Source organism: Macrobrachium rosenbergii, chromosome 40 (genome assembly GCF_040412425.1).
Source record: "Macrobrachium rosenbergii isolate ZJJX-2024 chromosome 40, ASM4041242v1, whole genome shotgun sequence".
NCBI lineage: Eukaryota > Metazoa > Arthropoda > Malacostraca > Decapoda > Palaemonidae > Macrobrachium > Macrobrachium rosenbergii.
The window spans coordinates 4136894-4258789 of record NC_089780.1 but is presented as its reverse complement, the minus strand read 5'-3'; the positions used below and the strand labels follow the sequence as shown (position 1 = coordinate 4258789).

Below are 121896 nucleotides of genomic sequence, written 5' to 3'. Positions count from 1 at the left end.
ATATCTTTGTCATAACTCATGAATCATCTTGTACTGCTAGTCAGACAGGCTCCTGATTCATCTTGTGTTCACTCTTAGTCTGGTAGCCTCAAGGCTTATACAGGTAGGCCATCGATTTTCCGGTAGCTGCTGGCCTGGAACCTCTCTTTTAATCCATGCAAAATTACGATCAAAACCTTAAAATTTCCGCCACTGATAGACTAGTTTACTGGGCGGCCAATAGATGGCGCTGATTGTTCCAGCACTCATTATGTTTGTTACTTTGTTAATGCTGGCAGTGATTGTCGAATATTGTTACAGTATTTGCTAATTTTGCTTATATTTTTGGTAAATCTTAAGAAAAAGGATTTGGTAAGATTTGCTATAAATAAGCGTATATTGTACTGTACAGTATTATCAAGAGTGAATGTCTAGCTGAATCACAATACAGGCAGTTCCTGGTTAAAGGCGGGGGTTCCATTCCCGGCCAAGTGCTGATAACTGAAAATCATCGATAACCAGAAAATCACAGTAATTATAGTAATAAATGTTGTTTACGACACTGTCAGCGCCGATTGGTGCTATTAAACCGCTTACCGACGCCGATAAACTGCTTACCTGCACTGAAAATCATTTACCGACGCTGTGACAAGCTGCCTACCGATGCCGATAAACCACCTACTGATGCCGATAAAATGCCTACTGATGCAGATAAACTGCTTAATGGTGCCAAAAATCTGGTTAACGATGCCATTAGCCAAGTGTAAAACTGAAATGCCGTTAACTGATGCTGCCAATAAGCAGGGATTGCCTGTATAGGTCTAATATTGAGGAAACAATATACCCAAGTCAAGTACGGCAGTACAATAGCGGTCGATTTTGCATAAAAAATAGCCATGGACAGACGCTGGAAACTAGTACAGTAGATGGCAATTATTTGGAAGATGGCCCCCTTTGTAATTATAGTAATAAATTTGTTGTTAAATTTGCTTATTAATTTTGTCTCTCTCTCTCTCTCTCTCTCATTTTTGCAAATTTTTATTACGATGTTCCTAGTTACAGTGTTTTCTGACTTATGGCGCTCCAGTGGAATGAAACCACCTCATAAACCGGGGACTGCCTACCTGTAATTCGTTTAATTATTTAATTTATGTTTAATATTTGTTTAGTGTATGTTGACAAGAGGGGGACCACTGCTGGTGCAGAAAACTCGAAAATCCTTCATGGCCCAGGAACGAAGGATGTGGGAAAATCCATGGTCTACCTGTATTCATTTCTTTGTCCAGTGTTTGTTAACAACCTCAGAATTCATGATTAAACTCTTTATCCATTGTAGGTCAGACTCACTATTCATCTTCTATTTATTACTGTTTGGCAGACATTCGTATGATTCATCTCTTTGTCCACTGTTTGCCAGGCAGCCATCTGATTCATCTTATTGCCAACTGTGTCAGGCACCACCCTCATGATTAATCTCTTTGTCCATTTTTTGTTAGGTAGCATCATGATTCACTTCTCTGTTCCTCCTGTCAGGTAGCCTCACAAGTCATCTCTTTGTGTACTGTTTGCCATACAACCTCTGTTTACGTCTGTGTTTATTGCTTGTCAAATAGCCTCAGGATTCATCTCTGTCCACTGTGTTTGGCAGTGTTGTGAGTCATTTTTGGTCTACTGTTTGTAAGGTACCTTGTCCATTTCAATTGGCAGCCTCACAGTTCATGTTTTGTTCACTGTATGTCACGAGCCTCATGATTCATCTTCAGAGGAACTCTTCATGACTGGAAGTGCTTCAGCTTTTATAACAGATCCTTGAATGCAAGAAACAGTTCACAAGCTGTATTGGTTATGACTCATCACTGACTGTACCTCTGAAGACCAACAGTAGACAGCTTGCATACATTATACATCACACAAGCAATGTGCATCCTCCAAGCCCTATGAATCATGCATACCTTACAAATCATTCACCCTCACTGTCAGGTTAGTCATCTAGTTAAGCCATACAGTCATGTCTTATCATCATACCCTCCATACCCCAAAGCTCTCAGTGTTGCTTTTGTCGAGGTGAACATTACAGCAAAGTATGCAAGAGTTATGCAACTTATGAGACATCATGGGAAGATGTTTTTTACTTTGATCTTTGTTTTGAATGCCTCGAAGGCTGAAATAAAGATCAGTACCATCTTTCAGCTCACATTATTAGCATCCACAAGGAATAAGCTAACCCTATGTTTTATCACTTTGCTCATGGCAACCTCCCTGTTTTTAAGCAAGAATGCATAAATAAATTTACACAAATCCCAAAAATATTTTTTGCAACATAGATTTGTACACAATCATTGCTGCACAATTGGGGTTGTGCTCTGCTAAACGAGTCTAAAAGATATTACTGTATTCAGCTTTTTGTGGAAAAACAAACCTTGTTTTTTCGATGCAGCATGGCTATGAATTTGAGCCAAAAGTAAATGGATTCTATTGAATGCTCTAGTCACTGTTCACATAAGAAAACCAATATATTTTACCATATTGCATAATTTCTTTCAAGAACTACAAAGCAAAAGAGTCTCATTTAAAGACATGGACGCTTGTTGTGAAGAATCAGAGATTTCCCATGAAGATAATAGGTCTGCACTTTCTCCCTATGAAGAAAATTGAGGAAGTCCACTACTTGTTGAATAGCAGTTCCAACTGGAGAGGAACCCCGTTGATGACACCAATCACAGTAGACTGCCCACTCTTCCTGGTACATGGCTGTAGACAACTTCCTGAGATAACCTGACATTTCTGATGCTGCTCTGCAAGAGAAGCCTTTCGCTCGCAGGAGATACTGGATAGTCTCCAACCACGAAGAGGTAGGGACCCTACCAACTGGTGAAACCTCTCGGTGTGCAGTTGGCATAGAAGGTTGTGCCAAGGGGGAATCTCTCTTGGTGCTTCTGTCAGCAAGGCTAGAAGATCAGGGTACCATTCTGTGTGTGACTGCAAGGCAGCTACAAGGCTTATTCTGAGATTCTGAGAAATCATCACTTTGATAGCTTGGTGGATTAGGCAAAATGGGGGAAAGGTGTAGATGTCCAGATCGTCCCAGGGATGTTGAAGGGTGTCCTCTGCCATGGCCCAGGGATCTAGAACGACTGAACAAAATATCTCTAGGTTTTTGTTGTGTCTGGCTGAAAGAGGTCTACTGATGGCCTTCCCCATAGATGGAAAAGCCCTTCCTCCACTTCCTGATGCAGTGACTACTCTGTTCCCAGAACCTGACCACAACAACTCAACTTGTCTGCCACCACGTTCCTCTTGCCTGGGATGGGCTGAGAGACCGCCCACGGGTGCAATTGTACTGTCAAGTCGTGAGGCTGACAAGACACTAGACCGCCCCCTTGTTAGTTGACATAAGCTACCACTATAGTGTTGTTGGACATTAGAACCCTGTTACCCTTTCTTGAAATTCCTGAAGTGCTAGGAAGGCTGCTTTCAGCTCCAGGATGTTGATATGAAGCTATTTATCTTGGTGATCCCACACCCTTGTTGTTAGGAGATCTTCCAAGTGTGCCCGGCACCCAACCCTCATACTAGGCATCCAAGAACAGAAGAATCTCTGGAGGGGGAGAATGAAGGGGCACTCCTATGACCAGGTTCTTGTCATCCAGCCACCAAGCTAAGTCCTTCCTCACTTCTGCTGAGAGAAGAACTTGGAACAAGGGAGAATCCCTTGAAGGGGACCAAAACTATTTTAGTTTCCATTGGAGAGACTGAATGTGGAGTCGACCGCGAGGAGCTATTTTCTCCAAGGATGACAGGTAACCTAGAATGACCTGCCACTGACGAGCAGGTTGCTTCTGTTTGGACAGGAAGGAATGGGCAAAGTTCCTGAACTTTTCTAGGCTTTGGTTTGATGGGAACACCTTGGCTGCTGTCATGTTTATTAGCATGCCCAGGTAAAGAATTCTTTGACTGGAAATGAGGTTTAACTTTTCCAGATTTATCACAATGGGTGTCGTGATTTGTTATGAGGCCAAGCAGGACTCATGTTACATGAAACTCAGTCACAGCCGTGTGAACGAGAGTGCGGATCACGGTCACTGCTGCTCCCTTACATTAAGACCAAAAGTTTGTAAGTTATGAAAAATAGAAATTGATTTAAAATTTGTCATATTTGTCAGTGTCAGCTATTACTATGCTCTTATACCAGTATTGTGTCACTTTGGATGCACAGTGGTTCTACCATTATTTTCGTCAGCTCAGTCCATTTTTAACATATTTTGAATTTAGCAAAGATGAAGAAATGCAGTCTCGGCTAAGCACCTAGTGCACCACATATAGTCACATCTGTGCTTCTGTCAATCCTATCAGTAATGTTGCTGTGTCACGCATGTTTGCTCCATTGCCACCTACCTGGCACTTAGAACCCTTCCTAACTAATTAGTAGATTGTGCTTATGTTGACAAATTCTCAGTGCCCTATGAGAAGTTGGCAACGTACAACATGGAAGGTAAATTTTAAGATTGATCTCATCTTCTACAGTAGGGTAGACATTTTCATTGATTGTGTTCTAGAAAGCCTTCTCATCTAGGTGATTATGGTGAATAAATTCCTATACAGTAGTAGTTTTATAGTACTGTACTACTTTGGTCATTATCATAGTCAGTCATTTTATCACTGTGCCAATTATTCATAGTAACCCAGATCTGCCATTTCATGTGATACTTGAGAAATTATTATTTAATAGTATTTGTGCTGACCTTTAAATACCCTATATGGTCTCTCTCCATGTGAAGTAGTTGCATGGGGGCATGGTGTGGAGGTAAGCTTCAAATACTTAGATAAGATTTATTGTTGTTTATAGACCTCCATGATCAAATGTGTGTTTATCGAGGAATTTGGCATATTTCTGGAAATGATGGACATGATTGCTACAAAAGTCTATATCGGTGGGGACTTTCGTCTGTGGACAGACAATCCAGAAAGCCATAAATAACAGTTGCCTTGAATGAGTCATTGGAATCACATCCTTTGATTAATAATGTTGAATGTGCAACAAACTCGACTGGTCACACATTAGATCTTGTGTTAAGTGACTCAGGGAAAAAAACAGTATAATGGATGTTAATGTGGAGGAGAAGTGTGCCACATCCCCAGTATATAAGTTAATATCTTTTAGAATACCAGCACTGTAATGCAATGCGATAAAGAAAATAAGTTTTAGGAATAGATCAAACTTTTCTCTGCATATTTTTATTAATAAAGTGATTCAGAGACTAATGAAGATATTAATATTCCTTGTGATCATGATAACCTTACCTACTGAGTGCAGGCTGTGTGACTGTCATAAGCGTTTATAATCGCAAAAATCATAGTGACTATGATAACATGTACCCTTTAACAGAGAAGTGCATAATCAAAGGGAGACCACCTTGGTTTTATGGTGAGATTCTGAGACTAAAGAGGAAGAAAAGACATAAAAAGGACAAACCACGAAGCTTAAACACTGAAGGTGCATGGGAAGAATAAAGAAAAGTTAGAAACATTACAATTATCTAATGAGGAGAAAAGCTAAATGTTATCATGAGAAAATCAGAGGAATAGAAATGGATATGAATATATTACAAAGGCTTCTGGATAGCTTAACTGGACATATAAAGGAACAAAGGTTTCCCCAGAGTTTCAGTAATGAAGAACTCGCTGATAATTTTTCTGAATTTGTGAGAAAATCAAGATCGTAATTATTAATTTTATTGAAACGCCGAATCGGATAAATACTACACTACAAACAAGTGACAGACTAGCGAGATTTAATAGCGAAAATAATGATGGTGTTATCAGGACTGTGAAAAAAGCAAATAAAACAAGCTAACTGATCCGATGCCAATATCTGAAGTGGTTGGGGTGGAAATTTGTTCATACTTCATTGACCTAACAGCGAAGGTTATAAATGTCAGTATTTCTGAAAGCAAGTTCCCTACACCTGAGAAAGTGGCCATTGTTTAACCAGTCTTGAAAGGGACACTTGATCATCAAAGTTTAAGTTCATATAGGCCAGTTTCGGATTTATCTTTCATGTCCAAATATTAGAATGTATAAAATTCTTAAGCAACTAAATGGCCACCTGGAAAGGATACGTGCTTTACCTGACAGACAATTATATTCTACAGAAGCTGCTGTATGCTCTGTTGTAAATGATCTATTAGAAATGATGGATGAAGGCAAGTGTGGTATTTTGTTGTTGCTCAATCGCAGTGCTGCTTTTGATACGGTTGTTCACAAACTACTTCTGAATGATTTACAGTCAGATAGTATTAGTTAAGAAGCTTTTAAGTATTTGAAAGACTACCTGTGTGATAGAAAATAGTGTGTACAGACTGGGAACTCATACGCACCCTATGAAACATTGAGAAGAGGAATACCATAAGGAAGTGTACTAGGTCCAATTTTATATATTTGCACCACTGGATCGTCAAACATAGTAAAAAGCTAATGGGGTAAAGTTTAAGCTATGTGCAAATGACACCAAGTTTTATTTTTACATGATATCGAAGATACAAATGAGACAATAAATGATGTTCTCATCAGTGTTAAGGAAGGATAACTTTTCAGCTGTTGAAATAAAATAAAATAAATCTGTTATTATGTTAGTAGGAAGGAAAAATTACTTAAAAATTCTTGGTGACTTTCGGGTGACAAAGTACGTGACTGGAGTGCCGCTAGTCTGATAAAAAATTTCTCTTAGTGCTCAAATCGGCCAGGCTCAAATCAATGTTGTCAGGGTTACTGGGCATCATCTTAGAGATATTGCTTTTGTTAGAAAATATCTCGATGAGCGTTCATTGTTGGGATGATATTATTGTTTAATTGTACTCAGTGCTTAGGCTAGGTAACCAGTGTTACTTAAAGGTGTAAAGGAAATCAGTTTTTGGTGCGTGGCGCCATCTAGTGGTTGCTCAAAGTATTTCACATTGTAGATTCTCTACTTAAAGAACCCTTGTATGTTGTGTGATTGTTAACTTTGAAGAATTTCTTTGTCACTTCATAGGTAGTCTGAATAAAGGTGTCTTGGAAGTAACATGTGACTATCAATCATCTGCCCTGCGAATTCTGGAATTTAACCTTAAGAATGGTGGAAAATCAAAGAATCTGATTTTATAAGCAGTGGACTCTTACAAATTCATCTGTCATAATCTGCCTAAGATGTAACTTTGAAAAATATACTAAATAGAGCGGCAAGACTAATAGAGATAGTACACCACGTGACAGGATTACGCTGGTATTGTTTGAGTTGCACTGGCTTACTATTAAAGGTAGATTAATGTAATATATGGTGTTATAAAAGGAAAAGATGGACTCGAGTTATTCGAGCCAAGTTGCCTTTAAATTTGCTGCTCCAAGAATATACAATAAGCTTCCACTCGATATCAGGAGGACTGAAAGTATCAAGTCGTTCAAGAGATATTAAAGAAGAATGTTTGCATTATTATGTATATGAGTTTGCGATTCGCGCAGTGCGCCATCGGTGGGGTGGGACCCTAGGAGAAAAAAGTTAACAGTCCTCTGTCTGAAGCATGCCCCTTACAGTAACAAACGATAAGTTCCTCCATGAGATAACCGTATAGCCTACCATTAAGAAAACAAGAAAGCGCTTTGGACTTTAATATTAAAATTGCTTACAGAGTTGAATTAAAATTCAAGCATAAGTAAGCGGGTAAAAGCAAATCAATTGAGAGAAACGAGAGGAGATTTGGAAAAAATAACTATAAAAAAGAGAAATAGATGAAGTCAACTCCGAAGACCTAGAGAAATTAAAGAGAAACAGAAGCAACTAGCACGTTAACCCCGAAAACCTATACTGATGACAATGCCAGAATGGACAAGATAGAGCTAAATGACAGGAAAATATTAGAGATAAGGAACTTGAAGTTTATATTGTGATGGTGACTGAAAAATTAGAGCATGTCTTAATTTAGTAGGCCTACCCCGTGTACCCCAATAACAGGAACGGGCTCAGATTCATGCAGCAGCCACGTAAAGACGAGACAAGTAACTGTTAAATAACGTCTTACGGTTCACAGATATATCTAGAAATGAAAATGAGAACAGGATAGGATTAAAAGAAAACGTTAAGGTACCTTAGGGATAAGCTTAGACAGCAATACCGAAGACAAAAACAGAACGAGCAAGAGAGCCCTTTTAAAGAAACATTCTAAGATTACTACTACTATCCCTTAGCTTCCATTCCTCAAATTGATGGAAGCACCGAAAAACCATTGAGTAGATAAAAGACCAGGGTTTTTATCGTGACACGATGAACAAAGATGGGAAACGTTTGGCAGAGGTCATCAAACGAACCCATAAAAAGTTACGGAAGCGCTACAGACAAGGTAAGACACGAATTGAAACTTCCAAGTGTAGCCTTAGAGGGAGTTGACCTTTTACACCAGACTTGTAAAGCTACCCGTTACTGACTTCCAAAGATATCAGCATAGTATTTTATATCAATATAAACCATTATTACACGTTGGACTTGGAAATATCGTTTACCTATATTTTAACGTGTGCTTTGAACGTTTCTGACGTTTGTTTCGGTAGCAAATGACCCAACCAACCACACCTCACCTTACCTGACCTGGTACAGGGTGGTTACTCTCGTGCAGGATATTAATTTGAAAACATTCTGTAAAACCTTACTTTCTTTGCGTGGCCTGATTCTTGCCAGTCGCCTACTGGGACAGGTTATGGCCTTTTTAGGGAGGGGTTCAGGGGTGGGCAAACCCCCTCCAGCCATGTCAGGGTACATCGACCTAAGTTAGGTTAGGTAGGTAAGATCTGGTTAGGTCGGGACGTGGCATTGTGGGTAAGGTTACATCTATATATGTACGAGGAACCTGCCCCAGTCGACGACTGGTGGGAATCAGGCCAAGCAACTAAAGTTGTATCAAACATTCCATAAACTTACCTTAATCTGAATGAAAACTCAACGAGATCAGTGACATTGTATTTCACTTTTGTGTTTTCCCCCCTTAAAAACGCCACTGTCCCACTGCGGTCCCCTCAATTGTTGGGTAAAACTTGAAACTACTACTGTGGCCTGGTTCCTGCCAGTCGCTGACCAGAATATTTACCTCCGTGTTCTCCTTTACGTTTATGTCTTTTGTTTATTTTTATGGTATTTACTGTCATTGCTTCATGTTTTACGTTCATCCCCAAGGGGCTGCTATTAAACATGGTGCCCATTTTGCACATAAACTGGAAATTGCCGAACCTAGAAGGGTGCAGTGGTCGTTTCAAGTTTTACCAATTGCTGGGTTTAAGAGTGGGGTCCACAGGCTGTAAAAATACTTATTTGCTTACCAAACAAATTTCAGAAGTGTTAACAGGCATGGATGCCATTTTGGTAACCATTATCATTAGCTGAGTTGCAAGGCAAAAATTGCACTACTGTAAGGGTAATAACCTATAACCATTGGTGCATGCAATCTTTATGGTGAATACAGTATTGTAAAAATTTTTATTTAATACCAGCCCACTCATATGAAAGCCATGTTTAGTACCAGGGCCATGAGCGTGGAAGTTGAAATTCCAAGAAAGATATCTTGGGAACAGTAAATTTGCAGTATTAGAAGAATTAAGAGCAAAGCAAAAAACTCCACTGTCAAGAACGGGTATTAAAAGAAAAACATTATTTTTAGTCCTATAATCCAGTAGAGATGTTAAATATGGTTTCCTTAAAGTTTTAAAATTATTTTACCAGATTTGATATTAGTGTATAGGCTAATTTGTTTTCTGTTGCCAGTGGTTTACTTAATGTATGTTATTTAGATAACATAATCAGTCAAAAAATTTTTAAAGCGTAGTGTAGCAAGGACAGTTACATGGATGCCTCTTAACCTCACCTAACCTAATCTTGGGTGCTGGGTTCTTTGCTGACTTGGTGGGCTTGCCTTCTACTGAACCCCACCACTTGACCTTGTAGGGGCCTTTTGTTTAGTACACAATTAATTTAATATGGTGGGAACAGATTTGGAGATTATTAAATGAAACTGACTTTCCTTAACCTATTTATTACTGTAACCGACAGAACCTTAACTTAACCTAACCTTAACACTATAGTTCATCAAAACTTATCCTAAATTTAGTCTTTATACTATAGTTTTCCCTCTAACTATCAAAAGAACCTTAACCTAATTAATTACCTTAACCTACAGAACTGTAACTTAAGCTACTTTATCAGTGTTAATACTACAATGACCTAAAGGAGCCCTAACCTAATTCAAGAACCCTAATCTATAACTCATCAGCCTTAATTTAGAATCCTCCCACAACAAGCGAAAGAACCCCAATACTACAGTTTTCCCCCAACTGTGGTCTTTGAGATTTATTCAGATTGGAAGTCAGCTTGCTCAACATCAACTAGTATTATTTCGTCGATTGGGAGTTAGCGTGCTCAATACCAACCAGTATTATTTCATTGATATCTTTCTCCCTATTGGAGAGATCAACACTTAGTTTTGTTCCTTTCCAACTGCTGTTGAACTTTCTTTGCTGCGTGTCGAGATCAGCACCTTTTAGGATTTAGCGTCATATATGGAGGAACGGGAAGAAGAGTGGTCTGACCAAGTAGTTTTTGTTTCTGCAATCTGGCAGCTTCACATTCTCTCCCTATGTACCTTATCACTTCTCTGCCTTATCCTTTCCTCTGTTTTCAGGTGCTCTTCTAATTGTCTCTTTTCCTTGAGTTCTTTCTTCTTATTAGGTTAGGTGAAGGGGAGGTCCTCACTCTATGCTAACCCACTCAGGCAAACTGCAAATAAAAAAAGAAAAACATTTACATTAATATTCACAACAAAACACACATAACAGAAAAACAACAGCAAAAATAAAAAATTCAGTCACACAAACCCATTTTCCATACTATCACCACTCTCTCCCTTACTAAAATAAAGGAAATCTTATTGTTTTTTTTTTTAAAACCCCTTTCTCACTACCCATTCATACTCCGCAACTGGACCTTGACTTCGGCTCCATGGCCTCTCATTCACCACTTCTTCACTCACCTCTACTCCAACTGCACTAAACTCACCCAGCCTTGGTTCCGAACCATTCACACCAACCTCATTCTAACTCTGGAGACTTATGTCTGTTCCAACCTTACTAACAGCTGACATGGCTTCTTTCATCTCTTCTGTACTCTCACTTAATTCTGCTAGACTCTGACTCACTAGTCATCCAAAACTCCCCCACTCACACTCCTTAGTACTGCTAACTCTTTATCACTCCCACTCACTCCACACTTACTCTTTCAACACTTTCACTTAAAGGAAACACACACACACGTACTCTCCAAATTCACTCCTTCCACACTGCTCAAATCTATCAAAATTAATTTCACCCTCATCCGCACTACCACCAAACAGCACCGCAAGGGTATTTTCACTCCTTGTGCTTACTGACTTCTCAAACCCCTCAGAATTAACCAATCCATCACGTGTACTCCCTCCAAGCAACCTATTTAACATACCCTTACTCTTTCTACTCCTTTTAGACCTTCTCTTATGTGCCACCAACACTAGCTGTTTATATCCCCAATTTATATCTTCTGTTTCTTCACTCTCCTTTTCCTTTTCCTCCTTAACAACTGCGTAATGGGATGCTCAGTTAGGTATTTCGGTGGTTCTCGCCATCTTCTCAAGTGTGTGCTCTTATTACCTTCACATTTCCTTCTTCATTCTTACCTTCTAACACAACTCAGTCCATTTGACCACACTGTTTTCACTACATATGGGCCTTCATATTTCTCCCTCATCTTAATATCACTCTTCCTTTCTCAACCACTTTCTTCAGCACCTTATCACCTACTCTGAAACTCTCAAACCTTTCATTCGCTTGTCTCCACACATCCTGCTCTTCTTCACTCAAATCAAACCTTGCTGTCACATAACTGTCATAATTCATCACATACTCACTTGGAGGCATGCCAGTGCTTTTACGTTACTGACCCATTATAAATTGCTACCACTCTTCCTAACAACAAATCCCATTCATTCTCTCTATCAGTCAACATTCGTAACTTCTCACTCAGAGTCCTTATGGTTTGTTCCGCCAACCCTCTTGCACTTGGCATGCATGGAGTTGTTACTACATGCTCGATACCCCACTCTCTCAACATTTGCTCAAATGGTCTACCAACAAAATCTGGACATCATCACTTTGTTCTTACTGGCTTCCTCATACACACAGGCAACAAGACCACACTGAGTACTCTTGCAACATTCTCACTAGTTTTATTTGTCACTGCTGCACAACTTACAAACTTACTCTTACGATCGACCATAACAACCACTCCTACATTTCCTCTTGCAGTTACTGGCAAAGTTACACAATCAGTTGCTTCTAACTCAAACAGCTCTTTCATATTCAACTTCAAAACTGGTGGGCTTGCATACACTCTAATATTTTCCCTTCTGACATTCTTCACACGTCACCTCCACATCCTTACAAATTTTCCTTAAATACGGGGAAAGTGTTTGCTCTTTCATACAGTTGACTAACTTAAACTTCCCCATATGTCCATATTTCTTATGGACTAACATACACATCCCCACTGCTCCACTCATTGAGAACACTGGAACATACAGCAACTCTCCCATCCTCACTCTTGCAAAAGTACACCACTCCTTCACACAACATAAATCTCTTGGCAAACCACATCCATTTACTCAAGAACAAATCCCATCTTCTTCCAGGCACTCCCTCTCTAATACACCTCTTCTACTCACTATCAAGCACTTCTGCATCTCCTCGACATCCTCTGTTGTTAGCAATTCATTCTCACTCTTGTCCAATTCCACCACTGTTTATCCTCCTCATCACACAGACTCCTATCAATCATTCCCATAAACGTGATAAGGACTGTAGGGAGAGAACACGAAGCTGCCAGATAGCAGAAACAAAAACCACTTGGTCAGGCCACTCTTCTTCCCGTTCCGCAATATACGATGCTTGCAGCAATGAAAGTTCAACAGCAGTTGGATAGGAACAAAACTGGGTGTTGATCTCTCCAATAGGAAGAAGGGTATTGACCAAATAATACTGGTTGATGTTGAGCAAGCTAACTTCCAATTTGAAGAAGTCTCAGACCATAGTTGGGGGAAAACTGTAGTATTGGGGTTCTTTTGATAGTTGAGAGGATTCTAAATTAAGGTTAATGAGTTAGATTAGGGTTCTTGAATTAAGTTAGGGTTCTTTTTTGGTGACCATTGTAGTATTAAGGCTGCTAAAGTAGCTTAAGTTACAGTTCTGTAGGTTAAGGTAAATAATTAGGTTAAGGTTCTTTTGATAGTTGGTGGAAAACTATAGTATTAAGCATAAAGTTAGGATAAGTTTTGATGAACTATAGTGTTAAGGTTAGGTTGAGTTTCCATTCTATAGGTTAAAATGACAGATTTTTAAAGTAATTTGTATTTTTCCTAACTATACAAACCTGAGATCCTTTACATAAGGAATTACTTTCACCAAAGCTGAAACGGCCGTTAAACTTTCGAACATGGTGGTTAGGCAGGTAACTACCGTCCGGTAGGTGGAAGCCCCGCCTGCCTGGGTGTCAACATTCCAGTTTGCCTTTTGGCCCAGGTATCAGATTTAGGGGTGGCATCAGGTGGGCATATAACTGTAAAGGACCTCAGGTTTGTATAGTTAGGAAAAATACCAATTACATTATAAACTTGTCATTTGTTCCTACACAGTCTGAGTCTGAACTGACTGGAGTTCTCCACACCTGGGTTTCTCATCATCTTGGAATCTGGTGTTGAGTTTAGGGGAGCCGGGGGGATACTCAGTACTGGACACCCTCCAGGTCTTTTAATGGTTGGGTGATGGTGTTTTTAATCTTCTGGTGTAAGTATCAGCACTGTTATCTGGTGTTGTGTCGGTACTGCGCCCAGGACAGGGGCAAACTTCTTATATTGCAATACACCCCCTGAACACCTGAATTAGCCCTTAATCCCACTAGCCCGAACAACTCTCAACTACCCAACCCACTATAGTGGGAATTTTAACAGCCAGCGTTACCAACGCTGCAGGTAAAATCTTGTCACTTGAGCTACCATAACAAACGGTTGGCAACGCTGACACAGGTGTGAGCTGACACGCCCCATTTTCGTCAATTGCTTTTTGTTCGCGGTGCTGGAAGGTTGTTTCCTTCTGCAGTGCGAGGTTTTAATCCTATTGCCCGACTTCTCTTTGCATTTTGGACTAGTGGTGAAGACCTGGATTGTATTTAACGGATTTTCTCCTGGATTTTCTGGATATCTTCGACGTGGAACGTCTTTTGGGTTTGGGCTCGCTGGTTCCCGGTCTCGATTGAGCATCACGGACTTTTCACCTTCTACTACCGCGCCATCGGCTTCGACGTCAGCCTCGATTGTCTACAACGGTGGACGCTTACGCTCATCGCTTCTTCTTCCTGCAAAGACGGATGAGTATCTTGAGACACGATAGACATTCCGTCAGGTATGTAGGAAAGTTAAATGTGATGTCCAGACTCATTGCGATGAATGTTCCCATTGGAAGGCACGAGAGGGATGATTACATTCGTCATCGCAAGTCTTTGGCTAGTAACGGCGGCAGACGTCGATCAGATTCTCGTTGCCTCAAGTGTCTCAGACTTCTGCTACAGATCAGTTGATGGATTTAGCGAGTTCAATGGTAGTCAAACAGATAGAGGATAGGATTGCAATTAGTAAGGAAAATTCAATAGCTAGTCTTCTTCAACATTTCTCAGATAGGGGTAATAGTAGTATTAGGATGTCTAATTCTTCTTCCTTTTCAGCTCCCCTGCCTGTTCCAGAACCAGCCCTAACAGGTGCTGAGGGTAATGGCAGAACCGCAAGCCTCCGAGTGGGTAGGGTCTGCCGGCTCTCTCGGCGCGGAGCAGGCAGTGAAGGATTCCCCCCCCCCCCCGCCCCAACCCCCTTGTAGTATTGATAAATTTAATGTTGATAATGTTAGGATCAAGATCTAGGTGTGATAAAGGAGGATAGGTTTGGGTTTGGTAGTAAGAAGGTATTAACGGTGCAGTGTCGTTCTCCTGAACGGGTTCCGGTTTCGGGTTTGAGCGGTTTTTGTGCTCTGACAAGAGTTTCTCCATCTCTTCTTTCGATCTGGCTCAATCTCAAGTCAATGTTTCAGTTACGGTGGGGCAGAACCCTTCTGCTTTCGCTTCTAACTCACTTCCTACTGTCTTCTAAATCTCCTACTGTAGTTTCCCCCTTCCCTGTATTTTCTACTCCTCCATCTAGTAAGGCGGATTATGGTGTGTCCTTTTGGCTTCTAAAGTAATTTGCGGGACCTGCAATTGGATGTGGCGGGTTATAAGACGGATGGCGGGGTTTTTCGACGGGTATAGACCTATGGCGAGAGGTTATATTTTTTCCTGAATGTTTTCTCTAACATTAGAGAGTATGTGACACAGTAGTGTCCAGAATTCATGTGGGATATTTTTTCAGGATTATTGAGGGGGGCCAGATTCAGTGTACCTTCTTTCCTTTTTGTTCTAAGTTTTATTCTTCGTTATCTGTCACTTCATCTCCTGCTCCCACATTCTCTGTTACTCCCTTTTCAGTCTCCTCTTCGGCCCTTTCTTTTTCTGCTCTGGTCTTTCCTGCGGCTTCCGCATCTTCCGTTTTCCCTCCTTCTTCGATTTTGGTTTTCCTCCTCTCAGGTAACTTTTTTATGCGTCTGCTATTCCTATGCCTCCCGCCTTTTCCTTCCTTAGTACAGTCTTCTCTGGTAGGAGGAGCTTCCGGACAGGCGAAAACCCTGCTTTGGCAGATTTTGGCCGCAGGGGTCTCTTGCTCCATCCCTTCGGGTATGTGCAACCCCTTGTTTCCGCTTCATGCAGCTGTTCCAATAGTATCGGGTATTTCACAGGGTTTTCCCTTCGAGTCCAGTTCGGGTTTGCGCTCTGCGGTTTTGGCAGAGCCTGCGGTACCTTCTTGAAGCGGTCCGCGGCTTTCATCGCGTGCATTTTCCGCGGCGGTAACTCAGGCTAGCTTCTGCCTCTTTCATTCTCCCTCCTTCATCTTCTTCCGTCCCTCTGCAGCGGTTTCGTTTGCTTATCCTTCCCCAAGATTTAACATTGTTGGTTTGGCTACTCTCACTCATCTTCCCCTTGGTAATAATGGGGAATCGGCTCCGGGTTTTTATCGGTTCAGCCTTCTCTTTCCGGCGGGTCCAACAATGCGGATTCAGCTCCGGGTACCCAATTAGGTGCGGGTGCGCAGCAGGGATTGCTTAGAACATCTTGCTGGATGCGGTCAAGTTATTGTAATGTGGGTTCTAAAGAGTGATGGCTATGTCCCTTCGGATCCGTGGCTGTTGGCAGCCTAATAAATTTATCTCGAGGGGTCTGGCTCACCAGGCGAAAGCTTTGGCTTCATCTACGACGTTTGGAGCAGGAAAGTCGCAATTTCTATCTTGGTCATCTTCCCCCTCAGTATTCAGACATTCATAAGAGGGATTGCTTAGAACACCATTAGCCTTAGGTAATTCTTGTTCAAGGATGATGACGTAGCCAGTATGACGAACATGGTTTCTTCTAACTCATGTCTCCGGTCGGCAATTATGCATCGTTGAGGATACAGAGTGTTGAAGTATCTAGACGATACAGTGTTTTGAAGTATCTAGACAAGACAGTGTTTTGAAGTATCTACTGTAGACGATACAGTGTGTTGAAGTATCTACTGTAGACGATACAGTGTGTTGAAGTATCTACTGTAGACGATACAGTGTGTTGAAGTATCTACTGTAGACAATACAGTGTGTTGAAGTATCTACTGTAGACGATACAGAGTGTTGAAGTATCTAGACGATACAGAGTGTTGAAGTATCTAGACGATACAGTGTGTTGAAGTATCTAGACGATACAGTGTGTTGAAGTATCTAGACGGTACAGTGTGTTGAAGTATCTAGACGGTACAGTGTGTTGAAGTATCTAGACGGTACAGTGTGTTGAAGTATCTAGACGATACAGTGTTGAAGTATCTAGACGATCGTTTAACTGGCCTCCTCTCCAGAGGAGCTAGTAAGAGCGAGGGAATTCTATGGAATTCTTAACATATTCAGGTAAGCGGATTCTCTCAATTCCTCTGAGGGTTTTCACAACCCTAGAGAGAGTCCAATCAGTCCTTCACAGATAGAAGGGTTCCCTTCCAGCAGGGAACGGCCAGTACCAGCTCGGAGAAGCCTCTTAGGGACTTCCACAATGAGAACGCAGTTATAGTCGAAAGCGATTCTTGCCTGTTGGATCGTTTGTAGTTGTCAGAAGTGCATCTGACAGGGGAAAGGTCTATCAACTCCCCTCTTCCTGACGTTCATCTGTACACAGATGCCTATATCAAGGTTGTGAAACAACCTTGGAGGAATCCAGGCCTCGGAACGAGAGTAGTCAATAAATCTTCGGGAAAATCAGTGCTGTAAAGGAAGCCCTCAGTTGTTCTCAGTCTTAGTGCGCTACAGAGTAGTGGCTATGTTTAGCGACAGCGTAATTGCCGTGCCGTATCTGAGGAACTCGGAGGGGAACAGGCTCAATAGAACTCAATACTACTATAGCACATAGTCCTGAGAGGGTGCGAAGAACGAAAGTGTCTCCTCTTCCCCAATTTATATCGGGAGTCTCAAAGTACGGGCAGATTCGCTAGGTCGCTCCCGTTCAGGTATTGTGGGGGAGAGAGGACTTTGACTCTGGAAGTAATATGTCGGGTTCTCCGGAAGTGGCCAGCAACTGTCGACTTATTCGCGACATGATTAAACCATCATCTTCCGGATTATTTCTCTCTAAATGGTGTCCCCATTTCAATAGTCACCAAGGTGACGTTACAAGTTGGAATCACATGCTAGTGTATGCCTTTCCTCCATCTGGTCTCATTAATCAGGTAATATGGAAATTGCGGGAGAGTGTCAAGACGACCTTGACTCTAATAGCTCCCTGCTCGCCATAACACGCTTGGTTTCCGGAACTCCTAGAGCTCCCTATGGAAGTTCCGTTGTCCCTATCAATGCGAAACTTCTTCTCAGACGACCGCATTCTATCTATTATTATCCAAACCCTCGCGTGCTGGACCTAGTTGCAGGACAACTGTAGAGAGAGCTGCTAAACAGTCCGGACTCCCTAAAACTGTGCCTAATTAGAAATGGTATAGAAGTTAGTGTCGTAAGGAAGGTCATTGTATCTCAAGACCTTCCATAGCCAAAATAGCGGATTTTCTTTTATTCCTCCGGAAAGTCAAGAGTCTTTTGTGTTTGGCTATTGCTGACTACCGCTCAACGATTAGCGGTATATTTAGTTTCCACATTCCTGAAGTTTCAAGTAGTAAGATAGTCGATGATTAAGTTCTTTTAAGATTGAACGTCCTGTTTTGCCGACTCGGGCCCCCTTCGTGGGACTTATTGGAAGTATTTCAATATTTATCTTGCTTTTCCCTGCCTTTGAACCTATTGAAGCTATAACGCTAAGACACTAAGATTTTGCCTTTTCTTACGGCTTTAGCTTCAGCTAAAGGGTTGGGCGAGCTTCAGGCAGTTTCTAGGTTGGGTTCCTGTGCGAGAATGATACATATTTGTCTGTCTTCCGGAATTTGCGGCGAAGACAGAGTCGGAGGTTAAAACTCTGCCTCGTTTGTTTTAAGTTCTTTATCTGCAAGTGTTCATTACTGGTGATCCAGCGGAGATACCTTTATGTCCGGTGGGAGCATTAAAGTCTTTCCACACACACTTGTCTCTCCGCGAATCCTTCCCGTCCACTGTCAGAGAATGTATTAGTTACTTTTGGAGGGACGAGATTTCCCAGGCTTCTCAGGGTTGTTCTTCGTCGTCTTCAGCTCTATATTTTCCTGACCGCACAGTATTCGGAGTATGTCCAATTCATCTTCCTTTTCCCAGGAATTATTTACTGCCATCTATTCTGGAAGCAGCTACTTGGAAGTCCGTCTCCTTGTTTACTCATTTTAATTAGAGATGTTCGATTAGCCTCACAACGTTTAGTGGGGAAGTCTATTATGTAGGGTGCGTTCATTTAGCTGAGAGGGTATTAATGCAGAGGTTTGGAGGGTTATTCTCGGGGGGTTTACACAGTCAAACGGTTCATCGAACGCGGTTCAACAGACCTGTGTTTGAAGTGATGTTCGAACATGTGAATGGGGTATTTGGTTGTCGAACACATTTGTCAAACGGTTTGAAGAAAGTCTGTTCGAACCTGACTTTGTGGGTGGGGCTTCATTGTCCACAAACTGATTGAATGTGAGAACACGCGTCGAACATCAAACTTCAGTTTATAGTTGTAGTAGTAACAACAGTAGCAACACCAATGACTCTGAGATGTTGCACTATTTTGTACGTGTAGCGGCGAAGTCTATTATATAGGTTGCGTTCATTTAGCTGTGTTATTTGCTTAGTGCGGAGATTTATTCTCTTAGTCCACGTTAGCTGCGAAGTCTATTATCTAGGGGCGTTTATTTAGCTGATGCGGTATTCGCATAGTGAAGAGATTCTTAGGTTAACCAGATAGAGGAATTCCTTTTAGTCTTTAGAATTCTTAGGCAACAGTGATGATATAATCACATGAACTTAGGTTTAGTACGTTTTAAGTATCTTAGTCTTTGATAGTTTCCCTACGAGAGTCCAAGGGGGTACTCTAGTAGGCTAGGCTATTTCGTCGGCACCGAGATACTTTTTCGCTCGTCGATCGTCGGACCTTATCCTGAGGATCATCTGCTCGGCACACTGCTTTATTTCCCTCCATACATGAGAGGCTATGAATAGCCACATGGGAGGTCACCATACTCCTCCATACATGAGAGGTTCTGAAGAACCACATGAGAGGTCGACGGACTGAGACAGTACAGACATGACGGGCGATCAAAGTACTCTCCATCATGTCTCATCACCAAAAGCAACGATTGATAAGGCGAGTGTTTAACTAGATAGGTATCCTAGCTGAGAGTACTGACCTGACTCGATCAAAGCACTTTCCATGTCTCTTCACTGAAACCATTGATTGATATGGCGAGTGTATGACGAAAGGGATATCTTATACAGAGCAGATTGGTGAGCTACCATCTCTGCGGTTGTCAAAGGGGCTTGCAATAGAATTGATCTCTCCTCGTCTAAATGTTGTTAATCGGGCTAATTCAGGTGTTCAGGGAGTGTATTGCAATATGAAGTTTTCATAATAAAACTAATATTGTAATACTTACCTGAACACCTGAATGATTCCCACCCTCCTTTCCCCACATCAATTTTGACCTTGAATAAAGCAGTTGACAAAAATGGGGCGTGTCAGCGCACACCTGTGTCAGCGTTGCCAACCGTTTGTTATGGTAGCTCAAGTGACAAGATTTTACCTGCAGCAATGGTAACGCTGGCTGTTAAAATTCCCACTATAGTGAGATGGGTAGTTGAGAGTTGTTCAGGCTAGTGGGATTAAGGGTGAATTCAGGTGTTCAGGTAAGTATTACAATATTAGTTTTATTATGAAAACTTCAATTTTTTATAAGCTACTTACCAAGTAATTACATAGCTATTAGTTTCTGTTAACAGTGACTGGCAAGAGTGGATTTTTTGAATTTTCTCTTCTCTTTTGATCTTGTTGGAATCATTTGTGAAGTATTCTCTTTATGGTCGCCTTTTCGGCGCAGTTAGATAATGTCAAGCGTTTTTCATCAGACTGTTATTGATATTGGCTTTTTCTTTCTGAATATTAACTACCTTTAGGCTTTTTGACTCGCGACTTGTCGGCAATGTCTGATTCGGGTTCTCAGTTTTAGGTATTGCAGTAAAGGCTGCAATACTCAACTGACTAAAGCCTGCTATGACCCACATACACTTTGCACGACTTGTAGGGGTCAAATATGTTCTCCTGAATTGACTTGTGAAGAATGTGTTTCATGGGATAGTAAAATGTGGATGACTTTGAATAGTCATTTGACCATATTAGACAGGGACAAAAAGAGGAAGGCAGTAGCAAGAGCTAGTAATAAGATTTTAGATAGTCAGGTATCTGCAAAGTCTTTTAATGACAATAATTCTGATTATTGTTCCACTTGATCTCTCTTCTCAGTCTGTGCCAACCACTCCACACCCTGGTTCCCATACTCCTGATCCTGACCCCATTACTAGCCTTGAGTCTAGAATTAACCTCAAGTTTGGGTTATTGGTTAATACAATCAAGAAGTTAGGTGCTTCAGTGAAAGTCCTGATGGACAAAGTGAGCATGAAAAGTGCTGGTGAAGTGTTAGTGGAGAAGGTGGCTGTCTGTCCCGCCGATTCTCCTAGGCAAAGGTCTCTGGCAAACTCCCCTAAACCTGAGAGGAGCCAAACTGGTAGACCAAAGGAGGTCTGTGGGGTCTGCCCACAGGCAGCCACCCCTCAGTCGGACCTGTTGCCGCATCCCAGGTTACGACGGAGCGCCTCTCCATGGAAGTGGATCGTCTTTCATCTAGTGTTTCCAGCAGTCCTAGGCGCCAATGGCGTTTTCAATGAGAGTCTCCCTCTGAAAAGGTGTGCCCTGGGATTGTCTCAGCCTCCTTCAGTCCCTGTTAATAAGGTTAAAGAAACTTCTCCAGAGTGACTTCTGTCCTGTAGTTTTTGTGACAGTCCGGAACGTTTCTCCCAGGATCACCCGGAGTTAGTGGGACAGTTTCCATCTACTAAGCACGCAACTGTTCGTAAACGCTCTTCCACTTCTAGGACCTTGTCTTCTGCTAAGCTCCCAAGCTCCCATCTTTAGTATCGGAGAGTTCGCCTGGGCATGTAGTGGTTTTGGAGTGCTCACTAGCGCCCATGTGCCCAGCTTCTGTACCTGTAGCTCCTGAGCAGTCAGCGTTAGCTGGATCATCTTTGGCGTCAATGCGCCCAGTGGCGCCAGAACTTCAATGTCTGTTGAACATTCTGCTCCTAGTTTTGTGGCTCTTACCCAGCACCCATCGTCTTCTATGCGGCCGCTGGCTCCTGAGCGCCCATTAGCTCCTGAGCTCCCGTTACCTCACGAGCTCCCGCTGGTCCCCGAGTGCCTGTTTACTCCCGAGCACCGGTTGGCCCCCGAGCACCTGTTAGCGCCTGTCTGCCATTTGCAGCAAGACAGTCTATCGCTGCCCAAGTCCATTTCCGCTTCTGAGCACCCAATTTCTTCTGAGCCTTCTTAAGTGCCCATCCCTTCTTCAGGGCTGCCAACTCCTGCTCCCGCAGTTGCAATTTAGCTCTCAGCCACATCTCTGTCTTCGTTCTTTGCAGCACAACAGGCTTCCTCAGTAGTGGATCCTTCATTCCAGTTGATCCAACGGCAGTTGGATAATTCCTGGGTGTAATCAAGAAGGTGCCCTCTACTCCTCAGCCTATTGCGGAGCTGTCTCCCATTTCTTCTGAGGAGGAAGAAGATGTGGATCCTGTTACCCCTCCTTCGGTGTATGCCTCCTTGCTTGGGTTCCTGCTGGCAACGTTTCCAGATTTCTTCTCGCCTGCAGCTCCAGCGTCACTGCTTCGACTTACTTAATGGACAACCAGACAACTCCTCCTTGGAGGCTTCCTAAAATGGTATTGTCCTCTTCACCTAAGAAGGCTCTACATGAAATGGAAAGCTGGCTCTCGAACAAGAGAGAGCAGGGAAGACCCTCTTATAGTTGTTCACCATGTAGATTGTTGCAGAGAAGATACTTATCTTATGCAACTGGAGATGCCCCATCCCTGGGAGCTTCTGCCTCCTCCCAGGGAGACTTCTCTGGGTTGATAGACTCCTCCAGAAGGTCAGCTTTTAATTCAGCAAAGATTTTGTTCTCGACCTTGGAATAGGACCACCGTATCAAGCATCTTTTTAAGGTCTTTGAAGTGCTCAGCTTTTTAGACTGGGCGGTAGGAGCACTTGCCCATAAAATAAAGGATTGCCCACATATTCTGGAAGTTCTCTTCAGACTTTTTAGGGGTCATCTCATGCCTGGGTAAAGGTATTAGAGACAGTTTGCTTGAGTGTTCCTCGCTGTTTGCGATGGGTATTCTCAAGAAAAGGGAGATTTGGTGTTCCTACACCATGAAGGGAGTGACCCTTCCTCAGAAGTCCACGCTCCTCTTCTCTCCGCTTGACCAGAAACACCTATTCCCTCAGGCTACTGTTCTGCAGATTGCTTCTGATCTGCAAAAAAGTCCACTCAGGACCTTGCGCAGTCTGCAAGGCACCCTAGAGAGAGACTGGCCTTCAGCTCAAGGACAGTTTCTCCTGTTCAACTTCAGCCCTTTCATGGAAAGGGCAGAAAGAGGCTTCCTAGACTTCACGCACGCCCCTGTTTCATCCCTCGAACAATCAAAAAGTCCTCCAGTAAACCACCTGCATGTGAGTGAGTATCTAGTCCTCCACACACCTGTGGGAGCAAGACTCCTCCACTTTTGGGAGCATTGGGAAGCGAAAGGAGCAGAGAGCTGGATTATGCAAGTCTTGAGAGAAGATTATTCAATCCCATTTCTGCGGAAACTTCCTTTAACCAACAAGCCCATCTTGTTGACAGCCTACTCTGTAGCCTTCGAGAGGTTTTCAGTCCTCTCCCAAGAAGTGTCAGCACTCCTCGAAAAGTAGCAATAGAGTTAGTTGAGGACACCTCCTCTCCAGGGTTCTACAATCGGCTGTTTGTAATCCCCAAGGTCTCGGAGGGTTGTGGCGGGGGGGGGGGGTGGCGCTGGAGGTCAGTTCTGGATGCGAGTGCCCTGAATTTGTACGTACGGAAAACAAGATTCAAAATGGAAAAAACCCAGTCCGTCCTTGCATCCATTCGCCTAAAAGACTGGATGATTTCGATAGACATGAAAGACGCCTACTTGGTCCCAGTTCATCAGGACTCAAGGAGATTTTTAAGGTTTGTGTTCCAGAACAAGGTATTCAGAGCCCTTTGCTTCAGCTAGTCCATGGCTCCGCAGGTGTTCACATGAATCTTAGCTCCATTAGCAAAATGGTTACATTTGATGGGGTCAATATTTCGCTGTATCTCAAGGAATGGCTCATTCGCTCCCAGTCGAAGGACAAGTGTGTGGAGGACCTTCACAAGACCCTTCTTCTCGCCCAGGATTTGGGCCCCTTGATAAACTTTCCAAAATCTCAACTGACTCCTTCTCAGAAGGTAGGCAAATTTCTCTCCCTTCAGTCCTGTTCTGCAAACATCTGGATGAGCCTGTTTGGGACCCCCCTCATCCATGGAACAGCTCGTATCCCTGGGAAGGCTACACATGAGAAACTTGCAGTTCTTTCTGAGAATCAGTCAGAACAGAAAGAAATGCATGAACTCTTTCATTTTTCCAATAATGAAGGAAATAAAAGAGGACCTTGTTTGGTGGAAATCAAGAGACAAGCTCTCTTGAGGGAAGTCGCTCCTTCCTCTGAGCCCCGACCTAGTGTTTTATTCAGATGCATCAGACCTAGGTTGGGGAACCCTCCTGGGAGACAAGGAAGTTGCAGGCCTTTGGACTTCAGAGCAAAAGAGATGGCATATCAGTGTAAAGGAATTGTTGGCAATTCACTGGGGATTGCCAGCATTTGCATCAGAGGTGTCCGGGAAAACAGTGGCTATCCACTTGGACAACAGCATGGCACTGTCCTATGTCAAAAAATGGGGGAACTCACTCAAGTGGAAAGTCTTCCTCTGAGACATCTGTAGCGGAGATAGGTGATTTCCTGCTGTACTTAGTCTTCCAGGAATCTGTCTACCTCAACCATTAAAGACTACAGAGTAATGTTGAGCTCTGTTTTTAGACATAAGAGGCATAGATCTCTCTTCCAATACAGATCTATCTGATCTCATCAAGTCATTCGACACAACCAAACAGAATGAAGAGAGCCTAGTAGCCTGGAATCTAGACGTGGTTCTTAAGTGGCTGCCGCAACCACGTTTTGAACTCTGGAATCCATCTCTTAGAGGGACCTCACTAGGAAGACTCTGTTCCTATTAACATTAGTTACTGCGAAGTGGGTAAGTGAGCTACATGCTATTGACAAGAAGATTGGATTTTCTGAGGGTAACTCAATTTGCTCATTTACCCTAAGATTCTTAGCCAAAAATGAGACCCCTTCCAACCCCTGACCTCGCTCATTCATTATTAAAAGTTTGGTAGATATTTTAGGTCCTGAGGATATAGAAAGGACTCTTTGCCTTGTAAGGGCATTTAAATACTATTTACCCTGTACTTAGAGCGGAGAAGATCTGTGGGGCTTCGAGCAACCTTTGGTGATCAGTAAAGAATCCCTCTTGCCCTCTGTCAAAAAATGCTTTGGCGTTTTTTATGAGAGGTCTTATTCTAGAGCCTCGCTCACAGATTGAGGAGGATGCGTTACCTTTAGTGAAGGTAAAAGCGCATGAAGTGAGGGTGGTAGCCACATCCCCAGCTTTCAGACATAATTTATCTATTACCTCTATTATCCAAACAATGTTTTGGAAATGCAAATCAGTGTTTGCATCTCATTATTTGTGTGAAGTAGAAACTGTTTATGAAAACTGCAGTACCTTGGGTCCCATTTCAGTTGCTGGTATGGTGTTGGGAGAAGGAGCGTAGGAAGTCTTCCTTCAGTCCTTCCTGTATTTTTGCCTTGATTAATGGTGTCAAGTTGTAGGGGAGCCTGGAAGTACTATGTATTTGGAGTGCTCACCAGTTTTATCTTTTAATGGTCAGGTAATGGTGCTTTTTAACTTTTGGCAATAGGTGACTGTGTTTTTCATTCTCTGGTTTTGTTTTATGGTACTGTGCCCAGGGCAGGGGCAGCTTTGTTAATTCTTTGTGTAAAATTGGATGCTCCTTCGCAGCAAAGAATCCCAGTGATGTAGTAGGCGACTCCTGGCTATACAGCCACGCTGTTGCATGTAGAGATGAGCGCCATTCAGAGGCAGTACTTTTCTGTAGCAGCTCTCTCAATACTTCTGTTTCTTTTACACTACAATTTTTAATGAACTGGAGCAGATAATCCATGCATCCCACCTCCTGCAGTGTGGGATTTAGCTGTGTAATTACTTGGTAAGTAGCTTATATAAAAATGACATTTTTATAATAAGTTTTGTATATACTTACCAAGTAATTACATAATCAAAGCCCTCCCTCCCCCCCTCGCATGGTTAGGAAAGCATAAACATATTGAGCTTGTTTGCTGAGCTAGTTCCTCTCTTACCTTGAAAGTGAGCAATGTCACTCGCGTAACCAAAACAAAAGTATCACTGTTGCGAATTTCAAAATTCTAGCTGCTGGGTAATAGAAACTAATAGGTATGTAATTACGTGGTAAGTACATATAAAAAGTTTTCATTATAAAAATGTCATATTTGGATACTTACCTACTGTTAAAGTAGACCCGACCAACCTCCCCACTGCTTAGAGGCTGTCAAAGAGAACAATATTTTTCTTTTGTTTGAATGCCGACTCTCCTATCAGTGCAGAGATGTAAGCTATATTTTTTAATGAAAACTTTGAAAAAATTATGATGCTTTTTTTTTACAATACTCTATTTCATAGTGTTTTGTTCTGTATGTATTGCTGTGCATTATGTGTTTGATCTTGATGGTGAGTGGGGAAGATCAGCTGATGACATAAGCAAGCTGACATTTGCCAGTTTTAAGCTGAATAGTGTTCCTCCTGTATTTTTAAAATGGTTCCTTTATATTTTGCATAAGCCCAGCACAGGCTAATCCACTGAAAATGGAATTCACATTAAAACTTCTTGTAAACGTAAACAGTTTGTATGTTGATAAAATGCTTATTTCTTTGATGCTAATTATCAAACATTACAATCTAATTCTTGTCTTGTTAGTCATTTTAAAATGAATTTATTACATGGGATACCATATCATAGTACCTGCATCACATCAAAACCAGTACAGTACTGTATTGTCAATATTCATTCTCTATTTTCTTAGTTATCTTATCACTGCCCTCATCTTTTCATTTATCTATCCAGAAACTGGTAATGAAGTCAAGGCAGGAAAAATTTATTGTGGAATATGTATTAGTTGTACTTTGCCTTTCTGAGTATCTAGGTTAATAGATAAACTAATACTTTTGTATTTTGGTTTTGTGATATTGTTACTATTAACTCTATTCTTGTTTTTCAGGAGATGATGAATCCAAATTGTGGGAAGAACATATTCAGAATGGCAGTGAGTTGCAATCTTATGCAAAAGCAATGCACAAGTTGGCTACAGAACATTGGGAAGGAACCCACCAGGTATTTTACTGAGGACTTAACTTGAATCTGATTACAGTATAGTTTATATCTGTAGACTACTTCTCTAAAAGATTAACATCAGACTTTTCATGAAAAGTTTGAATGTGCTCAGTTTTTTTTTTTTTTTTTTTTTTTTTGAGTGGATACAGAGTAGGGAGACAGGGGTAGGCATGGTATATCCTAACTTTTCCAAGAATGCTGTGTCCTGACCTAGCCAGATATTACCTTCCTAATCTAATTTAGGGTGTCATGCCCAGAACTCCCCCCCCCCCAAGTAACACTGAATATCCCAGTTTCCCTACTCTGCATACTATCTTTTTTTTATTGTAGCAACTTATGTTGAATGTCGTGATAAGTTTTGCTTGAATTTTTGGGCATTTATGGGTAATTCAGCAAGAAGATAAATAGCTTTTTAATGAAGATGAAAGTTAATCATTATATATGGGTAGAGGTATGGAAATAAGATGCTGTATATCTCTCCTGAAAAGGTACATCCATACAATTAGGAAACTTATTTGAATTATGCCATAGTGTGTGATATTTACTTTGGGTGGTAGTTGAGGATTGAACCCATTTACTGTTATTTAACATTGGCGTCAACTTTTTTACATCAGGTTTTGTTTTGCATAGTGAGCTGTCTCCACTCTTAATCTTATACACGCTGCCTGAATACCCGTGTATAGTTTAAGCCTTCATCTGTGACTTTTCCTCATGACATGCAAGTTATTGAAAATACCTTATGTCTATTACACCAACTAACGCATTCCAAACATTAGTGCATTCACCCATAATCTCCTGCAGCATCCATATGACCACTTTCTAGACTGCTCACCTTTTATTCAATGTTATAATGGGTTTGCTTTATGCAGTTTTATTTTTTAACCCTCTTTTCGCTTTCACTTGTTCATCTTTTAAGATTTTGTGTGACCTCATTTTTTCCCTTCTGGTGCTGACATTAGGAAACTGCATGCAGTAGCTCACATGAGCCTTCCTTCCTGTGATAAAGTAATGAATGGTTTAGTGCTTATCCTTGAGTGCCATTAACATTTGTGCCAAATTCTTCTGACACAATATCTACCACTGTCTTCACCATAAATCTTTTGTCATGACAGAGTATCACTACTTGCTCAGCAAGTCTTTCCAGTATGCTTTTTTGTTGTATTGCATTTAATTGCTTCTCTAGGTATGATGCCAAATTCTTCCTCTTTGTAGGAACCAGACTGAAAATTGTTAAGTTTTTAAATGAATCTTACCTCTCAATTATGATAGCTATAAAGTCCTGTGCCAGTAGAAGGACAGCAGAGTCTAAACAAAATAAATTTATATAGATCTTCTAGTTATACCATCTGTTGACCCCTCCCTTTCAAGGTGAACCGTAGTTCATACGTTTATTGTTCTCAATTTTTTGTTGTTGTTGTTGTAATAAGATGACTTGTGGGCAGTGTTGTTTAATTTGCAATTGGATTGTTTTTCATTGTGGTTTGATATTGATTGGCTTTGTTGACTATCTAGGACGTCTGCTAAATAGGACGTTGATAAATACTTTAGAGTTTGTAAGGTAAGTGGGTGTAGCACTTGCCTTGTTGGCTAACGGCAGTCATGAACTTTGCGTTAGGCACAGGAGCAAGGATTGTTTGTTTGATGACCAGTATAGTGTGTTAATTGGCCAGCTAATGTCATGAATCATTACTTGAAGAAATATAAGAAGAGGCAAGAAGCCAATAGGGATAGAAAACATCAGCCAAGAGGCTCGTGTAAAACTAGAATTGTAAGCAATGGGAGTAAGAGCCTTTATAGTGTTCTTGACCTGTTGGATAATTGCTCGTCTTCTCTTTTGCATAGCAATCCTTCTCCCTCAAGATGTTTTTCTCAGATTAAATGTTCCCACATCCTACAAGGTATGAGAGTTGGAATATTCCGACTCACTCAGAATAAGTATAGCATTTCAAATCGTCATTGTTGTCGTATAGCCTAAACGATCTGAAACATACTGACCCAAATCGTAGCCTAAGTCTTATGCTACGACACCCAGGTTACTTCACTCTTATGTTAGTTTAAATTGTGATTATATTAATTCATTGTGTTGTGTATATTAACTAAACTAACAATTTGAACTTACTATTGGCATATTCAATTGTTCCTAGCTTGACGTACAGTTAGATTGGTGTAAGCACAGTCTCTATTTTACTACCCTCATCCAAAGTACACCTCAAGAAATTCTTACATTTCGATATGCATATCTTCTAAAGAAAGTTTCCGTAAATGCACTTTAAAAGGAATAGGAATACTTAAATGGATTTGTAGACACCAACAATTATGGCTGCATTCTTGAGTCCTCCACTAGCTAGATCCGCACTATGTTACAGCTATGAAGCGACTGCCTTCATGGCCGTCTTTGACCGAAACCAAACCTTCGACTAACTACCGTGTGACAACCAGTCCGGTAGTTAAGCAATACTACAAGTATACTTACAATCAAACACGAAACAACTAAGACTACATTTTTTACTACTAAATACAAACAACAAAACATAATATCCTTCTTCTACGTAATACGCATTTCCACTTTACGTAAATTTAAAGAGAATACTTACAACTAGACCACAACTTGCGGAAAAGTACAATCTCTCGTGTCGAAGTTTTGACATGGAAAGCTGAAACCAGACATAGCTAGTGCAAGGGCTACAGTAGAAAAATTATGGAACTTATGACAACTACCTTAGCTTTTTGCCCTCCCAATTTAATTGTGACTCTGGTTTTCCACTTGCAACAGAGAAAGCCATACTTTGGCCATGCCTTGTAACTCTCCCTCTGAAGATACAGGGAAGGGGTATGTTGGGTAGAGGGAGTGGCTTGTGCCCATTGTTTTCTTCCTCTGACCAACCTGGTATGAGATGCATGTGGGTTGGTGTTAAGTCACCAAAAGATGACCTCAGTGGAAGTAATTGCAATGTACGTAGACAAGAAGCAGGTCCTGTAGGTGAAGAGCTGCATGCTTGCTCTAGTTCCAAGTCTTTTTCTCCTGGGCCTTCCAGGAGACCACAAACTCCTAGCAATCTTTATGTTGGATCTCTCTCTTTGGCCACAGGTGCTTTAGGGGCCCCATGGTTTTCCCCTTTTGGTACTGACTGCCATTGCTCTCTGTCTTGGTCTCCCTGGTGTGGTGGATATGCCAACAGATCTTCATGTCAGTTATCTGACGTTCGTGAGGTTTCTTCAGGTAGTAAGGATCATGGTTATGTCTGCATTCATTCCTTTGGTCCCCTCCGTCTTCCTCTTCTCATAAACACTTGAGGCATGATTTGTCATAGCATGAGTTGGCTTACATTCATATGGAGAAGAGGTGTTGGGTTTCTTGCTCTAGGGTGTGGTTGCCTATGGCCCCACACCAGTGAGAGTTGTCATGGTATGACTCCCCATCTTTTACCCTCAGGCCTTCTTGTAGGCATTCAGGGCAGTTCCAGGGGCTTGTTCACCTTCAAGATCTCCCAGATTTTGACAGGTTTTGCATCAGTTTTCTTGGAAGGACCCAGGACCACTTCAGGCCTTTTTGAGGTGTCCTTTGTCCAAGACTATTGTTGCTGACACTGCTGCTGTTTTTGGTGTTTTTACTGTTCTAGCAGCCTCTGCTGTACTTCCTGTCCACTGAAGGATTCTTCCTCAACTTCATCATTGGTGGGCCTTGGAGAGTTTGGAAAGGCCCAAGGTCATAAAGGATTGAAGAAGCACTGCTTTTTTCTTTCTCCACCTACTTGTCTTCCCTATTTTCAGATAAGGAGAAGACTTTGGAAAAGGCTCAGAGAATGCTTCCTTAGACTGTTGGCCATTCTACTCCTCTGGAGAACTCACTTCATCCTGGGACAAGCCTGTGACTATTTGCTGAGTGACATGAGCATGGCCATATGCCTGTGTAAAGTATCAGCTGGACTCACCCTGGGTCCATGTTGGGGCATGCTTGGCCTGGGTCGGCTCTGGTATGTATACTGTTAGGTACTACTATGAACAAGAGAGGCAGCTTGCTCACTTCATTCCTTATTTAGGAAGTCGAGCCAACCTGGATGGTTTGATGTCAACTCAAGGCCTTAAGTCAGTGGAGATGAACAAGTTCAGTCACCTTTAAAGTCCTCTGCCTGTAACTCTGTCCGGGGCTGTTTCGGTACTTGTGGTTTTTGGAGCAGGCATTGGGTTGGATTGTTGCCTTCCCTCCCTTAGCCTCTGCTGAAGGATCTTTTCAGGGGTCCTTTGCCCAGGGAGCTCATGTAAGCTAAGTTAGAGAGGCACTTTCATGAGGACATGTGTGTGAAATGGCCTAGTGGAAGCAACCAGGGCTACTGCTTGGCACCCAATGTCCTTAATAGAGTGAACTGTTAATTTACCTGGGAGGCCCTGCAGTTATTTGGGCTGCCCAGGTCCCCACTTGCTCACCATGTACTGGAGGAGGTGGAGTCTCTGATATCCAGATCAGAGAACTCCTGCTCTTCCAGTCCCTCAGTCAGGCTTTTTCCCCAACTCTGACATGACAGAGGAAATATTTGGGATGACTCTTAACACCTGTTAAATATAGCTTATATCTTGGCACCAATAGGCGAGTTGGCATTCAAACAAAAGATCATTTGGCTGACCCAGGAGACTGTCTAGTTCACCTGTTCTCCACCAGGTGTGTTGCGAATGTTTTAGTTCTTGTCAGAATTCTCCTGGCTGCCGTTGGGTATAGATGCTGGTTGGGTTTTCATGGTTTTGGCTGTTTGCAGCTTTCACAGCACTGTACAGGTACATTTATTTTTTAAATGAATCTCGCTTCTCTGCAGTATTATGATAGCTATATTCCCACATCAGGCGGGAGGATGATAGAGTGAAAAGTTAACAAGAAATAATAATAGGGTTGTTTTATATCTGTTGTTGGCCTGCAAGGACTTATTGGAGAATGTAAAAGAATTTTGTTGGTAATTAGTTTGTTTTTTCGAATTTGGTTTGAATGTTCTCTTTTGTTATTACAGTAAACCCACCGTATTCGCGTTCGCAAACCCCCCATATTTGCGTTCGCAAACCTCCCGTATTCGTGTTCGCAAACCCTCTGTATTCGCGTTCGCAAACCCCCCGTATTCGCGTTCTCATGATTAGCGGACTCACCGATTCGTGGGATTTTCTGTGGAATGTATCTATAAATTATTCGCGAAACATTTGGCAATTCGCAGACTTTTCCATTTGAAATATTCACTAACTAGTGTGTTTTAATGTTATTTTCATGACTAAATACATTTTTTATGATACAAAAGTGATTTAGTAATTTTTAAATATTAAGATTAATAATAGTAATAATAGTGTAAGATTAAATGATATGTAACAGAGAGATAAACTGGTTTTCTCCCATCCATTCAGGATGGACCCGACCTCATTAAAGCGAAGATAGGTGCTCAGAACTGATACAATTGAAATATTAAAATTATATTAAAGTACTATTGAAATTACATTATATTAAAATGATACATAAGTGTTTCAGGATGATAGTACAGTATAAGCATTTTTAGAGGGTACAGCTTATACTAATTTTCAAATATTAATATTAACCCTTAAACGCTAAACTTCTATTTACAAAAGTGTCTGTCATATGCCGGCGGCGTTTGGGAGTGAGCGCCAAAGCGGAAAAAAAATTATTTTTAAAAAATCACAGCACGCTTAGTTTTTAAGATTGAGAGTTCATTTTTGGCTGTTTTTTTTGTCATTGCCTGAAGTTTAGTATGCAACCATCAGAAATAAAAAAAAATATCATATATAAATATTGGAATATATGACAGCGCAAAAAAAAAATTTCATATAATTGTATACAAATCGCGCTGTGAGCAGAGTGGTTAAAGCTAATGAGTTTTTTTTTTCATTGTATTGTACACTAAATTGCAATGATTTTGGTATATAACAAATTGTAAAACGATCAAAGCAACACAGAGAAAATATTATCACAAAATGATGCATGAATTCGTAATGTGAGGACATAAAATTTTTTTTCAAAAATTCACCATAAATCGAAATATTGTACTAGAGACTTCCCGTTTGTTGCAAAGTGAAGGTAATTGATTGAATATTACTAGAATGTAAGTGTTTTAGCTTTCAATTTGGATTTTTCGACCATTTCGATAGAGTTAAAGTTGACCGAAGGTCGAATTTTTTCTATCGTGATTTATATGAAAATATTTCAAAACTGATAAAAGCTACAACCATGAGTTATTTTTTGTTGTATTCTACATGATATTGCACACGTTTTCATGTATAACACTTTATGTAACGCCTAATATAAAATGGCGCGAAAATTATGACAAGGTGACTAAAGAAATTCTGAGATTTTCAGCAGAGTTAACGCGCGCAGAGGTAAGGAAAAATTGTTTTTAAAAAATTCACCATAAATCAAAATATTGTGCTAGAAACTTCCTGTTTGTTGCAAAATGAAGGTAAATGATTGAATGTTACTAGAATGTAAGAGTTTTAGCTTAACATTGCGTTTTTCGACCATTTCGGTAGAGTCAAAGTTGACCAAAGGTTGAAATTTTGTCACTTATCATGATTTATATGAAAATATTTCAAAACCGATAAAAACTAAAACCATGAGTTATTTTTTGTTGTATTTTACATGAAATTGCACACATTTTCATGTATAACACTTTATGTAATGCCTAATATAAAATGGCGCGAAATTTACGACAAGGTGACTAAAGAAATTCTGAGATTTTCTGCAGAGTTACTGTGCGCAGAGGTAAGGAAAAAGTTTTTTCAAAAATTCACCATAAATCGAAATATTGTGCTAGAGACTTTCCGTTTGTTGCAAAATGAAGCTAAATGATTGAATATCACTAGAATGTTAGATTTTTGCTTACCAAAAATACCCAAATATAATATATTACATATATATATATATATATATATATATATATATATATATATATATATATATATATATATATATATATATATATATATATATATACACACACATTCATACATACACATATATATATATATATATTATATTTTTTTTATTTTAGTACGAATACATAACTAAAAGGAATGCAGGTGAAAAACTTTTTTGCATAAAACAAAATAATATACAAAACATCAATAAATACAGATATATAAAAACTTGTAATAAATATAAAACTAAATAAAATCAATGCAGAATACTCACTCGTAATCCTGACTCTTCATTCTGTTCTTGTTTTCTCCCTCCTCCATTGAAGAGTCTTGCATTTTTTTCCTCTTGACATGATGAGTACAGGTGGAGGAGGGAGACGCGCTCCCTTACTGCAGATGGGCCGCCCTTCGGCAGTCCGCTGTGCTCTCCAGTGTCCCTCGGGTAGGTGCACTCCAATATATGACCTCAGTGTGATACTTGCGGTCACACTCCCCGAACCTGCAAAGTGCTACCTTGCAGGTGCGACAGACGTACTGGGTGTCTCTTCTGCTAATCATATGGCACACCCGGCACCGTTTCTGCTTACGCCCTTCTAGGAGCTCCAGTGTGTGATCCCCTGCCTGCAGCCGACACACAGGGTCCACTACCCGACGGGACATTGGAACGTGAGGGAGGGTGGCAGCAGTGACAGCAGGGGGGGCATCATCAAGGGCAGCGGCGGCAGGGGTGGCGTTGGCAGGAGCAGGACGACCGAGGTTGGCCCTCCTAGCGACATCTGCCCTATCTTCTTGGGGCAGATCTGGAGCTCAGGGCAGGGGGCTGGTGTTGGAAGGCCACTCCTCTGGATTAAAGTTTATGAGGGCATTCCCGGCCACCTCGAGAAACTGGATGTGGGACAACCTCCGGGTGTCTTGAATTGTACCCACAGTAGAGGATGTAGGCATTCTGGAGGGCCAACTGAAGGAGGTATTTGAGGAGCTTCTGTGTCCACCTCCTGGTTCTCCTGGCGAAGGGATAATACTGGATGAGTTGATCAAAGAGAACTCCTCCCATGTGCCTATTGTAGTGCCCGATGAAAGTAGGCCGTTGGACACGAAACTCCACATACGTAACTCGGCCCTGCCGACGTGTCATCTTCCACTGAACGACCTCTTCTTGGATGGGCTCATGACTCATCGTAATCATGGGCACGAGTTGGACCCCATTCCAACAGATGACGAAGACATCTCCCTTCCGCCGCCACTCTCTCTCCTCTTGCCAGATGTTGCGGCTGGCTAGCGAACCTCTTGAGGACATTCGGGGCCCCACGCACCAACCGAAGGGTACCACTGACGTGCACACCTGCTTCATACAGTTCCTGGGCCAGGGATACCGAGTTATAATAATTATCCATAAACAGGTGGTATCCCTGGTTACGGAAACGATCCACAAGACCGAAGACAGTGTCACGCAGCATGGAGAAGACCCCGGAATACACCGAGAAGTCCACAACGTATCCAGTGTTGGATTCCATAATAAAAAATAACTTCACACCATATTTCTTTGGCTTCTTGGGGTTGTACACTTTTATACTTAGACGCCTTTGTATGGCATCATCCCTCATCCAAAGAAAGGTTCTTGGAAGGAACCACGAGAAACTGGCACCGTTCACGAATGTAGTCCAACACTGGGTGGACTAAGATGAGGCGGTCGGGGTTATTCCGGGGTATGGCCCTTCGGTTGAAGGCGTTGAAATACCTGTCCAGCGCCAGGAAACTATCACGGGGCATACTGCCGGGCACATTGGGCGTACTTAAAAGAAAATTCTGCCTCCAATATTGCCTGACGTCAGCAGCAGGCATCATTCCAAAAAAAATGTGGAGCCCCAAAAAATGCACCATGTCCATGAGGTTGCAGCCCCGCCAGCGATATGACAACGTCATCTGCAGTTCCTCACGGCAGTACCGAGCGCAATCCGCCATCTCTGCAACGAGGTATTCCAGCAATTCCCGCGTAAGGAAGAGCTGAACGAACCCCAGTGCAGTGAGAGGCACAGGGACGGTCAGTCCAGGTGCTGTCATGAATGGGTGCATGTTAGGTGGGCTGGGGTCCTCCAACTACCCCTCATCACTTTTGGACGAATGGCCTTCACCCAAGCTGCTGCGACGCTGCGACCTTCTACGGGCCCATGCGCGCGCATGCGCACATGCGTGGGCACAACTTCGCACTCCCACCCTCCCCACTGGCCCATCTCCCTCACTTTCACCATCACTTTGTCTCGTCCCCACCAGCCATAATCGGTGCCGCCTCCTCCTCCTCAGACTCTCCCTCATAACGCACTGAAACCACTAAACTCCAGTTCACTTTCCTGCTATGGCTCCCGTATGGACATTGGGGGCAAATACTTGTCATCACTGACATCGGGCGTGATGTCCTCGTCACTAGATGACCAACTGCCATCAAAATGAGGACTTTCCACCTGCTCTTGATTGAGCTATAACAAGTACTCATCCATGTCCTTTTGTTGGAGGCCTCCCAAATGCTTACGGATGCCCCTCAGGACACCCCGATGCTTCCTAGGGGTCATAAAAGGCACAGGATGTGGTCCTTGGTCCCCTTCAGCCACACGTGGCCGCACAACACGGCGTTGAAAAGCTGGGTTACCTTGGGTGCTTGGTCACTCTCCAGCATCCCAATCTAAAACTCGCCTCACACGCTCACTACCGACAGGCAATATGCGCCTTTGATGGTCCTGATGACGTTGGGACATCTCTGCAAACGTCCTGTTGCGTCACAAATACGCTAACACTCGCAAAAGTTCTGCAAAACACGAACGCTTCAAGAAATCGCTCTCCAATGATGTGCTGCTGATGCTTTGTGGTGCGATAAGAAAGAAATATGTGCATGCGCGGCTGGGTAACGCTTGTAAACAAAACAACAGCGTGATCCGTGAACTCCCAGCATCCCTCAAGGTGCGTGATATAAAACCTTTCGCAAACTAGGCCTATAATTATTTTTCCGCGAACATTTAAAAAAACATTTTGTAGTCGACATACCGTACGTCCACTCGGCACCCGACAGACAATTTTAGTCGACGTATAGTACGTCCAGTCGGCGTTTAAGGGTTAAGTTTAATAAGATTAAATAATAACATTAAATACAAATAATAATTCTCTCTCTCTCTCTCTCTCTCTCTCTCTCTCTCTCTCTCTCTCTCTCTCTCTCTCTCTCTCTCTCTCTTTATTTGGATGAGAGAATTTTTCTGACAGGTAATATGTACTTGTTTCTTTTGTATGATAAATAAATGATTTACCTAATAAGTACTAATTTTCAAATATTAAGATAATAATAATAATAATAATAATAATAATAATAATAATAATAATAATAATAATAATAATAGGTTCTATTGAATATTATTGCTGCTTCAGCTGCATTTATTTTGTAGAAGACTTTCTCTATTTTCCTTATTGCGGACTTCTCTTCAGTGGAGGTGCGTGCTAACAGCTCGCCTATATTTGTCATTTCATGGGGGAAAAGTCAAAATCTGGATTCTGCTTCTTTATATATTCTATACAGTTGGTTCTATACAATTGTTGCCGCGACGCGTTTTGACAGACTCTTCTGTCAAACGAATTTAAGAAGAATAATGCAGAACACCCGCCAAATCCAACGAATACCTGAAAACGACAACCCTGAGAATGGAGATGCCCCTGATGAGCGAGGCGCCCTTCGAGACAATCCCCCGACTACGACAGAAAGAGTAGATAATGACATCATTCATCCGCAGCCCAATAGCAGCCAAACTACCGATGATGTCAGCCGGCATGACATCACGCAACGGCAGGCCAATGGGAACGCTGGAATGAATGACATTCCCAGGTTGCGAAGATCTGTCAGGATCGAGCCACGCCCAGAAATTTGGCTTGAAGTTCACTGACTGCAACCAATCAGAATTCGCCATCCATGACCCCCCCGCTGAAGCCAGTGTATAAATTCAGAAGGACCTATGCAATCTGCCAGTCTCCTACTAGCTCCTGCTGACAGAAGAGTCTTTCGAAACGCGTTGCGGCAACAATTGTATAGAACCAACTGTATAGAATATATAAAGAAGCAGAATCCAGATTTTGACTTTTCCCCCATGAAATGACAAATATAGGCGAGCTGTTAGCACGCACCTCCACTGAAGAGAAGTCCGCAATAAGGAAAATAGAGAAAGTCTTCTACAAAATAAATGCAGCTGAAGCAGCAATAATATTCAATAGAACCTGTTTAAAAGAGGGTCTGCTGCCAAATTATAATAATAATAATAATAATAATAATTTTCCTTGCATTTATGTAGTAAATTTTTTTAACGTTTTAAACAAATAGTGATTCCCAGTCTTTTTATGTGACTTAAGAAAGGAGGGGAGAGGGTAAATGTCAATTTAATTGACATTTTGACATATTGGTCAGAGGGGGAAGGGGAGTGTTGCCCTCAGAAGCTCAAAGATATCAATCTTTCGATATCGTAAGGCGTTATTCTCTCTCTCTCTCTCTCTCTCTCTCTCTCTCTCTCTCTCTCTCTCTCTCTCTCTCTCTCTCTCTCTCTCTCTCTCAGGAAAAGTTACTGTTTGTGTGTGTGTGTGTGCATGTTCATAGTGTTTTAAAAATGTGTAGTAAAGGTATTACATCTTTGGAAGACAAAAAGCAAACATATAAATTTTTGTTGTTGTCAGAGAGATTAAAGAGATAAAGAGAGAAAACAGAGAGTTGTAATAAATGGTGAAGAATCAGAGTGGGCAGATGTGACAAGCGGAGTTCCTCAGGGTTCTGTCCTTGGCCCACTCTTGTTTTTGATTTACATTAATGACATTGATGTAGGCTTAACTAGCAGGATAGACAAATTTGTAGATGACACCAAACTAGGTGTAAGTGCAGCAGACCTAGATACAGTGGGAAATTTAAGAAATGATCTAAGGAAAATAGAGTAGTCAAAAAGATGGCAAATGCCTTTTAACTTGGATAAGTATAAAGTATTACAAATAGGAACAAACAACCCTCATGCCAACTATATGCTGCTTGGGAATAACATAGTGTAGAACAAGAAGAGGACCTTGGAGTCATTAATACCAAGGACTTAAAATCCACAAAACAGTGCATAAAAGCTGAAAAGAAGGCACAGAAACTAGTTGGATGCATAAAGAGGCAGTTCAAATACAGAAACAAGGAAATGGTGCTGCAACTCTATGCATCCATAGTTAGATCTCATCTTGAATATGCAGTACAGTTTTGGTCATCAACACTAACAAATGATATAAATAGATTAGAAGGTGTACAGGCAAGAGTCACAAAATTAATTCCATCCATCAGGCAAATAGGTTACCAAAGATGACTAGAGAGCCTGAACATGCACGGCTTAGAAACACGACAATTGCGAGGACAACTCATAGAAACATTCAAAATACTGAAAGGCATAACAAAAGTACACAGTAACCTCCTCACATTAAATGAAAACCAGATGAGAAATAATGGATGGTAACTAGAACTGAAGAGATACACCACATCTCATTGTGGGAACTTCTTCACATAAAAAATATGTGACACATGGAATAAACTGCCACCAGAAGTTGTCAACAGCAACAGTATGGAAGAGTTTAAAAGAAAGCTAGACAAAATCATTAGAACACTGTGAATGAACAGTAAAACCTGCTCCTAGAGATAAGTGAGCACATGATGTCTTCTTGGATGGACTAATAAGTTTTTGAGACATCCTATTCTTTGTAACTCTTCTCCAGTCAGCCTTGTTGGATATAAGTCGAAGTGGTAACTAACTCTCCCTCTGTTTTGGCTGGAAGGCTTAGAAGTATGTATGTATATATTTTTAAGGATACTAATGTTTAAGAAGACTTTGAAATTATATTAATATAATTTCAGATTAATACAGTAATAGGATAACAATTTAAGGTATATTTGATGTAGGATTATACTTTTAAGTATACATTTGGTATTTGAACTTTCAAGATAGTTAGTTATAAGTGAGTTTAGAAGTGGAATAGCAGGTATTTGTGGATTGCAACTATTCACAGGGGTGTCTGGAATGCATCCCCCACGAATATGTGGGTGCTTACTGTATATAGGATGTCATCCATAGAGGAGGAAGGAGAGTCGTTTTGTGTTTGTAAGGTAAGTCGGTTTGTGACAGTCACAAGGAATGTGTTACCTGTAGGAACAAGGATTGTTCTTTTAATGATCATTGTGACCAGTGTATTGGTTGGTCAGTTGAAATGGTGAATGTTTATTTAAAGTATAAGCAGACACGAGAAGCAGGTAGGGATAGAAAAAGACAGAAAAAAGGTTTTTCTAAATAGGATAGGAAGCGAGGTTAGGAGTATGAGTTTTCACAACCTTTACGATATCAGTTCTTCTTGTTTTCCCTCATTTTCTAGTAATGCCTCTCATTCAAAATTTCCTTCTCCTCTCAGAGCTCCCTGTATTATTCAGGATATGAAGTTTGGCAAATTAGAAGCTGATGTAGCTAGTCTTAGGGCTACATTTGAGAAATTTATGAAGGTAACCTCCTCGATTCTTGTTGTTTTACCTGCCCAATTTAGTCGTCCTATATCAGGTTCCCCCTTTCAGCAGAGGTAGTGCCAACGCCCTCCCTCCCTCTTATGTTAACCATACCCTAGCCATGTCCTGTGATGCTCCTTGTACTGTTGGAGGTACAGGGAAGCAGGGTATGTCCAGGAGACTGGCGCATGTCACATTCAGATTGGCACTTGGTCACCAAAAGATAAGCACGGTAAAATCAAGTGAAGTTCGCTTGGGCAGGAGGTAAATTTACTAGGTAAGGATAAGTGCACTCATTTGATTTCCGATTCTGTATCCCCGAGGCCTTGCAGAAGGCTGTGTGCTCTTAGCTAGTGGTGAGCAGAAATCGACTCTGGAATTGATCTTGGCGAGTCTAGCTTAGCGGTCCCGGAGTCAACTCACATCCACAGAAAATCGACTCCGCTCTGCTCCCTATTCGCTAGCTGTTCGGCACACGTGATCATGAATTCATGACTCATTCATCAAGATCACCGACCTTGGGTCAGTGTCCAGCTCACTGACCGCTCAGGGATCACTGGATCAGTAAATGACATTCAGTGTTTATAGGATGATCTCGTCATCGGTGTCGGAATCGCCTCATTCTAATGTAAGGGTACAGTTCAGTGCACTGTATATAAAGCATTTCTAATGTTGCATTTAGAGGACGGTTATAAACGTGTACATACATACATGTTATAAATAGTAGTAGTGGTATTTGTGACAGTACATAGTAGTAATTATGAGAAATAGTCACAAATACACGTGACACATTTTTTTTTTCAAATAAGCCACGAATTCCTGTTAATTCCAAATTCACTTTCAACTTAGAAGAAACATTTCTTTATGCTTCTAAGGGGAATTACTAAGTGAAAATACACTGAGACAGATTTTTTTTTTCTTCTCAGATTTCGTCCGTGGACTTCAATACTCATGATGTAGCCAGCCACAAAATGGGCAAGAAAGAGTCCTTTGTGGGACTTCATGGAGCAGGATTCCCCCACCACCGTTAAGTCAAAGCACCCTTAACAATATGCATAACAGAAAGAAAATAATTCACCTGTTTCACCTGCAACGTTGCCTCAATCACAAGCCACATTAAGCCACTTTGCCCAGCAAACTGCTTGATGTATTTGCTAAAAAGATAGCTATAAGGAAGGAGGTTTAAAAAAGCAACACCTTGATAAACTGCTGATTAAAATGATTGCAACTGACTTGCAGCCAATATCCATAGTTGAAGACAAAGGATTCAAAAATTTTGTTTATGGTTTAGATCCTCGGTATGTTATGCCTAGCCGAAGGGATGACTAGAAAATATTTGCCTGCAATGTATGATGAAGCTGTGAAACAAGTTCAGGGTGAGCTAAGAGAAACACCACACATATCACTCACAATAGACCTATGGACTTCAAGGCAAACTAGGGGCTTTATCACTGTGACTGCCCATTACATTAACTCAGACTGGAATTTAAAATCAGCTGTATTAGAAACAGCTCGTTTGAAAGTGGATCGCACAGCAGAAAATATTGCTGATGAACTAAGACGTATTTGCACTTGATGGGAGATTCTAGATAAAATATGCTGCATTATTACTGATAATGCATCAGATATTGTGGCAGCAGTAACAAAATACAGTAAACCCCCGTATTCGTGGGGGATGCGTACACACCCCCCCGCAAAAAGCTAAAAACACTTAGAACTGCCTATTTTGATAGTTTAAACACAAGAAAAACCCCCCAAAAATGCAGTATTTTAATAGTTTTATCACAAAAAGTGCATTTAGTCATGAAAACATGAAAATCAGTAATTAGTGAATATTTCTCAGTGAAAAATACCGTGAACGGGCTATGGGGGGTTTACTGCACATGCAAATAAAACAACAGCCATGTTTTGTGCACACACTGAACCTCATTGTGCAAGATTCAGTAAAAAACCCAAATGACACAAAGCTATCACAAGAAAAAAACGCATAGTGTCTTTTTTTTCACCACAGTTTGAAGGCAACAGACAACGTGGTGAAATTCAAAATCAGAATGGGGTGGAAAGGAAAAAGCTAATAATGGATGTTGACACCTGGTGGAACTCCACGTTTCATATGATGGAAAGATTTCTTGAACAGCACAAAGCCATCACCACCACTTTGTGTTTGGTAGGGAAAAGCCTTAGTAGTGAGGAACTGGAAGCAGTAAAAGGTGCAGTGTTGCTACTGGGATCGTTTGTAGAGGCTACAAGAGAAATGGCCACAGAAAAATTCGCATCGTTGTCAAAGGTTATCCCAATTACCAGGGCACTTCAGCAGTGCATAAACTCAAATTCTCACATGAGAACAGGTTTTGGCACTGAACTGCAAAAACAGTTGCAAAAAAGATTTGCAACAGTGGAAAAGGTGTTTCCAGCTGGGAGCGGCAATGTTGCTAGACGTGAGATTTAAAAAGGTGTCTTTTGTTGGCATGGGAAATGTGAAGGTGATTGAAGACAGAATGATGAATTTAATGCGCAGTGAATATTCTCAAGAGAAGATAACCGAGTCTGTGCCATTACCACGTGTATCCCAGTCGTCAGAGACAGAGAGCCACATAAATGAAGTGCAGGCAAAATGGGGATCACTCTGGCAATGTTTTGATGCAAAAGTGGAAACGACTATGAAGTCACAATGCTTAACAAGTATAGGGCCTCAAATTGAATTGAGGAGGTACCTCGAGGAACCAATAATTCCCCGGGATGAGGACCCATTGAAATGGTGGAAAATTCATAGTGCACTTTTTCCAAAGCTTAATGCCTTAGCTAAAAAGTTCTTATGCATTCCAGCTACTTCTGTACCTTCTGAAAGACTGTTTTCCAAAGCAGGGGAACTAACTTCACACAGACGTAGTGCTTTGAGTGACAAAAATATCAACATGATATTGTTCTTGAATAAAAACATGTAAGTAAGCCCTATCTGAAGCTTTATTTTAATTATTAGCATTACTAATATGTCATACTGCTAGTTTGATCCATCACTGATGTATGTGATATTGTTTTATTGATTGGTGTAGGAACCATGTGATTCGAAAATGTTTATCGTTACTGTAATATGTGATACTGATCCCTCATTCATTACTCATACATGTGATATATATTGCTTTATTGGTTGATGTAGGTAATGTGTGATATTGAAAACATATATTACTGTAATATGTGATACTGAGCTTTCACCATTACTACATGTGATATTGGTTAACTAGTCGATTTATATACTAAGTGTGATATTGAAAAATATTTATTATGTATTGTCATATCACATTGGAAATGTTTGTCATTACTGTAATGTGATATTCAGATATTTCCAGCAAGGAAAAAGAAACGGTGGGCCTTTAAAATAAACAGATGTATAAAGTAAAAGTGAAAGCTAAAAAAGAGAGGAAGATGTACAAAAGAGAGAGGAGAATAAAATGGAGGATATATAAAAGAGAGGAGAGTAAAAAAAAATATAATAAGGGAGTGTAAAATGAAATAGATTAATAAAGAAAAATCCTAAGGTGAATAAAAATGAGTGTAAACAATTGTAATTGAAATTAAACTTACAAACAATCCTTGAAACATATAGTAGAATAATTGATCATATGTTAATAAGACAAATACAAAAGAAGGAAATAAGTATAGCATTTATAATGAACAAAAAACCAAGGAATAGGCTATATGATTCGAGACAAACTGCCAAAACTAAAACCCATAGGGCAAGGTCATAGATTAAGATGGTCCAGAGAAGGCAGATAGCTTAAAGCAATCTTCTCCCATATGAAAATAGGCAGCGCTATATTAATCTGTTTTAACTCCTCCCTGCCACTCGATTTTGGATTGACTTTATAGTCTTGTTTGGTTGGACAGTGAACACCTGCATGTAATTATCCTGGAATGCGGGCCTAAGCCCCTCTTAAGCGGCTTAGGAAGTGCCGGAGGGGCGAGTGAATGCTATATTGACATCACCCAGAGTGACCCAGAGAATATTTCTTTCCTCCAAGAGCCCCCCCCAAACCCCGAGTCCCTTGTTTGTCTGTCTTAGGTGCAGCTCAGGGATTCGACTCCATCGACGGCGTCGAGCCTCTCGCCACCACATACTACTGAATGACGTTGGGAGGGGAGTTGACTCCAGAATCGATTCTTGCGAGTACACCCTCTCCAAGAGTTGATTTTGTCGAGTCCAAAATTAGCGATTCATGCTCAGCCCTACTCTTAGCGATCCTTATTCGGGTTCTTCCTGTGGTCTTCCCTTGCAAGTGGTTGTCTTCACTTGGAAACATCTGCCTGACATCGTATGCTCACTTGTCAGTAGGCGTTCACCTGGAAGCAGGCACTCGCCTTGCATTGGGAGCTCTCTTGTTAGAAGGCGCTCGGCCTGCCTTCGGACAAGCACTTGACAGTAGGCGCTCGGCTGGCACTGAGCGCTTCCCTACTATTAGACTTTCGCCTAATTCCAACCGCCCGTGTTCTCCTCCTCAGTCTCCCAAGAGGACTGGCTATGCCAGTTCGTCTTCACATTTTTTATCCGATGTGAGGGATTTTCGAACGAGCAGTCGCAATCAGGTGTGTGAACGTTCTCCACAGTCTCCTTCCTTTAGGTGTTCTCATCAACTTTTGATGCCTTGTAACTCAGCGCAAATTTCTCCCGTAGATCAGAGAAATAGGAGCTTCTATTGTTCACCTCATTCTGTCTCATGGTTGCCATTCGAGGCTTGTGAGGCGCGAACGCCTCATTGTAGTCTGAGACAGGAGTCGAGGCATTCTTGAACCACTTTCAGGTGCTCAGTCACGTTTGCAGTGCCAAGGTTCGGTATCTTCTCCTGTTAAACAAGCGGATCCATCTTTTTTGGTTGCTACTGTCTCAGTAGCAGAGCAGACTGGATTATCTTCCTCTCAACCAATTTTTTTCATGTTGTCTCCTCTGGCAATTTCAGTTTTGCCTCCTGCTACTTCAGTATGAGCGCAGGATGGTGTGAAGGGTCAGGAGGCTTTTGTTTCCCGTACAGATGATGCTTTGGAGACCGGTGACATGGCTCAAAGCGGGGCCAACCTTTCCTCTGGTATGAAACAGGTTTTTGCTTCCAAATTTAAGTCCTTTTTAAAGGAGTTGAAACTCCTTTCATGGGGAGCAGAGGTTTCTGCTGCCACCACCTCTGCTTCCCCAGGAGTTCCTTCTAATGAGCCTGGGGCTCACAATTAAGGTCTGTGCTAACAAATTTCCTGATTTCTTTGAGGAACCAGTAGTCCAGGATTCGAGACTTCTTAGAACTGGTAGGCTAGAACCTAAGGCAGATCCCCTTTCATCCCCTAGACTGGCCAAGTTAGCACTGAACAGATTTGACACAGTGGCTAAGTTGCTCCATCAGAAAGTTTCCTCTAAAAGTTCTTCCTCTTTTCTTCCCTCCTTTATGAGAAAAAGGAGAGCGATGTCTTATGATACAAGGCAGTTGCCACATTTTACCCTGTCTTCCATTAGAGACTCCAATTTTTTCTTGCTGCTTGACCCGAATAAAAAGAGAGCAGTTTCCTCAGGTAAGGTTGTATTAACTCCCTTGGGGTTAGTTTTTTGCTCGCTTGGCTATCCTCATCATGGAGATTGTCTTTATCAGAAATGGCTATAGCAGCCATAGACAACATAGCAAGAGAGAGTGTTTCTGCTCTTCCACGAGAGAACCAGCACTTGGGAAACAATTTGGTGGGTTTTTTGACTGCTTAGGTAAAGCAATTTCAGACTCCCTTGAGAGTCTGTACATGCCTTCACTAATGCGGTCGTTAAGCGTAGGGAACAATTGTGTTCCTTTTTGGCTCCCTCTGTCTCTTCGACTCAGAAGGTTGATATTATTGCTCATCAACCATTACATTCTTTGCTAGATGCCTCAGCACTAGGCACGATAGTGCAAGAGGTTGAGAAGGTGGAAACCAGATCTTTGTTGCATCACTCTCAACCATTTAAGCATACACAGCCATTACAGCAGCCGCTGTCACAGTCAACACAAACTTACAGGGTCTTCCCCCAAAACAAACAGGTAGGACTTCGGTACCCTGAAGCCAACCTTTTCCAGACCTCAGGAAGGACAATGAGAGTCCTAGAAATACCCAGCTTCTGTTAAAAAATGATGCATCAAGCCCTCAGTTCCCAGTAGGAGGGAGGTTGAGCATATTTGGTTTGGCAGGATCTGAGGCAGATCCTTGGGTGGTGGAGGTACTGAAGGTGGAATGCAGAATTCCCTCTTTTTCTCCTTTCTCACTGACCGGTCTAATTCCCAGTTCATTCTCCAGCATCATCCAAAGCTCTTGTGCTGTCTGGAGAGGTGAGGACAATGCTGGAGGAAGATGCACTGGAAGTCATAGATGATTATTCTCCTGGCTTCTACAGTTGTTAGTTTTATAAGCTTTCTACTTCTTGTGGAACTTTTTTTTATATTATCCTTGTGTTTTGATGCACATTAAAACAAATTACACTAAACATAAGAAGAAACATTTAATCGTCAAAACTTTTTGAAGACTATATTCTACTCAAAACACTGAATTAGGGAAAACTGCTTTTGTGAAAACTTGCTTTACAGAATCCCATGATTTTACTTTGGACATTTGGTTCCTAACCTATTCTTTGCCCAAGTGCTCTGCTAGACTTTGATGTAGCTTGGGAATTCAATTTGTCAGCCTCTATCATACAGTGATTCATGCTAGCTATGATTGATGGGTTTGTTTGTTATGAAACGAAGTTTTAGCTGAAGTGTTTTCATACAAATCTCTCAGCATAATGAAATGACCTCTTCCAATCTCCGTGTTCTAGCTATTGCAAATCATGTGAGCATGAAGCTGACAGTTTTTTCCTATTGATGGGTTGAGGATGCACATGCACATAATCATTTAGTAGTTGATCTTAAGTGATTCTTCTTCCATCTGCATGACTTCGGAAGTTTCATTTAAAGGCAATTCCATATGGCTAATTATGATTGATGGGAGTGTGTTGGAAACTTTTTATGCCAAGAGTTTCAATTTGTTTAAAAAAAAAATATGTACCTGCTTCACAATTTAGTATATTGTATGTCCCTGAGGTAATGCAAATTTTCCACATTTTTAGAACCTCTCTCTCTCCACGACAAGGTTTCTTCTTTTTTCTCTTATGTACTTTTATACTTTTCATGCCCTGAAAATCCCTTATATCATAATTTTTCTTTTTTTTGCTAATCCATTAATTTTTTTGGGTACAGTACAGTAATATATTTATTTCATCTTAACACCTCCCGCAGCATCCAGAGGGTCACTTTTGTGATTGTATATTTTCTTTGCTTTGTTTTACTTGCTTTAATTTGTTGCCTTCACTGTAGATTTTGTTTTATGGTACTGCAACGTCATTACATGATGGGTCTTTCTGATGCCGTTATTACTCATTTTGTTAATCTGCTGGATGCCTTTAGAAGATCTTCAAATATGTAGTTTTAATCTTTGTTTTTTAACTTTGTACTGTCAGTGCTTCATTATGAAGTCTGCCTCTGTGTTTTGTTTTTCTGAAATGAAGCCAAACTGACAATTGTGAATTTTAACAATTTTTCTCTCTGTCCACCAGTACCTCCAGTTTGTTCATAGCATACGCTAGCAGTGCTTATGCCTTGTGGAAAAAATATTTTTCCACACTTCTGGTCCCCTCTCCTTTATCAAGCACTGTATATGCTAAAATTAGTAAAATTTCTCAATGAATTGGAAAATAGTCCATGAATCATTAGCATAAAAAGCTAGTTCATGCAAAGTGAGTGTTATATAACTTTATGAGCCACATTATAAGGACATTTTCTTACAAGAGAATATAAGATAATCAATATAGGCTACTTATGCAACAGTCATAGGATCATCAAGTTTGTTACGGTTCCATCATACGACTGGGCACTAACAAACTTATTTGTTAGTACAGTATACCATTGAATTATGTGTTTAAAGTAAATCTTAAGATTTAAGATTTAAAATATTTTTCATTAACAGGAGGTGATACAATCCTTTATGATTAGGATGCTTAATGTTTTACATGAAATTTAAGTAGTAGCTCTTTAGTGTATGAAAATAATGAACAGTGAGTTATGATGGTACATATATAGAAATTAAAAAACTTTGTTGAATATGGATTTCACGTACTATGAAACCAAAACTACTGAGAAAAATCTTGTACAAAAAGTCTTTTTTATATATGTTTTTAAATAGTACTTGTATTTCTTAACAGACAAATGTTTCTCGTGTTCTTTGGATCTACAATGCCATCAAACAGTATTTCCATGAGGGGGAACTGCAACGAGTCACTGAGAAAGAAATGCGGAAATTGAAGCATTTGGAGCTTGAAGTGGATTTTTGTGATTGTAACAGGTTTGTAATAAAATTTACATGGCATCTCTTGAATTTTTTTGTAAGAACCCATGCTAATGGATGTGAACAGATTCAGTCACTCCAGCTTGAAAGAACAGAAAACTTGTTGCTTGAGCTGCCAGACTGCATTTCAGGTGACATGATTTTTCTCTTCTTCTGTCTGTGAATTATTCAACTGTTCATTGTTTAAGGAGCATTCTTGAGACTCACTCACTACAGGCATTCCCTGGTTAACAGCAGGGGTTCTGCCCTGGCTGGGAGCTGCTAACCAAAAATCGGCGATAATAGCGCTGAGATCCCCGCTTAATAGTGCCGTTGACAGGATATTGGTGCCATTAACTGGAGATCAGCGCCGAAATCCCCGCTTAACAACACCATTATCTGGAGATCGGTGCCATTTACTGGAGATTGGTGCCCAAAATCCTGTTAACAGCGTCGCTATCCAAGCACCATTAACTGATGCCAATGGTAAGCAGGGGCTGCCTGTACTGATAAATTTGTCAAGGCTTATGAGCAGAGCCCTGGTTGAGAGAGGTGTTCAATGAAGGATACATGTTTCCCTTTTGTTGAAGTCCTCCTCTGGTAGGCAACAGTCATACCACATTCTAAATACCATCCTTGCCCAATCAGTGAAGTTGAGCAACATTTATTCCCATTACCATGGACCCCCGCCTATTTGTGGTTCAGGATTCACCCTTCACCTATTCGCAGATTTTTCTGTGGAACGTATATACAGTACACATTATTTGCGGAAAATTCGCCTACTTGTGGTATTTTTCATAGAGAAGTATTCACTAATTACTGTATTTTTATATTTTCATGATTAAATGCACTTTGTGATAAAACTATTAAAATACTCGGGTATTAGCATTTTTAGAGGGTGTTTTTTGGTGTTTGAACTATCAAAATAGGCAGTTATAAACATTTTTAGAGGGATGTCAAATATTCACAGATTTTAGCTATTCGCAGGGGTTTGTGGTATGCATCTCTGCGAATACCAAGGATTGACTATTATTATGATGCTCTGGTTTATGGTGTTTTTCGAGTTATGGCACACCGTCAGAAACGGAACCCCCGCCGTAAACCAAGGACTGCATGTATTTAATTCAGCACTAAATTAGAGTTTGTTCTTAAGTGAATACAAACCATTGCCTTTTATATAGGAGTATATCTTTCAGTGTGGGGTGGAAATCAGTTGTTGAAAACTTGCTAACACGGTAGTTAACAGGTGGAGATAGGGGTGAGTGAGGGAGTATCCCTCGCTCACCAACCATTGCCCGTGCTTCCTTTTGGCTGCAGTGATGCTACGCTTTTCTGTCCTGCTTGGTGATTGAGATCTTGGATTGAGTGGATAAAGGGCTAATTACTGTTTTATTATGTGTTGAATGTGTCGTTTTGTTGCCTTGCTCCTGGTCTTTTGTCAGTATAGAGAAAAAACATGTCCATCATTGTTGCAAAGGACATGACTTCCTTTATGGGCAGTTCATGTTGCCTGTAATGACTGATCTTCAATCTTTTTTTTGCTTCCTGCAGTGGGACTTCATGTTCTAAGGCTTCTCATTGTTTGGGATTTGCCAAGTGGATTAGATTTGGAAAGAGGAGGAAGAAGGAAAAATGGTTTACACTGGCTTTGTTGGGGTGGAGTATACATCTCCAGGGACACCTCAGAACCCTTATACTGTAGTTCCTTCTTACACCCATCTTCCATTCCTCTTCCTTCTGTAAGCGCTGCTCCTTCTAGGAGGGATAACACTAGGCCTAAAAAATATGACCATGACCTATCACCAGAGGACATAGCAGCTTGTGAAGTAGGTGCTCCATCAGCAGCTGTCTCTCCCTCTGACTCTTCTGATCATGATACTGATGTTCCAGATACCTGTAAGGCCTTGTCACCATTGTAATACTTGCAGAAGATCTGGCCTACCCTGAATATTCTGGCTTTCCTTGATAACCAGGTGGAGGAAAAGAGGCCTTAACACCTTAGCCTTCTTCTGAGGTAGCTCCTGCCTCAGCTCTGTTGACTGCTGGTAGGGGATCCTCTGGCAGGTGTGACTTCGTCTTTGATTCCTTCCTGAACCAGTCCTGCAGTGCATAAGGTGAGTAAGATTAGCCAAGAGAAAGGGAAGAAGTGCTGGTGGCTTTCTTCCTCTTTATCTTCTTCTTCAACATCACTGGACTTGCTTTTCTCTTCTTCGACCATGGACTTTTCTTTGCCGTGTGGGTGGAAGAAGGGCCTGGTCTAAGACCTCTAATAAGAAGTCTAGGAGGGCATCTTCCATGCACTCTCTGCTCAGGGGAGTACTGTGTTGCACAATTGTTGGGTGATGATTGGGCTACCTCAGGTAAAGGTGATGCTGTGGCACCAGTTCAAACTGGAGGTCTGCTCACTACTTGACCCACTGTGAGTTCTCAGGCTCACCCTAACACAAGGCTGCGCATCTCACCCACCCTACCCAACCATGATCAGATGGTTGTAGGAAGACAGTTGCATGGGACAACCTATCTCCTTGTGATTCCTGGAGGTTCTACAGAGAGAGGTTTGTGCAATCCGCTAGCTTGTCTAGGGCTTAGTCTGCAGACTGGGTTCACTCTGGTGATGGGGGAGGCTTTCCTTTTTGGTCTTCTTTGGAAGGCTATAAGAGGGGAACCTGTACTATTTCCATGCTCAAGATGTTTGTGCTCTCTGGAGCGTGCATGGTCGAAGCACTCTCCTTTGACCTCTTCCACCTCTTGCATGCATGGTTCGCAGTGCAGGTTGTAGGGGCAGTGCAAGGTACCGTGTTCTGACAGGGACTCCACCACATCTCATACCTTTTCTCCATTGAGGGGCTTATCTGGTTCAGTGTGGGACCAGGAATGCTCTAGGAAGCAGAGTTCTGGTGTGACTCTTCCTTAGACTGAAGAAGGGGCATCTTGCGTCCCAGGGGATCTGATGGGACTCAATAGTCCTGCTCCCCTAGGACTCCCTGTAGGCTGAGTTAGAGTAGCATTCTATGGGATTATTTTGCTCGTCCATGCGCAGAATGACTTTGGGGAGGCAACAGTGTCCTTGTACCAGCCAACTGTCTCATCTGTGGAGTTGACCTTTGGGAATACTTCTTAGGTGTGCCTTTGGTCTGGTTGCTGTGGTCACAGTTAGCTTGTGGCATTCTGGAGATGAATGCCCTGATCTGCGGGTTGGGAAGTTCCCTTTCCTCCATCAGATTATGCAGACTTCTTTCCTTGCCACTTTTATGCCGGAGGGGGTATTATATGCTGGAGGATGTAGAGGCTACTCCTTGGCTCTGGGTGTGTCAGTCTGTGGACTGACTGATGACCCCCTGTTGGAGAGGCCACATCAGGAAGGCGTTATGTTCACCACACCAGAGGTTGCTGTGTTTGAGACCATTTCTGACACATCCCTTCAGACTGCTTTATGGCTTGGCCTCTGGTTAAATGCACTAATGGTCTTCATTGTGTTTGGCATCTCGTCTAGGAGTGAGAAGGTGGTTTTCAGGAGGTTGTTGGTGTCAGGATGTGGGCTCTGACTTTCCTGGCACACCAGAGTGCCAACAAGTGGGTGAACTTGGTTCTAAAGAAGAGAGATTTAATTGCCTCTTTTTGAGACAGGTTTTGCATGAGAGTAGCCTCTCATTGCAAAAAAACTTTGGTGCTGGGCTCTTCGCTACTCTTTCCCAAGAATAGAATGGAGGCTGGGATGGATCAGAGCGTTACAGAGTCCAAAGATTCTGTCACCACCCACGCTGCCTTTAAGCTTTCGGGTTCAAAGACAGCTTCTGCCAATCATGTGGGTTTGGCAAAGCCATCCATGTCTGGGTTTTGAAGAAGCCTGCTCTTCAGAAACTCAGGGAGGAAGGGTCTTTTCACCCTTTTATCCTCCTCCCTCTGGCTGTACCAAGAAGGGAAGAAAGGGAAAGAAGGGAGGGAGTTGCTGATAATGGCGATCCCCCTCCTCCAATGCCATGAGTAGGAGGTTGCCCATCTCATCACTGGGTCTTCTAGCAGGAGCAAGGAGAGGAGTCTTGGGTTGCAATGGTGCCTCAGGATGGTTACAGGCTTCCTTTCAAGGATATTCATCCACCTACCTTTGGAGACACTGAATAGGTTTTACTCCTACCTTCCAGAGTCACAGATGTCTCTGGGCCTGTTGGCAGCGGTGGATGTGGGACAGAGATTGCCTTCTTGCCTTTTGTCACAAATTGTGGGTTGTGATTAACTGATTTGACAGTAGAGAGAACCTACCTGTGAGCAAACTCAGGAAGGTATTGGCAGAGTTCCTGCCCTGGTAGAAACAACCAGTGTGGCTTTGGCAGGTGGTCATATGTCATTGTTAGAGAAGCTTGTACCTCATGGGTGGAGCCACTTGCGTTTGCTTCAGTGGAAGCTGAAGCAGCAGTGGAGTGCCTCTCAAGATCATCTTTTCTGACTCATTCCTTTGAATCAGGAAGTTAAAGAGGGTTTAGCATGGTGGATAGACAACAGAAGCCTCTTAAAGGGAATTCTTTTGAACTGTAGCTTCCAGAAATGCCTCTGTTTTCAAATGCATCAAGGGGGAGTGGGGTGTACACCTGGGAGGAGAGTTCATTTCAAGAGTGGCTAAAGGATGCACCTTGTCTGCACAGCAGTGTCCTCGAGATGCAGGCAGCATGGCTAGTGTTGCAAGCTTTTCCGGAGCAGTTGAAAGGTCACTCGGTAGTGTTGATGAGCAACACCACGACTGTTGTGGCTGCAGTCAACAAACAGGGAGACGGTGTCTCTCACTCTGTGTTGGTTGGTGTTGCAGTTACTCGAGTGGGTGTCAAGCCATCGAGTAGACTGCAAGATACATTCCAGACAGGTGGAATTTAATTGCAAATCAGCTCAGTCATTAGTGTCAGGTTTTGGGGATGATGTGGTTTGTACGCCGTCACCCAAGCTTAATCTGTTCATGACCAGGTTGAAAGATGCTTTTCAGCACACCTGGGAAAACCTTTCAAATTTCTTTGCAGGGTGATAAACAGTGTTAATCACCCCCAGCCTTCGCATGACTGGTGGCTCCTCGTTGGCCTTCCAGAGAGAGGCTTTCCTTGCAGTGCTCGAGGATGTCAGGGTACCTTTGGTGTTCCTCAGTGAACATGTACCTAGAAAAGTGGGCCACCGTCTGTGATTAGTGTTGTAGAAGGGGTATTTCTCTGGTTGGAGTGTCTGTTCAGGGGATCTCTGGCTACCTCGTGTATCTTTGCTGAGACAAACACCTTTCAGTCTGTGCAACAGATGGCTGTTGTTCAGCCTTATTGCAGGTTTTCAGACTGAAGGGCTGGACTTTTACTCTTTAGTGGAGCAATCTGTGCTGATGAGTTTCGAACAGTCTTGTCCCCTTCAGGAACTTCAGCCTTCTGAGCAGGATGTATCCCTAGTACTTCGGATTCTTACCAGAGCACCTTTTGAGACTCTGTCTCAGGCTACAGACAGAGAACTTATGCTTGAGGCTGTTTTCCTTTTAGCTTTTGCCTTGGGGGAGTTACATGGCCTGTCATATCTTGTTTAGCATTCAGAAGGGTGGGGATCTTTCTTGTTCCCCTTCATTCCAGATTTTGTAACAAAGTTGGGACCCTTCTATACCTGTTGAGAGATTCAAGAGCTTCTCAATCTTCTCAATCTTCTCCCTCATTTTTCTACCTAAGGAATGTCACCCACAAGTCCTTAGATACTTTATCACCACTCATATAGATGATTGACAGGCAATCTGAGGGAGATCTAGTATGACAAGCAAGAGTATGATTGAACCCCTCTGTCAGAATAGGGAGACAAATCATCTGGCAGATTCTCTAAAAGCTAAATCAAGCTTAGTTCCATTTGCATATACAATTAAGTAAAGAGTTAGTTTTCCATCCTTCTCATTCTGGAGTTGTTAAGGAAGATGAAACTGAAGTTTTAGACCTCAGAGAGGTAGATGAAGTTTGAAACAGAATGGGTTAAAGAAACATCTAAAATATAGAGGATAAAGACTCTTCCTTGAGTTCTTGCCTTGGGGTGATTATAACTAACTCTTCCTACTGTTATGTTGTTTCTTTTGGGATTGAAACCAGTTTTAACATACTTTGCAAGCCACATCAGTGCACAGACTTAACCTCTACTGACATTGCATAGTAACTGAGGTCCTTTTTGTAGGCTAGACATGAATTTACTGAATTGCATATGCAAGGTACCAGTTCATCTGCATTGAACCATTACAAAAATTTGATATGAAAAGTGAGGCATTTATCACTTTAAGAGGACTGGCATCATTAACTAGACCTTGAAGACCAATAATGTCACAAAATTCCATGAATGTCTAAATTGGTAAGAACTTGGTGGTTTTATGATAATCATAAAACCACTCCCAAAGTGATTGACTGATATAAAAAAAAGAACAAAAGCAAAGGTTAGTGAACTTCTTTAAACAAAACATTGAGCTGCTTAGCTATTTCCAGTTGAATACAAATAACAGAACAGAATGGCTATTCAAAATAAGATGACTTACAGTGAGCAGCAGTACCAGTAAGACATTGGGAGGTTTAAACAAATGGTACTTATACACTTATTTAAGGCCTGAGAGACCCAACTTATAATAAAGGTAAAACCACCACAAAGATGAGGGTATGGTCTGAAATAGTGAAAGAGTAAAAATCAACTATGGAAAGCAAGGACTGGTCAATTTCTGTGGAGCAAAGTCAGCAAGTCTCTCCAGACTGGCAGACACACTTACTATGACCATATCTGGAGTTGGGGGAACTTCAGAGACCGGGTGTGCAAACAGTTGACTGGATGCTTCTTTTGGAAGGGAAGCCGATGCACTGAAGGGCTTTAGTTCCAAACAAACCTTATTTTATTTTAGGTGCTTTGTGGTCTCAGTTATATAAAGGTACAAAAGTTAGCTTCACATGTTGACATAATAGAATATGACATTCTTTCCAAGATTGGTATTTTCAAATGACTTTAGTTAGTATAGGTATAGTTCTGACTTCTCAACATCCTCACACGAGAGGCTGAACTATGAGTCGTATCTTTCACCACATTGCTGTTCAGCATGAGTAAGACTGGTTTTTACGCAAGTATGAACTTACAGGAATTTTTGAAACTTTAATGAGTATCAGAATATGGGGCTTTGCCAATATGAATTCTATTTTAGAAATTGAATCATTGTCATATGTCAGTCCTTACCTCCTACCATGCGGAATAATTTTTATGAGTAAGTGCTGATTATCCGAAGGTTTCTGCCCACAGGATTGCATACCCAGTTGCAGGGGGCATTTAGTTAACTTGGTAATAGTGCTTAGTTTGAATTCTTAGAAGGTACTAGGCTCAGTAGTAAAGTGAGTACATTAAAGGCATGCACACTTGCTTGTATACTATATGTAAAAATACTGAAATGGCTAAATATGCTTATTGATTAAGTAAACAAGAAGTAACGTATGCATCTTTTTTGCAGGTATGAAGCTTCTTATACAATTAAACTGTTGGATGTTGGAAGCTGTTACAATCCATTCTCAGTATACAGTGATCTAGAAGTGACAGCCATTGATCTTTGTCCAGCTTTGGAGGTGGGACTGTATTAAAAGTTTTGTTTGAAGTGATATCCTCATGCATTAAGATTATTGCAAAATTATTTCAGTAAAACTTAGGCATCATTTATATAGCTTTAACTTTAATGATGCTGCAAAGAAAGAATTTCATAGTTATACCTGGTTGGGGTGGTAGGCTCTGCTGTCTACCTTCTCGCTTGCTGGTAACTTGAGTGAGTTTCCAGTTTTCCAGTCATTCCTCACTTTGCCATCATTGTCGGGGTTAATGTTTCATAGAGTTGCTGATGGAAGGAATTATGGTCTGTTATTGAATTTTTTTTTAGTAACAATGTCATCATCTGATAGTTTGGATAGAACTTTTGGGGGAAAGGATTGCTTGAATAGACTGCCCAAGTTAAAAGTAGGAGGGCCATACCCACACTAGACTTTATAAGTTAGACTTGTGATTTAGAGAATAGATAGGAGGAGTGTGAAGGTTAGGGTCTAGAGGAAATGAATGCATTGATTAATAAGTAGAAAGGAGAGAAAATACAGAATTAGAGAAGATAGGAATACTAATGCTAACCTAGATGCTGGTGGGTTAAGTGATGATCATATATTGAATTTATACACCTCTATCCCTCGTCCTCCCAGAATTTATACATTCTACTCTTACCGAGCAGTCTCTACCCTCTCACTTCCCTGGGGTTTAAGCTAGGGCAAAAGTGGCTTATATTATGGAAGAAATTTTGAAAGTGTCGATAACTTTCGCATTCCCCTTTGAGGTTGAATCTGAGAGAGCCCCCTGATGATCTAGAGCAGGGATGGGGAACCTGCGGCCTTCTGGACCATCAGTTGCGACCTTCTATGGCCTTTTGATATATATATATATTATATATATATATATATTATATATATATATATATATACACATATATATACACATATATATTATATATATAAACACATATATATTATATATATATACTGTATATATATATATATATTATATGTATATGTATAACTGAATCATGAAAATATGGAACGTGATGAATATATAAATAAAGATAAAATCCACGAAGGAAACAAACACTGGAGTGCTGCGAGGCCTTTCAACACTAGTCCTTTACTTAGCAGACTGAAGAAATATAAAAGTATGTTTACAAAGAAAACTCATATAAATGACAGATAGGGATTATAAAGGAAACATATGTACCTGGAATCCAACACAATTGAAGAATTAGTAGAACTGCCAAAACAGGACTAAATATTTAAGAGGGTTTTACAAAGGATTAGGATCAACCGTTCAAGAGCAGGAACAGGACAATTAAAAGATTATACAGGTTTGTGACTGACCACCTAAAAATTTTTAGTACAACTCAATAATTCTTTTTTTTCTTTGTAAACAATAATAACTTTTTGCAAGATGAACATTTAAAAAAAAAAAATTTATATATTAAACATACGGATATACAGAAAATATATATCAAGTAGCTACCTTGTAATTAAGTCAGTGATTTTATCTTTTAGGTCATTCCTGAACATTTTTCTAATACAGGGATCCAAATAATACATGCCAGGGCTAAGATTAAAATTACAACTGGAAGTAAGCTGGATAATAGCAGACTCCAATAGATTTCTTGAAGAGAAATCTTTCAATCTGGCAATCACTGAACTTTGTCCAGTTTATCCTGTGAGAGTTTTCACTTAAATGAATGAATATAGCATTGGATGCTTGTCCAGTTTTGACTGAATACTTATGTTGCTTAATACGTACATCTAAATCTTTGCTAGATTGGCCAATATAAAAAGAGGGGCAATCCAAACATGGAATTTTATATATTATGTTGTTGTTTTCTTTAGGGCTGTTTTTTATTAACATTCTTTTGAGTGTGTTATTATAAGAAAAAACAATGTTTACATTAAAAGGTTTTAACAATGATTTTATGTTTTCAAAACCACTAAAATAAGGCAAGCTAAGAATGTTCTTAGGGGTTTCTTTCTTCATGTTACTTTCACTATAAAACTTTTTGTGGGCTTTGTTATAACAAATATCTAGTATATGTGAAGGATAACAGAAATCTGTCCCTATTTTTCTTATGTATTCAATTTCTTTATCCAAATACTGGGGACTGACAATGCGCAAGGCTCATAAAAACATAGAGGAAAAAATTGATATTTCTGAGCTTCGGACCTGTGTCAGCCGGTGAAATGTCCCTTGAGCACACATTTCTAGGTATAAATATTGCTAAATATACCAGAGAAAGAAAGCCAACGGGAATGCTGAGGTTACTACCCTCAGAGCGATCACCTATTATGTAACAGGTGTCAGTATAGAGTAGGGTGAGTGAATATGACCACTACCACAGAACCTAACCCTGTAGAATGTCCCGATGTCATAACCCCCGGTACGAGAAGAGCCGTTCCAACGGCAACTCACCCGGCCTGTACCTGACGACCTGAGCACCACCTACCCTCATTCCTTTTTAGCATGCGTTTCTGGTAACACACCTTGCTTGTGCTCTGTGTTTTTTCACAGTTAATTTGGAATATCATGTCTTCTGTCACTGAAATCACCGCCACTAAGTTAAGTACTCCTGCCCTAGCGGGGTTTTAGTTGTATCGAGGCTGTATTTGGCCCTTAATTTAATAATTATTGGGTCAAATACCGGGCGTTCCTCTGCGTTGCCGGCCCGCCATGATGACCTAGCGGTGCGCCTCTACAGACCAGTTCAGTAGAGGTTTCACTGGGTCATTTACATTAATGTTTTGTCTTACAATTGACGTTACCCCTTCAGGGAGTTCATTTTGGGGAATTTTATCTACATTGAGCGGGCCAGTGTGCTGGTATTAATACTGGTGTTAGTATCAATTCTTTAGGGAGCGCCCTCCCACGGTTTTATGCTTTTAAACCCTTCATAAAGAATTTTTTGGCTTTCGCTCGAGTAGATTTTGTTCCCCAGGCTGGTGCTGTCTTATAATCGGTTTTTCTGAATTGTGATACAATGGATGACATGGATATTTATGGATTAATATTACCTTAGCTTGGCGTCAGGAGCGGCCATTTTGGTTGCCCACTTCCTGTTCGCTTCGCTCGGGTAGAACATACCCATAGCACAAGCGTTTATTATTTTATAATTTTGACTTATGTATTGATGTATTATTGTTGGTTAAAATTTAGCAGTATATTTTGTGTTTTGTGGTACTAGCCTGACCCTCTTGCCTTAATCGGTGGGTTAGGCTACGTAGGTTAGCTTTGCTCATTGACTCTGCTCCCTTCTCTCCCGACTTTGTCGCTTGAGTCGTGGAAGGAGGTGTGGGCCGGTGAAGGGAGCGCCACGTTCGTTGTTCCATCCGCTGTTCCGTATGTTTTGGGTATGCTTGGATTCTCTGTTAATCCTTCTCCCCCTCTAATGAAGGGAGAAAAGTGATTCGCAATGCATAGCCCTGTGCCCTACATGTCGGTCTTCGGTTGGCCTTCTGAACAAAAATTCTCTCCCCTTCACAGTCCCCCCCCTACCTCCCCTTCCTCCACACTCTCCCTCTTTTTCCCTTTATAGGCTTCGTCTTCAGGGAAAAGATGGGAGTTTGGTTGCAGTAATCCAATGTGCTTAGCCTAACCTCTTTTCGTAACTTCTTGCAAGTGTCGTCTTCCCCCTTTGCGGGGAGGCTCGGTACATCTCAACACCCAGTAAGGGGGTTGAGGTCAGTGTCTGGTGGTTTCCCCCACTCAGTCGACCTTAATATCGTGACACAGCCTTGTCGTTACTCCCCCACCTCTCCCCTGTATAGCAGGTGATGTGTTATCCCTCCCCGTGTGTGGAGCGTCGTCCTCTCGCGGCCGTCACTCTCTTGGGGGGGGGGACCTAGACGGGTCTCCAATCGGAGGTTATCCACCCTCCTGGTATCCGTTTTAACGTCACACACCTCGCTATTGTTTCGTTTGTTTGCTTCCTCATTGGTTCGCGGAACTCCGGACACTTTCAGGGCATACACAACCCTTGCTGACTCCGTCGGTACCCCCGTTGCCGCTAGCCTTTTCCACTCGGTGGTCTTTGGTTTTAGTAGGTTGGCTTTACTCACTTTGTTCTCCTGTGGACATACGAGAACTGTCCTAATAGTGAACCACTCCGCCCCTACATAGTAACCAGTGGCGGGGGTAGCGAGGTTTCCAGGGTCTCAGTACTGGAATGACATGTCCAGCATTTAAAAAACTGCTATTCCATGTATTTAACCAGCGAATTTTCTGCCGGTCTCTGGCACCTATGGCAATTATATTTAATTCTAAGTGTGCAGGACTTTAGGTTAAGATATATATATCATTCACGTCGGATTATATCCGGCGTCACTTAACTTACTCTGTCATGTTGCATGATTTTAGGTTAAGTTAGATATTATTTCCGTCGGTTTAACTCCGGCGTTCCTTAACTTATTTGCCATGAATAATGTTGTTCGCTTCACCGGAATACTCCGGTAGGACTAATCTGCTAATTGCATGACCTGTTATCTGCTTGAGCATAAGGCCCCTATCTCCGCCGGATTTACTCCGGCGTGCCTTCAGTTAAGCATACTCATATACAGTTTATCCATACAGATGGTACGCTGCCAGGAGTCCGGGTGCACCACAGTGCTGCACCAGCCCTGCGGCCATGTTGTCTGCCGCTCCCACTCCGGCTGCGCAGTCAGGGTGGGAGACTTGATCGTTTGGCACCCGGATGGATGTGAAGTGTGCTACGCCTTGTTTGAATAGTTCCAGGACGAGTCGGTAAGCCTAAAGTTACGGCCTTTAGTTTACCTGGTTCCTTGACTTATTTGATAGTTTATAAGGTTTTTGTTATATCCCTTATATATATTTTAAGTCCTTGGTGTGCAGTTACTTAGTCCTTGTTATTTTCAGGCCAATCAAGCTTCTCGCAACGCTTCCTTGGCCACCCTTAGGAGTTGGGTGGCTGGTTTTGGGAGGAACGTCCCGTCGGGGAGGCCATATGTTCTGTCGAAGGTCATCTGTAACCTCCTCTTCCCCGGTGCCCGGTTCGCTGCGGCTGTCCCAGCAGAAGTGGCAGCCCCTTTGATTGAACATATCCGGGAAGCGACGCAGCTCTCCCAGGATGTCATAGCAGCGGAAGTGTCAGCAGAAGTGGCGGCCGTTAACTTGGACCTGGAGCCCATGAATGTGGAACCGGACCAGGAGGTAGGTAGGGAGGTAAGTGAGGCAGGGGGAGCGGACTCCCTTTTTAATTCCCCTTCATCCTCTGTATCTTCCTTCCAGGGTTTCCAGAAGTCCTCCTACCTTGGGGATAGGTCGACATTGACCATCCCCAAGGTAAAAAAGTCACTGAAAGGTAAGGGATATAAGTCCTCTTCTTCCCGCAAGGCAACTCCCTTTCCCCCGGGAAAGTCACGGGCTTCTAGCCCAGTGGCTTCCGTTGCTAGTGACACTCCCTCTGTAAAGGGGTCGAGAGCAAGGGCAGCCAAAGCCAGCCCCCCTCGTCAACCTGCTTCCAATTTCCAGGAATTGGCAAGCATGCTGCTTGATACGATCAACAAGCAGATGGACGAGAGGTGGAAGACGGTATTGGAAAAGCTGCAGAGCCAGGAGACCAAGATCTCCTGGCTCGTGAGCTCTGGCAAGTCAGCTCCGTCCTTCACCATTCCGGACGCCTCCGCCCTTCCTCCTTTCGATAAGGGGAACCCTTGGTGCTTGGCTCTTCATGCCCCCCAGCATGAGGATACTTTAACCATTGAGGGCCTAGGGACGCGCAGACTTCAGGAGTTGGAGTTCTTTCCTCCAGGTCTGCTTCCCCCCTACCCAGGCTTTGCTAGATTGACAGAGGAAGCTTGGGTGAGAACAGATAAGGTCCCTAAGGAGACAGTCCTCTTTCCTAGGGATCAGGCTCAACCGGCTCTGCTTCGCACCCTTGCGGAATGGGAAGCAGAAAACACAAAGCTGACCCCCTTCAAAGGAAATTTTACGATGTTTTCTTTGGGGGATAGGATAGCAACTCCTTGCATGTCGAAAGTGGCTCAGGCAACTGTTCAGGCATGCATGGAGGGTAAGTCGATGCCGCAGCTCCGGGAGACCGATCCCACCTCTCTGGTCCTCCCCGGTGACTCCGAATTCTGGAACGAAGTTCCGTCCACCTTTACGGAGGGCAAGCTGGACCCAGACTGTGCGTCCACTCTCTTCAGTGAGCAGCTTCCCAAAATTCCGGAGGCCCTCCTGAAGCCGGAGTTCGACGCTAGGTGTTGGCTGAGCCGTGCAATGAACTCCTTGTGTATGGCAGAGGCGACATCTGTGCTGTATGCAGATGAACCCTTTTTCCAGGTCTTAACTAAATCTCTGCTGGCAGGATTCCAAGCAGACCTGTTTGACTTTACAGTGGCAAGGACGAACTGTCGCAAACATATTTTTATGACGCCACTATTAGGCACGAGCCTAATAAACTAATGAAAAGCTCGATTTGGGGGCTAATTTATTCCCGAGGACGAGGTGAACAAATAATGTCCTGGCGGAAGCAACCAGGGCCAACCAGAGCCTCCGCTCCCGGTGGGTTATTCCCGCCAAACGTAAAATCTCAGAGTCCTCCGGTTCCCATGGCAGGTCGGGGAAAAGGTATAAGAAGTTTAGGAGGCCACAAACCCCAACCATAGTTCAGGCTGTACCAGTCTCACCAGTCGGTCAGCCTTCCACCTCAATACACACAGATGCCTCATTGGTTCTAGACAACACAACTGCAATGTTCTGCATCAAGTGCATCAAAAGATGGGGATCACATTCACCTCCTCTCAACATGGTAATGCTAGCCGTCCTTTGGATGGTACAAGTAGAGAAGTGGCACCTGTCTGCAATTCACCTCACAGGGTCTCTCAACGTAATAGCAGACCCTCTGTCAAGGAAAACGACAGCCTCAACAGAGTGGATGTTGGACAACCACTCTTTTCAAACAATAGCCAACATGCTTCCACAACCGGAAGTGGACCTGTTCGCCACATACAAGAATCACAAACTCAAAGTATATGTATCTCTGAACTTGGACAATCAAGCAATAGCAAGAGATGCCTCCTACAAGACTGGAACAAGTGGAGGACGATATATCTCTTCCTCCATCGTCCCAGATTTCGAAGGTTTTTAGCAAACTCCTAACCTTCAAAGGAACAGCTTACTTAATTGGCCAAACAGGCATTGGTTCCTATCACTTCAACAGTGGGTGAAAAGATCAATTCCACTGTCGTCTGCTGTTCTATCCCAGAAAGGAGGAGGGAAAATCGTTTACGCATCCTCCTTTCTGAGCCAAGACTTTCACATATGGATTTTTTTAAACATTATGTACCTTGAAAACTACTCGCCCAGCATTGCTAGGTACCTAGTGCAAAAATTACGGACATCTATCTGACAATACCATTCTGTATGGAAGATATGGTTAGATTACATCCATACTGAGAGCTCAGTTGAAATTTCTATAGAAACACTTTTAAATTTTCTGATATATCTTTTTGAAGACAAATGCCTTATGGTTACAACAGTCATGGCATACAAGGCAGCATTAACAGAATCCTTGCTTTATAGATTCGGGATTGACACCAGCATAGAAGTTGTTACTTCCCTTCTGCGGTCTTTTGTTCTACAAAGACCCGCTCCCAAAAGACTCCCAATTACTCGGTCCCTGAACAAGGTACTTGGACTTCTATCTACCCCTCAATTCAGCAGACCCAATGCAACTGCAACTCACAAGCTACAAAAGGCGATATTCCTGAATGCATAAGCATCAGGAGCCCGTATTAGTGGGGCTCTCTTAGACGGGGACAATATATCACACAAACTGCTGGTAATCAATTATTATTGTCCCCAGGCTCAACATTCCTGGCCAAGAATGAGGATCCTTTAAGAAGGAAATCTCCTATTCTTATAAGAAAACTTAATTTAGCAGACAAAACATTTTGCCCAGTTCAGGCACTTAAGGTTTACCTATAGGTCACTGCAAACATCCCAGAAGGCCCAATTTTCCTACACCCTAGCACGAATAAACCACTCTGTCTACAAGGGCTAAGAATAATTTTAGTGTCCCTCATTAAAAAGGCAAACCCACACTCCTTTCCTAGGTCACATGACATTAGGAAAGTAAGTACATTGATGGCCTTCTTCAGAAATGTCTCTTTTGAAGAAGTCTCTGAAAGTACAGGGTGGGCATCAGAGACACTGTTCTTAAAACATTACTTCCATGAGCTCGAACAAATTTGTCTGCACTGCATGTCAGTAGGTGGTATGGTTAGTCGTGACCCCATAGGCTCTACAGCAGAAAACCAGGGGTCCTCCTAATGGGTGAGTATGCTGACTATTGCTGGGGAAGATATGAAAAGACTGCAACCACACCCAGCATACTTAGGTAAGTCACTAAAGAACTTCATCCTAAAAATGCAAGTTCTTGTTTAGTTCCTTGTTACCAAAACCCCAAAAGGTTTTTTAGAATAAGGAATGGGGTTGAAACTTGTGGCGTGACCTCAGACCATAAATGTTTTTTCTTTGGGTTGTTTGGGATTAAAATTTTGAGAGCTTAAGCCTTTTGTCACCTGTCAATTTCTTTTGTAAAGCTCCTTGAGGACGAAACACACGACTGCACTATCAAAAAGCAGGTTTTGACGTAGGAAAAACTTATTTTTGGTAGTCACTGTTGTCTTCAAAACCCTCCCACTTCCCTGACAGAAGGCATGGGCTTTGGGCTAGGGATCATCCTATATTGACCAGGAGAGAGTAATGGAGCTGGTCTTTTGCCTGCCCTGGTCATAAACAAGATGGCAGACACGCGTGCGCAATAGTCACTTCTTACATTTTTTGACGTAGGAAAAACTGGGTTCAGCTTTGCTGAAGATGGGGGAAAATGCTCTCTCATCTTTGAGTCCATTATACTCTATCATGTGTCATAATGTTTTTATTACAACACATTACCTGGCTACAAGACCAGGCTAGAAAAATATTTCTTTGATACTAGTCTAGTCACCATGGAGCGCTGGCACAAATTGGGGGGTAACTCCTTGAGGACTCAACAGCAACTACCAAAGATAGGGTTTTCCTAAGTCAAAACCTGTTTTTTCACCCGTTATAGATATGATGCTCTGAAATATTAAAATTATTGAAATATTAAAATTATAGTAAAGTAACATTAATATTAAGTTTAATAAGATTAAATAATAACATTAAATTATAAAAATAATAATTATCTCTCTCTCACTGAGATGAGAGAATTTTTATGCTTATGTATTATGTAGTATGTTTATTTGTTTTGTATGGTAAATGAGTTACTAATTTCCAAATATTAATATTAATGTAATCAGAGCAAATTATCAATTCATTAAAGAAAATATATTGAATTACTAAGATTTTACCTAGATAAATTTTTTCCCTCGTCTTGTTCTCAGTCTCCTTGAGCGATTGGGCAACCTGTCAAACATGTCAAATATCTTGACGTATTGACTACACGGGGAGAAAGTGTTGCCCTCTTGTGGGTCAGATATATGATGTTGCTCTCTCTCTCTCTCTCTCTCTCTCTCTCTCTCTCTCTCTCTCTCTCTCTCTCCACAGGTGGGAGATAGATAGATAGAAAGGAAGAGTGGTTGATAGAAAGATAGACATAATATATACTGAATTATTGACATTTTTAATTGTTTAACCATGCAACTCAGTTCATCTCTCTCTCTCTCTCTCTCTCTCTCTCTCTCTCTCTCTCTCTCTCATTGAAATATTAATAATATCATTTCAAAGATTAATACAGTAATAGGATAATAATTTAAGGTGCATTTGATGTAGGATGATACTTTAAGTATACACTTGGTATTTGAACTTTCAAGATAAGCAGTGATAAGCATTTGTAAAGGGGGCTGTTAACTATTCCCACAAATACGGGGGGTTTACTGTAGCATTAAAAGCTATAGATGACGCCCTTTACCAGGTCAACGGAAGATGGATCTATGCTCCCATTATGAATAAAACCCAATTCGCTCACCAAGTACCCCCAGCCTTCTGTCCCTTTACTTTTAAAATAATTAACCATGTGAAGACAGACTTTCAGAATTCTGTAGTAACTAGAAAACAGGAGCCAATGACAGAACTAAAACCATATGCTACAGTCCTCCCAGTTTTGAAAAATTCCACCATGGAATGGGCAACGTTTCACCTCCCTTTTGCAAGGAAAAAGCCCCCTTTAGATATAGCTACTCAGCAGTTTGAGACCCCTATGAGAAGACTCTCAGAGGGGACAGCCTTGTCAGAATTTCATGCTAGGATCCACCTCCTTAGTATTATAACCTCTACCACCTCACTGGAAGTTGCCACCAAAAGGCTTCCAGAAGATTCCAGGACAATTTTTGCTGTTGTGGCCAAAAGTCTTATGAGAACCCCATGGGAAGCACACTATGACTTTATAGAATGGTGCATAAAAGTGCAAATGGAAACATTGGAGGGCTCTAAAGGGTTGTAACAAGTCACTCCCCAATGTGACTGCATTATTACAGTCTAACCCCTTCTGTAAGGACCTGTTTGAGGAGTCTGTTGTGGCTCAAGTCAATGAGCAAGCCTGCCAACAGAATTGTACAGTGTACGCTCCTCTGGAGAAAGGGGAATTCGGGAAACAAAACACCTGAAACTTCCCTTTACCAAACACAAAAAAGGCTCGCTTAAATAAAAAATCATATAACCTTCAGTCACCCCAAAAGTTTTCCTCAAAAACAGGTAGGTGGTCAGAAGGGACAACTCCCTACAAAGGGACAACAACAACAACAACAACAACAAGGATATCCTTTTTCACAAGGTCCAAAAACCTTCTTATAATGGAAAAGGAAAAGCAACACCTGGAATGCCTATCAAGGGCAAAGGCAGAGAAAGATGCAGATACCAATAGGAATTGTATGGTTGGGGGTTGGCTTTGACAACACCACAGGCAATGGAAGTCCTCCCTTGGGGACACAGCATTATTTTCAACAGGCTGGGGTGGAAATGGTCTCATCCCTTCCCTCCTTTAAAGGGGTTCTTCCAAAAGCCAGACCTGCCCCCCTCTGGAAGGTTGTGTGCAGAAGGCCCTGTTAAAGGGAGCCATAGAGAAACATGCGCATATTCACCACCAAGCACATCTCTTCAGTGCCCCCAAAAAGGATTCCTCTGAATGAAGATGAATGATCCTCGACTTATCGACATTGAACAAGCATGTTGTTTGCAAAAATTTTCGGATGACTACCATTGCCCAAGTACAGTATGTTCAGTCGTTCCAAAAGGGACTTGGACAGCTTCTATAGACCTGAAAGATGCATACTGGCATGTCCCTATTGCCATTCCCTTCCACCCCTTCCTAGGGTTCCAGATAGGGAAAGATATGTACAGGTTCAAAGTCATGCCTTTTGGGCCAAACATTGCCCCAAGAAATTTTACAGAATTAGCAATGGTAGTTGTTCAAGAACTTAACGTTTAAGACGTAATACAGTAGGCTGCCAAGACGACTGGTTAATCTGGGGTCCCACAAGAAAAGAGTGCTTGGAAAACCTAAGAGCAGTGGGACTCATGGCCTGTTGTCTCTCCCCATCAGTACTCAAAACAGAATAAGGAAAAACCTCAAAACGTTCCTTGCACAGCCCAGAGTTTTTAGACGGCAATTAGAATGTATGATGGGCCTGCTGCAGTTCTCATGAGTAATAGATCCAGTACTCAGATTGCAACTAAAATCCTGGCTATCGCATGCGAGAAAAAAGATGCGAGACCAACCTCATCAAAAGAGTAGAAAAGTCGGGGAGATACTTAAGCCTCGGACCTGGAAGGAGTCTGACGAAACAGGTCACCCTGACTCCTCCATCTGTACGAGTGACAATACACACAGATGCCTCATTGACAGGTTGGGGAGGACCTTGGGAGGATTGTCAGGTGGCAGGGAGGTGGTCAGCTACTCAGGAATTGTCATATCAGTTTCCTGGAGCTGATGGCTGTCTTTTTGTCTCTCAAAAAACTCACCTCACCTCACAGGGTCTCTCAATGTAATAGCAGACTCTCTATCAAGGAAAACGACAACCACTCTTTTCAAACAATAGCCAACATGCTTCCACAACTGGAAGTGGACCTGTTCACCACATACGAGGATCACAAACTCCCAGTATATGTGTCTCCAAACTTGGACAGTCAAGCAACAGCAAGAGATGCCTTTCTACAAGACTGGAGCAAATGGAGGACGATATACCTTTTTCCTCCATTGCCCCGGATTTTGAAGGTTTTTAGCAAGCTTCTAACTTTCAAAGGGACAGCTTACTTAATAGCCCCAAATTGGCCAAACAGGCACTGGTTCCTATTACTTCAACAACGGTGAAGAGATCAGTTCCACTACCGTCCGCTGTTCTATCCCAAACAATAGCAGGGAAAGTTGTCTGCGCATCGTCCTTTCTGAGCCAAGACTTTCACATGTGGATTTTTTAATTATCTACCGTGAAAATTACTCAACATTGCTAGGTACCTAATGCAAAATTACAGACATTATCTGCCCGACAGTACCAGTCCATATGAAAGACATGGTTAGATTATGTCTATACTGAGAGCCCAGTTGAGGTTTCTATGGGAAACATTTAAATTTTCTTATATGCCTTTTTGAAGACAGATGCCTTGCAGTTACAACAATCATGGCATATAAGGCAGCATTAACAGAACCCTTGCTTTATAGATTTTCCCTTCTGCGGTCTTTTGCACTACAAAGACCCGCTTCCAAAAGGCTTCCAATTACTGGTCTCTGAACAAGGTGCTTAAACTTCTATCAACCCCTCAATTCAGTGGACCCAATACAACTACAACTCACATGCTTCAAAAGGCGATCTTCTTGATTGCATTAGCATCAGCAGCTCGTATTAGTGAACTGGGCTCTCTTAGACAGGGACAATACATCACACAAACAGCTGACCATCTGTTATTATTGTCCCCTGGCCCATCATTCCTGGTCAAGAATGAGAATCCTTTAAGAAGGAAATCTATTCTGATAAGAAAACTCAATTTAGCAGACAAAACATTATGCCCGGTTCAAGCACTTTAGGTTTACCTATATGTCATGGCAAACATCCCAGAAGGTCCTGTTTTCCTACACCCTAGCACAAATAAACCACTCTCTACAAGGGCATAGAATAATTTTAGTGTCCCTCATTAAAATGGCAAACCCACACTCCTTTCCTAGGTTACATGATATTAGAAGAGTAAATACATCGTTGGCCTTCTTCAGAAATGTACAGGGTGGTCATCAGGGACAGTATTCTTAATGCATTACTGCCACGAGCTCAAACAAATTCGACTACACTGTGTATCAGTAGGTGGTATGGTTAGTCCTGACTCCATAGGCACTATAGCAAAAACCAGGGGTCTTCCTAACAGGTGGGTATGCTGTCTATCGCTGGGGAAGGTGTGTCAATACTGCAACCATACCCAGCATGCTTAAGTAAGTCACTGTAGAACTTCACCCTAAAAACATAACTGTGTGTTTAGTTTCTTGTTCTTTGTTACCAAAACCTGAGGGGTTTTTAGAATAAAGAATGGGGCTTGAAAATTGTGGCTTGACCTCAGACCAGAAATTTTTTTTCTTTGGGGAGTTGGGATTAAAATTTGAGAGTTTAAGCCTTTCATCACCCTGTCAATTTCTTTGTAAAGCTCCTTGAGGATGAAATATGCGACTACACTATAAAAAAAAAAAACAGGTTTAGATGTAGGAAAAACCTATTTTTGGGAGTCGTTGTAGAGTCCTCAAAACCCTCCCATATGTATCAAGGCCACAGGGGCCATTGACTTGGAATTCAAGCTTCCAGAGAAAATGGTGTTTATTAGGAAGTAGTAACAGCTAACTTGATGAAGGGGAATGTTGCCCACAAATGGTCACTGAAAAATCTCTCTCTCTCTCTGTTATTGGCTGAAGGGGTTAGAAGTACATGCATATATATTTTTAAGGGTAAAATGTTTAAGGTGACTTTGAAATGATATTAATAATATATTTTCAAAGATTAATACAGTACAGTAAACCCCGCGTATTCGCATTCTCATGATTCGCGGACTCACGCATTCGCGGGTTTCTCTGTGGAACATATCTAGCCATTATTTGTGGAAAATTCGCCCATTCGTGGTATTTTTCACTGAGAAATATTCACTAATTACTGTATTTTCATATAATTTTCATGAATAAATGCACTTTTTGTGATAAAACTATTAAAATACTCAGGTATAATCATTTTTACAGGGTTTTTCTTGTGTTTAAACTATCAAAATGGGCAGTTCTAAGTGTTTTTAGAGGGGTTTTAAGTATTCGCGGATTTTAGCTATTCGCGGGGGTGTGGTACGCATCCCCTGCGAATATGGGGGGTTCACTGTAATAGGATAATAGTTGAATGTACAGTATATTTGATGCAGGATGCTAGTTTAAAGTATACATTTGGTATTTGAACTTTCACGATAGGCAGTTATAAGTGTTTTTAGAGGGGGGTGTTGACCATTCATGGATTTTAACTATTTGCGGGGGGTTGTGGTACGCATCCCCCGCGATTACCGGTGTTTACTGTAAATAATTGTCCATAGAAAATATATTTAGTCACGAAAATAACTTGAAAATACAGTAATTAGTGAATATTACCCTACGAAAAAATCTGTGAATGACCGAATTTTCTGTGATTTATTGAAAAATACGTTCCATAGAAAAATCTGCGAATAACTGAAGCCACAAATACTGTATAGCTGAGAGAAATTCAATAATTCCTTAAAGAGGAAACTCAAAGATGTTACTCAACCTCATCTGTGGTGGGTCAAGTTGACATCTATCTTTGGGTCAGGCTCATCTTCCATCTCACCACTACTAAGAGGTGATGGTGGATTGGTGACTGGCCCAAAGAAAAAGTCTGCACTGCTTCACTGAGTTTTTGAAGCTAAGCAATCAGCTGAGGATGTCCCCCTCCCTGATATGTGTCATCCTGAAGTTATATTTACAAAATTTGCATTTTGCTCAGGGGATGTTAAGAAAATTCTTGATAATCTTGATACAGTAGCTGGGGAAGAGAAGAACCTTGTGGTTTCTTTCCTTTGTTTTCAAAAAGGTTTTTTGTGTGGTGTATCCCAAGATTAGTAAATTCTATAGATTTTTATGTCTACATAGAATTTTTTTTTTTTTTTTGATGAGCGCAAGCTTAGTAATACTGTACAGTACCTGTTCCGAAGAGTGGCATATCTGCAGACTGCAGTAACTACAGGCCAATTTCTATTCTCCCTGTGCTCTCTAAAATTGCGTAAAAACTTATTTTTAAGCCACTATGCAAATACATGGAATCCAAAGGATTGTTAGCTAATACTGTAATCAGTATGCATATAAGAAGCAGTTAGGTACTTCCAATGCTGTTTTAGGTATGAAATGCCATTGGCTTGGAAAGCTCAAAAAAGGGTTTGTGTGTAGAGTAATTCAGAAAGATTTTAGCGCTACTTTTGTTTTAGGATTACTTCAAGGTTTCCTTACAAGTAGGCAGCAGTAGGTTGCTGTTGATGGGATCATTTGTGTACCAAGACCTATTGTGTCTGGTGTTCCACAAGTTAGTGTTCTTAGTCTGCTGTTATTTTTAGTGTGTACAAGTGATATGGTTGTTGGCCTGGAAAGCAAGAGTGTTCATTATGCCGATGAAATAACACTTGTGGGTGTAGTAAAGTCTCCGCCCGTGAGAAATGAAGCTGCCCTTAGTCTAAATTGTGACAGTCAGTGGGTTATGAGGTTGAACTCCAGTGAAACGAAAACATTATTGATTAGTTGATCTTGTCCTGATTTTCCATTCCACCTTCCCCTTCAAGTGGATCAGACTCTGCTGAATGAGTCTGAAGCTTTGACTGTACATGGTGTAACTTTTGTTTCACATCTTACGTTTGAGAAACATCTAATGAAAGCATCAGCAGATGGTACAAAGAAGTTAGGTATTGTATGTAAAGTCTCTTATATATATAAAAATGATAAAACCTGTGCAGACTGTTCTAGGTCGTTTGTCCTACCTTTACTAGAATACTCTTCTCCTGTGTGGATGTTTGCGTCTGCCACAAATTTACTTCCCATAGATAGAGTGGTTTGCAGCGGAAGGTTTCTGTTTCCTAACAGTACCGGTTATGACTTGGACCATCAGTGGATGGTCTCCTGTTTGTCAGTTTTTGATAAGTTATATTTTAACTGAGAACTTTCGGTATCGCAATTGATCTTTGATTCTCTTTTCCTGCCAAGAGTGACCAGATCTGCTGAGCAGCATTACCAGTATGTAGTAAATGTGCCATGTTGTTGAACCTCTCAGTTCCAGAGGTATTTTATTCCTCACACCATTGGACTGTGGAAGTCTCCCTGAGGATGTTGTGCATTGTTAACCTCAAAAGTTCAAGCAAAGTTGCAATGCATTACTACCCTAAAACATTCCACCTTATGCTTCAATAATTTATTTATATATTTACTTATCTGTTGATTTATTATTTTATCTTTTTCTGATACCTGATCTCTTCTTTCTTTGTATCGTGTTATCTTCTGAAATTTCTTTCAAATGAATACCATATTTTGGAAGCTTGAACATCAAGTCAATTTCTCCTGTTGGGTTGTTCTATAGGAATAGGGCTTATCTTCTAATTAATGATATTAATAATAGAAATGTTGATTAAAATCCATATAATACAAATATTACAGAAAAGGAAAACCATTTTAATCATCAAAACTAGCTGGTATTGTGCACAGTAACACAGGAATGTTTGCTATAGTAAGATTTACTGATATGGATTTGGAATATAAAATTTAGGCCAAACCAAGTGCTGGGACCTATGAGGTAATTCAGTACAGAAAATAATATTGAAACAATTGTTAGGAGAGTGTGGAAAGTAAGTTGGAAGAAAGAGAGTATGAAAGGGGTTGCAGCTAACGGCAAAAGGGACACTGCAAAGAACCTTAAGTAATGCATAAGGTGCACTAATGGTACTACCCCCTACGGGGCATTTACTGATATGGGAATTGATTTTTTTTATGATACTTGAGTATACTTAAAATTTTAACTAAGCATAATTTATACTTGTCATTCAGAAATTATATAGAGTACAGGAGTTCTGATTTCTGTCTAGCAAAGACAACTTTCCTGTGGGTTTAGGGTAGGCCTGTGAAAACTAACCTTCAGCCCCTAGGATGCAAGGTAAATTTTCTTGACTAAATTCAGGACAAAATAGCATTTGCATGCACAAATTTTTTTTCCTTAATATTCCTTTTTTAAATTTGTGGCTGGGTTTTATGTGCCCAGTGGTCTTATATACAGTACCATCAAATTTGGTGCTCTCTGACAAATTGAAGACAAATACCAAGCTTCAAGGGAGCAAGCCCGTAATAGCCGTCACACTGGAAATCCTTAAAGACCTTGCCAATGATCCTTTATATATGCAGCAGTTTATAGCATGGGTGGTTTCGGTTCAAATACAAGTGTCCTAAGCTTGCTCATGGTAGGCTAGACTAGGCCATGATATCTTTTAGGATAGGTATATTAAAATACAATTTGAACTTAAAACATTTTCGCTTTACAATAGGTTCATCAGAATATAGCCCCATCACAACTTTTGGAAATATGAAAATGTGATGGAGAAATAGTACTGGCTTATCACGAAGATGAAACTTAAGGATTTTGGAAGCAATTATCAAGGGGAGAATTCCTTCTAAAATCCTCAAGTTTCATCTTAAAGATAAGCCATGGTTTAACTGCATGTAAACTTGCCTACCATGAAAACAAGAAGCTTATAATTAATGGAGGAACAATAGATCAGATTTTTTGTGGCATAATTTCATTGAATTTGGAAGTCAAGCTCAGGTGACGTATCAGAGAGCATATAATGACAGTTTGAAGGAGATGGTCTACCCTCGAGTCAATACTCTGAAGTTAATTCAAGCATGCCTCCCCTTGTAGGGGCTGGTGGAACTGCTGTATATTGCCCTAAACAGAAGGAAAAACTTTTTGCTCAAGACATTACAAACAAACAATTTTGTTCATAAGACTTACCTGTCAGATATATATATAGCTGTATTCTCTGTTAGTCCGACAGAATTTCAAAACTTACGACACACGCAGTGGGAGATCAGGTGGTTAGTACCCATTCCCCGCCGCTGGGAGGCGGTATCAGAAACCATTCCCATTTTCTATTCAGATTTTCTCTGTCGCCGGTACTGTCAACACTTGTTTTCAGTACCTCCGTCTTGGATTTCGGATAAAACTTGGTTGTCACTTGAGTATTTGTTTGATTTTTGGTTTTTTGACTTGGACTTGTGGCTAGGCATACGCTATTGTGGATTGTTTTGGATTTGGCTTTGTTTTTTCCTGGGATTAAGATGTCTGAATCTAGTTCTTCTAGTTATCGAGTTTGCCGTGTGCAAGACTGTAAGGTGAGGCTACCGAAAATTTCGGTAGATCCTCACACTGTATGCTCGGGTTGTAGAGGGCATGTTTGTTTGTTGAATGACCGATGCAAGGAGTGTGAATCTTTGTCTGATGCTAGTTGGAGGACTTATGATTCGTATGTGAGAAAGCTAGAGCGAGATAGGATCAGAAGGTCTTCCTCCAGAAGTGGTAGGAGTCATTGTAGTGTGTTTTCACCTGTTAACCCTCCTGTAGACGTAGCTCTTCCTAACCCTGTGGTGTTGCCCCGAACCCCGGGTTGTGTCTGGGATGGTGATGCCCTGGCGGTTATTATGTCTTCCATTCGTACCTTGGAAGCTAATATGCTCGCTCTTCAAAGTGCTGTGAAGTGCAGTGATAGTGTCTGTCCCCTTGTGTTGTGGAGGGGGCGTCAGATCGGCCGTGATAACGCCTCTAGGTCTAGACCTCTGTCGGACTCCCAGGACTCAGGGAGTGGGCAAGTCGAAAGCCACAAGAGGGTTACGCGGACCCCCACCGATCTGGCGTCCCTTCGGCATGTCCTGATGACGCTTCCCAGGCTGCCAAGGATCGTGCTCGGGCACGAATCCTTAAGGATTGCTTCTCTTCCCCCGATTCCTCCTCCCCGCGTCGGGAATGGAAATCTCGGGATTCTCGCCCTTTGAAGAGAAGCTTCAAAGAAGGGGACGCTTCACGTCCCTTTTCTCGTGACGCTCTTTGCTCTTCTCCGGAGGATTTTGACGCCATCCCACCGCAGAAGAGGACCAGGACGTCATCAGACGATGACGCTTTTGAGCGCTCCGTTCGCTCCAGGAAGAAGGCTGTTGCTTCCCCTGTGAGAAGGAAGAAGGCGTCCCCTCGCCCCTCTTCTTCTCACAGGATTAGCCCTTCTCCTGAGGAGGAATCTTCTCCTACTCGTAAGCTGCTCCTAGGCATGCAGAAGCAATTGGCTTCGTTAATGGCCCAGAAGGAGACTGATGCGTGTCGTCGTCGGAAGGATTCCCGGCTGCCGATCAAGAGGTCCAAACCTTCCCCTTCTCCTTCTCCACGTTCGTCGTTGTCTCATGCTTCGCCGCCCTCTAGAAGTCCTGTTGCTCAGTGCTTTACTGGTCTCGGCAGGGATCGCAATTTCCCGCTTTCTGATGCGCTTCATGCTGCCAGGCTTGACGCCCCTCGTTACGACGATCCTCTTGTTTCTCGTCATGACGCTTCTCATGCTGCTAAGCATAACGCTTCTCATGCTGCTCGGCAAGACGCCTCCTTGCTGCTCGACATGACGCCTCCTTGCTGCTCGCCATGACGCCTCCCTGGCTGCTCGGCAAGACGCCTCCCTTGCAGTTCGCAAGACGCCTCCTTGCTGTTCGCACGACGCCTCTTGCTGCGAGGCATGACGCCTCCCGCTGCTCGCTCTCACCAGGACGCTCGCCGGATCGCTCGTCAAGAAGCTCGCCGGGATTCGCCAGGGACGCCGCCGGGACTCGTTTTGACTCTTCTGCCCGAGACTTTCGCGACCCCCTTCGACTTCTTCCCTGGGCAGGCTTCCAAGATTCAGAAGCCCTTTGTGGAGGACCCTCCTCTAGATTGTCCTTTCGAGGAAGAGGTCCCTCAAGAGGTAGAGCCCCTTCTAAGACCAGGGGCAAGAAATGACTCCGTGGACCTTCAGACACCGGTAGGAGCCAGGCTTCTTTCTTTTGCAAGAGCCTGGAGAGAGAGAGGGACGGACAACTGGTCCCTCCAAGTCATCGAAAAGGGATACAAGATCCCATTCCTCGTATTGCCTCCGTTAAGTACGAATCCCATAGATCTGTCGCCATCCTATCAACAGGAGAAGCAGCAGATTCTCTTCGACCTGCTCGAGCAAATGCTCGAGAAGAGAGCTGTGGAGCAGGTCTCAGATTTACAATCCCCGGGCTTTTACAACAGGCTGTTTCTGGTACCGAAGCAGTCAGGGGGATGGAGACCAGTTCTGGACGTCAGCAAGTTGAACCATTTCGTTCTGAAGGAAAAGTTCGTAATGGAGACGTCCCAGTCGGTCATGGGAGCCCTAAGACCAGGCGACTGGATGGTTTCTCTCGATCTCCAGGACGCCTATTTTCACGTCCCTATACATCCTCTATCGAGGAAATACCTGAGATTTGTCCTGCGGGGACAGGTATTCCAGTTCAGGCCCCTCTGCTTCGGGCTCAGCACAGCTCCTATGGTCTTCACGATCTTAATGAGGAATGTTGCGAGATGGCTTCGCCTTGGAGGAATAAGAGTCTCTCTTTATTTGGACGATTGGCTCATTCGAGCCTCACAAATGACGAGGTGTCTGGAGGATCTTCACACGACTTTGACCTTGACGAAGTCCCTAGGACTTCTGGTGAATTTCGAAAAGTCCCATCTGACCCGACTCAGTCCATCGTTTATCTGGGGATTCAGATGGATTCAGTGGCTTTTCGAGCATTTCCGTCTCAAGAAAGACAACTACAGTGTTTAGAAAAAGTTTCAGCCTTCCTGAGGAAAGAAACATGCTCGGTGAGGGAATGGATGAGTCTGCTGGGGACCATTTCATCACTGGAGAAGTTTGTTTCCCTGGGGAGACTGCATCTCAGACCGCTTCAATTCTTCCTTGCAGAGAACTGGCACGACAAGGAGAATCTGGAAGTTTCTCTGAGTATTTCGCCAAAGGTAAAGAATCACCTTCGGTGGTGGCTCGATCCGTCGGTTGGCAGAAGGCCTTTCTCTCAAACTTCAGAACCCCGACCTAGTGTTGTTTTCCGACGCGTCCATCTCGGGGTGGGGAGCAACACTGGGGAGGGAAGAAGTGTCGGGCACCTGGAGAGGGGAACAGGTGTCCTGGCACATAAACCTCAAAGAATTGGGGGCGATTCAGTTGGCCCTTCTTTTCTTCGAGGGACGAGTCACGAACCGAGTTGTCCAGATCAACTCGGACAACACCACGGCCCTTTCATACCTCAAGAAACAGGGAGGAACTCACTCTCGGTCCCTGTTCGCCTTAGCAAAGGACATCCTTCTGTGGGCTCAGGCCCGAAATATTACGATCCTCACGAGGTTTGTTGCAGGCGAGAAACGTCCGTGCGGATCTTCTAAGTCGGCAGCGACAACTGCTCCCGACCGAATGGACCCTACACCAAGAGGTGTGTCAAGGACTGTGGAAGCTTTGGGGACGTCCCTTGGTAGATCTCTTCGCAACTTCCAAGACGAAGAGACTTCCTCTTTACTGCTCCCCTGTTCTCGACCCAGGAGCGCTCTCAGTGGACGCTCTTCTTTGGGATTGGTCGGGGATGGACGTGTATGCCTTTCCCCCGTACAAAATCATCGGAGAAGTCATCAGGAAGTTTGCGTCGTCGGAAGGGACGAGGATGACGTTAATCGCCCCGTTTTGGCCTTCGAGGGAATGGTTCACAGAGGTCATGTCCTTCCTAGTAGACTTTCCGAGATCTCTGCCCATGAGAGTCGATCTACTCAGACAACCCCACTTCGAGAGGTACCACAAAAACCTCCCTGCTCTGTGTCTAACTGCATTCAGACTATCGAGAAGCTGGCCAGAGCGAGAGGTTTTTCTAGACCAGTGGCGAAAGCTATTGCCAGAGCGAGAAGACTCTCTTCCAGTAATTTGTACCAATCGAAGTGGACCGTCTTTAGGAGATGGTGTAGAAAGAAGGGCATTTCCTCTACCACGACCTCTGTGAGCCAGATAGCAGACTTCCTCTTATTTCTGAGGAGTGATGTTAAACTTGCAGTCCCGACTATCAAGGGATATAGAAGTATGCTATCATCTGTTTTTAGGCATAGAAACTTGGATCTGTCTAACAACAAAGACCTTCACGATCTATTCAGATCCTTCGAAACCTCGAAGGTGCCTCGGCTAAGGACTCCTTCTTGGAATTTGGATGTTGTGTTACGGTTCCTGATGTCCAGTTCGTTCGAACCTCTTCGTTCTGCGTCATTGAGGAACATTACTAGAAAGACTATTTTTCTAACCGCTCTAGCAACTGCAAAGAGGGTTAGTGAACTGCAAGCCTTTAGTAGACATATAGGCTTTAAAGGACATAACGCAGTTTGTTCTTTAAGCCCTTCCTTTTTAGCGAAAAATGAGAACCCGTCTAACCCTTGGCCCAAGAGCTTCGAAATCAAGGGTATGGCTGAAATCCTAATTCAAGAGCCAGAGAGAGTCCTTTGCCCTGTTAGGGCTCTCAAAGTCTATTTAGACAAGACGAAGGAAAGTCGAGGTCCCTCAGATAGTTTATGGTGTTCCGTAAAGAGACCGGACTTACCTATGTCGAAGAATGCTCTGGCTTTCTTTCTGAGGGATACGATTAAAGAAGCCCATTCATGCTGTCAAGACACTGATTTTAAACTTCTGAAAGTCAATGCTCACGAGGTGAGGGCGGTTGCGACTTCAGTGGCTTTTCAGAAGAATATGTCACTCAGTAACATTCTGGGTGCCACATTTTGGCGTAGCAACTCTGTGTTCGCCTCACACTACCTGAGAGATGTGAAGACGACATATGAGAACTGCTTCTCGCTAGGACCATACGTTTCATGCAGATACTTTCCTGGGGGCAGGGGATGACACTCATCCTATCCTATAGAAAATGGTTGGATAGTGTTTTTATGGTTGTTGGGTCGACTGCCTGTGGCGGACTTCCCAATCGTTAGCTTTAGTTGCGTTATCCTAACTTACTTAGGCTTGGTCAGGTGGTTGGTTTTACTTCGTTTGCCCTCATTGTATGGTCAATATGGTCTAGTCACATTGTGGTCACGCCCCGTTGACAGATCATCTAGAACTCACCAGCTATACAGGTCACACCCTTGCTGGAGACTCTAGTTAAGCAGAAGCGGACTTGGGTGACAGTAATCACGAAGTCAGCTATGCTAACAGGTAAGGAACCAAAGTATCTTTCACCTACATGTAGTGTGTTTTCCAAAATCCTATTCTGTCTGTACCCACCTCCAATGGTGGTATTCAGCTATATATATATCTGACAGGTAAGTCTCATGAACAAAATGATATTTTAATGATAAAATAAAGTTTGTTCATACTTACCTGGCAGATATATATATTCATAGTGCCCGCCCACCTCCCTCAGGAGACAGTGGCACTAGAAAATCTGAATAGAAAATGGGAATGGTTCCTGATACCCGCCTCCCAGCGGCGGGGATGGGTACTAACCACCTGATCTCCCACTGCGTGTGTCGTAAGTTTTGAAATTCTGTCGGACTAACAGAGAATACAGCTATATATATATCTGCCAGGTAAGTATGAACAAACTTTATTTTATCATTAAAATATCATGATTTGAACCTGTCATGCTTTCCAGAGCCTAAGTTGTGTTCAGCACTTTACTTCTGGGAATTAACAGTTATTGGCATAGACCCTAATGGGATCTTTCCTATCAGTTTTAAAAAGCTACTAATTTCATTGCTCCTAAGATCACTGCTATTTTCAGATTAGATGGACTTGCAAGTTTTCTTTTGTTTGGGGGAAGGGAAATGTTGCTGCATTACCTAAGGGACTAGGTCTGTCCTCATGAATTTCAGGCGTATTGGTTATATTTTCTATTCCCACTCTATATATCTGCATTCCCTTTGGAGCCCTCTGGGGTTTATAATTGGTTGGCTTTGTCTATACGGGTTTTCAGGTGAAGATTTAGAGAAAGAAAGAAGAAAGGAAATAAGAGCTTATGAAATAGGAGTTGTATTGACGTGATCATTTTAAGAACAGTTTTTTATCAATACAGTACTGTTTTAATAGCAGAATCTTGGAGATATCCAGCAATATTTTCCAATGATTCTTGACAGATATAGATGTGTAAATGGCTGGAGATGATTACTGGAGCTGTTGTAATAGCAGAATAGGTAATAGTCCCCCCTGTTGGGGGAGGATTCTAGGCAAATGGAATAACCATAATCTACATCTTAATCCCTCCCCCACCTCATCTTTTCCATCATGACATCCTTATGATATACCTCACGTTTATTTGATCTTATGTCAAGTAAAAGTCTTATAGCCATGTGAGTTCATATCCTTATAAGTGTAGGATCTACACCCAAAGACTACCTTCTTTGTAGGTGCTTTAAATTCTATGCAAACAACCTGTTGGGGGTGTACCCGGTGTTTGCTGTTCTTACCCCTTGTGCCAGTCAGGTCTAAATAGCAGTGTGGACTTGAGATATCAAATCCTCCCCACTTGAATTAATATTTGACTCTTAGTTAGGTTTTTGTTATTTAACAAATATATATATTTTAAGAGCTGAATAGTATGTAAGTTTTTTATAAGAACTTGCCACTTGTTCGTATAGGGCCTCCTACCTGCTCCTCCTTTCAAATTGTCAAAGGCTTATGACACAAAGTATGAGCTGTGTTGTCAGTAAAACCTACCAGACCATATGGTGCATAAGCACTGACCACCTTGTAGAATGGTCTTTTTCTTCCTTTAGAGAAAGCTTCTTTGCAGGAAAGTAAATAGAACCATACTTTTGGGTTTTTATTAACATATTGGTTATGTTACTTTGTTTTGCAGAAAAAAAACTGTATTTCTTAGTAATTTATCAGTTTTAGGTGACAGGTAGCAGAGGTGGTGATTGGAGTAGAGTAGATACTAAGTAGAGGCAACAGATAAAGCCGCAGTCATAAAATTATCTTATCCTTTTCATTGAGATTAGCAGGGTCAAAGGGTGAAATCTTTTTTTAGCATGAGGGTAAACTGAAAGTTTGTTGTATAATTGACTTTAATAAAGTTGAAAGCTTTATAACACCGTAATGTTATGAAAAAATTTACCTGCTTTTGTCTCCAATGAAATCCCCATCATAGAGGATCCCATCTTGCAGTTGTATAAATGATATCATAAAAGGGTCTGGCACACACTTTCATAAGTTTTAAGAAATGTTTATGGAAATGAGGTAGAATAATTCAATTTACCCCCTTTGTAAGAAAAAGTCCAACAGGGTTCATAATTACATTTTGGTGTCCTTTCTACCTAAGGGAATTTTCCCTAGCACTTCAGTTTTATGGGAAATCCTGTAGTATATTAATTAACTTGTACAAGTCTTTGCTTCAGTCAAGTTGTCACCTAACAGTTTTCTCACTTTCAGAGTGTTGCACAATGCGATTTCTTGAACTTACAAGTTACTGTAAGCGACAATAATGATAAAAGTGGCGATGTGGAGGATTATGCAAAGAATTTCCCACAGTTACATCCTGAGAAAGATGAGTCGTCTGTAGATAATGATGAAACCTCAGAAGCCAGAGGACCAGTGAATGATAGTTCAAGGACGAAGTTAAGTGAGTCTCCTCTCTTAGATGAGGTAAAACTAATTTGTGAAGAAAAAATAACTGAAGAAAATAGAAGTGGTTGTAAACCTGAAGAGAGGAAAACTACTAATTGTATTTCATCTCTAGAAAGTAATTCATATGATGTTTTAGTGTTCTCTCTCTTTTTAGAATATATTCCCTCTCCAAAACAGAGATTTCAGTGCTGTCAGAAGGCCTACAGTCTTCTTAGGCCTAATGGTATACTTTGCATCATTACTCCTGACAGTAAACACCAAAATGCTAATGTCCACATATATAAATTGTGGAAAATGTCTTTGGGATTTCTTGGATTTTCAAGAACTAGATACGAAAAACTAACGCACTTCCATGGAATGGTTTTTCGCAAAGGACTTTGTAAAGCAGCTTGGAAACTAGATGCTGAGAGAGAAATTGCTGTTATGCAAAAGACCCAGGTGAAGAGCAAGTTTGCAGCCATAGACTATAAAAATATTAGCTCAGAAATGTATATTCCACAGGATTTTCAGGAGTTTTCAGAAAGCGAAGGGGAAGAAAAGGAATGATAGTGGTTTTAATTTTAATAATGTTTCTTGTAAATACATATGCATTTTTTCTGTTAAGCAAAAGTAGTCACATTTTTAATATTTGCTTGTGTTAGTATCTTATGTGATTATGGGTATGAAAACTTCATTGCACTGTTTGTTGTTTTAATACATACAGTATCTGTGAAGACAAGAGTTTATCACTGTTTATCATCATATGTACTTATGTTGTAAGTCACTATATTTTATTAGTGTGGATTCAGAGGTCTGGTTAAACAAATCATTTATAACTAACTAACTTATTAGTGTGGAATCAATATTTAATACCCCATGATAACTAGATTCATTTTTAAGTGCAGTCCACAACAGGAGAAGGTTGTATACGACAGTAAAACTATGTTTTGCTTGCCAAATTTTCAGAAACTTGGAATGGAAGTTGGGATGTAATGATAAGAAATTGTTATAAAGTATATTTCAAGTTAAGTAATTGGATTTATTGAAAGTGCAATTTATGATGTGTGTAAAATATTTTTGTTTGCAAATGCTAGCCAGTTTGCAAAAGTGGAGTGTAGTTACTGAAGTTAAATGCTAAGACTTGTGTCAGCAACTTCAGTTCTTTACAAAGAACCAAGTTGGTAGTTTCCATTAGGAAGATTCTCTCACTGATCTTGCAAGTATGGATGACTTTTGTGACAATGGCAGAAGTCCAGTAGGACTCTCTCTCTCTCTCTCATTTAGGTCTACTGTATAGTGTGTAGCCAGGGTTACCAACTGTACACCTTAGTCTTACACTGGTGACTCATGGCTTGTTTTCCTTGTATTGTACTTGATGGGTGGTGTAAAGGGAGTGAATTTTACACTGAATTTTTCTTCCATTTAAGTTTGTTGGGTGAATATCCCAAATCTAAGTGTGCATCTATACTGCATGAGGAATGGTTTTAATGGTGCTCTTGGGATTAGTGTAGACTTTCTAAATGCTTGTCTGAAAGCTTGAATCAGTCATTCAGCTGCCTTGTTGGTTGCAATGATGTGGTTCCCATATGATGTGTTATGCCTTATATCTGACACCAGCTAGAACTCTTCTGATGGAAACATGTTGATTGTCCTTTAATAGTACATGAGGATAACATGGAGACAAAGTATTTTTCAAGAAATTTTAATCATTTTAGTTGACCTTGAATTGACTGGATGAATACAAAAATACTTTTGCTATGCATCAGTTAAAGTAGCCATTTCATACCATGAAAATAATAGTATGATCCAGCTATAGACAACTTTAAGATTTTTCTGATAACATCCATGGATTGTCGGCTCATTTAGCTACCTTGTTTTGTAACTCTGTGTAGGTTCTACTAAGCTGTTTGACATTCATGTCCATTCCAGGCCAGTAAACAGCTTTTCATGATATTTGCTTCATTCTTTGCTTTAAAAATTATATGAGTTGCAGTTAATTGTCATCACAGGCTTTTGGGAGTCACTAATTGGGATCTCAGTAAAAAAAACGTTTGAGAGATATAGTGAACAAGTATTTAAGTTTCTGGACATTTACATTGTTTTTAACATCATCCACTTATTAAGGCTATCCTTCTTGAAATTAATTCATCGTTTGTGAAATGATGAGAGCTTTGGCAGATTCCTTTAAATCAATTCCTTGACCTGAGGTGATCTCTTTGTTGGCTAACTCTCATAATAGCTCATACCATTTTACTGTTTTTCTGTTCCTCTTCCTTGTTAAAATTCACATTATATCACACTGGTAACTGACTTAAGGCATGTACATTTCCATGGTAAGCTCTTCTGCAGTGCTCAGCCTGGTACTCAGCCAGATGGTTGGTAACTATTGTTGGCTATCCTTTGGTACAAACATTACAATTAGTGGCTTATAGTTTGTGATGAGGATGAATTGTTGACCAAAGGGAAATCAAAATTTCTTAAATCAAAGATTTCTTGTACTGCTAATACTTCCTTTGGATTTGGGCTGTATCTTTTTTGAGTATCTGTCAGTGTCTGGATGCATTGGTAACTGGGTAATCAATGCATGTGTATTAATGAAGTATTGCTTCACCATTTCCAACCTTGGATACATCACGTGATGGTCAATTTGGTAACTTTAGATCACATTATGCCAAGATCATGGCTGAGTAAAGTAAATCTTTCAGCATTGAAAGGCATCTTGTTCCTCTGTTGTCCAACTCCGTTTCTATCAAGGTATTTTAGTGTTGTATGAAATTTCAGAAAGAAATTATATAAAACTTGACAAGAATGCTGAAGTAGACTTCTGGATAACAGCATCCACTTTTCAGTCATCATTGATTCCATAATGTAAAGGTATTTTACACTTTGTTCCACAAATTTGCACTCTTTTACATTGCTTTGTATATGGAGATACTGCATCAGTACTTGAAGATGATCATGATGTTCTTCAATCATAACACTTCTGAAAAGTATAAAGTAAGTGGTTAACAGGCTACTCCTTTCAAGTTGGTGGTGAGTTGCTGTTATTTCTGTGAACTGTCTCTGTACTGAACTGTTGTCATAGGGTAATTTGGTTTGTGGTAATATACTTCAGCGAGTGGTGAGGGCAAGCATCTTTTTGCTTTCTTTGCCAAGCTTGAATTTGTTGTATGTGTTAGTACAGTCAATTTTCATGAATTATTATCTACCACCTACTCTGCATGAAGCCATCTGGGAGTGGCATTGATTGTCCAAGTTTCTATCTGAGGATGTACTGCCACCAGGTAATCTTTCCATATACTGTACTGTACATATCTTGGTTTTTGTTGTCCAGGAGGGGTGCCTTCTAAATAGGGACCACTGGAGCTCTGTATGCACAGAACTATGGGTTGCTGTACATCCTTCTTAATTCCAGGACCTAATATTGAGGGAATTTGAATTCCGTATACTCTGATGCTTATATCTAGCTAAGAGATAAGTTTTTGAGTACTAGTGGATATTATTATCAGTACTATCATGCCTTAACGCAAGTGTTTTAAGTATCCCTGGCGAACAGTAAAAGTTTCATGAAGAGCTTCCAAAAAGATCCTCACCCTATTGGTAATAGTACATGTTTATTCAACACAGCTGACATGTAAAATTGCATATAAAATTTGTAACAATTGGCCAAAAGAATAATGTGCTCCATATGAAGAGAGTTGCTGCAATAAGAGTTAGACCTCTTCTAAGGGTAGAAATTCACCTTGATGTCTGCAATGTCATACACACAACTCGCCTATTCCCAATTCTGTTTCTATTTCATCAGTGGTGCCTCAGTGAGCTGAGTGCACAACTAACTTTAAACTAATGTTCACAACTTTGGAATCTTTTGGAAGTTGCACAAACACACAATGTAAATTATGACACTGGCGAACAAGGGTTTAGCATATCTTTTGTGATAAGTCAAGTGCACTACTCTCAGCTAACTCAAGCCAGTGGCTCTCTATTTTATGGTAGGATTGTGACTCTTCCAGTGGTAGTGATGAGAAAGATCTGCTCAAAAAGTGAACAGTTACTACTGAAAAATGGGTGTATATCTCATCAACCTATTCTTTGTGTAACATGATCAAGGTTGTCTTTATGAAATTTGGTATTGCAGGTGAAGGATATACAGTAAAGATATCTTTTGATATGCAGTAGTTATCTACTACTGATGTTTTGGAGATTGCTTCCACTATTGGGTGTACTCTTTCAACTCCCTCAACAGATTGTGCTTTTGGTGAGTTCAGAATATTTCACTCTAAAGACATAGTCTCATTCAGATAATTTAGCTCCTTCAATTTTGGCAGAGGCAGGAAGTTCACAGATTGAAACTTGGTCTGGCAGTGCTCTATATTGACAACAAGAGAACTAGATCCTTATCTCCTTAGGGTGCAAGGACTTCTTTAAAGTCCTCAGAGGAAACTTGAATTCTTGCTGACTAGGAGGAAAAGTTTTCAGCAACTGCTCAGGAGAGGCTTCCTTTAGCGAAAACCTTAATCGAATTTATGAGGAAATGGGACAGGCTTACTAAACTTTCTTAGTCAACTTCAGCACTAGAACTTGAGACAATGGTGAAGTCAGAGGAGACATTTTTAGGCTCTGAATCACCCACAGCAGTTCCTGTGGTTATTTTGGAGTAAATGAAGGATAGGATGCAAAGACACCAACCTTATTTGGAGGCAATGAGCAAAGATAAGATACTTCACCACCTACAAAGCAGTCTGCTCTCAGTGAAGGCTTGCTTCCAAACACAGTGTATGCAGTGACAGGAGTTGGGCAGAGATCCACGAAACATACAAAAGTTGCAGGGTTGTTGTGGTACCATTCCGGGAAACAAGCCCCTAACATCCTAACCATTTCAGTTTGAGTTACATTCTGAGTCACTGGTCTCCTGTTCCAGTTAAAATGACTTGTGTCTGGTAGAAAAAATATACATTGAGTCATAACAGCATTTAAACCCTAATGTGGATACAAAAAAAATATTGGTTAATGTTTGCATGAAGACTTACTTACTCTGTTAATAATAGAATTGATATGAATATTGAGATGTTATGTTGATGTGAATTGTAAAGTTGTCAAGGTAGAAAACTTTTTGCAATGTTCACTATCATGCATTATAAATGAGTTGAAATCAGTTTTTTGTGGAGAATGCAAAGAAACATATTTGAAAGCGTAGCCACTGTTCATCCTCAAAAGAGTTGCTCTCATGGTCCCTAGAGGGGCTCCTTAAGATAGGCTAACCAATTTCAAAGAATTTTCTTCTGGTTGGTCTTGGCCAGTATAGTGCACATTGACACTGATAGAGTATAGGACTTCAGGACAAGAGGGCTCTTTCTCTTGTCTGCAGCAGCTGCCTAGGTACAATTCCTATTCTTAACCTGCAGATGTTGCTACAGTGCGCTGCGCGGCGGTCATTGTTGTGTTAACCACGCACCCTGCGTTAGACCTACTTTCATTATTCTCTGGTCTCTGCAACCATTAGCACACAGCTAGAACTTGTGCATGTATAAGTGCTCCTAGATTGTATTTTGGTCATCATGGAAGAACCAAACTCAGAAGCAAGTTAAGTACACAGTGTTAAATCCCAGTGGAAAGTTTTAGTTTAAACAATTTTTTAGCCGGTAGTTTATTTTGCTGAAGCTGGGAGCCGCTGTCTCCCACAAGGTGAGAATTAGGTTTGGTTTGGGTGTTTATGGTACTGTCTGTGTTAGCCAATAAACAGTGTTTGACAACATTGAAGTAATACTTTTAAAACAGTTTTGTTCTTAAAGATCTTTGGTATATGGCCTTCCATCTTAGTAGTATTTGGGCTACTTAGTAGATATGCTAGGCTACCTCCTTTTTGATTAGTAGTAACTTAACCATTCATCTAGGCTATGTGAAGCCGTAACCGGCTTTCGATTGTGTTCAACTTCCAAACCTTGGTGTTAAGTAAAACCAGTTGGTTGAGTATAGTATTTAATTACCTAATTGAATAGTTTTTTGTGAAAATGTTCCCTATTTAGCATTAAAATCGGGAACTTGTATCAGTTTATACGATGTTTTCCATCACTGACCTACTTCTAGCAGGTATTGCTCCGCCGATGGCAGCATCACTAGGAAAATGTTTGTGATGTCTGTTTTCCTACATAATTATTAAACTTTTACACTGTCATTTAATGGGCATTGAAATTGTACCTAATTTATATGCACCTAGCTTATTTAAAAAAATTTTTCCTTTGGCAAAATATTTTCACTGAAGTATCCACTTTGTTGCCTATAGCTTTTTCTGCAGCTTGCGAGTAGCCTAGGCCCAGTAAACAAATCATAAATTTGCAAATTAGATTTACAGTATAGTTAGCTTTGGCCTAATGGAATGGTGTAACATTCAAGAATTTACTTTTAAGGCAAAATTTATGTAGTAATTATATATTTAATACATGACTACTGTCTTAGATGAAACCCCATTATTGTGATGGCTAACAGTATACAGTACAGTTAAGACAAAATTATGGTAGTAATTATGAGCATGGTAATACATACTACTGCCTTATGGATAACCATTGTCATAACATTATACTATAACTCCACACTTGTGACCAAGTTAGCCTGTAGTATTCTGAGTGTACCATCTATACAGTGATTATAGATGGTTAGTACCAAGTAGTTTCTAATAAATACTTGTTCCTTATATCACTACAGGGCCACTATTATGCAAGACCCACAGATAACGTGTGCCGCAGCAAATTGCTTGGTCCACTTTTCACCAGTGGCTATGACTTAAACCGCTCGCCATGGACATAGCCCTTGTAGGAATAAAGGGGAATACTGTACTATATGGTTGGCTGCCAGATGTGTGAAATTTTTAACATGCTCTTGGCAACAAGTTTTAAGAATGAAACAGCTCGTTTTAAGCTTTCTTGCTGGGTCCTTGGTTTCAGTAAGGGTACGGAAGGAGGAGACTATGTCTTTCTGGCAAAACTCCAGCAGAGTATGTTTCCCTCCTTCTCCAACCAGAACCCATGATTGGGCCAGTACCCAAAAGCACTGGTTCTTACCTCCCAGGTCAACTCCTCCGATGGAGAAGAGGAGCCTTTACTTGGGAGAGATGTCCCTATGATTGGACATGAAGTGGATATTGCCACTGAAACTCCCCTGCTGAACCAGAAAGGACCAGGGACACAGCCCTCTACTGTTCAAGAGAGAGATGCCTCAGAAGAAAATCTATCTCCATTGCAGAAATCAGATATTGAAGGGGATCCTAATAGGACCCACCTAACCCTGTCTGGATTGTCTGTTTCTTCTGTGGGGTATAGTGATTCGTCCAGAACTTTGGCTCTTTTGTTGCCAGGCAGTCACAATACAGCTCCCTGGGCATAATAAGATTATGCAAGCTCCCCTAATAGGGAAATACCGCTTGCTGCATTTGCCGACTTCTGTGAGGAAATTATGAGCAGTATCAAAGATGTCCTTGCTACTGAGTGTCAGTATATCAAAGACATTATCCACGATTCCTACTGAGGAATGGGCAACACTTGTCCTTCCTTTCTAAAGGAAAAAACTCCCTCTGGATGTGGCACTCAGCAGTTTGGGGCTCCTATGAGAAAAATCTCAGAGGGGACAGCCTTGGCTGAATTTCATGCTAGGCTTCACCTCCTCAATATCATAACCTCTACTACTATGCTGGAAGTTTCTGTTAGAAGGCTTCCAGAATCCTCGAAAACAATGCTTGCTGCTGTAGCCAAAACACTTATGCGGACCCTGTGGGGAGCACTCTATGATGTCTAGTGTCGCATAAAGGCTCGAATGGAAACGTTGGCAGGCTCCAATATGTCACTCCCCAATGTAACCTCCTTATTACATTCTACCCCCATCTGTAAGGGCCTTTTTGAGGGGTCTGTTGTGGCTCAACTCAATGAATGAGCCCAACAACAGAACCGTACACTATACTCTTTCCCTGGAAAAGGAGAATCCAGGAAGCAACGGACTCAAGAGTTTCCCCTTCCTAAACCAAAGAAGGTTCGTGATGACTCGGGAATCATATAAGCCTCCAGTCACCCCTAAACGTTCCTCTCAATAACATAAGGAAGAACAGCAGCAAAAGCATCCCTTTTGAAGCGTGCAAAGACGCTCATACCGGGGGAAAAGGAAAAGCAACTCCAGAATGCCTATTAAAGGCAAGGGAAAAAGTGGAGCCCAATAGAACTGTATAGTTGGGGGGTTCTCTTCTACAGCATCACATGCAATGGAAGTCCTCCACTTGGGGACACAGTATTAACCTAAATGGGCTAGCGTGGACTCTTTAGAAGGTTACATGCAGAAGACCCTTTTAAAGGGAGCCATAGAGAAACACACTTATTCACCACTAAGCACATCTCTTCAGTGTCCCCAAGAAGGATTCCTCCGAAGGGGGGTTGATCCTTGACCTATCAAAATTGAACACATTTGTCACAGTTTCCAGATGACTACTGTTGCCCAAGTATGTTTAATTATTCCGCAAGGAATATGGATCATTTCTATAGATTTGAAAGATGCTTATTGGCACTTCCCTATAGCCATTCCCTTCCGCCCCTTCCTAGGGCTCCAGATAGGAAAGGAAACGTACAGTCATGCCCTTTTGGTTCAACATTGCTGGATCCAAAAGTTTTTATTAAATTAATAACAGTAGTTGTCAAAGAGCCCAGAAAAGAAGGAATTCAACTGGAAGCCTACCTAGATGATTGGCTAATCTGGGGGCCCACCAGAGAAGAGTGCTTACAAAGGCTAAGAGTGGTGGTTGACAGGCTCCAATCAAAAGGCTTTCTAATAAATTGGAACAAATCCCGCCTTACACCCAGAAGACGCTTTCAGCGGCTGGGACTTTGTTGGGATACTCTTCACGGCCAGTTCTCTCTTTCCACCAATACTGAAAATACTCGTACAATAAGGAAGGACTTTCCAACTAGAAAATTTAAACAAATTCTGGCTATCACATGCAGGCAAAAGAAAGATTCGTGATCGAATTCATCAGAGGAGTCAGAAAGTTGGGCTGTGGACCTGGAAGGGGGGTCTGGCAAAACAGGTCACCCTGACTCCTCTGTCTGTACAAGTGATAATACACGTGGATGCCTCCTTGACAGGCTGGGGAGGCCATTGGGAGGATCGTCAGGTAGCAGGGAGGTGGTCACCTGCTTTGAGGAAGTGTCATATCAACTGTCAGGAGCTGATGGCTATCTTTCTATCTCTCAGAAAACTGAAACCTCCAGAAGGGACACACCATTTTGTCGGTCCTAGACAATACGATTGCAATGTCCTGCACCAGGAGGTCGGGCTGACGTTCATCTCCTCTCAGTGCATTAATGCTATCCATCCTTCAGATGGTGCAAGCAAAGAAGTGGCACTTGCCTGCAATTCACCTCCCAGGGTCTCTCAATGTAATAGCAGACTCTCTGTCAAGGGTTACACCAGCCTCAACTGAGTTGATGTTAGACAATCACTCCTTTCAATTAATTTCCAACATGCTTTCACATCTGGAAGTGAACTTATTTGCCACATGTGAGAACCACCAACCTCTGGTGTATGTGTATCTGAACCTGGACAATCAAGCAGCAGCAAGAGATGCATTCCTACAAGACTGGAACAAATGGAGGAGGATATACTTTTTTCCTCCATTGTCCCAGATTTCAAAGGTTTTGAACAAACTTCTAACTTTCAATGGCACCGCTTACTTAATAGCCTCAAATTGGCTGAACAGGCACTGGTTCCTATTGCTTCAACAATGGGTGAAGGACTCGATTCCATTGCCGCCCACTGTTCTATCCTGGACAGTAGGGGGGAAAGTCGTCTACATGTCCTCCTTTCTGAGCTGAGACTTCATGTGTTGATTTTTTAATCTTGCCTACTGTGAAAATTACTCCCCCAACATTGCTAGGTATCTAGTGCAGAAACTACGGACATCATCTCTTTGACAATACCAGTCCATAAGGAGAGTATGCTTACTTTATACCCATGCTGAGACCCCAGTTGAGATCTCTCTTGAAACACTTCTAAATTTTCTATTCTTTTGAAGACAAGTGCCTTGCTGTTACAACAATCATGGCATACAAGGCAGCATTGTTGGAACCTTTCTTTATGGATTTGGAATTGATCCTAACATAGAAATTGTCACTTCACTTCTCCAGTCTTTTGCATTGCAAAAACCTTCCCCTGCAAGGCTTCCCATTACCTGGTCCCTGAATAAGGTGCTTAGGCTTCTGTCAGCCCCTCAGTTCAGTGGGCCCAATACAGCTACAACTCATATGCTGCAAAAGGTGATCTTCTTGACTGCTTTGGGATCAGGAGCTCGCACTAGTGAACTGGGCTCCCTTAGACGGGGACAACGTGACGTCACTCACATACAAAGGGTCCCCGCTTATTCGCAGATCAGCAACCGCAGCTTCAGTTACTCGCTGGTTTTTCTGTGGAACCTATCTCCAAATATATTGCAGAAAATTCACTAATTCATGAATTTTTTCGCGGAGCAATATTCACTAATTACTGTATTTTCATGACTAAATTCATTTTTTTTATAAAAAAATGATTTACTAATTTTAAATATTAATATTAATGTAAAGAGCAAAATATCAGTAAAATGCTAAATTAAAATCCCGAAAAATCACAAAACAGCTTACCAGTGTACATAAACACCTCAGTTCAACCTCTCTCTCTCTCTCTCACTGAGATTAGAGAGAGAGATTTTTTATGCATATGTAACATGTATTTGTTTGTTTTGTATGATAGATAAATGATTTACTAATTTTCAGATATAAATGTTAATGTGAGAACAGCAAAATATCATTTCATTTGTTTTTCCCAGTCTTTTTCTTTCTCCGACTTTAGGGGGAGGGATGTAGGCCTGTCAGTCATTTTGACATACTGATATGCGAAGGGGGCAGCACCTGGGCAAAGTCTCTCTCTCTCTCGCTTTACGCCAAAGGATACGTAAAATGTGATAGATGGATAGACAGATAGATAGATAAAAAAAGGGAGAGTGGTTGATGGAAAGATATAAATTTCTTAACCGATATAAACATAACTCAGTTCAGCGCTTTTCTCTCTCTCTCTCTCTCTCTTTTTACCCAAAGGGTTCTAGTAGAATGTGAGAGATGGAAAGATAGATAGATAGACACGGCTGTAAGTAGGAATCACACAGCAGGGTATATTACCTCGATGCTGATGGCTTGTAGCACGACACGCTATTGGTTGGAAGAATTAGTAACAACCAATCACACAGCAGGATATCAGCTTTGCTAGTTGCTGATTGGCTTGTAACTCTCATGCTTTGTGAGGGAGTGTTCCCTCTTTTTTATGATTGATTTTAGTTTAATGTTTAATGATGCTGTATATTCTTATAACCTAGTTTTGTGAATTAATTTTTATTTACCTTTGTGTATGTGCTGTCACTAGTGTATTAAACATTTTTAATGTGCAAATGTATTTTTGCTCTCTCTCTCTTTCTCTCTCTCTTAGGGGTAACTTCACACGTAGCTGTAAGCCATATATTTTTAAGGGTAATGTTGTAAGATGACAAATTATATTAAAGAGTTTTAGGATGATAGTTTAAGGTATATTTGGTGCTTGAACTATTAAAATAGGCAGTTATAAGCATTTTTAGAAGGGGGTCTTTGGTGTTTGACTTATTAAAGCATTGTAGTTATAAATATTTTTAGAGGGGTGTTCCAACTTATCAAGGATTTTTGCTTAACACTGGTGGTGGTGGTCCCTAACCCCCGCGATTACCAGGGACCCACTGTGGCTAACTGTCATTTATTATTGTCTCTTGGCCCATGATTCCTGGCCAAGAATGAGAACCCTTTAAAAGAGAAAATCTCCTATTCTGATAGGGGAACTCAATTTGTCGGATAAAACATTATGCTCTGTTTAAGCAAACATCCCAGAAGGTCCGATTTCCCTACACCCTAGCACAAACATACCACTCGCTCTACATGGGCTGAAAATAATTTTAGTGCCCCTTATTAAAAAGGTAGACCCCCACTCCTTTCCTAAGTTATATGACATTCAGAAAGTACGTACATCGTTAGCTTTCTTTGGAAATTTTTCTCTCGAAGAAGTCTCCGAGTGTACAGGGTGGTCATCAGTAAGTCCTGAGACCATAGGTGCTATGGTGGAAAACAAGGGGTCTTCTTGATGTGGTGTTTATGCTAAGATATCACTTTGAAAGGTGCAACAATGCTGCAACCAAGCCCAGCATATTTAGGTAAGTTACTTTAGAACTACTCCTTAATAATTATAAGTTGTGTTTAGTTTCATGTTCTTTGTTGCCAAACCCTATGGGTATCTGGTATAAAGAATGTGGTTTATAACTTGTGGCTTGACCTTGGACCAAAAAATTTTATCAGGGTGGTTTGGATTGAATTTTAAGAGCTTAGCCATTTCGTCACCTGTCAATATCATTTGTAAGTCCTTTGAGGATGAACAGCAGCTACGCTATAAAAAAGTTTTTGACATAGGAAAACCTATTTTTGGTAGCTGCTGTGTCCTCAAACCTATCCACTTTCCCTGACGAAAAGAATTGGGATTTGGGTGAACAACTATCCTGCACAGATGTGAAAGATGATAATGAGAGTAGGTCTAGTGCAGGGTGTGTGGTTGACAATAATGACTGGTATGCAGTGCACTGTTGCAACATTTGCAGGTTAGGAATAGGAATTGAACCTAGGCAGCCGCTGTAGACAAGAGAAAGAGGCCTTTTGTCTTGAAGTCCTATACTCTGTGTCAATGTGCACTATACTGGCCAAGACAAACTAGAAGAGAATTCTTTGAAATTGGCTGGTCTCTCTTATGGAGCTCCTCTAGGGACCATGAAAGTAACTCTTTTGAGGACTCACAGCGGCTACCAAAAATAGGTTTTTCCTGCGTCAAAACTGGTTTTTTGATAGCGTAGTCGCTTGTTTTGTCCTCAAGGAGTTACCTTTCCATGGTCTACCAGAGCTCCGTGGTGACCAAACTGATACCAAAGAATTCTCTTTTGGTTGGTCTTGTGGCCAGGTATTGTGTCGCAGTGATAAACACTATAACATGATGGAGTATGTAATGGACACAAATAAGAGGGTGCTCTCCCTTTTCATCAGCGAAACTGTACCCGGGTTGTTTCCATCGTCAAAACCTGCTAGAAGAAGAAGTGATTAAGGCCCATGCACAGTCTGCCATATTGTTGACAAACAGACCTGCAAGAAACCAAAACCATTACTCTTCTTTGGTCAAAACGGTAAGGTTTGGTATTACCAGTTCTCAAAAAAATTCGGCTTTTTTCTCTGATTTCATTAGCGAGGATCACAGAAACATCTAAAATAGCAAGTTAAGTGCTTAATTTTAAGTTCCAGTTAAAGTTTTAGTTTTAAACTTTTGGAACTGGTATTTAATTTATGTGAAAGCTGGAACCCGCATTTCTTGCCAACACATGGTCAGCACTTAGTCATGATCGTTGGTTGCTAGTTTTGTAAAGTGCAAAATGTTTTAAAGAATTTGTCATTCTAACTAAATGTTTTAACTAAAAGAAATGTTCCACAACTTATCACTAATATAGAAAATCCTTTCAGATTACACGATTTCTACAGTAATCTAGGCGGCAGCCTACATCAGATTAAGTGAGAATAATTTCGACTAGATTAATAATGGATGTTTTCTGTAGCCTATAACCTAGGATTACATATCCTAAAGTGTGAACTTAATAACCTGGATTAGGTAGTAACCTAAATTAAGGTAAGTAAAAGCCCTTTTTAGACATCCCCTATCATGGGCCTAAGCACTAGTAGTCTAGCTTAGACCAAGGACCCTAGGAGTAGATAATAACAATAATCAGGGCAAAATAAATTAGTAGCCTAGCTATAAGGCTTCATATTAGTATAATTTTTTCCTTTTATATAAGCCTGTACACTTAGGCATGATTTAGATAATCCAGAACTAGGCAGTACTTTACAATAGGTTAAGTGGTAACCTTTTGTGAAACATCTCATTATTGGACTAAAGCATTAGCCTAGACCAAGTAACCTAGGACTAGATGAAATAGTAGGCTGTGCTGGATGAGATGGTAGCCTAGCTTTGAGACCACATACTAATGTAATTGTGTTTTATGTAACCCATACACGTAAGTGTGACAGGCAGTAGCCTAGATTAGAGTAAGTGATAGCCTAGCATAAGGTTACAGATTAATGAGTTACTGTTTTATATAGTAGACTAAATAGCCTAGGACTAGGTATACTGTAAACAACAACCTGGGTTAGACAAAAATGGTAGCCTAACTATAAGGTTACATATTAGTAAGTTTCTGTTTTTATATAGCCTGTACATTTAAAAGTGATATAAAATAATGTAGATTAGGTAATAACCTATACAGGGTACCAGGCTACAAAAGAACATTTTAGGAAATATCCTTCGGGTGGCACAACGAAGGAAGTTGCACTTGTCTGCAATTCACCTCTCAGGGACTCTCAACTTAATAGCAGACTCTCTATCAAGGAAAATGGAAGCCTCAACCGAGTGGATGTTGGACAATCACTCTTATCAAACAATAGCCAACATGCTTCCACAACCGGAAGTGGACCTGTTTGCCACATATGAGAATCACAAACTCCTAATATATGTCTCCAAACTTGGACAGTCAAGCAACAGCAAGAGATGCTTGCCTACAAGACTGGAGCAAGGGGAGGAAGATATCTTTTTCCTCCATTGTCCCAAATTTCGAAGCGTTTTGAGTAGCTTACTTAATAGCCCCAAATTGGCCAGACAGACATTGGTTCCTATTACTCCAACAACGGGAGAAGAGATCAATTCCACTACCGTCTGCTGTTCTGTTCCAGACAGTAGGAGGGAAAGTCGTCTATGCATCCTCCTTTCTGAGCTCAGAAATTCATGTGTGGATTTTTTTAAATATTGTCTACAGTGAAAATTACTCACCCAACATTACTAGGTACCTAGTGCAAAAACTACGAACATCATCTATCTGACAATACCAGTCCATATGAAAGATATGGTTAGATTATATCCATACTGAGAGCCCAGCTGAGATTTCTATGGGACACTTTTAAATTTTTGTATATACCTTTTTGAAGACAAACACCTTGCGGTTACAACCATCATGGCATACAAGTCAGCATTAACAGAACCCTTACTTTATGGATTCGGTATTGACCCTAGTATAGAAATTGTCACTGCCTTCTGCAGTCTTTTGCACTACAAAGACCTGCTCCGAAAAGGCTTCCAATTACTTGGTCCCTGAAAAAGGTGCTTAAACTTCTATCAACCCCTCAATTCAGCAGACCCAATACAACCACAACTCACATGCTGCAAAAGGAGGTCTTCTTGATTGTGTTAGCATCAGCAGCTTGTATTAGTGAACTGGGCTCTCTTAGACGGGGATGATACATCACGCAAACAGCTGACCATCAATTATTATTGTCCCCTGGCCCATCATTCCTTGCCAAGAATGAGAATCCTTTAGGAAGGAAATCTATTCTGATAAAACTCAATTTAGCAGACAAAACATTATGCCCGGTTCAAGCACTTAAGGTTTACCTAGATGTCAGGGCAAACATCCCAAAAGGTCCGATTTTCCTACACCCTAGCTTAAATAAACCACTCTCCCGACAAGGGCTGAGAATAATTTCAGTATCCCTCATTAAATAAGCAAATCCAAACTCCTTTCCTAGGTCACATGATATTAGAAAAGTAAGTACATCGTTGGTCTTCTTCGATATTAGAAAAGTAAGTACATCGTTGGTCTTCTTCAGAAATATCTTTCGAAGAAGTCTCCGAATGTACAAGGTGGTCATCAGAGACAGTATTCTTAAAGCATTATTGCCACGAGCTAGAACAGATTCGATTACACTGTGTATCAGTAGGTGGTATGGTCAGTCCTAACCCCATAGGTGCTACAGCGGAAAACCAGGGGTCTCCTTGACGGGTGGCTATGCTAACTATTGCTGGGGAAGGTGGAACAAGACTGCAACCAAACCCAGCATGCTTAGGTAAATCACTGTAGAACTTCACCCTCAAACATAAGTTCATGTTTAGCTTTTTGTTCTTTGTTACCAAAACCTGAGGGGTATTTGGAATAAAGAATGGGGCTTCAAACTTGTGGCTTGACCTCGAATCAGAAACAAGCGACTGCACTATCAAAAAACAGGTTTTGACGTAAGAAAAATCTATTTTTGGTAGTTGCTGTTGAGTCCTCAGAACCCTCCCACTTCCCTGACAAAAAGGTGGGATTTGGTCTCTGTGTGGGTCTGTTTGTTGACAATATGGCGGACTGCGCATGAGCATTAATCACTTCTCCTTCTAGAAGGTTTTGACAATGGAGACAACCCGGGTACAGCTTCGCTGAAGTAAGGGAAAGCGCCGTTTATCTTTGAGTCCATTACATACTCCATCACAGGTTATAGTGTTTATCACCACAACACAATATCCAGTCATGAGACCAACTAAAAGGGAATTCTTTGATACTGTATTAGTTTGGTCACCATGGAGCTCTGGTAGACCATGGAAAGGTAACTCAAAACCTGTTTTTTACCAGAATTATAAGTTAAAAATGGCAAGTTACTTGCTTAAGTGTGACTTTGACACTAAGGTAATGAAATCAAGTACTCCACTTACCATTCTGAACCTTGCTGCTGGAATGTCATTTACTCATTTTCTGCTGTCTACTTATTTCACTGGTAAAATAACTTTTATATTGACATATTTGACTCTAGATTATGAAGTGTGCTGTGTGAGTAGCCAGTGAAATCTGAGATCCTAACCTAATTGCAAGTACGTAGCAAACTCTACTCCCATAATGAAATAGTTCCTGTTATTTGTAAACATTACTTAAAAAAACTTTAAAGCTGTGGGATACTGAAAGTCTCATAATATTTAATGAACAATTTTTAATTGTCTTACATTATTATCACTAAAAATAAACTGTAAAGAACAGTCTACTAAAAATGTAGCCTACCATTTTAACATAACATTTTTGCACCAGTAGACTTTTCTATCTGGCACAAATGAAGCAACATAATGAAAGATATCACAGTAAAACTCATTTATTTGTACTTATGCTACAACTGCTGCGTTTCTCGCAGCAGTGACTTAAGAGGAAACTGATGTGTCACAATATGAACATGATGAGTCCAAAGTGTGAGAGCAGTGTTGAGAGTATCAACATTATGAGAGTGAGGAAGTACTGTACACAATCCTGCCTTCATGTCTGTTTCCTTTCTGTAGTCTTCACATACACTTTCTAACACACAAACTGGAAAAAGATATTTAATATGGTAACTATAAAGTACATTTACAGGCATTTCAAGTGAATATTTCATAAACAAAAACATACATTGCAGATCTCTTGTAGGCTAAATTGTTATAATAAAAAACCAAATTGCAGATCTCTTGTAGGCTAAATTTTTATAATAAAAAAATATTGACAAACCTATCACTTTGCAATTGCCTTCAGGTGTGTAAATTCTTTTGTCCAAGTGCACAGAAAAGAAAAATCCTGCTCCCTGTTTGTACACTGGCCCAGAACTTCCAGTTCCTGCTTTTCCTTGATTTTCCATTTTTGCTATTTCACTTCTTCACTTCATCGTTAGTCAGTTTTTTATATGTGGATAAATTTCATTTTTGAAATAAAAAGGAAAATTTAATTTTTAACCTAATTTCTCAGTTATGAATGATAACTGACTTGCAGTTTCCCCTATGTGTTCAACATAAGACTTGGTTAATAATCTAGAAGCATTTTAAATTATTTATTACAGAAATTTTCCCAGTTATCTTTCATATCAGGGTTTTCGTGTTACAGGGGAATGGAAAATGTGTACAGGCAGATCTACTTTTATTAAGTGGGATGTAACAAATAATTTCCAGTACTGGTTACTGATAATAAACTAATATAGTTTCAATTATATATAAGTTACCAAGGCAATAATAAGAGCCATAACTCTCAAATTATTACAATAAGTTGAAGTATAGTACCATCCAATATCACATGGGTGGTACTTTAATGTTGATTTATTAGGCAAGTACTTATAAATGCATCTCGCTGAGTATTAACTGGATAAGCAATGACTTTAATTACAATACCAATGAATGTAGCTTGTGGTATTTTACAGTACTGTACAGGCGGTCCCCGGTTTACGACGGGGGTTCCGTTCTTGCGCCGCGTCGTAACCCGAAAATCGTCGTGAGCCGGAACATCGTCGAAAATCGTCAAAAATCATAAGAAAACCTTACTTTTAATGCTCTGGGTGCATTGAAAACGATATAAACTGCATTATTATTGAGTTTTACATCAAAAAAACCTTCAAATTATGATTATTCTGCCATTTTGGGGCCATATTTCTTCCGTCGGATCGGTGTACGACGCGTCGTAAGCCAGGAAATAATTTCTGATGAATATATTTGAAAAGCGTCGTAACCTCGGAACGTCGTAAGCCGGAACCGTTGTAAACCGGGGACTGCCTGTAGTTATTTTAGACTAGCGTTGATTATAAAAATATGCTAGTTTACAAATGTCAGAAATACACCTAAAACTTAAACAGCATTCAAGCATGGACATGCTCTTGCAAAATAAGTAAATAAATAAAACAAAAATAACAACAATACATAACTACAATAATTCAAATGTTGTGCCACCTGACATAATTTTATACTGGTGGTATATTAAATCAGACTTGCTAGGTTAACTTTTAATAGCATACCAAAGCATTCCAAGGCTATATTTCTGAGTTCAGTCCCGTGTCAGCCGGTGAAATTCCATTACAGCACGAATTTCTAGGTATAACAATGCTAGATATACCAGAGAAAAAGAGCTTTCAGGAAAGCTGGGGTTACTACCCCCAGTCGATCGTCTTTAGAAGACGTCGGTATAATGAAGGGTGAGTGAAATACCACTACCACGGAAATATACTCGAAAGATCTCTCCTTATCAAAACCCCCGTAAAAGAGCGGTGAGCCGTTACAGCTCCCACACCTAACACCCGCCAGGACGGCGACACCAGCGCCACCTACTTCATTTCCATTTTCTAGCACGTGATACGTTCGCTGCTTTTGTGTGCTCGTCCCTATTTTGGATTAATTTTTCTTCATCTACGATGGCTTCGAGCACCTTTTCCATCTCTAAGTTAAGTACCATCTTCTTGTGGGGTTTTTGATCTAATTATGGCTGTTTTGGTCTCGTATTTTCATAAATATTGGGATCTTCTTATGACGCCACGGCGTCCCCTATCAGCCATGTCGACCGCGAGGCGACTCCTTCTGTTCTTTCGGTCGGAGTTTTCTCCCAGTCGCTATATATATTTAGATTTTAGCCCTTGAATTCCTTCCTGGTGGTTCCGTGCGATGGCTCCCCTCCAACTTTAGTTTTGTTCTGCATTTTGGCCTGTCGGCCTCTCTTAGGGAGTTGCTCCATCCTGTACCCCCACCACCAGGTCGGGTTCTTTTCATTTAGTCTCATAGGCTATTATGTTATTCTTGAAGATGGTGCTCTTATTTTAAGTTTAATGTTTTTAGTTTTATTTGTTTTTTATTTTTGGTTGTGTAGTTTGCCTCTGATGAACCTTATAAAATATTTTGAAATTACTCCCGAGGTAGGCTACACTTCCTGTGAACGTAATTTTATTTTGATTGTTTTTGTATGGTGGTGGTAGTGTGAGCTCCATCCCTTGCCCTGGGTGCGGAGATCAGGTTGAGGGAGTTTTGTTGCTGTTCCTCAGGGTTCGTTTTAGGGTCAGAGTGAGCCCCTTAGTCCTCTTCCCCCAATTTCGGAGGAATCGAGTTCTTTGGACGTGTTCCTCTAGGCTAGTCGCCTACTTATCCCCTACTCGTTCCCTGTTGGCCCTCGGCACAAAATTTCTCTCCCTGTTGGTTCCTCCTCTCCTTTTTCACCCCTCTCTCCTTCCTAACCTATATTAGGTTTGGTTTTTATTAGGCTACGCCTAGGAGATGTTGGGCTTTGGGCTGTGTAGCTCCCTGGAGTAGGCTTCCCTTCCAAGTTCATTGGGAAGGAAGGTTGCAGTTGTCATGTTCTCCTTGTCTCCTCTCCCCTTCCGGTAGCCTACTCCTCCCCACTACCCCCCCCCCCTCAGCCTTGCGACTCGTGCGGGTGACGCTAGATGGTGTTTTCTCCGAGTCAGGGACTTCTCCTATTGGTAGAGGGATTCGCTCCCTCCCATATCGTCCCCAGCTTCGCTGTGGTGGGGTGGGTGGCTCGGTTGCTCGAGCGTGTTCGAATCCTGTCTCACCTCTCGTCTCCCCATCGAACTCACGGTTAGGGTTTAGGTGTGGCCCCGCCGTATGTTATGAACATTGATCCTTTACCCATTTGTTTCTCCGGCGGGGAGATAGATGTGGGATGATTCTATGCCACGCTAGCATACAGACCCCTCCGGTCTCCGGAGGGTTACCATCATTGTTAATTTTGTTTATTGTTATTATTATTATTATTTTGTTCTACCATATACGTGATTCGGTCCCACACCTGGGGCTCCGCCGTTAATTTTCTGGCAGCCCTTATGGTTGGTTTCTGGTTTCTCGTTCCTTCATTCCCGAGTCCTCCGGGTATGAATCCTAAACTTCCGCTCTGTGCATTTAAAGCTTATTGGCCCAGTTTAATTTGGTAGTTCTTCTACACCGGAGTATTCGGTTGTAGTTGAGTTTCCCGCCTTGCCGGCTTTATTTTGCTTAGAGTGTGAGGTTCATGTACTGTTACCTTTACAGACTGTTCGTTGTGAGGAGCCGGGTGTACCGCCTCCTTCAACAACCCCCTACGGGCACGTGGTGTGCCGGACCCACGCTGGTTGTGCGGTCCGGCTGGACGACCTGGTTGTTTGGCACCCGATGGCTGTGAGGTTTGCTTCGCTCTCTCCTCAACCATCCAAGACGAGTCGGTAAGTGAAAGTCTTCTTTCCTCCGGTCCATGCTCCTCATACGTTACGTTGTTTATATTCTCCGTCGGTCTTTGCATTCCTGACTAACTACAGGTTTCCTTGCAGGCGGATGAAACTTCCAAGAAGTCTGCCTTGGAATCCCTCCGGGCCTGGGTGGCTGGGTTCGGCAGGAATGTTCCGTCGGGGAAGCCCTACGTCCTCGGCGCCAGGTTGAGGGACCTGCTTTACCCGGCGCACGGGTGGCCGCAGCAGTACCAGAAGAACTTGCCACCCTATTATCCAGCAGATCCGTGATGCGACCCAGCCACCTCAAGTGGACATCATGTACGCCGAGGTCTCGGAGGATGTTGCCGCCCTAAATCTCGACTTGGAACCTATGAATACGGAGCAGGACCAGGTGGTAAGTGGAGAGGTAAGTGAGGATGTTGGGGCGGGCCCCTCTTTGTTTAACTCCCCTGCTTCATCTGTATCATCTTTTGCAGGTTTTGTGAAGTCTTCCTCTTTGGGTGATAGAGCTCCGTCTGCTATCCCCAAGTTGAAGACTTCATGGAAGGCGAAGGGCTATAAGTCCTCGACTTCTAAGAAGGCATTGCCCTTCCCCCCGTCGAAGGCTAAGGTCCCAGGACCGGTAGCCTCCGGGAGTAAATCTAGCTCCTCCGGCAAGGGCGCGAGTAAGAGGGCGGCAAAACCAAGCCCTCCTCACCAGCCTCTTTTTGACGCACAAGCCCTGGCCACTGAACTGTACAAACAATTCACGGAGGACCTAGATTCGAGATTTGAGAAGATCTCAGAAAAGTTTGCCACCTATGACAGTGTACTGGAAGGTTTGGCTCGCCAACCTAAAGCAGAACCGCAGTACTCTATCCCCGACACTGCGGACCTCCCGCCGTTTGATGTCGGAAACCCTTGGCGGTTCACACTCCGGGCCATCCAACATGATGGCAAACTTACCTTAGACGGTCTGGGCACGAGACGGTTGGAGGAGTTGGAGTTCTTCCCCCCCGATCTCTTGCCCCCTTATCCTGGCTTCGTGAGGCTTACGGAAGAAGCCTGGATTCGGTCAGACAAGGTACCTAGGGAAACTGTCATCATCCCTAGAGACCAAGCCCAGTCGGCTCTCCTGCGCACTCTGACGGAGTGGCAGGCAGTGAACACAAAATTGACCCCTTTCAAGGGCAATTTCACGATGTTCACCCTAGGTGAAGATCTTCCCACTCCTTGTATGGACAAAATTGCTCTGGCCACGACCCGAGCATGCCTCGATGGGAATCCCTTTCCTCAATTGAGGGAAACAGACCCTACTTCCTGGTATCCCCAGGAAGTAACGAGTTCTGGGTGGACGCCCGTCCACTTTCACTGTAGGCAAGCTGGACCCTCTTTGCGCTTCCACGCAGTTTAGCGAGCAACTCCCTAAGCTGCCGGAATCATTGTTAAAGGCGGAGTTTGAGACCCGGACTAAGTTAGCCCGGTCCTTGAGCTCCGGCTGTCTTACTGAGGCTACTGCCGTCTCCGGCTCGGACGAACCCTTTTTCCAGGTCCTAGCTAAGTCTTTCCTGGCGACCTTCCAGTTAGACTTGCATGAGTTTGTTATGGCTAGGCTGGAATGTAGAAAATTTATTTTTGCTGACGCTACAATCCGCCACGAGCCTAACAAGCTCATTAAAAGTTCAATCTGGGGACCTAACCTCTTCCCTGAAGGAGAGGTTACATCCGTCATGTCCGAAGCTACACGGGCCAATCAGAGTCTTCGCGCTCGGTGGGGAATTCCTACTTATAAGCGCAAGACCCCAGAATCGGCCGGCCCCCAGACGAGAGGAGGAAAAAGGTTCAGGAGACATAAGAGGCCTCATCAGGCGATGGTTCAAGCCGTCCCGGTCTCGGCAGTGGCCCAGCCATCTACCTCTAAGTCCCAACCCCAGCAGTACGTTTTGGTCCAACCAGCGCGCCCTCCTATGTATCCTCACCAGCATACAACCCTACATATGAAGGCCGTGGATTTTTTCACGGCCTCAATAGGGTGGCAAGGGGAGGAAGGGGCAAGGCCCCTACAGAGGAAAATCTAACACCACCCCAAGGGGAGAGGACGTGGTAGAGGGAACAAACCCGCTCCTCCCACTGAGAAAACGCAGGTAGGCGGTCGCCTGTATTGGTTCAGGGACCAATGGACCTTCAGCCCTTGGGCACACAGCATTGTGTCCAAGGGACTAGGTGGAGCTGGATCAAGAATCCTCCCCCTCCAAACAGATTTTACCAGCCACCCACATCAATCCTACAGGATTATGTAAAAGAATTGCTCAACAAACGAGCAATAAAGAAAGCAAGGCACCTAAAGTTTCAAGGCAGGCTATTCACTGTTCCCAAAAAAGACTCCGATCAGCAAAGAGTGATCCTGGATCTGTCGCGTCTAAATCTCTACATAAAATGCGACAAGTTTCGCATGCTTACGGTAGCTCAGGTTCGGACTCTACTTCGTGGAGCCGTCACCACCTCTATCGATCTTTCAGACGCTTATTATCACGTCCCAGTTGCGCGGAACTTCTCTCAATTCCTCGGTTTCAGACTCGGGAACCAAGCCTACTCCTTCAGGGTCATGCCCTTCGGTCTGAACATTGCACCCAGGATATTCACCAAGCTGGCGGATACGGTAGTACAGCAGCTCCGGTCCCAAGGAATCTCCCTAGCAGCGTACCTGGACGACTGGATAATCTGGGCTCCAACTGTTCCGGTGTCAGGAAGCCACGTCCATAGTCACCAATTTCCTAGAGTCATTGGGTTTCAACTGAACAGGGAGAAGTCCCGCCTGACTCCGGAGTCTCGGTTTCAATGGCTGGGTCTTCAGTGGGACCTGTCCTCCCACACGTTATCTCTCCCTCCTTCCAAGAGGAAAGAGATAGCATCTCTCACCAAGAGGTTTCTCAAAAATCAGTCAGCATCCCGTCGGTCCCAGGAAAGGGTCCTCGGGTCTCTCCAATTTGCTTCAGTAACAGACCTGCTCTTGAAAGCCAAATTAAAGGACATAAACAGGGTGTGGCGGAGTCGAGCAAACACCAAGCTCAGGGACAGGGTCTCCTCTATCCCTCGGATCTTAAAGACAAGGCTGCGGCCTTGGACCACAGTCAAGGGCCTGTCCAAAACAGTTCCACTTCAGTTTCCCCCTCCGGCACTAGTTATCCACACAGACGCTTCTCTAAGCGGCTGGGGGGGATATTCACCAAAACAGAAAGTACAGGGAACGTGGTCCACAATGTTTCAGCAGTTCCATATAAACACCCTGGAAGCCATGGCGGTCTTTCTGACGCTGAAGAAAATCCGCCCTCCCAATCGGATTCATATCAGGTTGGTGTTAGACAGCGCAGTGGTAGTTCATTGCATCAACAGGGGCGGCTCCAAATCAGGTCGAGTAAACCAAGTGATGGTAGCTATCTTCTCCCTGGCGAACAAGCACGGTTGGCACCTATCAGCCACCCACCTAGCAGGTGTCCGAACGTGGTGGCGGATTCCCTGTCCAGGACTACCCGTTGGAGACGGAGTGGTCCCTGGATGCGGAATCTTTCAATGGATTTGCCGCCGGGTTCCGGGACTCCAAGTGGATCTGTTACGCAACGGAGAGCAACTTCAAGCTCCCCTGTTATGTAGCCCCAACCTGGACCCTCAGGCGTTCGCCACAGACGCAATGACAGTAGATTGGAACAATTGGGAGAGAATTTATCTGTTCCCTCCAATAAATTTGCTGCTGAAAGTTTTACACAAACTAAGGACATTCAAAGGTCAACCGGCTCTGGTAGCCCCCTATTGGCCGCAGAGCAATTGGTTCCTCTCCTTCAGGAACTGGGCTTATGGAGTCTTCGGATTCCCAAGCCCATTCTGACCCAGACAGTACAAACCAAGACTGTGTCAGCTTCCTCAAGGATTCAAGATGCCCTAGCTTTATGGACTTTATAAAGTTCGCAGCTCAAAAGGAGCAAACATTGACCCTGTCAACACTCTGTTTTTAGAATCAGATAAAAGAGATTCTACTATTAGGCAATATGACTCAGCAGTCAAAAAGTTAGCCTCCTTCCTGAAAGCATCTGAAGCCAAAATTATGACGACTAATTTAGGAGTTTCCTTCTTTAGGTCATTGTTTGAGAAAGGTCTGGCTCCCGCCACTATTACCACAGTCAAGTCGGCATTGAAGAAAGTATTTCTTTCACGGCTTTAAAATCGACCTTACAGATTCTTATTTTCATCCATCCCCAGAGCATGCGCTCGTCTGAGACCAGTATCACGTCCACATTCGGTTACTTGGTTTCTCAATGACGTCCTTAAGTTAGCGTCAGAGTTGGATAACTTACATTGCTCTTATCAAGATCTGTTAAGGAAAACCTTATTTTTACTTAGTTTGGCTTCAGGTGCTAGAATTTCAGAGCTGTCAGCTCTCACTAGAGGTGATAATTTTGTTAACTTCCTCCCATCCGGAGAAGTCCTCCTCTCCCCTGACCCTAGATTTTTAGCTAAGAACGAAGACCCACAGGACAGGTGGTCTCCTTGGAAGGTGGTGCCCCTTCCTCAAGATCAATCTTTATGTCCAGTCCATACACTTAAATCTTACCTCTCAAGAACTCCACAGAGTAAGTCGGGTCCTCTTTTTATCAGGGAGAAAGGTGGTACTCTTTCCCTTAATGGTATAAGACAACAAATTCTGTATTTCATTAAACAAGCCAACCCAGACTCAGTTCCTAAAGTTCATGATATTCGAGCAGTGGCTACTTCTATTAATTATTTTCATAATATGGACTTTTCAGAGTTATCAAAATATACGGGTTGGAAATCACCTCTAGTGTTTAAACGCCACTATTTAAAATCACCAAGCCCTGAAATATTCTACTATAGCAGTGGGAAGTGTCATCTCCCCACATTAAATAATTATATCCTTTCCTTTTCCCCCGCCCGCCTACCTCATTTGCTTCTCTGCTTATTCTCCTGGTCGTTTATACCTCACTGCCTAGCTCTTCATATTGATATATTTGTATTTGATGATGGAAAACTGTAATCTGATTAGCCATAATTGTTTCGTTTGCGGGGTACTGGACAGTTTTTGTTGGCTCCACGCACCGGATAATTCGTGCGTGTGTTGTTTTCATTAGTCTTGTCTCTTACATGTTTAAGCCTAAGTTTACATATATAGTTTTAAGGTTGTATTTCTTGTTCTGTGCACATTTCATGTTTCACTACTTTTAAGTAATTTTAAGATTTTTGAGGTTTTTTCCCCATCAAACCGGGGACCTCCAGTGTTTTGTAGTGTTAAGTTTATTGGTGTGCCTTAAAATTAAGTTGCCTTACTTTTAAGTATTCTTGCTTCATGGAAGAGATTCCTTAATTAAAGTTATTTTCGTTACAATTTTGCCTTTTCTTCAGGTTACCCCCCTTGTTTTCCAGTAGTAGCAGTCTTGGCATGATTCTCTATCACTATTTCACCGGCTGACACGGGACTGAACTCAGAAAAGGGATTTTGACAGAGGAAAAATCTATTTCTGAGGAAGGTCCCGTGTCACCCGGTGACCCTCCCTGTCTAGTCTAGTACTCCTCCCCTTCTTGCACATGCCAAGTCTGGGGTTAGTGCTGGCATGGAATGAAGTAGGTGGCGCTGGTGTCGCCGTCCTGGCGGGTGTTAGGTGTGGGAGCTGTAACGGCTCACCGCTCTTTACGGGGTTTTGATAAGGAGAGATCTTTCGAGTATATTTCCGTGGTAGTGGTATTTCACTCACCCTTCATTATACCGACGTCTTCTAAAGACGATCGACTGGGGGTAGTAACCCCAGCTTTCCTGAAAGCTCTTTTCTCTGGTATATCTAGCATTGTTATACCTAGAAATTCGTGCTGTAATGGAATTTCACCGGGTGACACGGGACCTTCCTCAGAAATAGATTTTTCCTCTGTCAAAATCCCTTTATTACAATACCTATGTCATGCATATCAACCATTAGTGTTGGTTGCTTAATTTGATGTCAGGATTGCACATTTTTATAGTCAATTTCTCATGACATTCATAGGCTTTTTCTTGCCTGGTCCCTTTGACTGTCCAACTGACTGTCTTTACATGAGCAGGATTCCACAAAAAAAAAAAAAAAAAAAAAAAAAAAAATCTAGGCGCCCCCAATGCAACAGCATTATGTTGAGGAGGACCCTAATATGAGAGCAGTGTCCTGGTAATTATGTAACTGACTAATTGTTCATATACAGAACAAACCTTTGGTCTTAACGTAAGGGAAAATTCTCTAGCGCCTGCTGGAGTCCTGTTAAAAAAAGTATCTGTACCAGGATTTTTAGTCAAAGGGAGCCGCGAGAGCCTCATGCAGTTACGTCTGCCTTAGGCAGCGCCCTATTTGCAGGGGAGTATAACCTTTTAGGGAGGCGCGGCTATTCCTACATTGGGTTGGCAACATGCGCATGCGCAGTAGATGCGTAGTCACGTTTTGATCCGATTCATTCGAATTAGCCACGGAAGCGCAAATGGAAAGGTGTAACCAGTGGAGATGTTTAGCCATGAATTGATTCATCAATGCGGCGGATAGGGGGTCAAAGTGCAGACCCCCCGAGACCTGATATCCTATCACAATAGTGACAAGCTTCCGTTAACCGGAATGAATACGTGCCAACCCTGTGCTATAAATTCTCTGATGGGATTTAGCCGGGGCGCTGCCTAAGGCAGACGTAACTGCATGAGGCTCTAGCGGCTCCCAGACTAAAAATAGGGTTTTCATTTCCCTTCGGGTTCAAACCCCGTTTTTGGTGGCAACGGGAGATAGCCAAGATGGTGGCAAGGAGGTAGGTACAGCCGACCTGCCTTACTCATCTCAGCTACAACGCATCAGCTTCTCTTTGACCATCTTCATAGCAGGTCATGCTGTTGCCCTCTCTGCCCAGAAGCCAGTTGTTTTGTCCACTTCCTGCCTGCATCACAACTTAACGTTCTGTGTTGTGTGCTGTGTGATATTGTGCTTTTTATGTGTTTTTTACTATGGGCATGCACACCCACGGTTCATCTGAGCTTTCCAAGCCTCAGCGAAATGCCCTGGGGTTGGTAACAATCCTTGCTCTTGTTTTCTAACTGCTTTGGATTTAGATCCCCATTCTACTTGTAGCAGGTGTAGACCCATGTTCAGTGTGTGTTGTTTGGTCTCCTGAGCAATGGAAGAATTTTGGTAGGAAGAGGAGATATAAGAGGAAATTTGCAAAACAATCTTGGGAAGGTTTTGTTTCCCCAACAGCAGTGAACACACCTATTCCTTTTTCTTCTGGCTCTTTACCAAAATCTCCTCTCATTGCTGCTTCTTCCCTGGAAGATTTTACTCCCTCAATTTCTTGTTGCTTTGCCCTTATGGGGGGTTTGGGAGATCTGGTAATTGATTTGGTGGCTCCTGTTCTTTCTGGGGGGAGGGTTCCTAGGACCCCCATGAGGGAGGAGGCAACTCCCCCTTGTCCAGTCTTTTCAGGAGATATGCAAAAGCTTCCCGAGTGTTGGAGTCTCTAGGCCTACCAGGGGTACCAACCCTTTCCAGCCTTTTGTCTCACTACATGTCCTCTCGCATCCCTGTGTCGTCCGCCATGACAGTTTCCAGATCTACTGTTTCTGTAATGTCATCCCATCTTACAATGGCTCTCCCCTTGTCAGCCTCCTGAGCGACAGTTTCGGTGGCCTCTTCGCAGCTGTCGACTACTCTCACCTCTCCCTGCTATGTGCTGTCTCCATCCATGTCATTGCCGTCAACTTCCATCCTTCTATGTCTGCGCCATCTGACTCCCTCATACAGACTATTTTTGATAAAGTCGAAGATAATTTTATGAAGTTCGGCTGTACGTAGTTACCGGAATCTAAGAAGAGACGTCGATCCCCATCCTTGTCTTCATCATCATCCTCGTCTGTTCCGTCCATCCCCGTCAGATGTTGGAGGAAGAGGGACTTCGTAGCCCTGCATGCAAGAGGTTATGCAAGTCCTCTTTGGAGTCTCATTCCTCTTGTTCTGCAGCTGTTCTGCATTCATCCATTTATGCCTGTCCCGAACCCATTCGTGCTTCTAAAGCTGCTACAAGCCTTCTTGCTTACTCTCAGATTTGTTTTTCCATCAAGGCACATGTACGTGTTCCTTCTGCCGTGTCTGACATTCCAAGCCCAGTTCCTGACTCGAGGATCCCCAAATATACAGATCAGACTTCTCCTCTTCCTGTTAAAGGTGTGAGCGCTCCTCAAGTCCATAGGAAGGACAACAAGGACCCCATCAAGAAACAAAGTGCAGAATCCCTCTCGGGACCGACACTGTTCTCCTCGAAGGTGTTCTTGCTCACACGGCCGTGTCTCACGTGTTAGAGCCATTCATGGTTGCGTATTATTACTATTATTATTAAAGTAGTTTAACTAGATCACTGAGCTGATTTTCAGCTCTCAAAGGGCTGACCCAAAGGATTTGAATAAAATACCAGGCCTAGGCCAGATGCCAAACTCTGGGACCAAATAGTTCATTCGGTGTTATGATGAATGAATGAAAATTACACTAAAAACTGCACCAAGGCACGTTTCCACACTGGAACACATGCACACAATAAATACATTGACTCACGTTTCCATACATATATAAAAAATGAAAATAAAAATAAAGCAATAAAATAAAAAATAAAAAATAAAAACAAATAAAATTTAGAATAAGTTAAGCAACATTTTAAAACTTTGTCATTTTTAAAATTCATTAAATGACCTAAGGGTTTTCGTATTTTTATAATTTATTTATATTTATATTTTACCAACTAAATTATGGCTTCTCGTGAACATCAAAATCGGAACAACTGAAAATGCAGAAGATTCTGACAAAATTTCCTTCACTGATTTATTTCCAAAAGTTGACGCTCGCTGCTGGTCATACTTGAGACACTCACACAACACATGTCTGACCATTATTATCACCTTGCACTCTGAGCACTTAGGAGCTGGGCCAGGTGGGCAGCTCATTAAGTGTCCATGTGTCAGATGAGTATGGCCTATTCGGAGACGTGTCAGAATTACTTGCACATGTCTCTCTCTCTGATATGGTGAACTCCATTTTCTAGCACCAGGTTTTATTTGTTTTAATTTATTATTTTTCAGGTTCTTCATTCCATATATATTGACATTTATTTATAATATCCACCTTTATGTATGTTACATACATAATCAATAACAGGGATATTTACATTTGATCTTGCCATTTGGTTGCTTCTTTGACTGCTTTATCAGCCTCTTCATTTCCTTTGATCCCTACATGGGCAGTTATCCAACATATTCTTACATTTTTCCCATTACATATTATATGACTTATGGAGTAACTACTTAATTTGTTGTACAATATTATTTTTTGTTTTGTAACTGAATAGCTTCTATAACACTTCTCAAGTCAATAAAAAATAAAAAAAGTATTGAATGATACTTCTTTAATTATTTTCATGGCTGATCCAATTGCACACAACTCTGCCGTGAATACTGAAGCCTTATTAGGTTGAGAGAACCGATACGTTTTGTCTTGGGGTACTGCAGCATATCCCACTCCGTTCTCTGATTTAGATTCATCTGTGTATATTGTGTAATGTGGACCTTTTCAGCTTATATGCTCTATTGTATGTTGTTTATGGTGTTCTTGGGTATATGAATGACTTTTTGATAAATATTTCAAGTGTATACAAATTCTCATTTTATTCATTTTCCAAGGCGGTAATTTGACTATTGAAGGTAATTGTATATTTATCTTCAGCAACTCAAACAATCTTCTAGCTCTGATTGGGAAAGGAGGTGGATGATTGTTTATAAATATATCTCTTAATTCAAATGATTTTTTTGGTAGGAGAATCACATTCAACTTGTAAAGATGACTTTGGTGTGATCCAAAGTCTCCTGAACACATTCTAAGGCCTTCGTTGTGAACTGGGTCTAAGGTTTTCAGCGTTGCGCCTGATGCTGAGCCATATATTTTGCTTCCATAATCAATGACAGACAGCACTGTTGCTTTGTACAGTACAGTAAGGGTATGTCTATTGGCTCCCCAAGTAATGTTCAATAGTTTTTTAATAAGATTTCATGCTTTTACATTTTGATTTACTGTAATGTATGTTATGTGGGCTTTCCAGTTCAAGTGAGTATCAAATACTAATCCCAAAAATATTGCTGTTTGGCCAATTGGTATACTATGGTTTCTGATTTTTAAGTCTATTTCTTCACCTTTTTCCACTTTTTATTTTATAAAACATTACTGCTTGAGTTTTATCTGTGGAAAATTTAAAGCCTACAGATGAGGCCCATTCATCTATTTTTATTATGCTTTTATTAATGATTCGTTCTGCATGTTTTATTCGAGATGCTGAATAATATATGGCAAAATCATCCATATAGAGGTTACTTTCAATTCCAATAGGTAGATTATTACTGATGCCATTTATTGTTAGTAAACAGCATGCCACTAAGGATGCTTCCTTGTGGAACACCATTTTCAAGTGGAAATATACTTGACAATAGTGAATTATCATCAGTTTGCACCTGAAAAGTGCAGTCTGTCAGAAAGTTTTCGATAACCCTAGGTAAATGTCCACGGATGCTGTTTTTATGTAACGTTCCTAACATTGCGTACTTCCGTGTATGTAGTATCATATGCCTTTTCAGTGTCAAAAAAGACAGCTATAGTAATTTGTTTTCGTTCAAATCCTCTTCATATGTGGTCTTCTAAGTTGGATAGAGAATCCAATGTAGATCTCTGTTACATTGTGACCCAAACTGAGTGTCGGTCCGAATTTTATTTTCTCAATGTGCCACGATAGTCGAGCATTTATCATTTTCTCTAGTAATTTGCATAAGCAACTTGTTAAAGAAATTTGTCTGTAATTATTTACATTACTTGGATCCTTTCCAGGTTTGGGAATAGGAATTGTTATAGCTTTAATAAATTTCTAATCCATAAATGATTATAAAACTGTAGAAGGTATGACTTTGCCAAAGGTGCTAAGTGGTAGATCATCTCAAAACAATTGTCACCTCCAGGAGCAAATTTATCTATCTGTTTCACGCAATGTATTTAGTCATGAAAATAACATCAAAATACACTAATTGGTGAATATTTCTTGACAAAAAAGTCCATGAATTGCCAAATTTTTTGTGAATAATTTATAGATATGTTCCACAGAAAATCCCGCAAATTGGCAAGTCCATGAATCGTGAGAAAGTGAATACTTGGGTATACTGTGCTTATTATGATGATAACAGATCAATATAATACTGTCACCAGTAAAAATGGATTCTGTAAATAAAATATCATTTTATCGATATTTTGCTGTGTTTACATTAATAGTAATTGTTGAAAATTAGTAAATCACTGTAACATGTACTGTATATACACAGGAGAATATTTTATCACTGTTGATTGCATTTATAATTTGGTATTTTTTAATGCGGCGCGGTTACAGTTTCGTATGCTGTGGGTTTCGGCTGCCGATTTCGTAGCCGAGACCCACCACCAGGTGGCAGTGAGTACCGGCGGACAGATACAACAAGATGGCAACGCAACCTGACGAAACCGACCTAACCGAACCTAGGTCGGCGTGCCCTTACCTGGCCGGGTAACACAGGACGGCGTGTCCTTACCTGGCTGGGGGGGCTTCGCCCCCCCGGACCCCCCCAGATGGGCCGTGAAATTAGTAAATATATAACTATTCGAAATTGCACGTACCTCACTCGAAGTCGGAATCGTCTGAGAAATCCGTACTGGCCGGTTTCGGTGGCTCCATTCTTCTTCGTTTTGGCGCTGGGGCACTGGCTTTCGGCGGGATCTGGACAACTGGAACTGGGGGAACAGGACCTCGTGTAATTGACCAATCCGTTTGGATGGCTGCGTCCCGTGATTGTTGTGTTTCGGGGACATTAGACCGCATTTTGGCGGGTGTTGAAACGGCTCTATTCAAGGGATATGCACGTTTAATTAATTCGAGAAAAGCTTTAAAGGGGCAAGGGACATTAGTTAAGTAACGTTTTTAATACAATACATAGAAAATATGAATTATACATGGTTTTTACGGTACCGCTTCTAGGCAAAACATTACGTTTCAACACCCGCCATGTGGATTCTATTGTGTTTGTGTGTATGCTTGTATCGTCGGGATCAACAAAATGTAATGTGTGATTGATGTTAAGGTGTGTTTTGAAATGGTGATTTAAAGTGTGGTATGATTTCCAACAATCTGAAATTACCGTTGATTCTGGGTGTATGTTTTCAATTAAAATTGGAAGTAATGTTTCTGCGGATCGGTCTGGTACAACTTGAAAGAATGTTTCTTTTGTTTCGCGGTCAATCCGCCGAGAACCCAACAACCTTCGACACGTCTGCCTTTGTTGAATTTCCTCTTTCCAAATTTGGATTCGTCAATTTCCACGATGTGTCCTGGCCCCCGATTTTCCGGTTGTCCTGAATCAAAATATCGATACAAACTTCCCGCAGAAATTAAACCAGTCTACTAAGGTATTGGGAGACCCAATATCCAAAGTCATCCGGACATATTTCTGGGAAGTTCATGGATCCAGCTGTGAATCAGCACCAAAATGCTCTTGAAAGAAAGGTGGGAACCCGAAAAGAACGAGCCAGTCCGGATGGATGTTATTTTCCGACATCGTTGGAGGTTACATCGCCAAATGAAGCTTTGGCCATGCTTGATCAGGATGACGGTGCCTTCATCACACTTTGCACAAGTCCCGCTGAAATCGCCAAGTAGGCCACTTTTCATTAAGTAAACGAAAACGAACGCTCTTCGTGGCAAAAAACGCCTAAGTCCATGAGGGTCACTGGATTCTTAGATGCAAATTCCGCGTGGGTAGGATACGATCATAGTAGCCATGTTTGCAAGGCTTGAACCCGGAAGAGACTGAGGAAGGTCGCGGGGCAAGGTAGGTCTCGGGGCATGTCGGGTTGGGTCGGTAGGACTCGGGCATTTCGGTCGTTGGTCGTCAGCTGTTTAGGTAGAACTACTTACCTTGGCGGAGGGATCTCGGGTCGGGAAGAATGAGTTAGGCGGCCCAGCATACGAAACTGTAATCTACCCTTTAATGCATATTTAAATATATAAGTACTGTAAAGTATTTAACCCTGCTTGTGAATTCTCAATGTTCCCCATATGAAAAAGAAAATGGGGCAGCTTCAACACTGTATGAGAGAAAATGGCTGTGTTTGAATGCAGGGCAGACTTTGGTTTAGTTTTCACATGTAGCTGTAAGCCATATATTTTTAATGGTAATGTTGTAAGATGACTTGGAAATTATATTAAAGGGTTTTAGGATGATACTTTTAAGGTATATTTGGTGTTTGAGTTATTAAAACAGGCATTTATATGCATTTTTAGGGAGGGTCTTTGGTATTTGAACTATTAAATTAGGCAGTTATAAGCATTTAAGAGGGGTGTCCAACTTATTGTGGATTTTTGCTTAATGCGGGCGGTTGTGGTCCCTAACCAACGCGATTACCAGGGACCCAATGTACTAGCTGTATGTATTTATCTTTTATCGGCATGAAATCAACAGTAAAATGTGTTCTTTCGTGCCCAATAGTTTTGATTAAAATACTTTTCTCTTCAAACTTATTCATGGTTTAGTCTGATGGCATATCGAAGTTTACGGGTTTCAGCCATATTGCTGATGCATGATAATTTATAGTCATTAGCAGCTTGAACATTGTTTTCTCAGGTTCAGCTACAACTTGCAGCTTAAATTTAGCAGTACAGTAAACCCCCCGTATTCACATTCTCACAATTCACGGACTCATTAAGTCGTGGGATTTTCTGTGGAGCACATCTGTAAATTATTCATGAAAAATTCTGCAATTCGAGGACTTTTTCTTAGAGAAATATTCACTAATTTGTATTTTGATGTTATTTTCATGACTAAATACATTTTTTATGATAAAAAAATGATTTACTAATTTTCAAATATTAAGATTAATAATAACAATAATAATAATAATAATAATAACAATAATAATACTGTAAGATTAAATATGTAATAAGATGAAATAATACGTAACTCAAAGACAGCAAGAAACAGATGGTAAAAAACTGGTTTCCTCCCCTCCATTCGGGGGACCTTTTTATAATATAGAAGGGACCTCATTAAAGTGAACCCTGTTGGCAGCTGACCTCTCAAACTTTTTTTTTTCACCCTATAGATACGATGCTCAAAACTGATACTATTGAAATATTAAAATTATATTAAAGTAATACTGAAATTGTATTAAAATATGTTTCAGGATGATAGTATAAGCATTTTTTGAGGGTACATTTTATGATAATGATTTACAGTACTAATTTTCAAATATAAACTTAATAAGATTAAATATTAAATAATAAAAATAATAATTCTCTCTCTCTTTCTCTTACTGAGATGAGAGAATTTTTAAGGTATGTTTACTTGTTTTGTATGATAAATGATTCACCTAATAATATGTACTAATTTTTAAATATAAGATTAATGAGAAATAATAATAATAATAATAATAATAATAATAATAATAATAATAATATTTGGCAGCAGACCCTCTTTTAAACAGGTTTTATTGAATATTATTGCTGCTTCAGCTGCATTTATTTTGTGGAAGACTTTTTCTATTTTCCTTATTGTGGTTTCTCTTCATTGGAGGTGCGTGCTAACAGCTTGCCTATATTTGTCATTTCATGGGGGGAAAAGTAAAAAATCTGGATTCTGCTTTTTATATATTCTATACAGTTTGAATATTATAACTATATAGTTGCTAAACACTTGTTGCCACGACGTTTCGACAGACTCTTCTGTCATTCTCCAGCGGGAGCTATTAGAGGACTGGCAGGTTGCATAGGTCCTTCCGAATTTATACATGGGCTTCAGCGGGCGGTCATGGATGGTGAATTTTGATTGGTTGTAGTCGGCGAACTTCAAGCCAAATTTCTGCGGTGAGGTTCGATCCTGACAGATCTTTGCAATCTGGGAATATCACTCATTCCAGCGTTCCCATTGGCCTGCTGTTGCGTGATGTCATGCTGACTGACATCATCGGTAGTTTGGCTGCTATTGGGCAGATGATGAATGGGAACGCTGGAATGAGTGATATTCCCAGATTGCGAAGATCTGTCAGGATTGAACTTCGCCGCAGAAATTTGGCTTGAAGTTCGCTGACTGCAACCAATCAAAATTTGCCGTCCATGACCCCCCCGCTGAAGCAGCCTGTGTATAAATTTGGAACGACCTATGCAACCTGCCAGTCCTCTACTAGCTCCCGCTGGAGAATGACAGAAGTCTGTCGAAACGTGGCAGCAACAAGTGTTTAGCAACTATATAGTTATAATATTCTAACTGTATAGAATATATAAAAAGCAGAATCCAGATTTTTTACTTTTCCCCCATGAAATGACAAATACAGCCAAGCTGTTAGCGCGCACCTCCAATGAAGAGAAGTCCGCAATAAGGAAAATAGAAGCAGCAATGATGATGATGAATAGGTTTTATTGAATATTATTGCTGCTTCAGCTGCATCGTGGTCATTCTGTCAAAAAGGATCTCCTGCCACGCCCAGGAGGGTGCCATCATGAACCATGCCCGTGCTACCCACAATATTTCCATCTCCTGTGGCAGTATTATACAAAATATAAGTATAATCGGGAGAGCCGCCGACCCTCGACATCTGCACCTGCTGGAGGTGCTCCTCATTGCCGAGAAGAAACCTACAATGAATACAATGCAGGAGGCCTTGCTCCTACCCATGAATTTGAGAAGAGTAATGCCGAACACCCACCAAATCCAACAAATACCTGAAAATGACAACCCTCAGAATGGAGACACCCCTGATGAGCAAGGCACCCTTCGAGACAACCCCCCGACTACGAGAGAAAGCGTAAATAATGACATCATTCATCCTCCGCCCAATAGCAGCCAAACTACCAATGATGTCGGTTGGCATGACATCACGCAACGGAAGGCCAATGGGAACGCTGGAATGAATGATATTCCCAGGTTGCTAAGATCTATCAGGATCGAGCTTCGCCGCAGAAATTTGGCTTGAAGTTCGCCGACTTCAACAATCAAAATTCGCCATCCATCACCCCCCGCTGAAACCTGTGTATAAATTTGGAAGGACCTATGCAACCTGCCAGTCCTCTACTAGCTCCCACTGGAGAATGACAGAAGAGTCTGTCGAAACGTTGCGGCAACAAGTGTTTAGCAACTATATGTCATAATATTCTAACTATAGAATATATAAAAAAGCAGAATCCAGATTTTTTACTTTTCCCCCATGAAATGACAAATATAGGCAAGCTGTTAGCACGCACCTCCAATGAAGAGAAGTCCGCAATAAGGAAAATAGAAAAAGTCTTCTATAAAATAAATGCAGCTGAAGCAGCAATAATATTCAATAAAACCTGTTTAAAAAAGGGTCTGCTGCCAAATTATAATAATAATAATAATAATAATAATAATAATAATATACTGTAATTACAACATTTATGGATTTCTATAGTAAGTTATGAAAATTTTTAAACAAATTTCAATCCCGATCTTTTCCTGTGTCTTGGAGCTCAGGGACAAGGGTGAACCTGTCAAGTATGTCAAATTACTGACATCTCTGACCAAGGGTAGATAGATGTTGCACTCCATGATCAAATTAATTTCTCTTGTTTTTCTTCCTTCCTTCCTTTCTCTCTCTCTCTCTCCAAAGGGTAGAATGTGAGAAATAAATAGAGGTAGATAAATAGATACTCAGTTCAGCCCTCTCTCTCTCTCTCTCTCTCATGAAAAGATACTCCTAATTTGAGTCTCTTTAACCAATTGGTATTAAGACATATGCACACTATTTGTGTGTATATGTGTGTGTTCATAGTGTTTTAAAAATGTGTAGTAAAGGTATTTCATCTTTGGAAGACAAAAACAAACAAAATTTTGTTGTTGTTAGTTGCTTAAAGAGAAATGGATTTTTCTCTCTCTCTCTCTCTCTCTCTCTCTCTCTCTCTTGCCTGTACCAGCATAAGGCTGGCTGAATATAAGTTAGTGGTGACTCTCTCTCTCTCTCTCTCTCTCTTTGTTTTGGCTTGAAGGCTTAGAAGTCTGTATGTACTGTATATATTTTTAAGACTATTAATGTTTAAGATGACTTTGAAATGACATTAATAATATAATTTCAAAGATTAATACAGTAATACGATAATAATTTAAGGTATACTGTACTTGATGTAGGATGATACTTGAAGTATACATTTGGTATTTGAACTTTCAAGATAGGCAGTTATAAGCATTTTTAGAGAGGGGGGGTTCCAAATATTTGTGGATATTAACTATTCGTGTGTGTGTGTGTGTGTGTGTGTGTGTGTGTGTGTGTGTGTAACACATCCCCCGCAAATATGGAGGGTTTACTATATATTTCCTTGCCAATCTTTTCTCCATAGCGATTAACGGTATGATGTAAAAATACATCAGTCCTTTTCTACTTAACAGTAATTATTTACAATCGTACGATGGTTGAAATGCAAGCAAAACAGCTGTTTCCCATTCGGTTGTTTGTGGCTGTACGCATTTATGCAACGAGTATAATGTTACTGCAATAGCTTTATCATTCTCTCTTACTTTTTTTAACTTAACTATTAGATGAGATAAAGAGATGGAGGAAAGGATGAGATAAAGAGATGGAGGAAAGGATGAGATAAAGAGATGGAGGAAAGGAAGTTAGTCTATTGTAATTTGGTCTCTCTCGATGCCTGATTGTGCACTGCTGCCTGCACCCGTCATGCACGAAATTTAAAGATATTTTCAAAATACTGTCGTATTGGCATTAATTGCTAACTCACTGCAAACTCAAACTATCGCAAGGCATCGTAACTCAAGCACTACCTGTAATAGTTGGTTTTTTTGTTTTGGTGGTGTTCTCTTCAAAGGTCTCTTTTTATCTTTAATTTCTGGTCCATCACAACTTTCTTCTGGTACCTCTGTAGTAGTATCTTGTTGTGCTCCTATTTGCATTAACATTTCAAATGAATTTGATAAAATTTTATACATATCCTTTGTACCTGTTTCTTGATTCTTTACCATTTTAGTTTTTTATGTAAAGCATTAATTTCTTCTTGAGATTTATTTTTCTGCATTTTGTTACTTCTATCTGTACGTGTTTTTTGTTTCATTATGGGTTCTCGTTATTGAAGAATATGTTTTCTCTCTTTTATAGACATCCCTGTTTGTTAGGAACAATCGTTTGTCGATTGTTCCCTTAGTGGGTTGTTGCCTCCTTTTGTTTTTTTTTGTTGTTTTTCTTGCTGGTGAACTGTCGTCTGGTGAACGGCGTCAGACTTCGCCAGTCAGGTTTGTAGCAGCAACGAATCGGGTCCAGGGTAGCAGCAAGCCAGTTGGAGTAGCAGCAGCAGGTATCCGTACCTGAGAGTCAGGTCCTGGCAGCAGAGCAGCGGAGAGTTTCTTGAAGACGAGATGGTTGCCGTGTCGGCTCTGTCATGGTCATCGTAAATGGAGGAGGACGTCAGTACGTTTCATGGAGGACGAGATGGTTGCCGTGTCGGCTCTGTCGTGGTCGTCAGTACTGGAGGAAGACGTCAGCACTGTGCTTGAGGACGAGATGGTTGTCGTTTCGACTCTGTCGGAGTTGTCCTGCTGTGTTCCAGTCAAGCAGCTTGGGGCTGTTTTGACGGCTCTATTGAGTTCGTCTGGTGATGTTATTTTTCATGATTTTATCTTTATTTTAACCCTGCTGTGCTGATTTTGTTTAATGATCCCGTTTTGTTCAG

General features: G+C 41.6%; 1 protein-coding gene across 2 annotated transcripts; it reads left to right on the top strand.

Moving 5' to 3' along the window:
- Positions 1–247: 247 nt before the first annotated feature.
- Positions 248–83242, top strand: Samtor (S-adenosylmethionine sensor upstream of TORC1). 2 transcript variants are annotated; one of them, XM_067082935.1, is made up of 5 exons: positions 2436–8351; positions 27092–27204; positions 48873–49012; positions 56463–56574; positions 82040–83242. In XM_067082935.1, the coding sequence occupies exons 1-5, from the start codon at positions 8276–8278 to the stop codon at positions 82778–82780; spliced, it is 1182 nt and encodes a 393-aa protein (XP_066939036.1). In that variant the 5' UTR covers positions 2436–8275; the 3' UTR covers positions 82781–83242. The 2 variants fall into 2 exon arrangements, with proteins under 2 accessions (XP_066939037.1, XP_066939036.1); XM_067082936.1 differs by lacking the exon at positions 48873–49012 and having other exon boundaries at positions 248–8351.
- Positions 83243–121896: the final 38654 nt, after the last annotated feature.

Bases quoted from the DNA above. Each gene is read 5' to 3' on its own strand.
- Samtor (XM_067082935.1), top strand. From the start codon at position 8,276: ATGAACAAAGATGGGAAACGTTTGGCAGAGGTCATCAAACGAACCCAT. The intron at 27,205-48,872 runs GTATTTTACTGA...ATTTCTTAACAG, and splicing joins ATTGGGAAGGAACCCACCAG to ACAAATGTTTCTCGTGTTCT. The intron at 49,013-56,462 runs GTTTGTAATAAA...TCTTTTTTGCAG, and splicing joins GATTTTTGTGATTGTAACAG to GTATGAAGCTTCTTATACAA.